This window comes from Thermothelomyces thermophilus, chromosome 4 (genome assembly GCF_000226095.1).
Source record: "Thermothelomyces thermophilus ATCC 42464 chromosome 4, complete sequence".
Lineage (NCBI taxonomy): Eukaryota > Fungi > Ascomycota > Sordariomycetes > Sordariales > Chaetomiaceae > Thermothelomyces > Thermothelomyces thermophilus.
The window spans coordinates 4521876-4657448 of record NC_016475.1 but is presented as its reverse complement, the minus strand read 5'-3'; the positions used below and the strand labels follow the sequence as shown (position 1 = coordinate 4657448).

Below are 135573 nucleotides of genomic sequence, written 5' to 3'. Positions count from 1 at the left end.
GGTACTTAGATAGTTCGAGCCTATATAGAATAACTATCTTATAGAGGAAGATAAAGACGATCGAGACATATTTATACGGGTAGTCTTCTAATCTTACGACCGTTTCGAAGAAGAGCTTTGGAAGGTTTTTAGTAATAAGGATAAGAAGATTTATACATAAGAAAGACTTGCTAATCTCTAATAGACTAAGTTAGTAGCCTCCTATACTATATAGTTTAGATAGGATATACTTAAGTCTTAGCTAAATGATAAGGCGTTAATATAATTATTCTACAATGGCCTGAAGGAAAAGGTTAAGGACGAGCTATATAAGTACGATCGGCCTAAGACTCTAGATAAATATATTACGTAGGCTATTAGGATCGATAATTAACTCTATGCACGAGAGCAGTAGAAACGAGGTCAAATAAATAGAACCACGGTTAAGGCTAACGATAAGAAAAAGCGAGTGTATGTCAGTACCTCGTATAGGATGTACCCTAGAGCTATAGATATAGATATAGCGTAGAAGTAAGACTAGAAGAAGACGGCCAAAGACAAATCTAATATTACCTACTATAACTATAGAAAGAAAGGATATTATAAGCAAGAATGCTAGAGCCCGAAGAAAGAATGGAAACCAACCCCTGGAAAGGAAATTATAACTATTGACAAAACTACTAAGGATGTTATCGAAGTAGTAGCTACGAGCTACAAAGACAAGGGCAGTGATATAGATAGTCTCGGACACGATAGCAACGGTGAAGACGAACAAGTACCGTACTCCGAACTAGTCACTATAGATCTAGAGACAGGTCTTGCCGAATGGGATATAGTAGGAGAATATACACCGCCAGTTTCGATTCTCCTAGCCTTAAGGCAGTAGGGTTTTATAGTCATGTAGAGGCGGGATAGATCGTAGACAACCGACACCCAAGGAATCGAAAGACTGGGACCTAATGTTCTATTCCTCTAGGAACGAATCGAATGGTACCGTAACGAAGTTTTCCGACCTAATACGGAACTACGTAAACGGGACGGGCGCTTGACTTGACTTGCCTAGTAGAGCGATAAGATGAAGGACGAAATAAGGGAACTCTGACATATCGTGGAAGCTATTAAAGGAGAACTACCTATAATATATAATGGGCCTGATAGCTATACTAAGTATCTTGACGGCTAGCAACTTAGTAACGACGTATAGAACCTAGAATACTAGTTTATGCGAGCAAACTGTAGAAAAGACGAGCGTATATAGGAAAGCTACTAGAAGAAACACTCCTACCTTAGCATTAGAGTACTTACGGTCTATATATAGTGGAAAGGATTTGGGAGAGAATTCTAATACCTCCTAGGCGACGCTACGCGATTGTACCCTCGACACGAGGCATATACGCAAGTGCCCTAGTTCTAATATATGGTATACAAATGCCGATACCACTTCCGCGACAAATTTGAGAACAACTACTAGCCGACCTGACAAGGAAATGAGGACAGAAGCTTATACCCTATGGAATAGGTCTACAATGCAGGAAACAGAGCGGCCGAATTACTCTAGAAGATCGAAGCCTGTGATCTAGAAAGCATTACGATAGTTCTAAGACGAGCCTAGCCTAGGTACTACGGAACCGGACGAGATATATAGGACTCGTATTGGAGTAACGATTGCCTCTATCACGCGGACAAAAAGAAATTGCGAATTCGGGAGCTTTAGACGAAGCTATAGCATGCACGATGGAAAGTAGAACGGACCTAGTGGTAGGAAGCCGTAAGCACTTAATGGCTTACGGAAATGAGCACGATCGACGAAGCCGCTATTAGCTGAACAACTGAAGAGGTTAGTACTAACCTGGGAAACGGGTCAGGGCCCTTCGAGGGGCCTGGAAACTATTAATGCCTGTGTAGTGGCGAGTGGTAGCGTAGTATAGGAGGGACTAGCGCAAGAGACTACTATATTGAGACCTCCTAGCAGAAATATAGGAAATCGCTACAATCTTTGGATAACGGCGGCAAGATAAGCGATTATAGATAATAGCATAATGGAAATAGCACGAAATGCTCATACTAGTGGATAGTAGAGTAGAGATAAACCTGATTTCGCCGACGCTTGTAAATTAGCTACAGATACCCTAGAGAATGAAGCGGAAGTATAGCATAGTTAAAGGGCCATTTCCGACGTAATAGGTACGTAGAGAGACTAAACCGATCGATATTACTATGATAGGGAAGACTATAATAGTCGTATTTAGTATTATAGATATAGGTAACAATAAAGATATAATATTAGGGTTACTATAGTATAAAGATTATAACCCGGACATTAGCTAGAAGAATAGTAGCTACCTACGACCCCGAACGGAGTCATATTTGACTAGTAAGATAGGGAGCATACAAGGATTATAAGCAGACGATGCTTAGAGAAAGGCATATCTTATAGATCTACTACAAGAGATAGATAATGGTAGGCAGACTACTACAGACTCTAGAAGAGGCAGTATAACGACATCAATATCGCGATAGGAGGAACAAGCTAAATCGCCGATAGCTGTTCTCTCCATTGACGAATGTAGAGCATTGTAATTAGAGCAGTAGGTTGAGACAGGAGAAATTGCCAGCATCGCTATAGACAGAACCAAGTTCGTATACTATCAGAAAACCGAGAGACGAGACAAGACTAGGGAAGTACCGAAGGAATACAAAGGACACCTAGCATTCGAACCGAAACATCTGGAAGGACTACCAGAACACGGCCTATAGGATTACGAGATCAAGCTTAAGGAAAGAGCACGACTAAAGTTCTTCAAGATCTACTATACGAGCTAGATATAGAACGAAGAACTTAAGCGATATTTGGAGGAGAACCTTTGAAGAGGATATATCCGCCTGTTAACATCGCTAGCAGGCTACCTAATCCTGTTTATGCCCAAGAAAGACGGAAAGCTATAGTTATACGTCGACTATCGGTAACTTAACAAACAGACCGTGAAAAATCGATACCCGTTACTGCTGATCTTATGGCTCTAAGATCAGTTAGCAAGAGCCTAATATTTTACGCGTCTTGACTTGCCATCGGCCTATAACTATATATAGATCAAAGAAGGCGACGAGTGGAAAACGGCCTTTAGGACACTCTATGGCCACTATAAGTACCTTGTCATGCTATTTGGACTTATAAACGCGCTAGCAACGTTCTAAGCCCTAATTAATCAAGCTATCTGACCCTTTCTCGACAAATTTGCAGTATATTATCTTAACGATATACTTATCTTCTCTAAGACGATAGACAAATACTAGAAGCATGTAAAAGTAGTGCTAGACGCGCTATACGCGTATAAGCTATCAGTCAATAAGGAAAAGAGCGAATTCCGTGTCAGGAAAACGGTATTTTTAGGATATAAGATATCCCCAGGACAAATCTAGATAGAACCTTCAAAGGTTAAAGCCATCAAGAATTGGCTATAATCGACGTTAGTCATAGAAGTACGAAGCTTTATTAGATTTGCGAACTTCTACCAAATGTTCATCAGGAACTTTAGAGCGATCATACGATCCTTACACGAGCTTACCAAGAAGAATGCTAAATTCCAATAGGAAGAGCAACACAAGCAAGCATTTACGCAGATTCGCGACGCCATTACCGAAGATCTAGTACTAGTACTGCCAGACCCTAAGAGGCTATTCAAGGTAGAAATAGACGCTTTAGACTACGCTATTGGAGGACAATTAGGATAACGAGACGGACAAGGAAAGCTATATCTTATAGCCTTCTTCTTAAAGAAGCTCGACAGACTATGTCTTAATTATCCGATTTATAACAAGGAACTACTTGTAATTGTTAAAGCTTTTAAGGAATAGTAACTATACCTCAGTAGCATGATTAAACTAGTACAAGTGTATATAGATTATAAGAACCTGTGATACTTTACGACGACAAAGGAACTCAACGGACGACAAATACGATAGGCAGAATTCCTCGCGGAATTCAACTTTAAGATCTGTTACAAAAAGGGCAAAGAAAATGTACAAGCAGACATTTTAAGCCGACAAACGGATTATATAAAAGGATAAACGGAAATAACACTACCATTGTTTAAGGAACGAATAGACAGGACGCTATATCACGAAACGTAGACACCTATAGAAGATAATCTACTCGACTCGTTCCTAGAATGCTATACAATCTTTCGAGAGGAAAGGATTAACAAAGCATAGTATCAAGCAGCACCTGGACTAGTGGTACCTGACGGAGTAGAAGAGAAAGATAGGAAACTCTGGTACCAAGGCAAAGCATATATCTATGACTAGGATTAATAGCTACAGATGATTCGAGAACTCTACAAGTCAAAACTCGGAGGATATAAAGGAGTTATGAAGACTGTCGCACAAGTCAAGAAACACTATGACTTTCTATAGTTAACGGCACGAGTTAAGGAAGTCGTACGGAACTGCGATATCTGTAACCGAAGCAAAACGGCACGATATAAGCCGTATAGGCTACTTTAGCCATTGCTAATAGCTGACAAACTATAGAGTTTAGTTACAATAGACTTTATTACAAAGCTGCTAGAATTTAAGGATATAGCTATAGGAGTAACCTACAATAGTATTCTTACTATAGTAGATCGCCTGACTAAGTAGGTATACTTCTTTCCCTACAAGGAGTCCTAGATAGCTAAACAGTTAGCAGACGTGATCTATTGGCAAGTTACATTAGTGCATGCTTAGCTATAAGAATGGATTACCAATAGAGACACTAAGTTCGTATCGAAGTTCTGGCAAGCGTTAATGCAACGATTGGGCGTTAATAGCAAGCTGTTAACGGCATATCACCCGCAGACCGACAGACAAACGGAGTAACTAAACTAAGTTATTAAGTAGTACCTTTGCTCTTACATTAACTACTAGCAAGACAACTAGGTCATGCTATTGCCAATAGTATAACTCGCTTATAATATAACGCTAATAGAGACAACCAAAGTCATACCGTTCTTTACAAACTACAGATATAAAGCAGACCTTAGGCAAGGACCAGAGGTCACAGTGCCAAGAGCAGCAGTCAAAGCGGAACAAATGTACGTACTATATAAAAAGCTCAAAAAAGAACTCGAGTTTGTCAAGACTAGAATGAAAAACTACTACGACAAACATAGGCTCGAGGGACCTTGCCTAGAGAGGGGAGACAAAGTCTACCTGATTATACAAAACCTGCGAACCAAACGACTAAGCACGAAGCTAGACTTTAAGAAGGTCGGACCCTTTGTTATCAAAGAACGAATTTCGACATCTAACTACCGACTATCGTTACCGTCATCTATACGACTACAGACAGATGTTTTTCATATTTCACTTCTCGAACCAGCACCAAAAAACGCTAAGGTTATTATATACATCGAAGTAAAGGACGAAGAGGAAGAATAGGATGTCGAAGAAATTCTAGATTCACGTATTATCAATAGAGAACTATAGTATCTAGTTAAATGGCTTGATTTCAGACCAGAAGATAACTTATAGGAACTTATTAAAAACCTAAATTGCCCTAAGAAACTAGAGCAGTTCTACCAATAGAATCCTAACCGGCTATAAGAACCGGCTCCGAAGCCTATTCCCTAGTAGAAAAAGAGGGGAACCTACTAGAATTAGGACTAGGATCTAACCCAATCAACTCCTAATCAAACACGTCAAAAGCACCTAATGCCTAAGCCTAGCCCGTAAGAGTCTGTATCTCCGATATCGGCAGAGGAGTATCTAGTTCTTCCTCCTCCTCTAGACAAGCTACGCCACAACGAAAAACTTCGGTACTACAATCGCGTAGGGATTACTATAAACGACGTAATCGACTTAAACGGCTTAATGTCTAAGCAAGTAACGCCTTAGTCTTAGTAATCTCTTTCAAAACCTTCTCCTACTCCGACAAATTCGAAAGGACTAAGACAGTCAGTAACCTAGGACTATAAAGGAGAATAATAAGGAACCTACGGGCATCTGTAACGTTCGGACCACTGTACTTCTTGCCTATGCGAATATAGTTTTGATACTTGTTCAAACCCTCTATCATCATATAATGCTTTCACGGCTTCGTATTCTAATAACGCTCGCAAGGCATGGCGACCTCGTAACCCTCTCGCTCAATCTTGATCGCAATAGCGTATCGTTCGCGCTTGAGATCGTGACGATTCCTAGGAACACGATCAGCCATGGCGAAAGGAAGTTAGCGGAAGAAGGACGTTACCTACTGGAAAAAGGGGGTATTAGTAGTATTTAAAACAAGTCATAAGAAGCTTTCGGGTCGAAAGCCCTAAAGAGGGGGCATCGTGTCATGAGCTAACCATATACCGCGACCCGGTAGGGTATAGAAGGCTGAATAAGCCACCAATCAAGAAGGGCACGAAGCGAGGCTGACATAGGATCGCTAGGGAGCGTAGGCTACTACAGGCGAACGATTGCCAAAAAGGGAAAGATAGCGGAGGATAGCTAGCTACCAAAGGCGATCCAAGGGCAGGATAGAAAGGGACTATGAGCGATCGGCGAAAGTATATATATATGTAAATAGTCACTCGTTATAGTAGACTCTAGGAGTTCACCAGTGGTAACAATCACAATCACAGTACTTATACCAAGCATTGCTGATTACTGTGAGAGACAACTCTAAGTGTTGTTGTGAACCCTTTGGCTTCACCGAATCCCTCAGACAACCTGTACGCTTGTCCCGCTCAACCTACCTCCGTCTGGACCCTTTCAGAAGAAGTCTGAGTTGGGTTCGTCATAATAAGCTCGTCTCCCTTTTTTTTTTTTTTTTAAGTGTAATTCCTAATATTTGTTCTAGTAGATCGCATTCTCTAGGAGTAGCATCGTATTAAGGATACTAAACATTGTACCAAACTTAAGCTAGATAAATCCTAACACTATCTAGAAGAAGCCTAGTACAAGTTATCTAAAAAGCTTATACGGCTCTAGCGTCTTCGTTAGTAGAAGGAGTTTTTAATAGAGAAAGGTGCTAATATAGTAGCGTATAGTCTGTTAACCTTAGACAAGTTAGAGGCGGTTAAATAGTAAGAGTAGCAAGAGGCGCCTATTATACCCTTGTTAGAGATTAATGATGCCGTCGATACTATCGACTAAGGCATTATCTTTAGTTCTGTCCTAGGTTTTCCTTTAGTTAATCTGGGTTCTACTAGTAGAACTATTCTAATTTCTTAGAGTAGTTTAGATTCTTAACGGGTTCCTATAAGTTATCTTCTAGTCTAAAATCAAGCTATTTAACTAGATACTATAGTTCCCTATTAATAGTACATAAATCTAGAATTTCTTTAATGTCCTATTTTTCCTCTTTATCCTTTACTTTAATATATATAGTAACCTTAGCGTTCTTTAGTACTAGTTCGAGAAGTAAAATATAAAAAACATCTATCTATAGTTATATGGATAATAGTAATGATAGTTAGTAGTTAGATGTTAAAATTCGTTCTTTGATAATAAAGGGTCTAACCTTCTTATAGTCTAGCTTTGTACTTGGTCGTTTGGTTCGTAAGTTTTATACGATCAGGTAGACTTTATCTCCCCTCTCTAGGCAAGGTCCCTCAAGCCTATATTTGTTATAGTAGTTCTTTATTCTAGTCTTGATAAACTCGAGTTCCTTTTTAAGCTTTTTATATGGTATATACATTTGTTCTACTTTAACTACTACTCTCGGCATTATAACCTCTAGTCTTTGCCTAAGGTCTGCTTTATATCCGTAATTTACGAAGAATGGTATAACTTTAGTTGTTTCTGTTAGCGTTATATTATAAGCAAGTTATACTATTAGTAATAGCATGACCTAGTCGTCTTACTAGTAATTAATATAAGAGTAGAGGTACTACTTAATAATTTGGTTTAGTCGCTCTGTTTGTCTGTTAGTCTGCAGGTGGTATACTATTAACAGCTTGCTATTGACGCCTAATTATTATATTAACGCTTACTAGAACTTTGATATAAACTTAGTATCTCTATTAGTAATCTATTCTTATAGCTAAGCATATACTAATGTAACTTGCTAATAAATTACGTCTACTAGCTGTTTAGCTATCTAGGACTCCTTATAAGGAAAGAAGTATACCTATTTAGTTAGGTAATCCATTATAGTAAGAATACTTGTCACGGATAAGCACATAGACGGCCCGGCAGGCTATAGCCAGGACGCGGGACATTCTGACAGCTAATCACTTGATAGACCAATCAGAAGATTATCACTGCCAAGACTAAGGTCTTCACTAGTGATAATAACATGTCACCGTCGACAACACAGGATCACAGAGTAAAAGGAGAAATAGTACTAGTAATAACTATTAAAGAGGGATAGATAATTATATATATATAGCTAGCTAGTCACTCGTTATAATGGACTCTAGGAGTTTACCAGTAGTAATAATCATAATCATAGTACTTATACTAAGCATTGCTAATTACTATAAGAAATAACTCTAAGTGTTGTTATAAACCCTTTAGCTTTACCGAATCCCTTAGACGACCTGCCTACCTGTCCCGCTTAATCTACCTTCGTCTGAACCCTTTTAGAAGAAGTCTAAGCTAGGTTCGTTATACGTTATTACCACTCCCTTTGTTCTATTATAGTTTAGAACAGAGGTAACCTCGACCTCGATATCGATATAGCTACTAACGTTACGGCCGAATAGCTGCTTACCTAGCTTGGTTAACTCTAGCAGCGGATCTAGGAGTTAGACTAGAGAGATAAGGTTACTTAAGCCCGAATTAAGGAACTCGAGAACGGCGAAAAGTACTTATAGAAACTGGTTAACGAGGCCTATACCAAAATCAAAGCGCTCGAGACTGCCAAAGCGAGCCGTATCAAGATCGAACTACCTGGTAAATACAGAGGAACTAAGGAGCCGTATCAAGATCGAACTACCTGGTAAATACAGAGGAACTAAGGAAGATCTTGTAAGATTCCTAATAAACCTCTAATCCTACTTCCAGCTTAATAACGACAAGTTTCTAGACGACAAAGCCAAAGTTCTCTATATAGCTACGAGATTAGAGGGTAAGGCACTTGAATAGTTCGAGCCTATATAGAATGACTATCTTACTAAGGAAGACAAAGACGACCGAGACGCGTTTACGTAGATAGTCTTCTGATTTTACGACCGTTTCGAAGAAGAGCTTTAGAAGGTTTTTAGTAACAAAGACGAGAAGATTTATATATAAGAAAGACTTACTAATCTCCGACAGACCAAGTTAGTAGCCTTCTATACTATATAGTTTAGATAGGACATGTTCAAGTCTTAGCTTAACGACAAGGCATTAATATAACTATTCTATAATAGCTTAAAGGAAAAGGTTAAAGACGAGCTATATAAGTATGATTAGCCTAAGACCCTGGACAAATATATCGTATAGGCCATTAAAATCGATGACCGACTCTATATACAAGAGTAGTAGAAACAAGGACAAATGAATAGAACCGCGGTTAAGGCTAACAACAAGAAAAAGCGAGTGTATATTAGTACCTTATACAGGACGTACCCTAGAGCTATAGATATAGACGTAGCATAGAAGTAGGATAAGAAGAAGACAGCTAAAGATAAGTCTAACGTTACTTACTATAACTATAGAAAGAAAGGATACTATAAACGAGAATGTTAAAGCCTAAGGAAAGACTAGAAACTAGTCCCTAGAAAGGAAATTATAGCTATCGACGAAAACACTAAGGATATTATCAAAGTAGTAGCCACAAGCTATAAAGACAGGGGCAGTGATATAGATAGTCTTAGACATGATGACAATAGTAAAGACGAACAAGCACCGTACTCCGAACTAGTCACTATAGACCCAGAGACAAGTCTCGCCGAATAGGACATGGTAGGAGAATATGTACCGCTAGTTTCGATTCTCCTAGCCTTGAGATAGTAGGGTTTCATGGTCACGTAGAGGTAGGATAGATTATAGACAACCGATACCTAAGGAATCGAAAGACCCGGACCTAATGTTCTATTCCTCTAGGAACAAATCGAATAGTATTATAACGAAGTTTTCTAGCTTAATACAGAACTACGCGAATGGGATGGACGCTTGATTTGACTTACCTAGTAAAGTGATAAGATAAGGGACAAGATAAGGAAACTCTAATGTATTATAGAAACTATTAAAGGGGAATAGCCTATAGTATATAATAGGTCTAATAGCTATACTGAGTATTCTGACGATTAGTAACTTAGCTATGACGTATGGAACCCTAAGTACTAGTTTATATGTATAAACTGTGGAAAAAACGAACGTATATAGGAAAACTATTAGAAGAAACACTCCTACCTTAGCATTAGAGTACCTACGGCCTACATATAGTGGGAAGGATTTGAAAAAGAGTTCTAATACCTTCTAGGCAATGCTATATAACTGTACCTACGATACGAGGCATATATACAAGTGCCCTGGTTCTAGTGTATAGCACACGAATGCCGATACCACTTTCACAACAAATTCGAAAATAATCACTAGCTGACCCGACAAGGAAATAAGGACAGAAGCCTCCGCCCTGTAGAATAGGTCTATGATATAGGAAATAGAGCAGCCGAATTGCTCTAGAAAATCGAAGCCCACGATCTAGAAGGCATTATGATAGTTCCAAGATAAGCCTAGCCTAGGTACTACGGAACCGGACGAGACATATAGGACTCGTGCTAGAGCAACAATTGCCTCTATTACGCGGACAAAAAGAAATCGCGGATCTAGGAGCTTTAGACGAAGCTATAGCATATACGACGAAAAGTAGAATAGACCTAATGGTAGGAAGCTATAAGCACTTAATAGCTTATAGAAATAAGCATAATTGACGAAGCCACTATTAGCCGAATAACCGAAGAGGTTAGTACTAACCTAGGAAACGGGTTAGGGCCCTTTGAGGGGCCCGAAAACCATTAATGCCCGTGTAGTGGTGAGTGGTAGCGCAGTATAGGAGGAACTGGTGTAAGAAACTACTATATCGAGACCTCCCGGCAGAAACATGGGAAATCGCCGCAATTTTTGGACAACGGCGGCAAGATAAGCGACTATAGACAATAGTATAATGGGAATAGTACGAAATGCTTGTACTAGTGGATAGTGGAGTAGAGATAAACCTGATTTCGCCGACACTTGTAAATTAGCTATAGATACCCTAGAGAATGAAGTAAAAGTATAGCATAGTCAAAGGGCCATTTCCGACATAATAGGTATATAGAGAGACCGAACCGATTAATATTACTATAGTAAGGAAAACTATAGTAGTCATATTTAGCATTATAAATATAGGCAATGACAAAGATATAATATTAGGGTTACTATAGTATAAAGATTACAACCCAGACATTAGCTAGAAGAATGGTAGCTACCTACGACCCCAAACGGAGTCATATTCGACTAGCGAGATAGGAAGCGTGTAAGGATCGCAAGTAGACGATGCTTAGGGGAAGGCATATCCTATAGATCTACCATAAGAGACGGACAGTGGCAGGCAGACTACTATAGACTCTAGAAGAAGCAGTATAACGACACCGATGTTGCGACAGGAGAAATAAGCTAAACCGCCGATAGCTGTTCTCTCTATTGATAAATATAGAGCATTGTAATTGGAGTAGTAGGTTGAGATAGAAGAAATTGCTAGTATTGCTATAGACGGAACTAAGTTTGTATACTATTAGAAAGTCGAGAAACGAGACAAGACTAGGGAAGTACTAAAGAAATATAAAGGACACCTAGCATTTAAACTAAAGTATCTAGAAGGATTACCAGAATATGGCCCATGGGATTACGAGATCAAGCTTAAGGAAGGAGTATAACTAAAGTTCTTTAAGATCTACTATACGAGCTAGATATAGAATAAAGAACTTAAGTAATATTTGGAGGAGAACCTTTGAAGAAGATATATTTGCCTGTCGATATCGCTAGTAGGCTACCTAATCCTATTTATACCTAAGAAAGATGGAAAGCTATAGTTATACGTCGACTATTAGCAATTTAACAAACAGACTATAAAAAACCGATACCTGTTACTGCTAATCTTACGGCTCCGAGATTAGTTAGCAAGAGCCTAATATTTTACACGTCTTAATTTGCCATCGGCCTATAACTATATACAGATCAAAGAAGGCGACAAGTGGAAAACGGCCTTTAGGATACCCTATAGCCACTACAAGTACCTTGTCATGCTATTTAGACTTATAAACACGCCGGCAACGTTCTAAGCCCTAATTGATCAAGCTATCCGATCCTTTCTCGACAAATTTGCGGTATGTTATCTCGACAATATACTTATCTTCTCTAAAATGATAGACAAACACCGGAAGCACATAAGAGTAGTACTAGATGTGTTACACGTATACAAGCTATTAGTTAACAAGGAAAAGAGCGAATTCCATATTAGGAAGACGGTGTTTTTAGGATACGAAATATCCCTAGGACAAATCCGGATAGAACCTTCAAAGATTGAAGCTATCAAGAATTAGCTACGACCGACGTTAGTCACGGAAGTATAAAGCTTTATCGGATTTGCAAATTTCTACTAGATGTTTATTAGGAACTTTAGAGCGATCGTACAACCTTTATACAAACTTACTAAGAAGAATACTAAATTCTAATAGGAAGAGTAACATAAGTAAGCATTTATATAGATCCGTAACGCTATTACTAAAGATCTAGTACTAGTGCTACTAGACCCTAAGAAGCTATTTAAGGTAGAAACGGACGCTTTAGACTACGCTATCGGAGGACAATTAGGATAACGAGACGAACAAGGGAAGTTACATCCTATAGCCTTCTTTTTAAAGAAGCTCGATAGACTATGTCTCAATTATCCGATCTACAACAAGGAACTACTTGTGATTATCGAAGCTTTTAAGGAATAGTGACTATACCTTAGTGGTATAATTAAACTAGTATAAGTATATATAGATTATAAGAATTTACGATACTTTATAACGATAAAAGAACTTAACGGATGACAAATACAATAGGCAGAATTCCTTATAGAATTTAACTTTAAGATCTGCTATAAGAAGGGCAAAGAGAATGTACAAGCGGACGCCTTAAGCCGACGAACGGATCATACGGAAGGACAAATGGAAACAATGCTACCGTTATTCAAGGAACGAATAGACGGAACGCTACATCACGAAACATAGATACCCGTAGAAGATGACCTACTCGACTCGTTCCTAGAATGTTATACAATCTTTCGAGAAGAAAGGATTAACGAGGCATAGTATCAAGCAATACCTGGACTAGCGGTACCTGACAAAGTGGAAGAAAAAGATGGGAAACTCTAGTACCGAGGCAAAGCGTATATCTATGACAAAGATCAATAGCTGTGAATGATTCGAGAACTCTACGAATCAAAACTCGGAGGATATAAAGGAGTCATGAAGACTGTCGTATAAGTCAAGAAATACTATGACTTTCTATAGTTAACGATACGAGTTAAGGAAGTCGTATAGAGCTATGACATCTGTAATCGAAGCAAAACAGTACGATATAAGCTGTATAGGCTACTTTAGCTACTACTAATAGCCGACAAACTATAGAGTTTAGTTATAATAGACTTCATTACGAAGCTGCTAGAATCTAAGGACATAGCTATAGGAGTGACCTATAATAGTATTCTTACTATAGTAGATTGCCTGACTAAGTGGGTATATTTCTTTCCCTATAAGGAGTCCTAGATAGCGGAATAGCTAGTAGACATGATCTATCGGCAAGTCGTATTAGTATATGCTTGGCTATAGGAATGGATTACCGATAGAGACATTAAGTTCGTATCGAAGTTCTGGCAAGCATTAATGTAACGATTAGGCGTCAATAGTAAGCTATTAACGGCATATTACCTATAGACTAACGGACAAACAGAGCAACTAAACCAAGTTATTAAGTAGTACCTCCGCTCTTACGTTAACTACTAGTAAGACGATTAGGTTATGCTATTACTAACGGTATAACTTGCTTATAATACGACGCCAATAGAAACGACCAAAGTTACACCGTTCTTTACAAACTACAGATATAAAGCAGACCTTAGGCAAGGACTAGAGGTCATAGTGCCAAGAGCAGTAGTTAAAGTAAAACAAATGTACATGGTATACGAGAAACTCAAAAACGAACTTAAGTTTGTTAGAACTAGAATAAAGAACTACTACGACAAATATAGGCTCAAGGGACCTTGCCTAGAGAGGGGAGACAAAGTCTACCTAGTTATATAGAACTTACAAACCAAACGACCAAGCACAAAGCTAGACTTTAAGAAGGTCAGACCCTTTATTATCAAAGAACGAATTTCGACATCTAACTATCGACTATCGTTACCGTCATCTATATAACTATAGATAGATGTTTTTCATATTTTACTTCTCGAACTAGCACCAAAAAACGCCAAGGTTACTATATATATCGAAGCAGAGGACAAAGAGGAAGAATAGGATGTCGAAGAAATTCTAGATTTACGTATTATCAACAGGGAACTATAGTACCTAGTCAAGTAGCTCGATTTCGGACTAGAAGACAACTTATAGGAACTAGTCAAGAATTTAAGCTGCCCTAAGAAACTAGAACAGTTCTACTAGCAGAACCCGGATCAACTAAAGGAAAACCTAGGACAGAACCAAAGACGGCGCCCTAGTCAATAGCATTGACAGCATTATTAATCTGTGACGAGGGCATAGCAGGCGCCTCTTGCCGCTTAACCTCTTCTAACTCGTCCAAGGTCGATAGACTACGCGCCACTATATTGGTACCTTTCTCTACCAAAAACTCCTTCTACTGACGAAGACGCCGGAGCCGTATAAGCTTTTCGGACAACTTATACTAGGCTTCTTCTAGATGGCGTTAAGATTTATCTAGCTCAAGTTCGGTACGACGTTTAGCATCCTTGATATAACACTGCTCCTAGAGAATACGATCTATTAGAACGAACATTAGGAATTATATTTAAAAAAAAAAAAGACGCGCTTACAGGAAGAAAGTAGTATGCTAGAGCTATCGTAAGAACGACCTTAACGAACGTAGGCTTCGCAACGCTTCGTATACACGATCATTTTGCAGACAAGGCCTTGTAACGCGCACTAAGAGCAAGGCATAACGACAAAACCGTTCTTAGCAATATTCTAAGCAAGGGAAGCATAGTAACATGTAGAATGCGACTTCTATTTCTCTATCGGCATTTTGTTAACATAGCAACTATAACACAGAAACAGGAAGAATATAGTACTTACAAGCAAAGGGTTATTAGCGCTATTTAAAACGGCCTAAGAGGGCTTTTAGGTCAAAAGCCTTGAAGGAGGGGCATCGTGTCACGGATAAGCATATAGACGGCCCGGCAGGCTGTAGCCAGGACATGGGACATTCCGATAGCCAATCACTTGACGGACTAATCAGAAGATTATCACTGCCAAGACCAAGGTCTTCACTAGTGATAATAACATGTTACCATCGACAACGTGGGATTATAGAGTGAAAGGAGAAATAGTACTAGTGATAACTATTGAAGAGAGATAGATAATTGTATATATATAGCTAGCTAGTCACTCATTATAGTAGACTCTAGGAGTTTACCAGTGGTAATAATTATAATTACAGTACTTATACTAAGTATTGCTAATTACTATAAGAAATAACTCTAAGTGTTGTTATGAACCCTTTGGCTTTACCGAATCCCTTAGACGACCTGCCTGCCTGTCCTGCTTAATCTACCTTCGTCTGAACCCTTTTAGAAGAAGTCTGAGCTGGGTTCGTCATAATACTATTATAGATTACTCCTATAGCCGTGTCCTTAGATTCTAATAGCTTTATAATAAAGTCTATTATAATTAAACTCTATAGTTTGTTAGCTATTAGCAGTGGCTAAAGTAGCCTATACGGCTTATATCGTGCCGTTTTGCTTCGATTGTAAATATCGTAATTTTATATAACTTCCTTAACTTATACCGTTAACTATAGAAAGTCGTAGTATTTCCTAACTTGTATAATAGTCTTTGTAACTCCTTTATATCCTCTAAGTTTCGACTTATAGAGTTCTCAAATCATTCATAGCTATTAATCCCTATCGTGGATATATGCTTTGCCTTAGTACTAGAGTTTCCTATCTCTTTCTTTTACTCCGTTAGGTATTACTAGTCCGGGTGCTACTTGATACTATGTCTTATTAATCCTTTCTTCTTAAAAGATTACGTAATATTCTAGGAACAAGTCAAGTAAATCATCTTCTACAGGTGTCTACGTTTCGTAATATAGCATTCCGTCTATTCGTTCCTTGAACAACGGTAGTATTGTTTCCGTTCATCCTTCTATATAATCCGTTCGTCGGCTTAAGATGTCCGTTTGTATGTTCTCTTTGCCCTTCTTGTAATAGATCTCAAAGTTGAATTCCGCGAGGAATTCTGCCTATTGTATTTATTGTCTGTTAAGCTCCTTTGTCGTTATAAAGTATTACAAATTCTTATAGTCTATATATACTTATACTAGTTTAATTGTATTACTAAGGTATGGTCGCTATTCCTTGAAAGCTTTAATAATTATAAGTAGTTCCTTGTTATAGATTAGATAATTAAGATATAGTCTATCGAGCTTCTTTAAAAAGAAGGCTATAGGATATAGCTTTCCTTGTTTATCTTGTTATTCTAATTGTCCTCTAATGGCATAGTCTAAAGCGTCCGTTTCTACCTTAAATGGCTTCTTAGGATTTGGTAATACTAGTACTAGATCTTTGGTAATAGTATTATAGATCTATATAAATGCTTACTTATACTATTCTTTCCATTAGAATTTAGCGTTCTTCTTTGTAAGTTTATATAAAGGTCGTATAATCACTCTAAAGTTCCTAATAAACATTTGGTAGAAGTTTATAAATCTAATAAAGCTTCGTACTTCCGTAACTAATGTTAGTTATAGCCAATTCTTAATGGCTTTAACCTTTGAAGGTTCTATCCGAATTTGTCCTAGAGATATTTCGTATCCTAAAAATACCGTTTTCCTAACGTAGAATTTACTCTTTTCTTTGTTAACTAATAGTTTATACGTGTATAGCGTGTCTAGCACTGCTTTTACATACTTCCGGTGTTTGTCTATCGTCTTAGAGAAGATAAGTATGTCGTTAAGATAATATACCATAAATTTGTTAAGAAAGGGTCGGATAGCTTGATTAATCAGAGCTTAAAACGTTACTAGTACGTTTGTAAGTCCGAATGGCATAACAAGGTACTTATAATGGCTATAAGGTATCCTAAAGGCCGTTTTTCACTCGTCGCCTTCTTTAATCTATATATAGTTATAGGCTAATAGCAAGTCAAGACACGTAAAATATTAGGCTCCTACTAACTAATCTCGGAGCTATAAGATTAACGGTAACAGGTATTAGTTTTTCATAGTCTGTTTGTTAAGTTACTAATAGTTAATATATAACCATAGCTTTCTGTCTTTCTTAGGTATAAATAGGACTAGGTAGTCTATTAACGATGTTAATAGATAGATATATCCTTTTCAAAGGTTCTCCTCTAAATATTGCTTAAGTTCTTCGTTTTAAGTCTAGCTTATATAATAGATCTTAAAGAACTTTAGTTATACTCCTTCTTTAAGCTTGATCTTGTAATCCTATAGGCCGTGTTCTAGTAGTCCTTCTAGATATTTCGGTTTAAATGCTAGGTGTCCTTTGTATTCCTTCGGTACTTCCCTAGTCTTGTCTCGTCTCTCGGTTTTCTAATAGTATACAAACTTGGTTCTATCTATAGCGATACTAGCAATTTCTCCTATCTTAACCTATTGCTCTAATTGTAGTGCTCTGTATTTGTTAACGGAGAGAATAGCTATTAGTGGTTTAGCTCGTTCTTCCTATTGTAACGTTAGTATCGTTATACCGCTTCTTCTAGAGTCCGTAGTAGTCTACCTACCACTGTCCGTCTCTTGCGGTAGATCTATAAGATATACCTTCTCTTAAGCATTATCTGCTTACGATCCTTACGTACTCCCTATCTTGCTAGTCAAATATAACTCTGTTCAGGGTTATAGGTAGCTACCATTCTTCTAGCTAATGTCTAGGTCGTAGTCTTTATACTATAGTAACCCTAATATTATATCTTTATCGTTACCTATATCCATAATACTAAATATAACTACTATAGTCTTTCCTATTATAGTAATATTAATTAGTTTAGTCTCCTTATATACCTATTATATTAGAAATGGCCCTTTAATTATACTATACTTCTGCTTCATTCTCTAGGGTATCTATAGCTAATTTACAAGCGTCGGCGAAATTAGGTTTATCTCTGCTCTACTATCTACTAGTACAAGCATTTCGTACTATTTCTATTATACTATTATCTATAGTCGCTTGTCTTGCTGCCGTCGTCTAAAGATTACGGCAATTTTCTATATTTCTGCTAGGAGGTCTCGATATAGTGGTCTCTTACGCTAGTTCCTCCTATACTATGCTATTACTCGCTGCTATATAGGTATTAATAGTTTCTAGGCCTCTTAAAGGGCCCTAACCCGTTTTCTAGGTTAGTGTTAATCTCTTTGGTTATTTAGCTAATAATAGCTTTGTCAATCGTGCTTATTTCTATAAGCCATTAAATACTTACGGCTTTCTACTATTAAGTCTATTCTACTTCTTATTATATATACTATAGCTTTATCTAAAGCTCCCAAATTCACGATTTCTTTTCGTCTGTGTAATAGAGATAATCGTTGCTCTAGCACGAGTCCTATATATCTCGCCCTATTCCGTAGTGCCTAGGCCAGGCTTATCTTAGAACTATCGTAATGCCTTCTAGATTGTAGGCTTCGATCTTCTAGAGCAATTCGGCCGCTTTATTTCCTGTATTATGGACCTATTCTATAGGGTGTAAGCTTCTATCCTCATTTCCTTGTTAGGTCGGCTAGTGATTGTTTTCGAATTTATTATAGAAGTAGTATTAGCATCTATATACTATATATTAGAACTAGGGCACTTGTATATATGCCTCGTATCGAGGATATAGTTATATAGCGTTACCTAAGAGGTATTAGAATTCTTTCCTAAATCCTTCCCATTATATATAGACTATAGGTACTCTAATACTATAGTAGGAGTATTTCTTCTAATAGCTTCCCTATATATACTTATCTTTTCTATAGTTTATACATATAAACTAGTATTCTAGATTCTATATATCATTACTAAGTTACTAGTCGTTAAGGTACTTAGCATAGCTATTAGGCCTATTATATATTATAGGCTATCTTCCTTTAATAGTTTCTATAATACATCAGAGTTCCTTTGTTTCGTCCCTTATCTTATTACTCTACTAGGTAAGTCAAATCAAGCGTCTATCCCATTTATATAGTTCTATATTAAGTTAGAAAACTTCATCATAGTACTATTCGATTTATTCCTAGAGGAATAGAATATTAGGTCTAGGTCTTTCGATTCCTTAGGTATCAGTTATCTACAATCCATCCTGCCTCTATATAACTATGAAACCCTACTACCTTAAGGCTAGGAAAATCGAAATTAGCAATATATACTCTTCTACCGTATCCTATTCGGCAAGACCTGTCTCTAGGTCTACAATGACTAGTTCGGAGTATAGTGCTTATTCGTCTTTATTATTGCCATCGTGTCCGAGACTATCTGTATCACTGCCCCTATCTTTATAGCTTATAGCCGCTACTTCGATGACATCCTTGGTAGTTTTATCGATAGCTATAATTTCCTTTCTAGGGACTGTCTTTTACTCTTTCTTTAGGCTTTGATATTCTTACTTATAGTGCCCTTTCTTTCTATAGTTATAGTAAGTAATATTAGACTTATCTTTAGTTGTCTTCTTCTAGTCCTACTTTTATATTATATTAATATCTATAGCTCTAGGGTATATCTTATACAAGGTACTAACGTATGCTTGCTTTTTCTTATTATTAGCCTTAACTATAGTTCTATTTATTTGACCTTATTTCTACTACTTCTATATATAGAGTTAATTATCGATTCTAATAGCCTATATAATATATTTATCTGGAGTCTTAGGCTAATTATACTTATATAACTTATCTTTAACCTTTTCCTTTAAGCCGTTATAGAATAATTATATTAATGCTTTATTATTAAGCTAAGACTTAAATATATTCTATCTAAACTATATAGCATAAGAGGCTACTAACTTAGTCTATCGGAGATTAGTAAGTCTTTCTTATATATAAATCTTCTTATCTTTATCACTAAAAACCTTCTAAAGCTCTTCTTTAAAATAGTTATAAGATCGAAAGACTACCTACGTAAACGTATCTTAGTCGTCTTCATCTTCCTTAGTAAGATAATCATTTTATATAGGCTTAAACTATCTAAGTACCTTGCCCTCTAGTCTTATAGCTATATAAAGGACTTTAGCTTTATTATCTAGAAACTTATTATTATTAAGCCGAAAGTAGGATTAGAGGTTTATTAGGAATCCTACAAGGTCCTCCTTAGTTCCTCTATATTTGCTAGGTAGTTCAATGTCACAGATAAGCACATAGACGGCCTGACAGGCTACAGCCAGGACGTGGGACATTCCGACAGCCAATCACTTGACGGACCAATTAGAAAATTATTACCACCAAGACCAAGGTCTTTACTAGTGATAATAACATGTCACTGTCGACGACACGGAGTCACAGAGTGAAAGGAGAAATGGTACTAGTAATAACTATTAAAGAGGGACAGACAATTATATATATATAGCTAGCTAGTCACTTATTATAGTAGACTCTAGGAGTTTACTAGTAGTAACAATTATAATCATAGTACTTATACCAAGCATTGCTAATTATTATAAAAGATAACTCTAGTGTTATTATAAACCCTTTAGCTTCACCGAATCCCTCAGACAACCTGCCTACTTGTCCTGCTCAATCTACCTCTGTCTAGACCCTTTTAGAAGCAGTCTAAGTTAGGTTCGTTATACGTTGTTACTACTCCCTTTGTTCTATCATGGTTTAGAACAGAGGTGACTTCGACCTTGACATCGACATGGCTACTAACGTCACGGCCAAATAGCTACTCGCTTAGCTTGGTCAACTCTAGCAGCAGATCTAGGAGTTAGACCAGAGAGACAAGGCTACTTAAGCTCGAATTAAGGAACTTGAGAATCGTGAAAAGTACTTATAGAAGTTAGTCAACGAGGCCTATACTAAAATCGAGGTACTTAAGGGCGCCAAAGCGAAGCGTATCAAGATCGAACTACCTAGCAAATATAGAGGAACTAAGGAAGATCTTATAGGATTCCTAATAAACCTCTAATCTTACTTCTGGCTTAATGATGACAAGTTTCTAGACGATAAAGCCAAAGTCTTCTACATAGCTACGAGACTAGAGGGTAAGGTACTTAGATAGTTTGAGTCTACGTGGAATGACTATCTCACTAAGGAAGACAAAGACGAATGAGATACGTTTATATAGGTAGTCTTCCGATCTTATGACCGTTTCGAAGAAGAGCTTTAGAAAGTTTTTAACGACAAAGATAAGAAGATTTATATGTAAGAAAGACTCGCTAATCTCTAATAGACTAAGTTAGTAGCCTCCTATACCGTATAGTTTAGATAGGACATACTTAAGTCTTAGCTTAATGATAAGGCGTTAATATAATTGTTCTATAATAGCCTAAAGGAAAAGGTTAAAGACAAGCTATATAAGTACGATTAGCCTAAAACCCTAGACAAATATATTACGTAGGCTATTAGGATCGATAATCAACTCTATATACAAGAGTAGCAGAAATGAGGTCAAATAAACAGAACTACGGTTAAGGCTAATGACAAGAAAAAACAAGTATACGTTAGTACCTCGTATAGGACATACCTTAGAGCTATAGATATAGATATAGCGTAGAAGCAAGACCGGAAAAAGACGACTAAAGACAAGTCTAATGTTACCTACTATAACTATAGAAAGAAAGGGCACTATAAGTAAGAATGCCAGAGCCCGAAGAAAGAATAGAAACTAGCCCTTAGAAAGGAAATTACAGCTATCGACGAAACTACTAAGGACATTATCGAAGTAGCGGCTACGAGCTACGAAGATAGGGATAGTAACATAGATAGTCTCGGACACAACGGTAACGGTAAAGACGAATAAGCACCGTACTCCGAACTGGTCACTACGGACCCAGAGATAGGTCTTGCCGAATAGGATACGGCAGGAGAATACGTACTACCAATTTCGATTCTCCTAGCCTTAAGTCAATAGGGTTTTATAGTTATATAGAGGTAGGATAGATCGTAGACAACTGACACCTAAGGAATCGAAAGACCTAGACCTAATGTTCTATTCCTCTAGGAACAAATCGAATAGTACTATAACGAAGTTTTTTAACTTAACACGGAACTATATAAATAGGATAGGCACTTGACTCGACTTGCCTAGTAGAGCGATAAGATAAAGGATAAGATAAGGGAACTCTAATATATCGTAGAAGCCCTTAAAGGAGAATAGCCTATAATATATAATAGGCCTGATAGCTATGCCAAGTATCTTAACGATTAGCAACTTAGCAATGACGTACAGAACTTAGAATACTAGTTTATATATATAAACCACGGAAAAGACGAGCGTATATAGGAAAGCTACTAGAAGAAATATTCCTATATTAGCACTAGAGTACCTACGGCCTATATATAGTAGGAAGGATTCGGGAAAGAATTCTAATACCTCCTAGGCGACGCTACACAACTATACCCTCAACACAAGGCACATACGCAAGTGCCCTAGTTCCAGTGTATGGTATACGAATGCCGATATCACTTCCGCGACAAATTCGAAAACAATCACTAGCCAACCTGATAAGGAAATGAGGACGGAAGCTTACGCCCTGTGGAATGGGTCTACGATGCAGGAAACAGAGCGGCCGAATTACTCTAGAAGATCGAAGCCCGCGATCTAGAAGGCATTATAATAGTTCTAAGACGAGCCTAGCCTAGGCACTGCGGAACCGGACGAGATATATAGGACTTGTGCTAGAGCAATGATTACCTCTATCACACGGACGAAAAGAAATTGCGAATTCGGGAGCTTGTAACGAACCTAACTCAGACTGCTTCTGAAAGGGTCCAGACAGAGGTAGGTGAAGCGGGGCAAGTAGGCAGGTCGTCTGAGGGATTCGGTGAAGCCAAAGGGTTCACAACAACACTTAGAGTTGTCTCTTACAGTAATCAGCGATGCTCGGTATGAGTACTGTGATTGTAATTGTTACCACTGGTAAACTTCCAGAGTCTACTATAATGAGTGACTATTTATATGTATATATACTCCTCCTGATCGCTTATAACCTTCTTCGATCCTGTCCTTAGATCGCCTTTAGTAGCTAGCTATCCTCTGCTATCTTTCCCCTTTTGGCGATTGTTCGCCCGTGATAGCCTGTGCTCCCTAGTGATCCGTGTCAGCCTCGCTTCGTGCCCTTCTTGATTAGTAGCTCATTTAGCCTGCTACACCCCACCGGGTCGCGGTATATAGTTGGCTCGTGACACGATACCCCCTCTTTAGGGCTTTCGACCCGAAAGCTTCTTATGACTTGTTTCAAATACTACTAATATCCCCTTTTCTTAATAGGTAACGTCCTTCTTCTGCTAACTTCCTTTTGTCATGGCTAATCGTATTTCTAGGAATTATCGCGATCTTAAGCGCGAACGACACGCTATTGTGATTAAGATTGAGCGAGAGGGTTACGAAGTCGCCATGCCTTGCGAGCGTTGTTAGAATGCAAAGCTATGGAAGCGTTATATGATGATGGAGGGTTTAAACAAGTATCAAAATTGTATTCGTATAGGCAAGAAGTGCAGTGGTCTAAACGTCGCGGATGCCCGTAGGTTCCTTGTGGTTTTCCTTTATAGTCTTAGGTTGCTGACTGTCTTAGTCCTTTTGAATTTGTCGGAGCAAGAGAAGGTTTCGAAAGAGATTGCTAAGACTAAGGCGCTGCTTACTCAGACGCTAAGCCGTTTAAGTCGATTACGTCATTTATAACAATCCCTGCGCGATCGTGGTACCGAAGTTTTTCGTCGTGGCGTAGCTTATCTAGAGGAAGAGGAGGAACCAGATACCCCTCCGCCGATATCGGAGACATAGACCCTTGCAGGTCAAACTTAGGCGTTAGGCGCTTTCAACGTGCTTAATTGGGAGTCGATCGGGTTAGATCCCGGTCCTAATTTTGGCAGGTTCCCCTCTTTTTCTATCAGGGAATAGGCTTTAGAGCCAGTTCTCGTAGCTGGTTAGGATTCTGCCAGTAGAACTGCTCTAGTTTCTCAAGGCAATTCAGGTTCTTGACGGGTTCCTATAAGTTGTCTTCTGGTCTAAAATCAAGCCATTTAACCAGGTACTACAGTTCTCTATTGATAATGTGTGAATTTAGAATTTCTTCGACGTCCCATTCTTCCTCTTCGTCCTCTGCTTCGATGCTTATAGCGGTCTTGGCATTCTTTGGTGCTGGTTCGAGGAGTGAAATATGAAAAACATCCGTCCGTAGTCGCATAGATAACGGTAACGATAGTCGATAGTTAGATGTCGAAATTCGTTCCTTGATAACAAAGGGTCTGACCTTCTTAAAGTCTAGCTTCGTGCTTAGTCGTTTGGTTCGTAAGTTTCGTATAATCAGGTAGACTTTGTCTCCCCTCTCTAGGCAAGGTCCCTCGAGCCTATGTTTGTTATAGTAGTTCTTCATTCTGGTTTTGACAAACTTGAGTTCCTTTTTGAGCTTCTCGTGTAGTGCGTACATCTGTTCTACTTTGACTACTGCTCTTGGCACTGTGACCTCTAGTCCTTGCCTAAGGTCTGCTTCGTATCTGTAGTTTGCGAAGAACGGTATGACTTTGGTCGTTTCCGTTGGTATTGTGTTGTAAGCGAGTTATGCTATTGGTAATAGCATGACCTAGTTATCTTGCTAGTAGTTAACGTAAGAGCAGAGGTACTGCTTAATAACTTGGTTTAGTCGCTCCGTTTGTCCGTCAGTCTATAGGTGATATGCCGTTGACAGCTTGCTATTAACGCCTAATCGTTACATTAACGCTTGCCAAAACTTCGACACGAACTTGATGTCTCTGTCGGTGATCTATTCTTGCGGCCAAGCATGTACTAATACAACTTGCCGATAGATTACGTCTACCAACTGTTCCACTGTCCAGGACTCCTTGTAGGGAAAGAAGTATACCTACTTAGTCAGGCGATCTACTATAGTAAGAATACTATCGTAGGTCACTCCTGTGGCTATATCCTTGGATTCTGGCAGCTTCGTAATAAAGTCTATTGTAACCGAGCTCTATGGTTTGTCAGCTGTTAGTAGTGGCTAAAGTAGCCCGTACGGCTTATGTCGTGCCGTTTTGCTTCGATTGTAGACGTCGTAGTTCTATACGACTTCCTTGACTCGTGCCGTTAACTGTGGAAAGTCGTAGTGTTTCTTGACTTGTGCGACAGTCTTTGTAACTCCTTTGTGTCCTCCAAGTTTCGACTCGTACAGTTCTCGAATCATCCGCAGCTGTTAATCTTGGTCGTGGATATATGCTTTACCTCGGTACCAGAGTTTCCCATCTTTTTCTTCTACTCCGTCAGGTACTAGTGGTCCGGGTGTTGCTTAATACTATGCCTCGTTGATCCTTTCTTCTCGAAAGATTACGTAGCATTCTAGGAACGAGTCAAGTAGATCATCTTCCACGGGTGTCTACGTTTCGTGATATAGCGTTCCGTCTGTTCGCTCCTTGAACAACGGTAGTGTTGTTTCCGTTCGTCCTTCTATATAATCCATTCGTCGGCTTAAAGCGTCCGCTTATATGTTCTCTTTGCCCTTCTTATAGCGGATCTTAAAGTTAAATTCCATAAGGAATTCTGCCCATCGTATTTGTCGTCTATTAAGCTCCTTTATCATTATAAAGTATCACAGGTTCTTGTGATCCATATATATTTATACCAGTTCAATCATGCCGCTAAGGTATAGTCGCCATTCCTTAAAAGCTTTGACAATCGCAAGTAGTTCCTTGTCGTGGATCGGATAATTAAGACGTAGTCTATCAAGTTTCTTTGAAAAGAAGGCTATAGGATGTAGCTTCCCTTGTCTGTCTCGTTATCCTAATTGTCCTCCGATGGCGTAGTCTGAAGCGTCCGTTTCTACCTCGAATGGCTTCTTAGGGTCTGGCAGTACTAGTACCGGATCTTTGGTAATGGCATTTCGGATCTGTATAAATGCTTGCTCGTATTACTCTTCCCATTGGAATTTAGCATTCTTCTTGGTAAGCTCGTGTAAAGGTCGTATGATCGCTCTAAAGTTCCTAATGAACATCCGGTAGAAGTTTGCAAATCCGATGAAGCTTTGTACTTCCGTAACTGACGTCGGTCGTGGCCAATTCTTGATGGCTTTAACCTTTGAAGGTTCTATCCGGATTTGTCCTGGGGATATCTTGTATCCTAAAAACACCGTTTTCCTAACATGGAATTTGCTCTTTTCCTTGTTAACTAATAGCTTGTATATGTGTAGCGCGTCTAGCACTACTTTTACGTACTTCCGGTGTTCGTCTATCGTCTTAGAGAAGATAAGTATGTTGTCGAGATAATATACTGCAAATTTGTCAAGAAAGGGTCGGATAGCTTGATCAATTAGGGCTTGGAACGTTGCCGGCACGTTTATAAGTCCAAATAGCATGACAAGGTACTCATAGTAGCCATAGGGTATCCTAAAGGCCGTTTTCCACTTGTCGCCTTCTTTAATCCGTATATAGTTATAGGCCGATGGCAAGTCAAGACACGTAAAATATTAGGCTCCTGCCAACTGATCTCAGAGCCATAAGATCAGCAATAACAGGTATCGGTTTTTCACGGTCTGTTCGTTAAGTTGCCAATAGTCGATATATAACCATAGCTTTCCGTCTTTCTTAGACACAAATAGGATTAGGTAGCCTACTAGCAATATCAACAGGCAGATATATCCTCTTCAAAGGTTCTCCTCCAAATATCGCTTAAGTTCTTCGTTCTATATCTAGCTCGTATAGTAAATCTTAAAGAACTTTAGTCTTACTCCTTCCTTGAGCTTAATCTCGTGATCCTATGGGCCGTGTTCTAGTAATCCTTCTAGATGCTTCGGTTCGAATGCTAGGTGTCCTTCGTATTCTTTCGGTACTTCCCTAGTCTTGTCTTGTCTCTCGGTTTTCTAATAGTATGCGAACTTGGTTCTATCTATAGCGATACTAGCGATTTCTCCTATCTCAACCTACTACTCCTATTACAGTGCTCCGCATTCGTCAACGGAGAGAACAGCTATCGGCGATTTAGCTCGTTCCTCCTATCGCGATATCGATGTCATTGTGCCGCCTCTTCTAGAGTCCGTAGTGGTCTGCCTGCCACTGTCCGTCTCTTACGGTAGATCTATAGGACATGCCTTTCTCTGAGCATCGTCCGTTCACGATCCTTGCGCGCTCCCCATCTCGCTAGTCGAATACGACTCCATTTAGGGTCACAGGTGGCCACCATTCTTCTAGCTAATGTCTAGGTCGTAATCTTCATACCATGGTAACCCTAATATCATGTCTTTATCGTTACCTATGTCTATAATGCTAAATACGACTGCTGTAGTCTTCCCTACCATAGTGATATCGATCGGTTCGGTCTCCTTATATACCTATTACGTCGGAAATGGCCCTTTGACTATGCTATGCTTCCGCTTTATTTTCTAGGGTATCTATAGCTAATTTACAAGTGTCGGCGAAATCAGATTCATCTCTGCTCCACTGTCTACTAGTACGAGTATTTCGTGCTGTTTCCATTGTGCTATTATCCACAGTCGCTTATCCTGCCGTCGTCGTCCAAAGATTGTAGCGATTTCCTATATTTCTGCTAGGAGGTCTTGGTATAGTGGTCTCTTACGCCAGTCCCTCCTATACTACGCTACCACTTACCACTACGCAGGCGTTAATAGTTTCCGGGCCCCTCGAAGGGCCCTGACCCGTTTCCTAGGTCAGTGCTGACTTCTCCGGTTGTTTGGCTAATAGCTACTTCGTCAATCATGCTCATTTCCGTAAGCCATTAGGTGCTTACGGCTTCCCACCATTGGGTCCGTTCCGCTTTCCGTCGTACGTGCCATAGCTTCGTCTGAAGCTCCCGAATTTGCAATTTCTTTTCTTCCGCGTAATAGAGGCAGTCGTTGCTCTAGTACGAGTCCTATATGTCTCGTCCCGTTCCGTAATGCCTAGGCCAGGCTCGTTTTAGAACTATTGTAATGCTTTCTAGATCGCGGGCTTTGATCTTCTAGAGCAATTCGGCCGCTCTGTTTCCTGCATCGTAGACCTATTCCATAGGGCACAAGCCTCCGTCCCTGTTTTCCTGTCGGGTCGGCCAGTGATTATTTTCGAATTTGTCGCGGAAGTGATATTAGCATTCGTATGCCATACACTAGAACCAGGGCACTTGCATATATGCCTTGTGTCGAGGGTATAGTCACGTAGTGTTGCCTAGAAGGTATTAGAACTCTTTCCTAAATCCTTCCTACTGTACATAGGCCATGGGTACTCTAATGCTAAGGTAGGAGTGTTTCTCCTAATAGCTTTCCCATATATACTTATCTTTTCTACGGTTCGCACGTATAAACTGGTACTTGGGGTTCTGTACGTCGTGGCTAAGTTGCTAATCGTCAAAGTGCTTGGTATAGCTGTCAGGCCTATCGTACGTTACAGGCTGTTCCCCTTTGATAGTTTCCACGATACGTCGGAGTTCCCTCATTTCGTCCCTCATTTTATCGCTCTACTAGGCGAGTCAAATCAAGTGCCCGTCCCATTCGCGTAGTTCCGTATTAAGCCGAAAAACTTCGTTATAGTACCATTCGATTCGTTCCTAGAGGAATAGGACATTAGGTCCGGGTCTTTCGATTCCTTAGGTGTCGGTTGTCTACGATCTATCCCGCCTCTACGTGACTGTAAAACCCTACTGCCTCAAGGCTAGGAGAATCGAAACTGGCGGTACATATTCTCCTGCCATGTCCTATTTGGCAAGACCTGTCTCTAGGTCCACAGTGACTAGTTCGGAGTACGGTGCTTGTTCGTCTTTACCGTTGCCGTCGTGTCCGAGACTATCCGTGTCACTGTCCTTGTCTTCGTAGCTCGTGGCCGCTACTTCGATGACGTCCTTGGTAGTTTTGTCGATAGTCGCAATTTCCTTCCCAGGGGCTGGTTTCCATTCTTTCTTTAGGCTCTAGCATTCTCGCTTATAGTGCCCTTTCTTTCTATAGTTATAGTAGGTAACATTAGACTTATCTTTGGTCGTCTTCTTCTAGTCCTGCTTCTACACTACGTCTATATCCATGGCTCCGGGGTATGTCCCGTATGAGGTACTGACGTACGCTCGCTTTTTCTTGTTATTGGCCTTAACCATGGTTCCGTTCATTCGACCTCGTTTCTGCTGCTCTCGTGCGTAGAGTCGATCATCGATCCTGATGGCCTGCGCGATATATTTATCTAGAGTCTTAGGCTGATCGTACTTATATAGCTCGTCCTTGACCTTTTCCTTTAGGCCATTGTAGAACAATTGCATTAACGCCTCATCATTAAGCTGAGACTTGAGTATATCCTGTCTGAACTATATAGTATAGGAGGCTACTGACTTGGTCTGTCGGAAATTGGCAAGTCTTTCTTACGTATAAATCTTCTCGTCTTTGTCGCTAAAAACTTTCCAAAGCTCTTCTTCGAAACGGTCGTAAGATCAGAAGACTGCCCGTATAAACGCGTCTCGATCGTCTTCGTCTTCCTGCGTGAGATAGTCATTCCATATGGGCTCGAACCATCTAAGTACCTTGCCCTTTAGTCTTATGGCTATATAGAGGACTTTGGCTTTGTCATCCGGAAACTTGTCATCATTAAGCCGGAAGTAAGATCGGAGGTTTGTCAGGAATCCTATAAGATCTTCCTTGGTTCCTCCATATTTGCCAGGTAGTTCGATCTTGATACGCTTTACTTTGGCGCCCTCGAGTGCCTCGATTTTGGCGTAGGCCTCGTTAACTAACTTCTACAAGTACTTTTCGCGGTTCTCGAGTTCCTTGATTCGAGCTTAAGCAGCCTTATCTCTCTGGTCCAACTCCTAGATCTGCTACTAGAGTTGACCAAGCTAAGCGAGCAGCTGTTCGGCCGTGACGTTGGTAGCTATGTCGATGTCGAGGTCGAAGTCACCTCCGTTCTGAACCATGATAGAACAAAGGGAGTGGTAACAACGTATGACGAACCTAACTTAGACTGCTTCTAAAAGGGTCTAGACGGAGGTAGGTGAAGCGGGGCAAGTAGGCAGGTTGTCTAAGGGATTTGGTGAAGCTAAAGGGTTTACAACAACACTTAGAGTTGTCTCTTACAGTAATCAGCGATACTCGGTATAAGTACTGTGATTGTGATTATTACCACTGGTAAACTTCCAGAGTCTACTATAACGAGTGACTATTTACATATATATATACTCCTCCTGATCGCTTATAACCTTCTTCGATCCTATCCTTGGATTGCCTTTCGTAGCTAGCTATCCTCTGCTATCTTTCCCCTTTTGGCGATTGTTCGCCCGTGATAGCCTGTACTCCCTAGCGATCCGTGTCAGCCTCGCTTTGTGCCCTTCTTGATTGGTGGCTCATTCAGCCTGCTGCACCCCACCGGGTCGCGGTATATGGTTGGCTCGTGACAGAGCTTTAGACGAAGCTATGGTACGTACGATGGAAAGCAGAACAGACCTAATGGTAGGAAGCCGTAAGCACTTAATGGCTTACGGAAATAAGCACGATTGACAAAGCTACTATTAGCCGAATAACTAAAGAGGTTAGCACTGACCTGGGAAATGGGTTAGGGCCCTTCGAGGGGCCTGGAAACTATTAACGCTTGTGTAGCAGCGAGTAGTAGCATAGTATAGGAGGAACTGGCGTAAGAGACTACTATATCGAGACCTCCCGGCAGAAATATAGGAAATCGCTGCAATCTTTAGACGATGACGGCAGGATAAGTGACTATAGATAATAGTGTAATAGAAATAGTATGAAATGCTCGTACTAGTAGATAGTGGAGTAGAGATGAACCTGATTTCGCTAACGCTTGTAAATCAGCTACAGATACCCTAGAGAATGAAGTAGAAGCATAGCATAGTCAAAGGGCTATTTCCGATATAATAGGTATATAGGGAGACCGAACCGATCGACATTACTATAGTAGGGAAGACTATAGCAGTTATATTTAGTATTATAGATATAGGTAACGATAAAGATATAATATTAGGGTTACTATAGTATAAAGATTATAACCTAGACATTAGCTAGAAGAATAGTAGCCACCTATAACCCCAAATGGAGTCGTATTTAACTAGCAAGATAGGGAGCACGCAAGGATTACAAGCAGACGATGCTTAGAGAAAGGCATATCCTATAGATCTACTACAAGAGACGGACAGTAGTAGGCAGACTACTACAGACTCTAGAAGAGGCGGTATAACGATATCGATATCGCGATAGGAGGAACGAGCTGAATCGCTAATAGCTATTCTCTCCGTTGACGAATGCAGAGTACTATAATAGGAGTAGTAGGTTAAGACAGGAGAAATCGCTAGTATTGCTATAGACAGAACCAAGTTCGTATACTATCAGAAAACCGAGAGACAAGACAAGACTAGGGAAGTACTAAGGGAATACAAAGGACACCTAGCATTCGAACCGAAGTATCTAGAAGGATTACCAGAATATAGCCTATAGGATTACGAGATCAAGCTTAAGGAAGGGGTACGACTAAAGTTCTTTAAGATTTACTATACGAGCTAGATATAGAACGAAGAACTTAAGCGATATTTAGAGGAGAACCTTCGAAGAGGATATATCTGCCTATCGACATCGCTAGCAGGCTACCTAATCCTATTTGTGCCTAAGAAAGACGGAAAGCTACGGTTATACGTTAACTATCAGTAACTTAACGAACAGACTATGAAAAATCGATACCTGTTACCACTAATCTTATAGCTCCGAGATCAGTTAGCAGGAGCCTAATATTTTATACGTCTTGACTTACTATCAGCCTATAACTATATATAGATTAAAGAAGGCAACGAGTAGAAAACGGCCTTTAGGATACCCTATAGCCACTATAAGTACCTCGTTATGCTATTCAGACTTACAAACGCGCTAGTAACGTTCTAAGCCCTAATTGATCAAGCTATCCGACCCTTTCTTAACAAATTTGCGGTATGTTATTTCGATAACATACTTATCTTCTCTAAGACGATAGACAAATACCAGAAGCACGTAGAAGTAGTGCTAGACGCACTACACGCGTATAAGCTATTAGTTAACAAGGAAAAGAGCGAATTCTATGTTAGGAAGATAGTCTTTTTGGGATATGAGATATCCCTAGGACAAATCCGGATAGAACCTTTAAAGGTTAAAGCTATTAAGAATTAGCTACAACTAACGTCAGTTATGGAAGTACGAAGCTTTATTAGATTTACGAACTTCTACCGAATGTTTATTAGGAACTTTAGAGCAATCGCACGACCTTTGCACGAACTTACCAAGAAGAATGCTAAATTCCAATGGGAAGAGCGACATAAGCAAGTATTTACGTAGATCTATAATACTATTACTAAAGATCTAGTACTAGTATTACTAGACCCTAAGAAGCTATTCGAGGTGGAAACGGACGCTTTAGACTACGCTATCGGAGGACAATTGGGACAACGAGACGAACAAGGGAAGCTATATCCTATAGCCTTCTTTTCAAAGAAGCTCGACGGACCACGTCTTAATTATCCGATTTACAACAAGGAACTACTTGCGATTATCGAAGCTTTTAAGGAATAGTAACTATATCTTAATAGTACGATTAAACTAATACAAGTATATATAGATTATAAGAACCTATAATACTTTATAACGATAAAGGAACTTAACGGACGACAAATACAATAGGTAGAATTCCTTACAGAATTTAACTTCGAGATCTACTATAAGAAGGGCAAAGAAAACGTACAAGCAGACATTTTAAGTTGACGAACGGATCACACGAAAGGACGAACAGGAACAATACTACCATTGTTCAAGGAACGAATAGACAGAACGCTATATTACGAAACGTAGATACCCGTAGAAGATGATCTACTTAACTCGTTCCTAGAATACTATATAATCTTTTAAGAAGAAAGGATCAACGAGGCATAGTATCAAGTAGCACCCGGACTAGTGGTACCTAACGGAGTGGAAGAGAAAGATGGGAAACTCTAGTACCGAGGCAAAGCGTATATCTACAACAAAGACTAATAGCTATAAATGATTTGAGAACTCTACAAGTCAAAACTCGGAGGATATAAGGGAGTTACGAAGACTGTCGTACAAGTCAAGAGATACTACGACTTTCTATAGTTAATGGCACGAGTTAAGGAAGTCATACAGAGCTACAATATCTGTAATCGAAGCAAAACGGTATAATATAAGCTGTATAGGCTACTTTAGCCACTGCTAATAGCTGATAAACTATAGAGTTTAGTTACAATGGACTTCATTACGAAGCTGCTAGAATCTAAGGATATGGCTATAGGAGTAATCTATGACAATATTCTTACTATAGTAGATCGCCTGACTAAATAGGTATACTTCTTTCCCTATAAGGAGTCCTAGATAGCTAAATAGCTGGCAGACGTAATCTATCGGCAAGTTACATTAGTATATGCTTGGCCGTAAGAATGGATCACCAATAGAGACACTAAGTTCGTATCGAAGTTCTGGCAAGCGTTAATACGACAATTAGGCATCAATAGCAAACTGTCAATAGCATATCACCTACAGACTAATAGACAAATAGAATGATTAAACCAAGTTATTAAGCAATACCTCCGCTCTTACATTAATTACTAGCAAGATGACTAGGTCATACTATTACCAATAGTATAACTTGCCTATAATACGATGCTAATAGAAACGACTAAAGTTATACCGTTCTTCGCGAACTACGAATATAAAGCAGACCTTAGGCAAGGACTAGAGGTTACAGTGCCGAGAGCAGCAGTCAAAGTAGAACAGATGTATATACTATATGAGAAGCTCAAAAAGGAACTCGAGTTTGTCAGGACCAGAATAAAAAACCACTATGACAAACATAGGCTCGAGGGACCTTGCCTAGAGAGGGGAGACAAAGTCTACCTAATTGCACGAAACCTGCGAACCAAATGACTAAGCACGAAGCTAGACTTTAAGAAGGTCAGACCTTTCGTTATCAAAGAACAAATTTCGACATCTAACTACTAACTATCGTTACCGTCATCTATATAACTATAGATAGATGTTTTTTATATTTCACTCTTCGAACTAGCACTAAAAAACGCTAAGGTTGCTACATATATCAAAGCAAAAGATAAGGAAGAAGAATAGGACATTAAAGAAATTCTAGATTTATATATTATTAATAGAGAATTATAGTATCTAGTTAAATAGCTTGATTTTGGACTAGAAGATAACTTATAGGAACTAGTTAAGAACCTAAATTGCCCTAAGAAACTAGAACAGTTCTACTGGTAGAATCCGGATCGACTAAAGGGAAACCTAGGATAGAACCAAAGACGACGCCCTAGTCGATAGCATTAGTGGCATCATTAATCTCTGACAAGGGTATAGCAGGCGCCTCTTGCCGCTCTTACCATTTAACCGCCTCTAACTTGTCTAAAGTCGACAGACCACGCGCTACTATATTGGCACCTTTCTTTACTAAAAACTCCTTCTGCTAATAAAGACGCCGGAGCCGTATAAGCTTTTTAGACAACTTATACTAGGCTTCTTTTAGATAGTATTAGGATTTATCTAGCTTAAGTTCGGCATGACGTTTAGCATCCTTAATATGATGCTGCTCCTAGAGAATACAATCTATTAGAAAGAATATTAAAAATTACACTTAAAAAAAAAAAAAAAAAGAGAGGGAGACAAGCTTATAGGAAGAAAGCAGGATGCTAGAGCTATTATAAGAACGATCTCAACGAATATAGGCCTTATAACGCTTTATACGTACGATCATTTTACAGACAAGGCCTTAAGACGCGTACCAAGAACAAGGCATAACGATAAAACCGTTCTTGGCGATGTTCTAAGCAAGGGAAGCATAGTAATATGTAGAATATGACTTCCGTTTCTCTACCAGCATTTTGTCAACATGGCAACCATAATATAGAAACAGGAAGAATGTAGTACTTATAAGCGAAGGGTATTAGCACTATTTAAAACGGCCTAAGAGGGCTTTCAGGTTAAAAGCCTTAAAGGAAGGGCATCGTGTTATAGATAAGTATATAGACGGCCTGACAGGCTGTAGCTAGGACGTAGGACATTCCGATAGCCAATCACTTAACAGACTAATCAGAAGATTATCACCGCCAAGACCAAGGTCTTCACTAGTGATAATAACATATCACCGTCGACGACGTAGAGTTATAGAGTGAAAGGAGAAATGGTACTAGTGATAACTATTAAAGAGGGACAGACAATTATATATATATAGCTAGCTAGTCACTTGTTATAGTAGACTCTAGGAGTTCACTAGTAGTAATAATCACAATCATAGTACTTATACTAAGCATTGCTAATTACTGTAAGAGACAACTCTAGTGTTGTTATGAACCCTTTGGCTTCACCGAATCCCTCAGACGACCTGCCTGCTTGTCCCGCTCAATCTACCTCCGTCTAGACCCTTTTAGAAGCAGTCTAAGTTGGGTTCGTTACATTCGATCTTAATATGGCTTGCTTTGGCGCTCTCGAGTACCTTGATTTTAGTATAGGCCTTATTAACTAATTTCTACAAGTACTTTTTGCTATTCTCGAGTTCCTTGATTCGAGCTTAAGTAGCCTTATCTCTTTAGTCTAACTCCTAGATTCGCTAATAGAGTTAACTAAGCTAAGTAAGCAGCTATTTGGCTATAACATTAGTAGCTATATCGATATTAAGGTCAAAGTTACCTTTGTTCTAAACTATAATAGAACAAAGGGAGTAGTAATAACATATAACAAACCTAACTTAGACTTCTTCTAAAAGGGTTTAGATAAAGGTAGATTAAGTAGGACAAGTAGGTAGGTTGTCTAAGGGATTTGGTAAAGTTAAAAGGTTTATAATAATACTAGAGTTATCTCTTATAGTAATTAGCAATACTTAATATAAGTACTATAATTATAATTATTACTATTAGTAAACTCTTAGAGTCTACCTAATAAGTGACTAGTTAGCTATATATATATAATTATCTATCCCTCTTTAATAGTTATTACTAGTACCATTTCTCCTTTTACTCCGTAATTCCGCGTTATTAATGGTAATATGTTATTATTACTAGTAAAGACCTTAGTCTTGGCGGTAATAATCTTCTGATTAGTCCGTCAAGTGATTAGCTGTCGGAATGTCCTGTGTCCTGGCTGCAGCCTGCCAGGCCGTCCATGTGCTTATCCGTGACACCCTACCTGTCGGGAGACAGGTGGTAGTTCTGAACTAATTAGTCAGCACTAACCACCGGGTAATAACTGGGCAGATAGAAAGAGATGGGTGTTACACCCTCGTTTTCCTTCAGACGCACGAAGGATCAGAAACCCGGCCTCCTCGCCGCCCTACCACCGTTTAGGGGATCGACGTGTCTATACTACTCCCGGGGTTACCTATTAGTAGTGTCTGTCGAATTAGCCAAGTCTCTCTCGTTATACACAGTACCAGTTCACCTATTTCGTTTCCATGGTGGCGAGAGCTACCAACAGCTGGCAGATGGGCAGATACCCATCCCCCTACTCCGTAAAGCATACTGTTTATCTTTGGTTGAGCGTTCTGTAGTGATGGTGGGGCCATTGCTATACACTAGGCCTACCGTTGCTCCTCGCTAAACCGTTAACGTGTTAGCGTGGAACCGGACGATAAAGAGACTAAAAAGAACAGTTGTGCAGCGGTCGCTCGGGATTGCGAAAAGGAAACAATCCGATTGATGGCATGGCTGCCATGATAGCATGGCTGCCAAGATGGTGCTGCCTGTGGACACCTGTTCATGGGGAATAACAGCGTCGCATGGCCTGCGAACCCAAGAACCAGGTCAGGGGCAACCAGTGTTTCAATGCTCCGGGCAGCTTTGAAAATAATAATAAACGTCCGCCGCGACTTCTGCGGCACCAACATAGTTAGCAGGTCTGTCTCGTCGAAATCCAAGCGTTTCCGTACACAAGTTGGATATGGACTCGATTAATTTTGCCACATTAGCGGGAATAGTTACGGGAATAGTTACGTACACTAGTAGGTCAACGGCCCGTAGTGTACGGATTACACGCGTACATATGTACATACCGTTATTCCTTCTTCGGAAGGCGATCTACACACGTTTTCCACGGGATCGCCATCCCGGTCAGCGGATCAGCGAACGAGACCAGTTTAACGAACGTTAGCCCCCGGGATATGTGGACCTATTAGTGGACTGTGGTAGTGTAAGGTCTCCTAGTGTACGGATTACATGTATAATGTAGCGTACACTACACTGGTATTCCGTACACTAGTGCCAACTCCTGAAGCTTGACTGCATCAGGAAAAGCGAGAGTCCTCTGACTGGACAAGAAGTCGTCTGCGTCTTTATTCGCGCTTGTATAACTAATTCCACGTAATCCCGACCCCGTCTCTGCCCTCGGAGACAGAATTGAAACAGACCAGACAGAAAAAGAAGCAAGATTGTCAGCGGCGCACGCTGCGAGAGCGCACATCGTACATAGAATGGACAAGCTATTCGGGCGCAAGCCGGCGGCATGCTGGGACCCAACCGACAAGGTGGTGCCGCTCCACTTCTTCGAGAATAGCCTGTTGGTGCAGGGGAACAACATGGCTGTGTCCCTGGTCTTCGACGATGTGCTGGATCCGGAGAAGCTACGCCAGTCTCTCGAGCGCCTGATCAAGCGAGACGGGTGGCAGAGGTTAGGAGGTCGCCTCAGGAAAAATGTAGGATCAAATCCGTCCCTGCCTGGTCGAAGAAAAGCGGGACCTAGCTAACCGCAGCATGAAATCCTGCCCGCCCCTTTCCATAGGCGTCCGGCAAGATTGAGTGGCACATCCCAACCAAGTTCACGGCCTCGAGGCCGGCACTCCGCTTCAGCCACGTCGACCATGGCATGCCGGCGGCATCACACCCGGCAGCGTCGCGCATCCCGACGCCTAGCGACCGGCCCGCCGTGGTCGGCGATCCGGACGACCTCGCCGACCTGGCGTGGGAGCCCGGCCACAGACCGGGCGGCATTAGCGACTATCTAGCCGCCGACATCCCCGTGCTGGGCCTGCGCGTCAACTCCTTCACCGACAAGACTGTCGCCGTGTTGCAGTGGCAGCACGTCGCCTTTGATGCGATCGGCATGCAGTACGTGGTGGAAAACTGGAGCCGTGTGCTCTGGGGCAGGGAGGACGAGATCCCGACGCCCTGCGGCCTGGATTCGGACCCCTTCGACGCGCTCGCCAAGGGCACGCGGCCCTCCGTGGAGCCGCATCTACTAACTGACAGCCGGGTCGGGCTGGGGGGCATGCTGAAGTGGGGGCTCAGTTACGGTGTTGATATGCTTGTGAGGGCGAAGGAGAACCGCATGGTCTGCGTGCCCGAGACATACTGGCGGCCGCAGCTGGAGAGGGCGCTGGCCGAGCTTCGCGCCGAGGCGACCGAAAAGGGTGAGGATGTCTCCAAGGTGTTCTTGACCGAGGGTGACATCCTGACCGCGTGGACACTGCGTTGCGTCGTCGCCCCGCTCCGCATGAACCCAGAACGGACGGTATGCCCCATGCCCCCTGCTAAACAGTTTCACTCAGTGGTCTCTAACGGGAAGGACTGTTTCTAATGCTGTTCTGTTCTGTTGATGTTCGCAGGTTGCCGCATCAATCGCCATGTCCCTCCGCAAGGCCTTCGAGGGCGATCTGATCCCCCCATCGGCCGAGCGGCCTTACGTCGGCAACGCCTTTGGCTGGGCCAACGTGCTCGTCCGCGCGGGCGACGTCACGTCCAAGCCGCTGAGCTGGCTCGCCCGCCAGGTCCGGCGCGCCATCAACGAGCAGGGCACGCGTGCCCAGCACGAGGCATATTATGCCATGGTACGCGAGTCCGGCATGGGGCTACCCATCGTCGTCATTGGCGACGGCGGCATGGCACAGGTCGGCTTCTCCAACTGGGACAAGGCCGGCCTGTTCCGCCTCGACTTCGCGCCCGCCCGCACCGTACCCAAGGACGGCGTGCCCTGTCTGCCGTCGTACGTGCAGGAGAACCACGGCCCGGTCAAGCCGGCGGACGGTTTCTTTGTGCTAGGCAAGGACAGCAAGGGCAACTACTGGACGTCCGCGTACAGGGTCAAGGGTCAGTGGGCCAAGTTCCAGGAGCAGCTGGATAAGGACTTTAAGGAGGGTATTTGAAATGGGGTATTGCAATGCAATCTGTGGCTTTGGCAGGTTACCTATCATTTAATAAGCACCCTAGATGGGCGAGAGATCGAATGCCACTATTAAAATATTATCGACCAGAGCGCCTTTGGCGTAGACAGATGACTCTCGTTTGATAAGGTAGAAATTATTTACTTTATTACTTTTGATAGATATTTAGTAGATAAGAATGAAATATATAATATATATAAATCCGGACCGTCCCCTGCCAGTCGGGCGCTCCTCCGCGGCGCCGGTCGCTGAGCCGATTGATCGTTGCTTGCGCGCCGAGCTGATTGATCGCGGCTCGCGCGCTCCTGTTCCTCATCGTGACCCTGCTCGTCGCCCTCATCGTGATTCCTCAGTCGCCGGCGATGTCGTACCCAACCGGGTGGACCTGGCAGGTCTGGGTGGGAGTCGTGGAACTCCCAGATGGCATCATCGCAACCCCGTAGATCAGTGGCCGGCTGCCATGTTGGCTCATCGTGGCCTTCCCATTTGACGAGGTATTGCCATCGCCCAATCCACAAACAGCCGCAAATACTGCTCGAGTTCTGCGTTAATTCGCTCGGTCTGACCGTTGGTCTGCGGGTGGAAAGCCGAGGAAGGTCGCAAAGTGATTCTAAGGCGCGCTGACGGAGGCCACCCACAATTGAACCCAGGATATTCAGCAGTTACCCTTAATAAGACACCATCCCTCGGCAAGTCAAGTTGCTGATTATCCCGAGACATCGGACGTTGCCATCCTCGGCTCCCTGGAACTCCCGCCAGCGTGCGCAAGGCTCGGCACTAGCCCGGACACGGAACCCACGAGCAGAGTAGTGGGGCCTGGCTCGGGAGACGACAGCTGGGGTTGGGCCGGTGACGGAAACAACCGATCGGAGCTTTTTGGCGGTTCGGGCTTGTCGTCTGGAGGCCGCTCGGCAACACAGTCGCCACCCGCGGATAACGGCGCCAGGGGCGTATTAATTAATTAACTGGCGGGATCAGAGAGGCCATGGCGGCGGCCTTCCCATTATCTGTCATCTTCGCCGTGCTACCTGCTGTCTTTGGATGATCTCTGATCGAGTGCATCGACCAGTCGCATAGATAATGATACTTGTTTGAACTTGGGAAACCGTGATCTTGCGGGTCAGTGGTTTGGTTTTTGGTGGTTTTGGTTGCCACAAAGGCAAAGAAATTGACGTAGAATTATATGTATGTTCAGTACAGACTCCTGCCCCGCAGGAACTGGAGACCGAGGAATCGAAACGGCATGCTTCTCCGGGCTTCGGTTTTTGTGGTCACAAAGTACTCCGTACTCCGTCAGGTGACACGCCTCTTGTATGTATTGTGTTTACCTTACTCCGTATCGGGGAGTGCGTCATCGTAGGTGAGAAATCCGGGTGACACGCTGCCCCACCTAAAACGCGAGCCCCGCCACAACACCGAGACGCGTCGTGTTGTGTGTCTAACACAGGGACAAAACATGTACCGAATACAAGTAGTGTATACCTCTCGCCGAAGTGTAGAATCTCTCTTGGCCTATCATTGCAAAGACTCCCACCTAACATCAAACATCCATCACATCTCTCGTAACCAACCACTCTCGCCTAATTAGTGTAACTCTCCGTCTAATTATAACATCCCTTGTGAGGATGAAGGCTGTTCCTTATCATCACCCCGTCTCCACCACCAGAGCCGTCTCGCACTCGCGGCTTCCCATGACCACGGTGCGCCCCTGCGCTGCCGAATCCGCCCGGGGTCAGCAGCGCCTTGTTGACACGGTGAACGAACGTCAAGCGCCCGCCACTCCTGCAACCCAGTCAAGCCGCACGGCGCAACGCCCACGGCGGAACTCGGGGCCCGGCAGGCATGGGGTGCCGGCCACCAAAATCAACAAGGCCAGCGGCTCTCGGAACCGGATCGGGCTCTGGCTTGAGAATATCGACCCGGCTCACGGACTGCCGCCTACGCTCCAGGCACTTTCGCCAGCGTCGTCCGAGACATGGACGCGACGGAGGTCGGCAAGCCTGAGCGTGCCCTCCTCTCTTGATGCGGCTCGGATGGCCAGGGACCCGCGTGCGCCCCGGATGCCGCTCGCCGACATCACCTCCCTCGTTCTCGCGGCCGAAAGTCCCTCGAGCTTCGGTAGCCGAAACCAATCCGACGCGCGGCCACAATCATCCAAGATGGAAATGGAACCGCAGTCACCGAAGCAAAGAAGGCCGTTCTCGGTCCCAGACCTCACCGGAGCCGTCGATATGCTGACCGCGAGCGAGGCAAGACACCTGCTCCTCATGTCAGCTCGGTCCGACACGTCGCTGGCCAACGCCATCAAGGAAATCGCCATCAGTCGCGCTTCGATCCGGTCGACCCAGGAGTTTGAGCAGAGCTATCTGGCAGACACCTTCATATGCGACGAGGATCGCATCCCAACCGAGCGCTGAATGCCCCAAGCGTCCTCTACTCTTCTTCTTTTCTTAGGCGCGAGAAGCTAGGTATCCTTCCGCTCCTGAAAGGAAGACGTAATTATCCAAACCGCAATCCCGATCCGAGGCTCTGATCCGTTCAATCAACCAGGAGTGCTTGAGGTCAACGATGGTAAGCAAGGACTATTATTATTGCTGGGTTTAATGAATGGGCTCTAGCCCGTGATCAACAAGAACCACACTGACACGGCAGTAGTACCCGCTGGGTCTGGCCTACATGGCAAGGCAACTAATAATAGGCTGGGAATACCCAAGAAAAAACATAGCAGCACGTCAAGTCCGCGTTAATAGTCCGGTCGGCCAGAGGCTCATGCATCATCTGAGCTATAGCCATACCACTATCCGTCTGGGAAATTGAACGGTGGTAAGAAAAAGGCGGCCCGCACAATGGGAGGATGTGGGATACGGGACACTTGGATAGTATCGGCAATCGTTGATTATCAGGTGCTATCTGAGTTGCATGTATGCAGGAGGAGGGGAGGGGGGATTAAAGCCTGAAGACATTGCATGCTCGTGAAACAGCATCCAACATAAACGCACTAGATTCTTAAAATGCTTGTTAACCACCCCTCGTGTCTCGGTACCTTAATTACTCGACGTGTTCCGGAAAGAGACATATCTCTGTTTTTCTTTGCGATCAATGAAGGCTGTCCCTGCTTCTCATGTGGAAAACAGATGTAATTAATAATTAATCAAAAAAAAAAAAAAAAAAACACTGTGTCGACCTGTAACATGGTCGAGTCATTTATCATCGACACATGAAGTGAGACACGTCCAGACGAATCCGTAATTGCATGACCACAAAACCATCCACCGGAATCGCTGGTATCAAACGAGCACGGTTCGTAAACAATACTAATTATCGATTCTACCCCGATATCGTGAATGGCCATGGGATGAGACAACTCTGCACATCGGCCGCCCCTCAATCTTCCCCCTTATCACAAAATGGTAAGCTCAGGGGTACCCTCGGCCCGAGGGAAGGAGAACTCGGTCTCGACAAAGACCTTCTGGATGTTGTCCTCCTTTGCGTCGAACTTGTAGTAGACTTTGTCAATGTCATCGAGCCGGAACCGGTGTGAGACCATCTGCGTCGGGTCGAGCTCGCCCCGTTGAATCTTGGCGAGCAATCCCTCCCAGTACTTCATGACGGGCGCTTGCCCGTTGCCGATCAGGCGGATGCCACGCTGCATCAGGGAGCCGATGTTGAAGTGATTGGTCTGTCAAAATCGAGAAAGGAAGTTTGGTCAGCGCATCGAGCCGTCTTTAATACCGCTTCGCCGCCCCCTTTTTCCCGGAGTGAGTGAAAAATGCGACTTACATATCCCACATAGACGCCAGTGACGCCGGCGCGGCCGTAATTCCTCACCGACTCGATCATCTCGTTGAGGATCTCGCTCGTGTCCGTCTCGGCGCCGAGCGACATCTCGAGCCAGTGCATCCACCCCTTTGCATACTCGCCCGCGGCGCATTCGATGGCCACATCCGGCCCACGCCCATCACACAGGTCCTTGAGCCTGCTGACGACCGTCTCCTTGTTGATCAGGCCGAAGCTGAGCTTCTTGTAGTCGAGCACCTCGAGCTTGTCTCTGTGCTCGGCCGGCCAGCGCTCCGAGATGGCCGACAGCCGCGGCTCCGTGTCGATGTAGATGACCTTGCTCGCGCCCTCGCCGAGGGCAAAGATGCCTGCCATCTGCCCGATGGGCCCGGCGCCAAAGATAGCCACCTGGTCGTTGGGGTAGACCGCCGTGTCCTTGACCGCGTTGTACGCCGTCGGAAGAACGTCGGAAAGGTAGAGGGCTGCTCCCGGGATGGTTAGCAACGAGCCAGCCGCATAATTAAAGCTAACGACCGTCGTCGACAGGAGGACGCGTGGGGAGACACCTAATTACCCTTCTCGTCGGGGACGCCATCCGGGATCTCCAGGAGGTTGGCATCCGCGATTGGCACCCTCACGTACTCGGCCTGACCGCCGGCAAATCCGCCAGTGAAGTGCGAGTAGCCAAAGAACCCGGCAGACTGGGAGCCGTACATGGCCTTCGCAGTCGTGTTCGAGTTGGTCTTCTCACACTGAGACGAGAGCTTTTGTTTGCAGTAGAAACACTGCCAGGGTGAAGTGGTTAATAATCAGCAGCAAGCGATGCAGCGGGCTGTTTTCTAAAAGATCGCTTTCAACTCTTAATTACCTCTCCGCATGTGATCTGAAAAGCGGCGACGTATCGCTTCCCGACCTTGACGTTCTTGACGCCCGGCCCTACTTGCTCGACGATGCCGCAGAACTCGTGCCCAAGGATGTCCCCCTTCTTCATCTGGATGACGGAACCGTGCAGCAAGTGCAGGTCGCTCCCGCATACCGTGGTACCGGTGACCTTGATGATCGCGTCGCCGTCCTCGATAATACGGGGTTTGGCCACTTCAACTGTTGAAGAGCAAGTCTTGTTAGACTAACAACCATAAACTCGCGTATAATTACTATTAATTATGTTGGGGAGCGACATACCAACTTCGACCTTTTGCTTGCCCTGCCAAACGAGAGCCTTCATCTTCTCATTCGGGTTTCCCAATGTCTCGTAGTTGGACACATCCTGCTTGATCTCCTCCTTCTGGTGGCCAACGGCCTGCTCGGCGGCATACGCTGCCTGCGACGCCATCGTTTCTATGATTGCGCCTTGAATTGCCGCGTCTCTGGCTTGGTGGGAATTAATCCTCGTTTTATGTTTTGCTGGCCGAGAGTGTCAAAGGGCTCGCGTAGATCGGGTCTCCGAAGTTGTATTAGTGCTCTCAAATTCTTCGAGGAGGGCAATGAACCCTCCCCTTTTGTGAGCACCTTGCCCCTAAGAAAAACATGGCTTAAACTTCAATCTCATCACGTCAGGGTGCTACTCTGAATCCTTGCCATTGGTGGGGCTACCAGAGCAGTACCAGGCATGGGAATAGCTATGACGGCCTCGACTCGTCATCACGGGATTCGGTGTTGTTGTGGCCGATGCTCAGGGATCAATGACGTCGGCGAATGGCTGTTTTCTTCCCGCCCGAACGCGTTGCGCGCTTACAGGTACGGAGTATTAAATAGTTATTATTACTGATACGCGACAAACTTTTCTCTGAACCTCCGCCGGGTGGAGCAAAGGCACGTAAATGTCATTTCGCCAGATTAAAACCGGTTCGAGTGTTAGAGGTATATATAGGCAGTATTAATTAAACCATTCAAGCGCTCGTCAGATTCCAAAGGAACTACTCAAATATGTGACTGGAAGTAACTCAACCGTCATTTCCTGGCTACGACAAGAACAAAGAATAGAACGGGAACCCACAACGGCTCCCGATGCGAACCATCGCTGTCCATTTTTACAGAGTGGTTAGCCATAATAAATCTGCCCTTTTGATATTATCTCAACACTTGGTCGTAGGGACCGGACCACATAGGATTCTGTCCCTCGCAGAACGATCATCTGAGCCCTCATATTGCATCGCCAGCCGCTTGGGATGACGCTTGTTAGTCCTCAATCCACCATATGCTGAAAGAGATGCACTCACAAGGCATCTGCTCGATGATCCTCTGCACCGTGGTCTCATATCCTGCAGGGTCATGATATTGCCAAATGGCCGGCGCCATGTGCAGGCCTTGCAAAGCCCAATATTAACCCTAAGTCTCAAAGATAGATCTTTTGTTGCTGAAACCTGAGGAAAGAGTTAGAAGTTTAAGTTTGTGGGCCACGGTAGGTACCTATGCACGACACAACGGAAGCAGTTCATGTTTTGGAAAGCGCAACGAACTGTGGAACAGGAAGTGTCGTTGTCCGTTTCCTTATCACCCAGGCTTGCTCACTGAACTTTCAGCTGCAGTGTGGATCAATGATTCTGGATCCGAGCATGGATTATGGGAGGATTTGTGTCCGGGAAGCAGCGACCGTAAGAAACTTCGGAGCCCTGCTTACTTGTTTTCTCTAACCAGCACTGCACTTCAAACACTTGGGCGTCAGAAAAAGAATATAGTTCCCGAATATTGGATCGGAAACCAACTTATGTACGGCTCATTTAACAACAATCTTGTTTGGTACTCATGAAATGCTTCCTAAATACCTTTACATGTTGAAGTTTCTGAAGGATAAGTGGCCTCTCGCCCGCCTCTGCTCACCCACGTTGTACACTGTAAGTGTATGGCTACCTTAGGTTGCACTCACTGCCTTGCCTTGCGTGTCCCGGCGCTCGCTGTCATTCTGGGGCCCGATCTCAGGCCGGCTATCTCGGCCCGTTTCTGCTTTACGTACTGCCTGTGGCGTTGTTCCCGCGCGTCGCGTCGCTGCTTCCAATTATTGTAACTGCCACCAGGCTGATATACTCTGGGAAAACTTGCGTACTCGGCATCAATCCATGGTTGCCCGTACTTGCGCCCGGGCGGGGCGTCGTCGTTCGCTTTCTGTAGCTCAACATCGACCTGTTGGCTGGGACGTTCCAGCCTTGACCGGCGGAACCAGAGCACGCCGGCGCCAACAAGAAATATAATCACGCATCCGAGCACTGTTAGGCCAACTGCCAGTTCCGAAAGCGGGATATTTCTCCTACTTAGCGCCACGGTCGTACTCGGCACTGGCAGCTCTTTCTTAGCTCCTGTTCCGCCCATGATTGGGGAGGATTAGAGCAATCGGAAATAGGATAGAGAGACACTTTGGGCAGAATTAAACCCGAGTCAAACCAGCCGGGAATTGCTGAGCGTGGTAGACCAGCAAGGGGCATTCGGTAAGAAACGACAATAGCTCGAACCCAAGGTACCCGAGATTGGTATTAATTATATAACGTGCCCTTCTCAGACAAATACAATCGAGATGAGTCATGGTCAAAGAATTGAAACTACCTTAATGCTGTAGTACAGATGGGGTGTTGAAGAAAGACAAAGGCCGTGGATAACGAGTCTTTTCTGCGTGCCAAGTCAAAGCTTCGGCACTTAATTAATGTCGTTGTTCTTGCGAGTGCGGAAGAACAGTGGCATTGTGTTGCCCTTCAAGTTCCCAAAGACCCGACAGGAACAACCTATTGATTAATGCTAACTGCTTTGCGACAAAAGGGAGTTCGGCCGGTCGCTACTGCCTCCAAGTCGGGCACCAAGAGCTGGATTGCAATTTCCCCCGCGATCCTGCGGGTCAATTAATATGCAATGGACCCTTCCTTCTGAAAAAGGATATGAGGTTACATGATAGCGATTTGTATTTATTTGCGGCACGGAAACAAAACACTGAGGCGCGCGCCGGAACTGAGCTTAATTACATTTGCGAAACACTCGACAGAGGAGTTTTTCCTCGGGGAGAACCACGTACTCCCTTCACCGAGTGTTGAAATTGACAAGCAAACAATCACAATTAATTAATTATATAAGCAAAGCACATCACGATGTCGAGGCTTGCGTTTTTACAGGGCATGCTCCTGGCGCCGGTAGCAGCCCAGTCGACGGGACTTGTGACGCTCTTCCTGCCCGATTCCGAACCTCTGTCGCTCGACGCCTCGGCGGTCGGGGTCAGCACCGTCGGCAGGGACCCGGTCACGACGTGGAAGGTGGCCTGCCCGACCGGGGCCTCGCCGGAGGACGAGGCGTGCCGGGCGGCCGGCATCTATCCGGCCCAGGTGTACCACACGCAAGGGTCGGTCTGGGGCGGCACGACGACGTACTCGGCGGACGACAGCACGACCACGTGGGTGTGCACCCTGGGCGGCTCCAACCCCACGCTCTCGGGCGAGTGCACCAAGACGATCGTGAGGGGGCGCTCGACGCGCTCCGAGACGGCCACCTACGACAACTGCTATGTGGCCGCCCACCAGCGGCCCATCATGGTGACGGCCGGGCTAGACAAGATCAGTTACTACCAGACGACCATCGAGGCCAGCGACTATGTGTCGATGCGAAGCAGCCAGCTCTCCGAGGATGGGTGTCCGTCGAGCAAGGCGATCATCTGGGAAGGGGCGGTTACGTCTTCCAGCACGATTACGGGCAGCGCGGGTCACGGCACGGCGCACGCGACGGCCTCCTCGACTTTGACCGGCGGATCTGGGACTGCGCCGACCGCCCCTGCTACTGTGCCGACGCAGACAGGCACCAGCTCGGGTTCGGCACCGGCGTCTACGACTTCTCCGAACGGAGCAGGGACGGGCGGGCAGGTTCATCCAATGGCAGCTCTTTCACTTGGAATGGGAGTGATATTGATTGCTGGTCTGGTTTTCTAGAATGTGTCGGGCTGTATGTTCATCGTACGTGTTCTGGGGATGGGATGCATCCTTGCATGTCTCCCGTTCGCAATGAAAGCAAAGTCGTTCTAGTTAGGTATTTGCTGTATCGCGCACTGCAGCACAGCCTGCCAAAGTTGGAGGCATTGGCGTGCTCTTTCAGTGGATAAGGGGTACCTAACTTCAGCGCCACGTGGCGACCCACACTCCCAAACGGAAACACATCACAGCTCTCGGTTCCCTGGGAGAACCCAGGCTCCAGGAGACCTCGCCGAGCTATCTCAATTGGCGCCAACATTCTTTTTTGTTCCCTTATCACCTCCTGCCGCGTTTGAGTTGGGGCCGATGGCGGCGACAGAGAAAACGGGCAGCAGCAGCACGCGAGCGCTGCGAGGCGCGTCCCTGCTGATCGTGCTGCAAGTGGTCTCGCGCGCCATCACTTTTGTGGCCAACCAGGTGCTGCTGCGATTTCTGACTGCCCAGCTTCTGGGGGTGTCGACGCAGCTCGAAGTCTACTACCTGTCCGTCATCTTCTTTGCCCGGGAGAGCCTGAGGGTTGCCATCCAGAGACAGGACCTGACAGGCCTCCCGGACAAGAAGGACAACAAACAGAATGGCCATGTCAACCAATCTGCCCAGGCCGTAGTCAACCTGGGCTATCTCGCCCTTGCCCTGGGCGTTCCGCTCGCATTTCTCTTTGGGTGGCTCTATCTCGACTCTCTGAGCGCAAGCACCCTGCTATCCGCGCCCAACTTGGTCGTTTCCCTCTACATCTACGCCGTCGCCGCTGTCCTGGAGCTCGCCTCGGAACCCGCCTTCGTCGTGATGCAGACTCGACTGCAGTTCGGCACTCGTGCAGCTGGCGAATCGGTTGCCACGTTTCTGCGCTGCATAGTCACGCTCGGAACAGCAGCCTGGGGAGCCGGTCGCGATCTGGGCGTCCTGCCGTTTGCCCTGGGCCAGTTGAGCTACGGGCTTGGGCTGCTCGCAGTCTACACCTGGCACGGGGCCGCGCTGGCAAGGAGGGAAGGCTTCTCCCTTCTTCCTCTCCGCATCACCGCTCCTTATAGCACGACAGCACCACCTCAACAACCATCGGGCAAATCCGTCTTCGTCCTCTCCTACTTCTACCGCCCTACCCTGCAGCTCGCCTCCAGCATGATGGCCCAGAGCGTGGTGAAGCACATACTCACCCAGGGTGACACGTTCCTCGTCAGCATCTTGTCCACGCCCACGGCCCAGGGGGTGTATGCCCTCGCCAACAACTACGGCGGCCTTGTCGCCCGCCTGGTCTTCCAGCCCATCGAGGAAAGCAGTCGCAGCTACTTCAGCCGCCTTCTCGCCCCTTCCGATGCTGCTGCTGCCGCTGCTGCCGCTGCCGCCGCCGCCGCCACAGAAGCGTCCCCAGCAAGACAGTCTTCTCCGGAAGCCAGATCGAAACCCCAATCCGAGACCGAGACCGAGCCAGCAGCGGAAGCAGCGGAAGCAGCAGCAGCAGCACGGGGGGCAGTCTCTCGGGCCAAAACAGCTCTCCAGTCCCTCCTCAAATCCTACCTCCTCCTCTCCCTCGTCGTCACGGCCCTCGGCCCGACCGCCGCCGGCCCCCTGCTCTCCCTCGTCGCCGGCCGCCGCTGGGCCGGCTCCGGCGCGGGCGCCTGCCTGGCCGCCTACGCGTGGTACGTCCCGCTGCTGGCCATCAACGGCGTGGCCGAGGCCTTTGTGGCCTCGGTCGCGACCGAGGCCGAGGTCCACCGGCAGAGCGCATGGATGGCCGCCTTCTCAGTCGCCTTCGCCGCCGCCGGCTTCGTCTTCCTGCGGCTACTGGGCTGGGGCGCCGTGGGGCTGGTCGTTGCCAACGGCATCAACATGGCCTGCCGCATCGCCTGGTGTGCCGTTTTCATAAGCCGATATTTCGCCGCGAAGGGGCACCGCTTCGACCTGCTCGACGTCATGCCCTCGCCCGCGTCCGTGCTGGCGGGCGCGGTTGCCTCTCAGGTCGTCCGGAAGCTCGTTCGCTCGGCAGCATCAGAGGAGGAGGTCCCACTTGGCGTGAAGGAGGCCGTGATGGACCTGGTCAGAGTCGCCTCGGTTGCCCTGCCGTTTGTTCTTGTCGTGTAAGTTTTTCTTTTCTTCGTGTTTTCTTTTCCGGACCCTCTTACGATGAGACGTTGAATGCTAACAACGCGAAACAGTGCCGTGTCCGAACGGCGGTTCTTGTACGGCGTGTTCCAGGCTCTTCGGGGAACCCGAGGGGCTCCATGAGAAGAAGTGTATGTATTGTACATGGAATCCCTTGAACTCGCAGGGATTTCAGAGGCATAAACTCAGTTCACGAAAATGATCACGTTCCACAAAAGCTGTACCCAACACTTACATGCATTCCTCCACACTTAATCCCTTGCGATTATCTCTCAATTCCGCAATTCCGTGAGGGCTCGACTTACCCGTCACGGTGAATCCGTTATTGAGTTCGACCTCCCCCAGGTGTGTGTATATGGCCAGAGCATATGAAGTCTGGGAATCCTCAGCGCCGCCAGTTGATTGTACCCGGCTCAATACCCGCCTAAATTGAGGCCGGCATTTGCCTGTTCGTTGTTTATGGCAAGTAACGGATGCTTGGTTCCCCCAGGTGAATCCGGGGGTGGATTATTTATAGTTAAGGTTCGAGACCAGAGCCCGGCATCTCGGCAGCGGAGCTTTGGATTATTACGCATGGATCTCGACGGCAACAGCAGTCCCTGAAGGAACACCACTAGACACCACAGACCTCCTTTCTACGCCATGTTTTCGTCAAAGATCCGATCCATCTTCATAATAACCTCTACCTTTATCATCCTCCTCTCCACCGCCACCCCGGCCCTCGCAGCCTGCACGCGCGCCGACCTGCTCGCCGCGGCCTCCGAATTCGTCACGGCCGTCTCGGCAGGAAACGTAACCTCGCTGCCCTTCTCCGCCAACTTCACCTACCAAGAGAACAACCGGCCGGCCTCCATCGGCAGCACCTGCGTCTTCTCGCAGCCGCTCAAGGTCGACCTGTCCCGCTCGACGGCCGACGCGGTCGCCTGCGCGAGCTACACGCTCGTCACCTCGGCCTCGGACCCGACGCCGCCCTACGGCGCGCAGTTGCCGCGGGGAGGGAGCCAGAGGAACAATGGGAACCGGAAGTATGTGATTGACGAGGTGGTGGGCAGCGTAGATGTGCTGTGCAGCTTCGACGCTCTGGGGAGCTTGCCGGACAGCCACGAGATTCGGATAGAAGACGGGAAGGTCAAATATGTCGATACGGTTACTGCTTGAGAAAAATGATTCGCGGGTGGCAGGCAGTGTGCATGTTGATTGAACATGCGTTGCTTGCTCGGAATTGAAATCTGTCGAGTCGTGGAAAGAGAGTGAAATCATTCGTCAAACGCCTTGCAAGCCGGTCTAATAATTAGTCTAATCAAACGTGATCTTGGTCCCCTTCTTGCTCATGTCCACATCTTTGAAGAAGGCACCGTAAGACTCATGGGCCTTCTTCTTGACCGTCGTACCAAACTTCAGCAACTCCTCCGGGACTGGCTGATTAGCGCCCCTCAGGATGTTGATAAGCCTTTTAGGTAAGAAGTTAGTACTGGAACAAGCGCGAGGTTTGACAAGTACGGTATGGTACTTACGAGCCAGAGTGCGCCTTATCGTGCTGGGTGAACAGGGTAATGGCCTTGCCGGATCTGCCGGCTCGCCCGGTTCGCCCAATGCGATGGACATAGTCTTCAATGGTGAGAGGGAACTTTGAACCCGGTCGGTTAGCTTCCCGACTTCCGACATGCCTTGAGCGGTAACATACCGTAACATTGATGACCAGCTTGACCTCGGGAATATCTAGGCCACGCGCGGCAACATCGGTCGCAACCAAGACGGTCGTCTTGCCGGACTTGAACGCCTCAAGGCTGCGCGTCCGCTGATCTTGCCGCAGGTCGCCGTGGATGCTCGCCACCCGGATGCCCTTCCTCTCCAAGAACTGCTCCACGCGGACAGCCTCCTTCTTGTAGAGGCAGAAGACCAATATCCTGTCGTTCTTGCCGCTCCCCTTCTGCGCCTCCCTGAGCAACTCGAGAAGCCGCTGCTCCTTAGCATTGGGATCGACCACCTCGACCTTCTGCTCGATGCGGGTGTTGGCCTGCAGCTCGGTCGACCCGCTGCCCCCTCCGTTCTCGTCGCCCGCGCGGGTACGGTTGCCAATGGTCACCTTGACGGGGTCGACCATGAAGCCCTCGGCAAGCCCGCGCACGCTCATCGGCCACGTGGCCGTGAACATGAGCGTCTGGCGCTTCTCACGCGGCGGGCAGCTGCCGAGAATGAGCTTGATATCCTCCTCGAAGCCCTTGTCGAGCATGCGGTCAGCTTCGTCGAGCACGGCGAACATGACGTCGGACAGCGATACGCAGCCCTCCGAGAGGAAGTCCTTCAACCGCCCAGGTGTCGCGACGATGATGTCGGCTCCGCTGTTCTTGCGCAGCAGCGCGCGCTGCTCGTCTTTGGACGCGCCGCCGTAGAGGCACACGGCGGACAGGCCGACGAGCGAGGCCAGCGACGACATGGCGGCGTGCGTCTGCATGGCGAGCTCACGGGTCGGCGACACAACCACGGCGCGGGCGCAGGCTGTCTTGCCGCCCTTGGAATGTTTCGGCCTCGGGCGGGATGCGAGGGCCTCGACGCACGGCAGGGAGAAGGCCATGGTCTTGCCTGAACCCGTCTCGGCAATCCCGATGACGTCGCGACCGGAGAGCGCAAAGGGCCACGAGGCCGCCTGGATCGGGGTCGGGGCGGTAAAGGAGGCGAACGGGTTCTTAGAGAGCAGGGTCGAGCTGGGGAGGTGCGAGAACTGAATGACGGGGCGAAGCTTGGCGTCGGATGGGTCGGAAATGGAGATTTCGTGCTTCTTCAAATACTCCTGGATCTCTGTCTCCGGAACGGCATGAAGGGCCTCGGTTTGCTGGTAAGTGTAGGTGGCCCCGTTGCGCTGGACTGGGCTCTTGTTGGGCGTGGCATCGGTGCCATTGGACCCTCCGTTCTGCTCGGTCGGGGTCGGCGCCAACTCTTCTGGGACATTAGACGTCTCTTCATCCCTCTTGTCCTTCTTATCTTTCTTATCTTTCTTCTTCTTCTTATCCTTCTTCGCGGGCCTGTCCTCGGAATCCGCCTCAACGCTATCACCACTCTGTTGCTCCCCGATATCCTCCTCGGACTGATCCTCCCTCGCTTTCTTTTCCTTTTTCTCCTTCTTATCCCTCTTTTCCTTCTTCTCTTTTTTGTCCCTCTTCTCTTTCTTCTTCTTCTTCTTCTCAATCTTCACCGCAGAAGGGTCACTGTCGGTCGTGGTTTGCGCATTCTCGTCCGTCTTTGCTTTCTTGGCCAGGCGGACGTCTTGATCTTCCCCTTCGCTGCGGGGGTGCTTCGTCCCGACCGACATGGTTACAGGGTGCAGATGCAGGGGAACGATCCGTCAAGGTGAAATACAGAACCTGCAAGTGATCGCGGACATGGGCAGAAAATATTGGCCGCGACGAGAGCGGGAGGGAAATTTTGGCGGGAATTTCGCTATCTTCTTATCGATAAGCTTTTGACCCTGTCGATCCCGCTGTGCCTGCCCCACTACGTGCGCAACTACATACAAACGTACGAATACTTCCCCATCTGAAGAGTTGCAGCCATCAGCGCAGTGTCATGGCCCATGACAAGTCAAATCTCCCTGCAATAGATATCCTGAAGATCAACTCATCTCGTCCTCCGTCGTTATTTCCTCTCAGACCGCGACGACAATCACGACTCCAGGACCCTTATGCTCCTTCTGGGAAGTCGCTCGATGCACTAATGGGGCGGCACTTCTGGGCGTCATCCAAAGTTTTCTGTGCCGTTTTCGATATTTCTGCCACGGCGTCACTGCGGAGCGGGAGAAATGAAGGAAATTCCTTGCCCTCGGCAACGCCCGTGGAGGTGACGACCTCGTAGATGATCTCGGCACCCGTGACCGGGTCGCCCAGCTGCTTGCCGTTGAATTTCCGGAAGTTGTCGTCGGCGACTCTATTGATCTCATCGTACTCGGGCAGACGGGCCGTCGGCGTGATACTGTGCTATATTATATCTTGTCCTGAATAACAATTCCATCGCACCCTAAGTATACTTTCTTTTCCAGCTCCCCGGGTTCGACAACATCTTTTCGGAGACAGTCCCGCGAGTCAAACTCTGGTCTTTTCACACTGTTCCTCCTCATCCCATGGCGGGCTTCCGTATCAAGAATCTAACTCATTAACATACAGAGGGTTAACCTTGACCTCCCTCACCCACATTTCCCAGGGCTTCTCGAGAATGTTGATCTCGGTTGCCCAGCTATCTCTAATCTGCCGTTCATTCAGGTACACAACCCAGTCATTGCCATCGTGGGGCTGGTTGGCGTGATAGGCGTGCTGGATCTTGAGCGCTTCTGCCTGGACTCTGGCGTTGACCACGGCGTAGATCCCCTCGTATGTGGCTATCCTGATGTCGGTTGCCACGGCAGTAAATCCGTGGGATTGCATCAGTACGATGTTGTGCGAAGGATAGTCCGCGCCGTCATTGGAACAGGCGGAATGGTCGTTTCCGACATCGTTGCGGTCGTTGCGGCAGACTCCGTAATCCTCGCCGTGATCGTCACTGAGATGGCGACTGGATCCTAGAGTTGTACCACGACGACTAGCGCTTCCATGGTCTGCCGCATCTTCATCACCATGGTGACTCTGTACGCTGCTCCCGATGCCGCATGGCGTGGGCGAGTCGAATAGCGCTGCCAGCGCAGAACCGAGGCGCTGATCGCGCACCAGAAAGTCCCGTGTGTCGTTCGGAAGATAATGTTCTGTGATGTTGAATACGGGCACTTCTTTGCCTAATTATCATATTAATCAACGGGTCAACGTTGGTTCAAATAATCCTTCTTGTCAGCTGAGACCCCGTACCAAGGACCGGGGCCATATGAATCACGGGTCGCAAGGGGACGTTGCTGATGCTGTACGCGATGAGCTCCTCTGGGTGCCCATGCAACGCAACATTGATGTCGGGGTATCGTTTGAGAACCTCGCTGTGAATGTAGCGCTCGGACGGCGCCGCTGGAGCACCAGGGTTAACCGGTTCGGCGTCCATAATACGATACTCGCCAATGTCTTCAGGCCCAGAAACTAAGGCTGGCGCTATCTGGCGCATCATGAAGAAGGTTTGTGGATTATAAGGGTTCCGGACCGATAGATGGCCGTAGCCGTCCAAGACTTTGTGGTAATGAAGGATGTGCAAGGCATTGATGTAGGTGGCCAGCAACCGGGTGATGTTTGCCGAAACCATCTTAAAACTGAGGACGAGTCGAATGCTGCAAACAGCATCTGGATGGTTAATAATAGTTATGTCAAGATATTTGCGGAGTGCTGCTCGGGAAGAAGTCTATTATCGTGTTTAGCTTCTAGACCAGTAAATGCGACCTGCACCTACTACCAGACATCTCACACTGGTTGATAGGAAGCAGAAACAACCAAATAACCCCCCCGAACAACAAATTAATAATAGCAGGTCTGTCGCAATTATGGTCTCATAGTTAATACCGCCTTCCTGATCATCGGATGAACATTGAAGAATCAAGATGATTCATGTGCTGCAAGAATTACTATATCGAAGGGCAAATCACCTCTTCTCCAACGTAAGGACTGCAAAAAGGCGAAGCTAGGAACAATCTGTCTCGTCTTCGCTAATAATGTCCCATTGGCCTCGAAACCCTCCCGTGCTCCCTCCCATCGCACCTGTATCGAGCCGTGCCTGACTTAGTCGATCACCTACCGCGCCCGAGCATCCTCTCCATCTTAATATCCGCGGACTTCTGGGCGGCCGAGTCTCCCGGCTTCGTCATGTTACTTGCGGATTTGGAGTTTGTCCGCCGCATCATCATGTACAGGCCGGCCAGGCCAAGGGCGCCGAGGCCGATGTATCTATACCTATTTTGTTTGTCGAAAGAGGTCAGCCATGTCCAGTCAACTCAACTCTCCTCGGACATCGCAAACTGCGTTTCAAGCAGCCAGCGTACTTGACGTAGCTGTCAGTGGAACCCATCTCCTTGCCCATCTTTCCCGCCAGGTTCTCGGCCTTGGGGCGGCGCGGCAGGGCCGAGTGGTAGTCGAGCCCTTGCGATTCCAGGGGCTGCTTTTGATGACTGGTCTGGCCTTCGGTGGGGTAGTCAAAGACCAGGTCGATGTCGTCCACCGGGGTGCCGCCGCCGCTCCCGCTCCGTTGCTCACTGGACGGGTATTGACTTGTCGGAGTTGCCCAAGGACGGGCGGCCGTGGTTGACAGGCACCGGGTCGCCCGCGAGAGGGCCCGGAGGTTGACTCCAGCCTGCTTTGGGAGGAGCATGTCGACTTGTGGTTTAATAAGCTTTGGGTGAGTGAGTACGTAATGTAAGGCTTGGTAAATTAGCTAGCTAAAATACCTGGTAAAGCAAGGTATTGAGTTTGGGGAGGTTATTGAAACGCTCAGGTCGGCACTGGTGACATATAAAGTAGCCCCTTGTGGCTCGAGCCCCGCGAATGTATCTCATGACGTATGGCTGACATTGACACTTGAGGGGCAGGTCGGGGTCTTTCCACCAGCGACTGGCTGTGACGCAGGGACCTGGCATCGGATGGAATCTCCCAGTGGACAATAGCCAATTCTCGCTTCCATTATTATTGATCATGGAAAACTAGGTAGGTACGGTCTGGACCTATCATTTGCTACCAAAACACACAGTATCCAAAACATCCATCAGGAGCTGCAAAGTCGCACCACTATGATCGAGCGATATAATATAGTGAGGCTATTTTCACACAGAGGTCGAAATATCACAGGGTAAACCTGCTCTGCATCACACCTCAACCCCCCTTTTTATGTTAATGCTTCCTCCCTCAACAGGATGCAGATCTCATCGGGTACCTCCCTTCGACAGCGGTGGGTGAGGGTAACTCACCCTCAATATATTACTAAATAGCTTCTCCTTTGCTCTTACGTTCTAGAGGATATATTATATACGGGGATGCGTCGATCATCGGGATGCCCCATCCCGCTGAGTGGCGAGAAGGCTGGGAACGAATAGGGGCCCAGTGATCTGACTAAGGTCAAGAACATTACCACAGTAATTACTCGAGTTGATTCGGCCTTATTAGAAACCGATGTGGCGCCTATTCCCAACAGCAGAGCAAAGCAAACGATGGGCATGCGCGTGTGACATTTGCTTGAATATTACTATGCACCCAGCTCCTCCATTCTCTGATTTCTTTTTCTCTCATGGCCATCATCCTTCTTACATAAGTAAGAGGAAGGGAGGGCCGTTCTTCTGTGCCGTTGTTGCCGGCCACCAAAACCGTGATAAGAAGCTGAAGGTTCGTAACGGCAGAGCACTGGCTTGTCGTCTGTGTGAAGGTTAATTAACGTCCTAATCCGGGCCCAGACAAGCTTAAACCATGTAGGATCTTCCCCATAACCTCAAGATTAGATTCATCTAACACTGCTCATCTAGGATCCTTCGTTGGAGAGGGCATGACCCATTTCTCCATCCAAAGTCTTTGGTTCCGTGGCTGCAACTTCACGGGGAAGATGATAGGCTTCGAGGCGAAAGCTCATGCAGTCGACTGCCCATCAGCTTGTTGAGGAATGCATAGGTACATACGTAAGCAAAGCTAGGAAATCTTTCGATCGGCCCTGCTTGGGTGCCAGGACGAGTCGAGTGCGAACCATAGGATAAACGCCGATCCGATAAAATGAACGCTCACTGTAAGATGCAACCCGCCGATGGCTCATAGTGTTGTTGGGTCAGAAAATGCACGCCAACTCCCAATAAAACGCCCCGCGCCCAACAGCATCGAAGGGTATCACTTCTGTGCGCCCTCAACCGCCAACCGATCCGCAGCGATATTACCCTGGTCCGTGTCGTGTCCTTTGACCCAGATGAACTGGGTGCGGCCACCATTGGCTTCCCTCTCATCGAGCTTGTCCCGGACCAGCTGGACGAGATCCTGATTCTTGACGGGTCCGGCACGGGTCATCCAGCCGTTGCGCTCCCAGTTGAGGTACCACTCGGTAACGCACTGGATAGCGTACTTGCTGTCGGTGCGGATCTCGACGTCTTGTGTGAGATCGACAGTCTCGAGGGCGCGGAGGATGGCCGTGAGCTCGGCTCGCTGGTTGGTTTGCGTCTCGCCTTTCAGGCGTTCGGAAATATTTCTTACACGAGACCATATTCGTCAGCACACGTCAAGGCCGGGCGCTGGTGCGGTGTTGATGGCAGAACATACCTGGGATCGCCAGGACCAAAGTAGACCCCCACACCAGCGGTTGCGCCTAGCCGGCCGTTCCCTAGGCTGCTCCCATCTGTGTAGATGACGACCACGTCAGTCCGTGTATTTGTCGGTTTCGAGGTTGCCCTGGCTCTCTTATGAGGCGGTTCTTCAACCGAATCGACCCCGTCCTGCTCCGTTTCGGAAGCAGCAGTAGACGTTGGCCCCCGACCCGAGGCGCTGTAGGAGCGCACAAACGCCTCGGCTTCCGCCCGTGTGTCGAACTTTTTGAACTTGGGCCCCTTCCAGCCTACAATCGCCTCCTGTGCAGCCGACCAGTCCGTGTACACACCCGGCTTGCGTCCCACCGCGACGCCGTAGAACCGCGGCGGCTTGCTCTCGCTGCTTGCGGAAGGAGGGTCGCGGCCGGCAGCGAACGCCGAAGCATCTTCGTAATTGAGGAAAGACTTGACTAAAAGCGATACCAATTAGCTAGGCATTCGTGGCAAGTACGGGCGAATGCTACGCACACTGAGCTCCCTTGAAACCGGTTATTTGCTGTTGGCAGATGGCCCAGGTAGTGTAGACGCCGGGCTTGAAGCCGGCGCGGACGGCGTAGTACTTTTGCTCTGTCGCGTCGAGCTTGCGTTTCTTTGACGGCGGTTCGGCGGTCGCGGTCGACGCAACCTTCTTGCCCGAGGAGGGCATGCTCACAATAGGCGCCGCGAGACGAGCTGCAGCGGAGACGATCAGCCCGATGGCTCTGATTGGCAGAAGCTGCTGGCGGGCCCAGATTTCGGGGCGACCGAGCCTATGGTGATGGCGAGGGAACCGGACGAGCGTGCGAGTGGCCGTGGTGTCGGATGCCCTCGCGAGGGGCGCAGCGGCTTTGTCGGCGAGGCGGCAGAGACAGGAGAGGGGTAGCTGCTGCACGGGTCAAATAGACCGCATCTTTGTCAACTTGGTGCCAAACCCGGAGGCGCAAAATCCTCGTATTTTTGCTGCGTCAAGGGAAAGCCCGTATGGGGAGAGAGAGAGCGAGAGAGAGAGAGGGAGAGAGCAAGAGCCCGTGGAAATTCGCGGTGCGAGCGATACCAGCCTGTGCTTTGCTTGCCGTGTACTGAGGGGATCCAAATGGCTTCCAGAAGTCGGCCGCGATGGAGCGCGACAATTCCGCGATAAGATACTTGAGACCCTGCGGCCACAAAGGAAGGCCAATGATTCGCCATCGCCCCACTACGCCTCCATCAGCCTCTCCACTCCAGACTTCGCAACCTTTGAGGGTCCAGACCTTTGTTCAGCGGGCAGCGCAGATCAGCACATGGAGCGAACAAACATCCTCTTCATTAAATAAGTTTCAGGAAGTTTTATTTGGCTTGTCTGGTAGTGTAGTGGAAGATCAGCACCGGTTGAAGAAAAGGCGGTAAGATGCGAACCTGAAGGTCGCACCGCGGGGATAACAACCACAAAGGTCCTGTTGGAATCTGCATGTCTCATTATCCATTCATCCGTCTTTGGTTTCGTTCACATGCCCTTCTACTATCCAAATAACGGGGAGTTGGCATGCCCTCGACTGAGCTCATTCCACTCATTTTTCATGCCCGGAGCCAGCTTGAACAAAGGCCTTTTTATACCCAGAATGCTGCGATGCCGCAGCGAGCACCATTCTCCTTTGCTGCGCCAGTCAAATTGGAATCCTGTGCTTTCTTTCCATTGCGATCTTTTAGTGTAAACGGCAAGTACCCACCCCCCTTCTCACCCCGCCCCTCTTCTTCCCCCCCTCCCCCCCAAAAAAAATCTGGTAAGGCAGGAATAATTATTGTGACTCCGTTTCGTCTATGAAATGTAGCAAATGATGTAAGATATTTTGTTGTTTGGGCTGCCGGTATCTGTGTTAACAGGGTCCGGGCAGTACTTTGTCAGAACTCGCCGTGACATGATAATTAGGCTCCCCGGACATACTTTATATGGCATCTGCGTAGTACGAAAAGTCTGTGGCTAGGAAGAGTTCCCCTCCTTCCCCCAAGGATACTCGCATACCATACACATACCGGTTTCCTGCTTGTTCTTTCAAGTACACACACGTGTCAATCCGGCGTCTCGCCGTGTCTTGGTCTCCGACCGCAAAGTCATGCCTGGGCCTCTTGGCAGTGCCCGCCCTCGCGCTGTCACTGCAAAAAAGCGACAATATTTCCGTCACCATTTTTGTTCGCGACTCGGTTCCTCGCTGCGTATGATGCGTGATAAGCTCCCGGAAGGGCCGGACATTTGTATACCAACTATTCGCGTTACGTTACTTTACTTTTCAACTCTTTACCCCCAGGTATGAAGGTGTTACATTTGCAAGCCAAGCTAGCTACAGGTACCTTGACACATTTAGTTTGTAGCAGTCTCATGAAATACCCACTGGGGTACGATACACTGCGGAGCAGTGTTGAAGCAGATCTGAAGATGCACATTTTCTGTTGGCCAACCAAACATCTCCAGCGGCAGAAGCAAAGGCAAAATGACCTCATCCCGGTAAGCGCGGTTAAGTCTAGATCGGGCTAGCGCCATGAGATTCTCCCGGAGTACGATCGGTAGCGTGCTTGGCGTTTTGTTTCCGTTCGCTCCCCTGGAATTTTCGGCGGCACAGCCACAACTCGTGTTGGCCATTCAAATGCCATGCTCAAGAACCCCTGCAACTGTTTGAGCCAACTCTCCAACACGAGACTTCCTTGTCTTGCTGCCGTTTGCTGTGGAGGTTGCCCGCATCCTCAATCCCCCCACTCGCTTTCAACCAACTTCACTCGTTCCAGCCCTTCCTCTCTTCGCAAACCAACTGCTTCAGTCGTCCATCTTGCGACTTTACCTCAGCGGCCCCGACAACATCTTGTGCGCAACTGTCGGCAGGTATCTCTCGGTCGCCGTCGCTCGTTCTTCGTCCCCACCTTTTTTTTCCGCAACTCGAAGGCCCGGTCAACCTGAACCTGGAAGCTCGAGACCCGTTTGACTATCCGGATCAAACCCAACAGCGCGCTAATCGATATCGCTCCTGAACCGCCATCGGTATCGAGAGCCTGCATTTACGTGCGAACTAGGATGACGTTCTGAATTCTAGAATCCGGTTACGCCATCAGTTTTCCCCACAGATCTAGCGCCGGCGCACTTGAACACAAACCTTTGGACTACAATCACCACCAGGCCCCTGGCGGGCCGTGCCGGCCACGATGCGCCTCATACCGACCAACCCGCTCATCCTCCTCTCCTCCCTCGCGACCGCGGTCCTCCCTGCAAGTGCCGAATATGTCCTTCGATCAACTTCGCTCGCGGCATGCCAGGAAGATTCGGGGTTCACGGCGAGCCTGTTCGATGTCGTCTTCACCCCGGATAATCTCACGGCCTCGGTCAACATGATCGCGACGTCGTCTATCGAAGGCCATGTCATCTTTGACATTTCCATCTGGGCGTATGGATATCCCATCATCCACACAATCCTCGACCCTTGTAACGCCAACCTCCCCGGCCTGTGTCCCATGACATCCGGCAAGATGGGCAACCCATTCAACCTCCCGGTTACGAGAGACGCCATCCAGCAGATTCCTTCCATCGCATACACATTTCCCGACCTCGACGCGACCGTTCAGGTGTTCATCAACAGGACCGATGGAGATCAGGCTGGGGAGAGTGTTGCCTGCCTGGAAGCGAACATCTCCAATGGAATGACGGGTGAGTCGGAGGTTCGGGCGAGGGAGGGGCCGAGGTTGTTCAGCTGACAACTGACCCTCGTACAGTGGATCTCATCGGCGTGAAATGGGCATCTGCGGGCGTGGCCATCCTGGCTATCATCTCCTCCGCCATCATCAATGGGCTGGGCTACTCGAACGCCGCCTCGCATATCGCCTCCAACGCTCTTTCGCTGTTCGGCTACTTCCAAGCGCAGGCCATGCTCGGTCTCTGTGCCGTGCCGCTTCCTCCTGTCGTCAAGTCGTGGACCCAGGATTTCCAGTGGAGCATGGGCATCATCAGGGTCGGCTTCATCCAGGACATCCTGACATGGTATCAGCGGTCCACCGGCGGCACGGCATCCACCATCCTCGACACCCTTCACACCGTGTCGGTGCAGGTCGAGAAGGTCAAGCGTTCCGTGCCAGTGGTGGATTCAGCCGTCAGCCTCGTTCGGCGGTCGGCCAACACCATCGTCAAGCGGGCGATTGAGACGTCGTATGGAAGCTACATTGTCTACGGCATCCAAAGAGTCGCATTCCGGGCCGGCATTGAGACGACCAATCTCTTCCTCACAGGCTTGACCTTCTTCTACATCTTTATGATCTTCGCGGCTTTGTGCGTGGTGTTGTTCAAGGGACTCTGCGAGTTGCTTGCAAGGATGAATCTCCTCAAGAGCGACACTTTCTCCGAGTTCCGCGCCGGGTGGATGACCGTCCTCAAGGGTATGCAAAAATAGCCCACCCATCCCCGCAAACAGTTTTTTTTTTTTTTTTTTGTGTTGTTGTTTTTTTTCCCCTCGTCCTCCTTTTCAACTAACACATCGTAGGCGTCCTTTATAGATGGCTGCTCATTGGCTTTCCCCAGATTGCCATCCTCTGTCTGTGGGAGTTTACGCAGAACGACTCGCCCGCGGCTATGGTGTTGGCCGTCTTCTTCTTCTTTGGTAGCCTTATCACTCTTGGTTATGCTGCTTACAGGGTGATCCGTATTGCCCGCCGCTCGGTCGCACTCCACCGGAACCCGGCGTACATTCTCTTCTCTGACGCTCACGCGCTCAACAAATGGGGCTTCTTATACGTCCAGTTCCGCGCTTCGGCATACTACTACATCGTGCCCCTCCTCGTTTACACCCTGGTCAAGGCCATGTTCATCGCCTTCTCCCAGCGTGCCGGCACAGTCCAGGCCGTAGCCTTCATCATCCTCGAGGCGGCGGCTCTGATCTCGGCCTCAGTCTTGCGGCCATGGATGGACAAGAGTACCAACTCGTTCAACATTGCCATATGTGCCATCAACTTCATCAACGCCATCTTCTTGTTCATCTTCACCGACGTGTTCGGGCTGCCGAGGCTGGTGATTGGCGTAGTGGGTGTCGTTCTCTGGATCGTCAACGCCGCCTTCGCGCTCATCCTCCTCTTGATGCTCATCGTCACAACCGGCATCGTGATCTTCCACAACAACCCCGACACGCGGTACCAGTTCATGAACGACGACCGCACGTCCTTCATGAAGTCGCAAACGCACCTCACCACGGCGAACGAGCTCGACGCGTTGGGTGCCACGGCCCGCGGCGACGGCAAGCTGTTGAAGAGGACCGACCTGGACGACGACGAGTCGGCCTTGTCGAGCTCGGGCAACGTGGCCCCTCCTCGTGCCGGGTCGCCGCATTCCGGGCCGTACTCGAACCGGGATTCCCTAAGGGACTCGGCGCGGAACTCGATGCGGAGCTCGTACCGCGCGCCGGTCGACCCCGTGTCGGGCACCTACGCGGCCGAGCCGCAGAACCTGCGAAACCGCGCGAGCGGCAGCATGCGGGCGCCCAGCCCGTATGGCGCGTCGGCGTCGTCGACCAACCTGTCGGGGAACCACTCCCAAGGCGGGGGAGCACAGGCGGGCCCTAGGCCAACCGGGCCGAAGTAAGTTCGGTTCCCCCTCCCCTGTTCCACTGTCTGGGCGGGCAGTCCGGGTCTCCTGGTGTCTAATCTAATATGAAGCAGTTCGTGGCAGCGAGGCGCCGGCTACGAATAAGCGAATCGTTTTATGAGTTTCTTTTATTTTTTTTTTTTGTTTCTCTCTCTCTGTTTTCCTTTTCCGTCATCATCAATATTTGTGGCCGCTGAGGCGCTCTTCCCTTGTGGTTATCATCTACTTCACCGGGCAGTCTACCCACCCCCCACAGTCTCTGTATTCCGTATATAGGTCCTTTTATTCTGGGTGCTAGGTTTTGGCATTGGGCTATTGAGGTTTTCTCATTACCTGCTGGGGGTATTTTCTGGGCGAAAGGGGCACACTTGTCATTCTGGGAAATTGGTGCCCGCGGCTGTCGGAAACAGGATGTAGATGGATACAGCGGTCTCGGTGGGAACAAATATGCAAAGTCCATTGAAAAGATTTGACCAAGGAGTAGAGGTGAAGTCACTGGCATGCATTAGTGTGATGCTCCAAGTGTGAGTGATCATGCCGATGCATGCAGACTGTGTGTGTGACATGTCACAAACCCTGCGGACTCTACGGTTGAGGAGGGCCTCGCGGCTCCTTTCTTCACCCCTACCGTGATATGCTTAGTCGTGCGGCTGATCACAAAGACTGCTTACCCATCGCCGCCGAGAGGCTGCGGGCACGTTGTTCGAGAGAGGTTTAGGGCCAAGCGGGCCTGCCAAAACCGGGCCTCCGGCTCACCTTCCCTCTCTCTGCTACATGCTTTCCTGTGATCCCATCAACTTCCAACACAAAATCATCAAAAGTTCAGAGACCGGGCCCATCAAGATGGACGAGCCGGGAAGCAAGGATGACGTTACCAACCGGGCTCCGGTCGAGTTATGGGTGATGATCATCTCGAACCTCGACCTGGGCGACTTGAACAACCTCTCCCGCGTCGCTCGCAGCTTTTACCATCGCTTTTCCGGGTACCTCGCTACCTGGCATGTCGATAAGCAAACCAAGTTGGGGGCTGACCGGGTCCAATGCCTCAGCGAGCTTTTCATCCACGCGGCAAGGGTTGACTCGACGAAACTGCTGGATACGTTGATGACCAACTACCGGACCGAGTTCGGTCTAGACGGTTATATCGGCCTCGATGGCTTGGAGGAGACCACCTTTCTCGATTTTGCAATCGCCGCTGACGCTCCAAGGGTGGCGTGTCGCCTGATCAAGGCCGGATGCGGCTTCGAGTCGTCCTCGTCCTCGTCCTCGCCCAGCCGCCAGTGTCCGGACCAAGGCGCCCTTTTCTCCGCGCTTATCGAATGCGGGAGCCCGCGATTGTCGGCATCATCGCAGAGATGCGTCAACGAGGGCCTGCGCGTTGCCTGCTATCGCGCCATGCCGCGGACGGCGCGGTTCCTTCTGGCCCGAGGCGCCGATGCCAACATCGAGGGGCGCTACTCCGAACCCGTCATCCAACTTGCGCTCGAGAAGCGAGAAGTGTCACGACGCGACGCCGAATTGCAGCCATTCCTGAGTGACGAGGTCCGCTGGCACCGAGGACGACTCCAGCTGCGGCGGGACCCAGACCCGGACGAGGCAGCAGCCGTCGAGAAGCTGATGGGCCAATACGGCCCTTCTCTGGCCATTGCACTCCCCATGATCAACCTGCTCGAGCGCGAGAGAAACGCGTGGTTCCCCATTCTCGATTTGGAAGGCTTGTCGCGCCACGAAGAGCTGTCCATCCCGGTCCAATCGGCGGCCGACGAGGCCCGGAACCGCAACATCGGCCAGACGGTCGCCGCGCTCCTCGACTTTGGCGCAGCCGTCGATGTCCGCACACGCTCCGCCGTCCGCGTCCACACCTGCACCTACAGGTGTTGGCGCTGGGTCAACTGCGATCACGGCGGCCGAACCCTCCTTCACGTCGCGGCGGCCGAGGGCATCGCCGACGCCATCCCCCATCTCCTACTAGCCCGCAGCGACCCGCAGGCCACGGACGACGGGGGCAACATCCCTCTCTACACGGCCCTCACGCACGGCAACCTCGACGCCGCCTTCGCCCTGCTGGCAGCGCTGCCCGACGAGCCCGCAAACCCGACCGTCTGCACCGACAAGAGAAGAACGGGGATCGCCGCCACCACCACCACCACCACCAACACCATGACGACCACGACGGCGCTCCACGCGGCAGCGCGCCTGGCCTTCTTCCCCGTCGTGCACGCCCTCCTGGACCGGGGCGCCGACCCGGACGCGACAGATGCGGCCGGCCGCACGCCGCTGCACGAGCTGCTGGGCAACCAGGACGTGACGCGGCCGTGGTGGATCCTCGCGACGCTCGAGGTGCTGCTGGAGCGCGGGGCGAACGTCCACCTGCGCTCCCGCTCCCGCGACCGCGACCGCGGCGGCGACGGCAATAATGACGAAGACGACGAGCAGCCCGGCACCGCGGTTATGGGTGTGTGTGTGCGGAAGGGCAAGAAGAAGAAGAAGAAGAGCAGAAACGAAGGCAGGGCAAAAAGTCGCGGCGGGGGGCCCGGCCTCGGTATGGAGGGCGCCGGTGCGGGTGTCGGGGTCGGGGTCGGTGTTGGTGTTGGTGTCACCCCTTACGAGATGGGCTTGGCGCACCCGCTGCCTGCCGTGCGCGGGCGGTTCGCCTGGCGGGGGCGACCGCCGGCTTACATGACGGTACTACCGTCGGGCCCGTCGATCGAGGAGGTGCGGCGGGAGCTGGCGGAGAGGAAGGTCGGGCGGAGCAGGAAGTTCATGGACGAGTGGGGCACGCGGTACGATGCGCTGGCCGACTCGGCGGCGTTTCCCTCCCTGGGGACCGCCGGCGGCAGCACCGTCGGCGGGGCAGCAGCCAGCGCGGGAATGGCGATGAGGTTGGGGAATCCGTGGTCGAGTGATGGTGGCGGCGGGGGCGGCGGCGGCGGCGGGCGGTCTGCAGCCATGGGCGTTTGGACGTCGAAAGGGAAGAACAAAACCAACCGCGGCGGACAGGCCGACGAACTGTTCCCTGTGCTCGGCGACAGCTCGAGCTCTCCGATCGGTGGGCGTGAGTCAACGTCGTCCCAGAGAGACAAGGTCCAACAACTGGTGAAGCCTGCTGGCGTCTCAGATGGGGGTATGAGTTGGGCCGCCGTGACTGCAGGTGGCAGGCCGGGAAGAGGGCAGAGGAGCGGAGGCCCCCGGGAGCGAAGTGGGCGTGCCTCGATCTCGGGCGAGACGCAGAGCAGAGATACTGGCGAACGTATTAGACCAGGCCACGGGGCGAGCGGTGTCCCTAGCGGTAGAGGTAGCCGTGGGGGTTCGAGGTCTAAGCCGGGGTCGAAAGCGTGTTTCACCTAATGCTCTACACTATATTATAGTGACTATATGCGACGCTGGCCTACCCGGCGCCGGCGCGCTTTGCGAAGTGCAAGCCAGGACAAGCACCTGCTCCCGACAACACTAATTATATGCGACACCGCCGTTCTAGAAATAGATTGATATAGCCCTTGCCAAAGAGAGGCGTATCAGATAAGAGGGGTAAAAGTGTCGAGCAGAATGGTAGGGGTGCAACCATAGAAAACCGAAAGTTAGATAGCTGCCAATCTACCCTAAATCTAAAAAAAAAAAAAAAAAAAGGCCTTTTTTGTGCGTATCAGTCTCCGCGATCAAACAACTTCGTTATCCTAGCCTTCAAACCCACACTAATATCCAATTCCGCTCTAAAATCAGCAGCCCCTTCTCTTAAATGCATATTATCTCTACCACCGCACGCCAAGGAATACGACGGAAGAACACCCATTCCATCCTCCGCCGCTCTGCTTCTCGTTTCGCTGTTTTTCCAACCGCTATATACCGAAATGTAGGGGCTGCGTACCTGGCTGTACCAGTCCAAATGTGCGTCACCCTTTGGTTTCGGGCGAAAACTCCTCTCCCGGGTATAGTCCGGGCTTGGGACTTCTCGTCCTCAACACGGAAAAAAAAGGTAAGGATTGCCCATCATATTACTGTTTGCGGAGAGTGAAGTAAGTAATGAAAGGTTGCAGGAGGCGTGAAGTATTGGCAGTAGGCATTCTCGAAATCCATTCGTTACTGGCCTGTCGCCTGTCTTAAAAACTGGTTGTCAATGGCCTAGCGAATGATAAAATGAACTGTCGTGTTGCTCGCTTTACAGAGTGTGTTTTCCATACAGAGTAACTTAGTTAATTGATGGTCAGTGCACCAGACAAGCTCCAGCACTCAGGCCCAGATACCCACTGGCCCTTGTTTCTCCACGTGCCGGGCCCATGTAACTGATGTGGAGAACAAAGAAATGATGCGCAAGTTCGGCATTGCAATCGCGGTCGCATCGGCTTTGACGAGTTGCTTTCTCTCATTCACTCTTTGCACAAGAATAACCGACCCGGCGCTTGCGCCCCCGTGCTTGGGTCGTTCAGACTGAGATCCGTGTTGCGCGCAAATGCATCGCAACGAGGCCTCAGCCTCAATGGGCACCTTACTTACCTACGGTTTCCGTGTTGCGAACATCGCACAAAGGCGATGCTGAAGTGCGCAGGAACGCGGATTTAGCCTCGCGTGCGACTGCCGATCACCAAGCAGGGTGTCTCTCCACTGCACCCGAAGAGCAGCAGCCCATCTTCGGTATACTGTACTGTGGTTGCGAGCCAAAGTTTTTTCCCCCTAGGCAGGTACCGACCGGGGTGACACGGAAAAACTCCCTAGCTTCCCAGGCGTTTGTTGCAAAGTACCAGAAATACATCTTCAACATATATACAACATCATCAACCAAAGAGAAAAATGACATATACAATATAATATAATAAATATATCTCTTATTATATAATGTATATGATTTTTAAAGCAAAACCCTAGCGCTGGTATTGTTTTCTGCGCTTTTGTTTCTCAATGTGGTGTTGTAGGCGGGGACCCTTGCTAGTACCTGTCTTGGGGAAGAAACTTACCCATACCACCTAGTACATCCGTACTGTATAGGATATGCAGTCACAGGTCGATCGGGTCGACCATTTCCTCATTTATCATATTGATTCATTCATTCAATCGGCATTAAACGCAATGCGTCGCACGGAACACATAGAATGGGGAAAGCCCGTTGCGACCTCAAAACAGTTGATCTCGAAACATCCGATTGTTTGAGCAATCCCCGATTGGGGTTAAGCGCCTGTCGCCCTGATGACCAACACCCAGGTGGCCATGCAGCCAAGCGGCGTGATCGGTTGCCATCCCAGCACTGGCGTTTTTACGGATGGCACCCTGTGCGGGGGCCTGGTCTCTCTAGTGCAGTCAAGTTGGCCCTCTTGACCCGGGCCTTACCCCCCCGTAGCGTGATGATGAGCCTGACATCCTTTTATTCGCGCTCAGCCCCCCCCCCCTCTTCTCAGCAGGAAGGAAGGCTTTGGGAAGGTGTTCTCTTTCTCTTGCTTCGCCCTTCCGCGTCCGCTCGTTACTTTTGCATCACTTGGTTTTACATCAGTCCTTTCGTTACTTTAAATCCCTTAAACAAACAGGAGAAGTTGATTCTCGTCAACCACACACGAAAATATAGTCTCATGGTGATGTGAGATCCCTACGCTCCGGATTCGCTTCCTGGTGGAGGAATTGGACGGGACCATGCAGATGGCAGACGGCCGGGAACGACCACCATCAGGAGGGAGTCAATGGAGAGGCGGCGGCGGCGGCGGCGGAGGACGTAACGGTGGAGGAGGACGTAATGGCGGAGGATATAACGGCGGCGGTGGACGAAACGGCGGCGGAGGACGAAACGGCGGCGGAGGACGTAATGGCGGCGGCCGCGGCGGCGGTGGACGAAACGGTAAGCCGTGGTGGTGTTACTACTCGCCCCAAGCTTGCTCATCAAACAATGGCCCAGGTCCGGGGGGCGCCTGGCCGCCAAACCAGACGAGCACAACGCCCATCAACAAGCCGCCGGCAACCAGCACGCCCAAGACAACTGCGCCGCGGCCGCCGACGACCACGCCCCCAGCCGAGACGCGACCTCCTGCTGCGCCGCCGGCTAACACACAATCTCCGAAACCTGTACCACCACCCGAATCTCATCATGCCCCGCCTACAACCTCCCCGTCGCCGACGACCCGGCCACCAGCGCCTCCCGCAGCCGGGACCGGCCGGCCGGACGACACAGATACGGCATCTCCCACTTCAGCGGCGGCGCAGCCCGGCGCCACCGGCGAGCGCGATGGCCCCGGAAACGGCTCGGAGACCGGCACGGGGAAGAATGGGCCCGGGAGCGCGGGCCCGACAGACGGCCCGGCCGGTGGCAATGACCTTGGCGCTGGAAACGGGGAATCGCCCTCTGGGACCGGGCTGCCTTCTACAGCCGACCCTTCGCGGTCGGGCGGCGGATCCGGGAATGGCGGCGGGATTGGAGCCGGCAGCTCGGGAGGGAGTGCCGGGACTGGTGGCGGTGGCCTTCCCCCGGGTGCGATCGCCGGGATAGTGGGTGAGTGTGCCAAAGACGACGGAATCCCTAGGCGCTTGTCTTGCTTGTAAAATTAGTTATGGCGGTCTTGGGATGGCTCGTGGCTGACTCCGATGTCCGATGGCAGTGGGACTACTTGCTCTCCTCGCGCTCCTCGCCTTGCTTCTCTACAGATTCAGGAGAGCGCCGTTCGTGCAGCGCTTGTTGGCGCCCTTCGGCAAATCCCCCGGCGGACCGGGCGCTTTCCACCGGATGAACACTCAGGGAGCAGATGCGTCGTATAAGAATCTACTGAGTCCAGGATTAGGGCCAGCTGCAGCAACAGCAGGTGCGGGAGCAGCAGCAGGGGGTATGGCCACCGCCGCCGCCGCCGCCACCGCCAACCGCCACTCCCCCACGACAAGCGCAGGACAGCAGTCTTCACAGCCTCCAATGCGCCAGACGAACCGCCTAGACCCGCTTCTCATTCCTGCTGCCGCGGCCGCGCGGGACAGCAACCGGGTATCCGTCTTCAGGGACGACTCGGCCCCGAGCAGTGCTTTCACCCCGTCGCCCGTGACCCCCACATCATCAGGCATGCTGTCACCGGGCGCGGTCGCCGCCTCGCGCCCGGTAGAGCAACCGCCAGACCCCCGGATCGTCCCCGCCGCCGACGCCCGGCTAAGCCGGGGCAGCATCAGCAGCATAAGCACTGGCAGCGCAATAAGCGCCGCCTTGTCCCCCGGCCAGATGGCCTGGCCTATGCCACCCGGCACGCCGCCCGCCATCCGCCACCCAGACGGGCCCCAGTACGTCACCTTCCAGAAGACGGGCGAGACGGTGGTGCGCATCAACCAGACCCCGCGCAGCAACCGCAGGTCGAGCGGGTACTAACTACTAACTGCGACGGCTGTGGGCCGCCGCGCGGTTACTATAATGCGCGCCTTGAACGGTCCCCGAATACCCGTGTACTTTATCATTTCCGCACTGCTACATGTACTGCGTGTACATTTACCTTCCTTGCATCAATGCTTACCACGCCCTTGTTTCAGGGCGTGCGTGGGTGACTTTCTGCGAAAATTCTCCTTGATTTACCTCAGGAATCGCTGTTGCAGTTTTGGGGTGTTCTGTTCGGCCAGGGGTCGAAAAAGTCAAGTTAAACATCGATGGTGACGTGACCTACGGAGTATGGATTGAATGAAACGCCGAAATCCTTGCTCTGTTTCGCTCTCTCTGTCGCAACCAAGGCTGTGATTGTGATACTCAATGCGCGTCTCCCTTACCAATCGCTACCATCAACAGAGTTGTTTGCCTAATGCCGCATTTTCCATGGCAGCCAGATCTCTAGGTTTCGCATCTCTCTCTACGGAGTCTCCTGGGCAGAAATGTCTTGCAGGACTCTTCCTCGAAATCATGGCCTCGACGACGCGTAGTCACGTGATACTTTAGTTACCTTTTGCCGCGCCCTTGACCCTCGCACACCTTCCCCACATTGCCTCACCAAAGGGCCCGCAGCCCCCGACAACACCAGCTGCAAAAGTAAACAAAGTGGGGCAGCTGCCGCACCACTGGCCTGGTTCCTTCGGTACTGCGTAATACTAGTACCTGATTCTTAAACCTCGGCCATCCAAGGCGCAACGCAGACACATCCACAGCAGTTCGAACGGACCGCATACATAACGACCGACGACAACAAGTATGGCATCCGCCGCGCCAGACAAGGAGAAGGACAAGTCCAAGGTGCACAAGCTGTCGCTCAAAGGAAGCGCAAAGCTTGTTGCCGAGTTTGTGAGTTTCCCCAGCGAATCCGACGTTGAAGGCTGCACTTTGGCGTGGCCATTGCTGACCCATCGTTTCCGCCACACTAGTTCCAATACTCGATCCATACGATCCTGTACGGCCTGCCAAAAAAAAAGACTTCGAACTCGGGTTTTTGCCCGCCCTTACTAACATCTTGCTGCTGTAGCTTCCAGCGAGGCGTTTACCCCGCCGAGGACTTCACGGCCGTCAAGAAGTATGGCCTCAACATGCTGGTCTCGTCCGACGACCAAGTGCGAGCCTACATCAAGAAGATCATGATTCAGCTCGACAAGTGGATGATAGCAGGCAAGGTTCAGAAGCTCGTCATCGTCATCACCGACAAGGACACAGGCGAGCACGTCGAGCGCTGGCAGTTCGACGTACGTCTCTTGACTCCCTGACCTCGGCTTTCCCTTTCCCCCAGCGACCACTCCCCCTGGTCTCTCTCCTTTCTTTTCATGCCGAGATCGATCCTCAATTCTGCCAAATCTTAACAAAAAACTGACTCGGAGTCGTCGACTGACCCGCGCGTTCCAGGTACAAATACTCGGCAAGCCCAGCAAATCCTCAAAGCCCAAATCCAAATCGTCATCATCTTCATCATCACAACCACAAGGGACAACCGACCAAGAAAACGCGGCCGCCTCCGGGCCCGGGAAACAACAACAACAACAACAACCAAACCAGAACCTGGAACCCTCCCGCGACAAGACAGAGGCCGAGATCCAGGCCGAGATCGCCGCCCTGTTCCGCCAGATCACCGCCTCCGTCACCTTCCTGCCCCAGCTGCAGGGCGACTGCACCTTCAACGTGCTCGTCTACGCCGACGCCTCGAGCGAGGTGCCCGTCGAGTGGGGCGACAGCGACGCCAAGGAGATTGTCAACGGCGAGCGCGTCCAGCTGCGCGGCTTCAGCACCCAGAACCACCGCGTCGACACCCTCGTCAGCTATCGGCTGGTGGATTGAAGCACATTCAAGACTGGTCACATCAAAATGACAGCGGGAAGGGAAGGGAACACAAAGAAGGGGGATTGGTCTTTTGCTTTTTCGTTTTTTTCCTCCCTCATCTGAATGGACGTCTAATGATTTTTGCTCTCTTCATTCGGGATTGGCAGGGAGTTGAGGAGTTGGAGTGGAAGGACAGGAAAGTAAACAGGCTCAACAAGCAGTGGATAATCGGAACGAATATTACGGGCTTTTTTTTGTTGTTGTTGTTTGTTTGTTTTCTTGTTTTTTCTCGCCACCCTCGGTCCATAAATGGTCATCCCTCTCCACCGGTTTGTACTGCACCGTCCAGGCAATTGTCATGTCAACACACCCCATAAACTCCGCCCCAACATACGCACGTCCCCGTCACTAGGTACACTCAAACTCGCCGGAAGAAGTAGACATAGGCAAATTTCTTCATTTCCTCCACATCCACCACCTTGACCACCTTCTCGTCATTGAAGAGCACCCACGATGTCTCGTCACCGAGCTTCTTGCGGATGAATGCCACGTAGTGTCTGAATGCCATGTCAGCGTTATTTCGAACACGGAACAGAACACGTTAAAGAGGGATGGTCCAGCGTACCCGGTGTGAATGCTCGTTCCCTTGTGGCACACAATGGACTGCAGTTGGAAGTTGACCGGCAGCGTGCTGCTACCTGCCTCGACCGCGCCCTTCTTCGCACCCTCCCCACCGTCACCGGCCGCCTCCTCAATCTCGATCTCGCCCGAGTCGTCGGGGTGGCTGAACAGCCACTCGATCGCCCGCTCAACGTCCCCGTTGGTTTCCTTGAGCGCCTTGGTCGCGCGCGGCCCGCCCAGCCCCATCGACTCGAGCATAGCGAGCTTCTCCGGGTCGGGCGTGTATCCGGCGTTGCCAACACTACCCCCGAGGTCGAGGGGGGTGTCGATGTCCGGATCATCCATGTGGCCAAACAGCCACTCCATCGCCGCATTCGCATCCGCGTTTCCTGTTGCGTGGAGCGCCTTTTCGCACCGGACCCTTGGGAATCCCATGCCTTCCAGCATGGCGAGCGCTTCCTGGTTCGGCACAAACGCCGGCACGTTGCTCGTGGCCGGCTCCTCCGGCAACAATTCCTCGTCGGGCTGCTGTCCCTTGGAGAGATACGGATCCAGAGGAAAGGGTTCTTCTCCAACCAGAACCGGCACGTCCACCTTGACGGGGACCCAGTTCACCACGGCCATCTTGCGCGCATTGACAACCAGCACCTCTGGAAAGGTCTTGAAGAGCTGCCGCTTGCTGAAACCGTCCCTGCTCCCGCACGCCGAGCATGTCAACTCGACCATCTCGGGAGCCGTCAGGGTATCGAGACACTCCTTGAAGTTGACCGGCTTGTACTTGGGCTCTTGGCCCTCCTCCGCCGGGAGCTTCTCGAGCGGGACGTCGATGAAGATGCTGTCCTGCTCCGTGCTGCTGTACCGCACCTTCTTGCACCCCAGGCACTGCAGCCGCTGCTCCATCACGAAGCGCATGGCCCGCGTGGGGTCGCCGAGGCCGGCCGGGTGCTGGGACCTGGTGATGAGTTTGACGAGGTGCTGGAGAAGCTCAAAGGCGTCTTGCTGCCGCATGGTTGAGAACTCGGCGTGCCCGCGGCCGATGAGGTGTTTTAGCATGGATGGCTGAAGACCCTTCTGATGCGGGACCTCGGGAGAGTGCTCCGAAGCAATCACATCCGGATCCGGCTTGGAGTACCGACCAGAGAGCAGGCCGTCCCCAATCTTGCGCAGCTGAGTCTCCAGGTCCTGGGCAGGATCTAGCACGTCCGGGGGGGACTCAACGCCACCACCGTACCGTTGCCGGAAGGACGGCATGTCAAAGAGGCACTGAAGGATACTGGCGAGGTAGCAGCTGTTACCAAGGTTCTTGAGACCTGTCAGGCCGGGTCCGAAGAGCGGGGTCAACTCTTTGCCGTCGTCTGTTGTCATGGAGAACTCCCACCGTAGGTTCTGCTCGATCTGCATCTCGGTCAAGCTCTTTTCCGTCTTCTGCCGCTCGGCCAGGATGATGCCCCAGTTGGCGAGATGGGCACCCAGGTTATCATCTATCCGCTCTTCATCGCAAGCATAACAGTACACGTCGGCGGTCCCCTCGGGCGTGATCGAACCCAGCTTGACGGCCACTCCGTGTGAGGACTCCTTAGAGTGAGCGAGGGCATGCGAGTTTCCGCCCACTCCGCCAAACTGCGCCCGCCCGCAACCAAGGTTACCACACTCGAGGCAAAGCCAGAGATTCTGGTTCAAGTCGCAGTTGGAGCAGTGGCCTAGGTCCTGTGACTCGATTTGCCGGGGAGGTTCTTGCTGCAGCGTAAGAATGTGTTCACAGGTGGTCAGCTCCTGCTCCCACGCCTTGACCTCCTCTTTCCGCGAAAATGTATTGGCCTTCATGATGGCGTCCACCGTCGCAGCGATCGTGGGGTCGCTCTTGTCGATGTCGTCGATCCCGCACTCGAGGCACTTGACCTTCAGCGCCGTGTCGTAGCGGTCGGCTTCAGTCTCGGCGGCAATGGCAAGCTTGGACATCTTCGGCGGGGGCTCGTCCCTGACAACCATCTTCCGCGTGCGGCGGATGTTGAGGACTAGGGGATGTTTCCGGGCGCTGCTGTGTAGCTTTGCATGGTGGCGGTCACCTGCGCAGCCGCCGTTGAAGCACTTGAGGCATACATCAAGCCCAGCGGGATCATCCTGATCTTGTCAACCTAGGCCAACTTCAAGGTACGACGGCGGAGAAACGCACGATGGAATCGAAGCACTGGGTGCAGTCCTCGCGGTACACCGAATCGGCGGCTGTCGGCTTGGCCAGGTCTGAGGAGCCGTCAGTTCCGCAGAGGCATACGGAATAAGGAAAGAGCAGAGAAACCTACTGGCCGGTCCGATGTGCGAGCAAACCATCATGAATTGTCAGGGCTGTGCTTGCTCCGGAAACTCGAAGGGTACTTTCGGATTTGAGAGTATCGAAGCTGGATCTAGTGGTCTGAACCTGCACCTTCAAGGTCGTAGCACAAGCTTACTGGTGTTGGTGGGGACGACCTGGAAAGCTGGCAGCAGCTGAGACGCGGGGCAAAGACCAGGCAACAGCCCCGCGATGATGCAGCTCCTTGTCGCGGGCAAGCGTTCGTAGCCTGGCAGTTCCCATGCCGCGGTCCACGCGCACTGTGTGACCAGTCTCGCACGGAGGAAATCAGCAGCGACTGCACCAACCGAGATCCTGACTACATTCCTGGCGCTTTACAGACTACTCACATTACGAAAGTAGCTCCCTCATAAACACCTGTGCACTAACTCCTCCAGGTTCATTTTGGAATATACTCGAGCTCTTTCCGACTACTCTGCCTATATATCTATCATAAACCAAGACCGCACCGTACATACCACTGTATGAAGGAATACATGCGCATGGTAAACGAGTTCTCTCAAAACGTGGAGAGTTCTGGTAAGATTCTTTGTGGGCTGTGTGGCGTGCCTCATTAGGTAATCCGTAACTGCAGCTATCGAGCTGTGACGACCAAATCCATTGCAGCTCGGTTTCCGTTATCAATCAATCTTATCTCCGCGGACGCTCTGCACTAGCCGACGTCGGCATGGCGCTCGCGTGCCAAGCCCGACCGAGCAATTGCCGCGATTGTCCGTGGCTAACTGAAAGTGGTGGAATTTACACTGAAAACGACCCACTTTTGCTAAGCGGTCCGGCTCAAACCCCGAGCGGGAAATCGCCCCTAGCAATCGTCATGATCAAGTCCCGCATCCTCTGGAACTTTTTGGCACTTTGCTCTCTTCCCCAATCTAGCAAACAACGCCTAACATACAAAATCTGATATTGCCATCCAAGATCGACTCGCACATCACGATTCCTACATATTCTCCCTCGCACGGCATCACAGAATACACAGCACCTGAAAATGTTCTCGAGAACGGTCTGCGCGGTGTCACGTCGAGCTCTGGCAACCTCGGTCCGGCCACTCGCCCCCCCGGCGCCCCGACAGATTGCGCCCTTGGTCGCTCAACCACAAAAACGCCAATACCACGAGAAGGTCCTCGATCGTACGTCGCCGCCTCCTCATCTGCGCTCGGTCGCTCCTGCTAGCTGAATAGCGATTGGAACTGGTTGGCTAACATTCGCGATTGGAACTGGTTGGCTAACATTCGCCACAACAGACTACTCGCGCCCGCGCAACGTCGGCACATTAGACAAGACGGATAAGTCGGTGGGCGAGGGCCTGGTGGGCGCGCCAGCCGTAAGTTACAAAACCGACCCCAGGTTTCTGGTTCGAGGCTAACTCGGCGATACCGGTAGTGTGGCGATGTGATGCGGCTCCATATTAAGGTCGACCCAGAGACAAAGGTCATCAGCGATGTGCGGTTCAAGACGTTTGGTTGCGGCTCCGCAATGTAAGGACGCATTTTCTCATCATGCAGGGTTCTGTGCGGATGCTGACCTTGAATTCAGCGCTTCCTCGAGCTACCTCACAGAGTTGGTCCGCGGCATGACCCTTGATCAGGCCTCAAAAGTGAAGAACACCGAGATTGCCAAGGAGCTGGTATGTCGCACTTCGCTCCCCAGTCTCTTCCAACGATAGGCTAACGTGTATGTTTCTCAGTGCCTGCCGCCGGTCAAGCTCCATTGCAGTATGCTTGCTGAGGATGCAATCAAGTCGGCGATCAACAACTACTACAAGAAGAACCCCGACGCCAGGCCTACCAACCTCGCCGGGAGGGAAGCCAAGCTCGAGTCAGCGGCGGCATGAGCCGTGGGTGAGGATGGGACTGGAGGTTGTTCACACAGTAACAGGTAGTTAAGGAGCGGTGGAAACGGCATTTCTAAGTGTCGTTGAAGTATCATCGAGGTTTTCTGAATCTGGTATGGAATTTGGTGAGGGCCTGTATCAACTTGTAGCGGAGTTTTGGGGAGTTCTGGCTTGGTGTGTGTGCAATGGACAGTCACCCCGCTTGCTGTCGACAGAGGCAGCCGTTCAATTGACGGGGTTGCCAGATTGTGTATGTGCCATGAAGTCCAGAGGGGTGACATACCACCATGCATACAGGTAGTGGGCACCTGCAATCTGGAAGAGTCATTGTTTAAGTTTCCTGGTACTTTGCGAAGAGGCAAGCACTGTTATGTTCGGCAAGACGGTTGCCTGCCGGCTTCGCCGCGAAGAGGGACAAATCCTATATGTGGAGTGACACTGTTGCGTTTTTCTGAAATGCAAGAACGAACATATATCAACCTGACTTCTGCAGGGGACAAGCACATACAACCATACCTACCAGAAAATACGGGATCCCGTCCGCTCTCCCATAGTCAAGCTGGTAAGGGCTATTTTATCTAGGGGGCAAGGCAAAACGCCGCAAAACGGCCGCGACCATACCGTCAAACGTTAATATGTCTGTCTTTGGCGGTGTAGTCTTGCTTTATATTTCGATATATAAAGGCTAGGCCTCCTTCCTAGCTGCCGCTGTAACCCTCTAAACTCTCTTAACCTGCTGATTCGATGGTTTATATTTGTTATTCCTGGTAGAACCGTTAACGACTTGACGATTGACCTTCTTTTGCTAAGATAAAGTGCTGTACTATTAATGTATTAATAGTAAGGCTAGGGCTTGCCTGCTGTTAGAGCTAGAATCTTGCCTAACTAGACACTAGGCTTATCCCTGGAAATAGAAATAGCAACCTCATTTAGAAGTAATATTTAGCGTCTAGAAGCGTCTCAATTATAATATATTGTTAGAAGCGACAGAGCTTCTAGGATTCTAGCTATAAGCGCTATAAGCCACTTTATAGCCTTATAGACGTATAGATCATCTTTCCTTTGTCTATTTATATCGCTCTTTCTCTCCTTTATAGATAGTTTAACAAGGCACTCTTTCTGTTCCTTCCTTGCCACTACTCTTAACGCCTCCTATACGCTTATTCGAGCTTGTAACTACGTTTAGCAGTTATAAGCCTAGCGCTTTGACTACTCCTCTGCCGAACTAGCATTAAATTAACTAGTTAAGAGCTTACTCCTCTATAAATATATATACTCTGTTCCTACTATTACTCTATAACGTGTTTAACTATGACTAAGTCCTCGAACGAGTACTTTATATACCTTACTAACGCTAGTAGCTAGCCCTCCTAGTATAATACTCTTAAGTTAAAGGCTAGATTCCTGAAAATCTAGAAGGAAGTCGACCTAGAAGATAACTACGAACCAAGCAAGTATATACTATAACGCCTAATATATAAGTAAGCTTTAGAGAATATTATTAAAGCGGTTCGAAAGTAGCGTCTTAAAGTACTTATACTAGCGTTAGGCCCTTCTAGGATTTCTACCCCTATAGTAGATACCTCTACTCTATTTACCGACTATATACCTACTATAGAAGAGATTAGTAAAGAGCTTTCGAGTCTAAATGAGTAGTAAAGAGTTGATATTACCCTTTTTACTAAGAACTCTGGGAATTATATAACGCTTTAGAGCTAGATTAAGAAGACTATAGAACCGTATCTTTACTATATAGCTAGAGCTAGAAAAGAAAGGGGTATAAATGATAATAGGGCTATAGTATAAGCGCTCTAAGATATAATTACTCCCTTAGAAACTAGTATATATATTCTAATTGTAGCTTAATATATTACTTACCTAGATGTCGCTAAGTGCTTAGGAGTTAATCCTTAGCGCTAGCTCTAGGAATTTAGTATTATATTCGAGTAAGCGCTCTAGTATAATATTCTAAAGGTATAGGATGCCTAAGGAATCTTTGCCTTCCTTAATACTATTAGTATATAAATTCTACTAGACTAGGTAGTATATAAGAAGAGAAAAGCTAAAGTAGCTAATATATTAGGTAAGAGTCTTCCTAAGCTTAGAAAGCTTATATGCCTAGTAGAGATCTTTATTAATAATGATAACTCTAGTAGGATCTCTTAGAAATATTTAGCGTTTATAACTCTATAGCTTATAATGGCTAAAAAGAGTGGTAAAGAGAAAGTAGGGAGCTCCTAGACTTACTAGAAGGACTATAAGTGCCCTTATAAGCGACCTAGATATAAGTAGGAACTAGTAGACTGTAATGTACTTAGGTAAGCCTTATATAGTAATAAGTAGTATATATACCTCTCTAAAAAGGAATATAAAAGAATCTATAAGTAACTCGAATAGCCGAGATAGGCTAAGTTAAAGAGTTAGCTTATTGCTAAGTAAGGGGAGCTATCCTATTCTAGGTAGTTAGGGGTAGGATACCTTAATTCCCTTAATGCTTTAGTAATTAGCCCTTAGCTACTTAGAAAGCTTATAAGCTACTATTATATATTTAATACTATTGGTATATAGCACTATCCTCTATTAGAAAGCACTATAGTTAATACTTATAGGTCTACCTACCTAGTTAACGATAAGAAGTTCCTTGTCCTTAGGTCCTTTATCAAGCTTAATAAGCCAGAGTTCGTAGAAGTAGGTATAATGACATTTCCTATAAGTAGGAAAGGAACTCGAATCATCAAGAACGTATTAGATGGACTACATAGTCTATATATAGAGAGTCTAACGCTTAAGGATATCGCTATTATCAAAGGGTTCTATATAAATATTATCTTAGAGACTCTATTACTTAAGGTAAGAGTATAGTACTATAGTTTAGATTACTTATTATAGTATAGAACGCTAGAGAAGAACGTTATCCTTAGAAAGTTAGAATGTAGGTATAATCTTACTTTCCTCGAATATAAGCTACTTTCCCACTACCTAAGCTTTCTAAGCTATATAATGATTAGTAATACGGGCTTAGTCAATACCTAAATATCTTTCTAGAGTATATTCGTTATATAGGGAAAGAGGTTGTATATATAAGCTTCCTCTACTATAAAGGAGGATACTAAGGAACTCTAGCACTTAAGAGCAGGACATCTCGGTCTAGAAGCGTTAAAAGCACTTATTAATAACGCTAGGAATGTCAAGATCAAAGGGACAGCGTATATTAAGTATAAGAGCTACACTTACACTTATACTAGGAAGGTTATCTTAAGAAGGCCACCTAAGTAAAAGTCAGCCTGTCCGTTCTAGCGTGTCACGTAGGATCTTTTTAACTTCCTAGAAGCGATTAATAGATTACGCTAGTTGCTTGTAATTGTTAATAAGTATAGTAGTAAGCTATTCCCTTTTCTACTAACGACGAAGACGTTAGAGGAGATTCTAGGAGTCATTTAGAACTTCGAGAGCTAGGTAAGATATTAATATAGGCTTACTATCTCTAAGATTAAGTAGGATAATAACGTTATAACGATTAGTTTTATAGGGCGAGCGCCTTTATAGTACTAAATATAGCTAATAGAGAGTGGTATTAATCTTAAACTATCGCTATTATATACCTATAAACTAAACGGACTAGCTAAGCGAGTAGGGTAGGAACTAATCTTATACTTAATTAAGATACTAAATGGAGCGAATCTACCTAAGAAGCTCTAGTTAGAAAGTATATAAGCCATAATATACCTATATTCAATTAGCCTAAGCAAAGCTTATAAGTTTAAGAGTCTTAATAAGACGCTCTATTCCTAGTTCAAATGGTATTTTTACTAGTATAAGCCTAGATTTATTATCGTAATAATTAGCAATTTATACCTAGATTAGAGTAGCATCTTTATATATAGGTATAGGGTATATATCCTCTATAGGGATAGGGAAGCAAATAGGCATATAAAGGACTTTAAGGTGCTACTATATAGGCTAATAGGGTATCTTATAGAATATCGTATATCTAATATTTATTATATCTAGATACCTAAGCTTGATAGGGTTATTATAACTCGTAACGTTCGCTTTAACAAGAAGACATTTTTCCGCCTAGAAGAAACGTAACTAAAAGAACAATCCGTTACTATCTCAAGCTATAAAGTCGATCTTTTTGACCTTAATAAGGATTCCTAGGATAGTTAGTTTCTCTAGCAAGCGTTAGAGTAGACCTGTTAACCTATATAAAACTCTATCACTATAACTTAGCCCCTATCGTAGATAAGTCCGGTGATAGAAGAACCTCTCTAGTAATAGGGTCAAGACTCGGGGGTAAGGGAGGAGCTCTTAGAAATGTAGCCTATAGCTAAACTAATAGCTTCTTAACCGCTTATAGCTTAAGAAGGAGTAATAGAAGAACTTACCAAGTAGATAGAGAGCTTTAGAGGACTCTTAACCCCTAAATATATACCTAAGCCTACGTTAGAACGCTCTATACTAGCAGAAGAAGAAGGAGCTTAACGTTAAGACAGAGGTTTAGACTTAGGGCCTCCTAAGACTCTAGCTAGCTAACTAGTAGCCTAGGAGAGTAGGGAAGATCCCTAACCAGAGGGAGAAGTACCTTCTATAGATATATCTAATACGCGCGACGAATTAGTAGAAGGGTCGGAAGCTAGGGACAATACTACCGACATATCTTCCTAGGTATAAGATTAGGAGGAATAGAGTACTAAGCAAACTCCAGATCAGCTAGCGCCTCCTCTAGAGAGTATAGACAAAGGAGAAAGAACTTAGTAACCTCCTATACAGAGAGGCAGAGGTAGGAGGAGGAAGGCTCTATAGCCCTAGGACCCTATATAGTTAAACGATAGACTACGCTATCGAGAAAGGGTTAACTATAGCTACTCCTTTCGAACCACTACTCTAGAATTCTAGTAGTTTTATATAACTTACCTGCCTAATCAATAGGAAGTTTACCTAAACGACTAGAGTATATGAATGTTATATATGGTATTTGTAACTATAGTATGATAGAAAGATATTATATGCCTAGGAGTATCTCCGAATAAGCCGTATTAATATATTAATAAACTTGTCTAACTACCTAATAACTAGAAGGACCTATATAACTACCTATTAGAAGAATAGTTTAAAGAAGTAGCTAGAGACGAGATATATAACTTAGAAAGCAGGGGAATATAGAAAGTCATCCCCTACGAGTAGGCAAAAGTACGTTCTATATTATTAAAGTAGGTATTTACGTATAAGTTTAACAAGGACAGTTTCCTTAAGAAGTGTAAGTTATAGATATATATATATGGCGATCTATAAGATATAAGCGGTCTAGAGAATATATATATTATTATACTGGTAGCGTAAACGTTCCGAATAATAATAGCGCTTATAGTGTATTTTGATCTTAAAGTTAAATAGTTCGATATAGTGTAAGCGTTCCTTAACGTAAAGAGGCCAGAAAACGACCCTATTGTCTACGAACTTCCATAAGGCTTTAAATAGCTAGGGAAGTATATAGAACTCTTGTAAGCCCTATACGGCTTAAGGGACTCGCCGCTTCTATAGTATAAGGAGTTCTATAAAATGCTTTCTAAGCTTAGCTTACAGTCTTTAAGGGAGGAGAAGTGTCTATTTCTAAGCCAAGATAAATATGTTATACTCGTTTTCTATATTGATAACTTCCTTATCTTCTTCTATTAAAAGAACGCTATAGCGGTAGAGTATATAATAGAAGAAATTAAAGCTTGTTATAATATCTATAAGCAAGGGGATATTAGTTAGTTTCTTGGGATTAGGGTAATTCGAGATAACTCTATACGTAAAGTCTAGCTTGTCTACAATTAGTATATTAAGAAGGTAGTAAAGCGGTTTAGATTAGACGTACCTAGTACATTTAAGCTAACTCCCTTAAGCTATAAAGAACTTAAGAAGTTCGAAGAGATAGCTACTAACGTATAGATCAAGGAGTATTAGAAGCTAGTTAGCTTAATCCTATATTATATAGTAATATTATAACCTAATATAGTATACGCTTATATAGTATTATCTTAATATCTAACTAACCTAAGTCTAGACTACTTATTAGAAGTAAGGCAAGTTATAAGATATCTATATAGGACTTCTTACCTATCAATTTAGTATAGTAGAAAGTAAGCGCTAGATAATCTAATACTCTTAATAGCTGGAGATATATTATATATAGATGATCTAGATATATGGTATTCATTATAAGGATATATTATCTTCTTATTTAGAGGACCTATTATATAGAAAGTATCGTATTAGAATACCGTTATGACGTATAATACTAAAGTAGAACTTCTAATCCTCTCTCTTATAGTAAGAGAGACTATAGCGCTTAAGAGGCTATTCGAAGATATCGCTCTTAATCTTGGTAAGCCCTAGAAGATATATTATAACAATTAGTAAACTATTTAACTAATAGTTATAAAGAACAAATATATCAATACTTACCTATAGTATATAGATATCTATAACTTATAACTATACTAGGAAGTTATAAAAGGAACGTTCGAAGTAATATATCTACTAACTAGTCAAATACTAGTAGATAGGCTTATAAAATGACTTAGCTAATAAGCGTTTAAGCGATAAAGAGCGCTCCTTAATCTCTAAAATATTAGTTATAGGCTTATATAAGCAGAGGAGTAAGGGAAACTAGTCAAATTAAGAAGAAGCAAAATAAATTAGGGCGCTTACTAGTACCTGAAACGCTATCCCGAGCTCCTAGAGACACTAGACTAGCATCCTACTCTATCTAAGCATTACTATTATCATTAACCGCCTTGCCCTTACCCTTGTCCTAGCTATTAGCCGGCTACTTGATAGTAGCCGATATGTCCTCGTTAGCGCTAGCGCGAGCTATACGCTCTTCCTTGATTTTATCAACCTAGTGAAAAATCTCGAAGACAGACCGTCTGATCTTTATAAAGCGTACAAGCTCCGAATTATCTCCCTTGACCTTGTCGTCCTTATCTAGGGAAACCCTAGTACGTTTAAAGTTGCTATAGAGGACTATATATAACTTCTTAAGATCCTATATATATAAGTTAGTATCTATAATATACTTATATATAGGGGGTAGGGTCTAGATACTTATAGAGGCCTTAGTACCCTCTAATAGTACCTTAGTTAAAGCTAAAGTCGCTTTAATATAAGAAGAAGGACTAATATTCTAGTTAGTAAGAGTATAGTAAGAGCGATTAGTTACTAATAAGCAAAGAATATATATCTTAAAACACTTATAACTACTATAGTAATAATAGTAGTAGTAGGAGCTAGGGCTAGAATGATTATAACATTTGCTAAGAGAATGACTAGCTAATGCTAAGTGTATATATATATTATAAGGGACCTTATAAAGCTTAAGAGCATTAATTATACTATAATCCGTTAACTTGTAAGACCTAGAAACGATCGATATAGTACTTAGGAACTATGATTAAAGTCGACTTTTCGACTAGGAAACTATAAAGCGAAACTATATAATGAAGAAATAGCGAAAAATCGCTAGAATTGCTTAAAATTAATAGATTTAATAGAAAATTATAAAACTAGCGATAGAACTAAAGAAAATCGAATAAATAGAGCAAATAGGAGCACTTATAGCGACTTACTATTAATATACTTATATTTCTAGGGTATAATAGGCATAAGCGTTAACCTGCCGGCTATAGTAGCCCTAGCCAAGCTAGAAGTAACAATAGACTTGCCTAGCTCGACTAAGGCTATAATAGATATATTAGATATAGCTAGTAAGCCATTCTCTAATTTAAGTATAAGGGGTACTATTTTACTATTATTATTACCATTATTATTATTATAGTTATTATTACTATTATTATTAGTATTATTATTATTATAATAATAGTAATATTTAAATTACTATTTTAAAAGAATTACTTAAATACCCTCGATTCTTTTAAAACTACTAAATTAGGAAGGTAGGTACCTAGAATAATCGGTCAAGGAAGGTATAATATAAGATATAACACCAGAAACAACATTACGACAAGTAGTTAAAGCAACTATCGCGCCTAACTAGGGGGTATATTAGAAGCGACAGAGCTTCTAGGATTCTAGCTACAAGCACTATAAGCCACTTTGTAGCCTTATAGATGTACAGATCATCTTTCCTTTGTCTATTTATATCGCTCTTTCTCTCCTTTGTAGATAGTTTAACAAGGCACTCTTTCTGTTCCTTCCTTGCCACTACTCTCAACGCCTCCTGTACGCTTATTCGAGCTTGTAACTGCGTTCGGCATATATGCTTTGCGACCGATTATCGGTATCTGTAAGTATTGTTAGGTTACGCCTATAGAGGAGTCTGTAGAGAAGAGAATACAACTTACGTCCGGGGAGAAGCTGTGATGGGAAGGGCAAGGGAGCAATCGGATAGCGGGCTAGCGTCTGGGTGTTGGGTTTGTTAGAAGGAACAGAGGCATCGCCGGTTCTACACCGGAAGGGGCTTAGATTGGGCCCTCTGCCACCTGCTGTTAGCTGAATATGTGCCCTTGGCGGGTGGGAGACTTATCATGGAGGGTCGGATGATGAACACACGCCTATAAACATCACACAAAGCCGGCATGCAAGCACGGCGTTCTACGTCGGTATAGCGCTCCCATTTGCGGAGGAGAGTGGGGGAAGAGCGAGCGGGCGTCATGGCTGTCATGGATCGATTCCGTTTGCTACCGCCCTAGGTCAAGGGATTCACATCTGGGGCGGAAAAGAAGGGAGTAATTAAACAAGACAACTGCTGGGGCTGGGAGGCGGAGATCTTGCAGGGAAAGTGCATAAATATCCGCAGAGGAGAGTGCAGCTCGGGGCTCGCGTAGCAGGAACCGCCATGGCTCTGTCGCGAGCAACGCGGGATGCTTTTCCTGGAACGTTCGCCACGGCCGGTGGTGTGCCGGAGAACAAGGGGCATCAGAATCCGTTGATGGTGGGGGGGGGGGGAGAATTCAGGTTGGAGTGCGACCCTTGTACACGTTTCCTTAAAGCAGGGGCAACAACGCAATAGCTGAGGGTAAGGGGTGCAATCGGGTGGAGATGAGAGTCGTTTTGGTATTCGGAGTTCCCCCCTCTCCCCCCCCTTTTACATAGGAACCGAGACCCTCCATCTCGGCAATTGCGGCTCCCCAGCCAGACGACGGGCTGACGGCTCTCCTCCATCATCGACGGCAGCTCAAAATAGGTAGCCCCTGGTGCTATGCAAATATATACCTAGGTACACATAGGATGAAGTTCTCACTGCCCTTTGCTCTTAAGCCGAGTGTCCTCATCTGGCTCTGGCCCTCGGAATAGAGTTTTCTACGGACTCGCTTCCTGATTTGGCCGATCGCGAGTCCGAGCTGACAGTGACCCGCGTCGTCCGCGTTATGCGCAGGCCGTTGTTTCCCTGCTGGTGGTGCAGCTGTTCCTGAGACTCAGTCGTCTGGATGTCGCCCAGCGGCAGACCACCATCCTCCTCATCGATCTTGAAGTAGGTGCTGTTCAGGCTTTTCCCAGCCTTGGATTTCTTGTTGGACGAGGCGGGGCCGGTGCCGCCAAACGTGACGATGTCGTGGTTCGACGGCTTGTTGGAGGAGCTCTCACTGATGCCGAGCATCTTCTTGACCCGGCCGGAGAGCCCGGACTCCTTGATGATGCTGGGCAGGCAGGGCACGCAGAGAATGAAGAAGCCGCACGTCATCTCGGCGCACGCCCAGAAGAGAAGCGGTGCGATGAAATACATGGTGTCGGCCGTGTGGGCAAAGGTAACGGTGGTGGCTAGACGGACACTGGCAGAGATGGATGCGCTGCTCAGAATGTTAGCCGTGCAGGTGTTAAGAAGGAGCTGGGGGTCGGACTGGGCAAGGACTGACAGCAAACCCACGCCGAAGATGACCGAGATACCGATCTTCTTCTGCCAGTTCATCTGTAGACCCCAGATGATCCTCTGCGGGAGCAACACCATGACCCAGTCGGTGAAGACCTGGACGCAGGCGGACGTGAGCATCACCTTGTTGAGGTCGTAGCACTTGCTGGGAAGGTAGAAGTTCCAGATTGCCTCGTGTGGTACGCACTGCGTGTTGAGGAGAACGATGCAGGCGATGCCCCAGATGACCTGAACGCCGATGATGAACATGCAGCCCCACCAGAAAAAGGTCTTGGTGTGGTCGCCGGCGACGAAGATGCGGCACCAGTCAAGCAGGATGGCGGTCTTTAGCAGCGGGAGCACGGCCGAGTAGCTGCAGCCGTAGATCAGGATAAGGTATAGTGGCCGGATGAGGTCGCCGTTGCGCATGTTCCACTGGTGAACGAAGTAGCCGGGCGTATAGATCATGCCGTACCCGGCGTAGGCCGTGCCCCAGTATGCTCCCTGGACGGAAACTCGGTCATCAGCAAAGTCTGGACGGGAGAGGTGTAAAAGGAAGTGATGACTACCAACATATGCCAACATCATCAAGATCTCTTCCGCCCGGGTCTCCCTTCGCACCCACACCTTGGCGTAGAGCCGGAGAAAGAGGCAGAGGGTCGAGATGGCCATGCAGAAGGTCGTCACGAACCAGGCGAGGCCATTTTTGTTGGGTGGATTGTCGAAGTCCGGCGTGACGCCCGGCGGCGGCTCGAGGGCAGGTGCAGCCAGCAAGGCCGCCAACTGTTCGGGTGAGAGTGACATGGCTGCTGTGAAGACTCACGTCGGGACCAGATAACTCTTGTCTCGAAGTTAAAGCTTGCGACACAGGGCTGCAGGCTTCTCTTAAAACCCGAAGCAGTCTCTTCAGGAGCGGCATCCCTGGCAGACAGCCAGGACTTGTAATTCGGGACAGGTCCCGTTTTGGCACTTGATCGTCGAGGCTGTAGTTATGTACATACAGTATAGTACCTGAGCTCCCACGTCTACCAAGGGGGTCGGTCTCATAGTTAATCCTCACATTGCATCACTCCTATTGCATCTCATCCCGAGGCCAACTTGCTTTTGATGCTTGCGACTGGTGAGTCGTGTTGTGTTTGTCAACCGGGCTACAACTCCAAGGAAACTTTCCGGTACAGTGAGGCATGCCGGGTCCGAAATGACAGTTAGTTATGGGCTGCCATGGGGGAGAGCCTCCATTCTCTGCAACCTGTAGTTAGTAGTCCAATAGGTAGACTTCTCTGGTCGAATCAACCCCATCATTCCCTTTGTGTCTAGTGTAAAGGGGCCCGGTGTGAAAAGAACTCAAGCTTGTACGTTAGAGGGTTAGATCGTCTCCCCGTTACCAGGGTATTGAGGCCCACCATGTGTTCATGCCAGGGCATAGGAATGCATCCCATTTGCTGCATGAGGTAGGGTGTCTTGGACGCCTTAGTGTATGTTAGCGGGGGACAGAAATTAGAGTGTGACGGCCGGGGAATTCCGGTGTCCTAGCTAATGCGTACTCGCTTCTTGCTCCGAAAGAAGTGAAGGAGTGGCACAATTGTACAGCCCACAAGCTATCGGCAGGCAGTCAGCTGTTGTGTGTTCTCCAGTTCAAAGGCTCCGCTAATGTGTTGAGATACCGTAGTCATGTCAACCATCAGCACACGGACCAGAGCTTCGAAGGACGCGGATGTCGTATCTGCTCCCACGAAGAGTCGCCCGGGAACCATAATCTCTACACTCTACCTAACGTAGCAAGGGCTGAGCTTGACTTGGCTGGCTAGCGGAAATACACTAATAACAACCCTGCGGCTTAGGGAAGCGCTAGGGCGAAGGATTCTTCTCACCTTACGATAAGGAGCAAGCCGTGACAAGGGTCTGCACAGCGTCCACCGACAGTTGGTTGAAGAGGCGTGGAAATGGAATGCGCAAGGGGGTGAAAGCTGCGGGGACGCTGGTTGTCCAATTTCATCGGTCGTTTCCCCGAGCACTTGGGTCTTCCACAACTTAGCAACACACTCGGCTGAAATCTGCTGTCGGGACTCGTTACATTGCATAACTTAACGTACAGTCGTGTATATTGTATAATATCGCGCACGCATCCTGTTCAAAATGGCTCCCAGTAAGTTGATCCTGTGGTGTGGTGCTGGTGACCAACAGGACGGTTTCTAATCCCCCTGACCTGCAAAAATAGGCGCGGAAGCAGTGCATAATAATGGCTCGGGGACGAGTGTCGAGTACCCCGTCAAGGGTGACCTGCGTAAGATGATGTCGCAGAATCCGATTCCGACCATTACACCGGGAACTATAGACCCGGCATCCATGGGCGACGAAGAAGCAACGAAGCAGGCCCGCGCTGTTCTGCAGACGCTCAATGTTTCCTTGGCCACCAATGACGCTCAAACGCTCGAGAGCTGTTTCTATCCCGGGCAGGCTTACTGGAAAGATTTGCTGGCCCTGACCTACCATACACGCACCTTTTCCACCCCCGGCGTGATTGCAGCGAGCCTTTTGGAGACTGCAAGTCTCAGACAGCTTACGACGGGGTTTGAGCTTGAGGGAGCCGCATTGTTCGTCCCGGCTACGCCAGTTCTTGTAAGACCTAAGACCCTTGTTGGCCTCCCTTTCCTTCGAGAGGAGTTGTCGCTAACTAGGTCCCTGTCCAAACAGCAATTCATTGACTGCAGCCTCACCTTCAAGACTGGGTCGCCTGCGGCCAAGTGTAGCGGAAGAATTTTGCTCCTACCGGTCAAGACAGGCGAGAGACTCGAATGGAAGATTTGGGTTTTGAGCACCACGCTCGAGAGCCTGGACGTACAGTCTGAGGACGAGGCTCTGCTCCAGACTCCGGGAAGAAAGCTGGACAGCGCCAGTGCCGAGCCATTGGAGACGGATGTCTTCATTGTCGGGGGTGGAAACGCGGCGGTGGCGCTGGCGGCGCGGCTGAAGGCCCTCGGTGTGGACAGCATCATGGCCGAGCGCAATGCCAACGTCGGCGACAACTGGGCTCTCCGGCACGACTCGCTGAAGTTCCACGTTCCGACATCGTTCTGTGAGTTGCCCTACATGGCTTACGACAAGGAGCTACAAACCCCCCACTGCCTCACCAGGGACGACCTTGCCGAGCAGGTGCGCCGCTACGTCGAGGCCTTCCACCTCAATGTCGTCAACTCTGCAGAGATTACACGGACCACCCAGATGCCAGACAAGCGGTGGCATGTGGAGTTTCGTACTCCGAAGGGCGCCTATACCGTCACTGCCAAGCATCTGGTCCAGGCGACGGGCATCGGGTCGCAGAAGCCGTACAACCCACCCATGGCCGATGAAGAGCTGTACAAGGGAATCCGGATCCACTCTGCACAGTTCAAGAACGGCAAACAGCTCAGAGCCCAGGGCGTCGACTCGGTGCTCATCGTCGGCTCTGCCAACACCGGGTTTGACGTGCTAGAAGATTGCTACGCCGCCGGGCTCAGGCCGACCATGGTCGTGCGGTCGCCGACGTACATTGTGCCTATCGAGTACATCTACGACAAAATGAGCCTCGGTGCCTACGACTTTGGCGTCGAAGCCGCCGATAGGATGTTCCTGACGCTGCCCGCCGTTGTGGACGCCCAGCTCGCGCGGAACCTTTTTGCCCACTTCGCTTCCCAAGAGCCTCAACGCTACGAAGCGCTAGCAAAGGCCGGCTTCCCCGTCTATGACAGTCGACATCCCGACGCGGCGCTGATGCACAATCTGATCGAGCGCGCTGGCGGCCACTATGTCGACGTCGGCGGCACGGCGCTCCTGTCCGAGGGCAAGGCCGGAGTCAAGGCCGGCGTTGAACCGGTCGGCTACACAGCCACGGGGCTGCGATTCTCTGACGGGAGTACGGTCGACGCCGATGCCGTGGTTTGGTGCACGGGATTCGCCGACGCAGACGCGCGCACCGTAGTTGCTGAGATCCTCAAGACGGACCTGCCTGTCGACGCCACGTGGGGCGTCGATGAGGAGGGCGAGATTCGCGGCATGTGGAAGCGCCACCTGCGTGTCGATAACTACTGGATCATGGGAGGCTACACCCAGCAGCATCGTTTCCACTCCCGGACCCTGGCCCTCCAGATCAAGGCCGCTCTCGAGGGAATCCTGCCGCCAGCGTACCGAGATACCCCTCAGCCGAAGACACTCAGCACATGAGACATGGGACAGTGAGGTCGGTGTGACACGACGTGGGAGACGTACGTTATATAGTTGATATAGTTATATAATCATATGAGATTCCCTGTGTAACTTAGTCAACGGACGTTGCCAAACATGTGACAGGAGTTGACGGGGCATATACCTCATCATTGGACGATCCAAACCACCAAGGACCATCGTCAACAAGGATACAGAAGTTCCCAACGTGTCCCTTGTGGTGAATGACTGGAGACTATCTCGTCTTGCCCTCTATCCATGGCATTGTGCCACTAATACCGCAGGGGTGGGTGGATAGAAGCCGCATCTTGCAACTGTCTACAACAGAGAGAGCCACACACAGTCTTTCGTTTGGTCGTCGACTGTTGTGCAGTGGTATCTATCCCTTGCACGTGTCAGTTCGCAGGCATTGGCTCAGTCGGTAAATTAGTGCGAACTGACTGATTCCAGCATCATTGATTCAAATACTCTTGTTATAATTAACTCCACGATGTGCACAGCCAACATTTTGTGAGAGAGTTAAGAGGGATGCTAGCCGCCAGGAAAAAGTCAAGAGTTGTCTTCCCGGTTTCTTTTCGCCGCGGTACCTCGAAGCTCAGCATCATTGTCAAACTTTGAAACCACGGGTCCCGAGCAGAACTTGATCCAGTGCTGCAACCGCTGACCCGGAAGCATCTCTGAGCCGCGCGGATGCATTACGCAAGGGGAAAGCACTAGAAATCAGGTGTGGGATTGTTCCGTCTCAGGAACCAGGCGCTCAAGCTTGGGTGGTACGGCTTTGGGTGTGTACACCTTAGATGGTTGCCACCACGGTAGCGTGGACGAATTATGGTGTTCAATGGGGACAGATAACGAAGAATTGCGGTGCGGCCCTGGTGTTTCCAGTACGTGATTGACGGGGGTGGGGGGAATCTGATGGACGAGGTCTAGAATTGAGATTGGCAACGTTTGATGTCGGTCTTGATTAAGGAGGCGAAGCAGGGTTGGTGTCGCTTCTTGCCAGTAACACGAGCACTGCGATAGCTTGCTGCTGTTGGTCCACGTTCGAGATGAGCCTGGGGGATATTGGGTGATGAAGTTTAGCTTCGATCGTTTCTGGTGGTCCCTGTGCGAGTTCTGAAGCAGTTTGCAAGAGGTCCATAGGCCCCTATCCGATGTAGAACAGACATTGTCGCGAGCCGAACCGTTGTCGAAAGCATTTGTAAGCTACTTATCTTACCTTTTTACTTTACTTAGGTAGTACCTAAACAGTTTCACCAATGGAGATACAAACATCTATTAAATCACTCGCTTGTGTCACTCACCTGCGTTCTGCTGTTCGGTCGGGTGCTTGGTGGAGAAATGCGGATGCAGTCCTCCGCATCTGACCGCCGCTGCAATTGACCAACGATTCCACATGGCAGCGGGATCTATTGTTTCCGAGCTTGACACGCGCGCTCTCCTGACCGAGGGAGGTGGGATTGCGTGGGGGTCAACTCCGGCGCGAGTCTTCGGCCACTTACTGGGCGGCCATCAATCGGGAAGTATAGGTACTCGACACGGGCTTGGATAATGGAACTATTCACTTGCCTACCCCTTTGTTCCTTGCCCCTCTGTTCTGCTGACCTGGTCATCTTTGTGTGTTTTGGTTCATTGACCAGGGCACCGTTGTTCTTGTGAGCCGTGATCTATCACACAAGTTAGCTTTTTGCGGTTCAGCCGGTAACAGTATGCCAAACATCCCGTCCCGTACCAGAGGTCTCCTGTTGAGAGCCAGTCCAGACCAACTGACCCTTTGACTCGGTACCATCGGCCTTAATCAGAGATAGCAGTGTTAATATTGCCTGATCATCACCAAATATGGTTGGTAGACAGAGCACAAGGTATTTCCACAGGAAATCACATCACAGATAATAATTATGCATCACCCGAGAGAGCCCAGAGCAGCCGAATCTTTGTTACCCATTGTATCTCCCATCCTGAACAAGAGCATTGAGCATCAAGGAGTGCCGCATTTCAAACGTGACCCGGGCTCTTCGACATTCCTAGCCCTTGTACTCTTTGAGGCGAACAATGCAAAAGCTGGATTGATGGCACAAAGCGCTTACACAGAAAGTCTTTCAACCTGATATCGTTATAACATCAACATGATGGTGACTCGGCTCTCGGAGTGTCTGATTTCAAGTCTATATCAATGGCACTGCCCGTTGACTAGAGCGGGTTCAATGTACCTCTTCACCTCGAAACCTTACCACGTCAAATACGTACGTTTACGTCTAACTCAGCAACCTCGACGACAACATGTCCATCAACTGGGACAAGATCAAGGCAGCCAAGAGATTGGAGCTCGAGTCAAGCGAACTGAGTGGCTTCAAAACTTTGAGACTTCGTTTTGAAGTACCATTATCACACAGTGACCCGGCAGGCAGCGTGGCCATCACGATTCACGCAGACCTGGTATACGGCGCAGGTCCGGATGCCAATGATACCAACAGCATCGGTCATTCCACAGCCGAGACCATTCTGGAGTCCATACTGTGCCCAAGCAGAGCCAGTCTCTGTCTATACCTTTGCGGTGGGCCAGGCGACGAGAACCCGGCGTCCAAGAACCCGGATCTGACCAGGGAGCTGCTCGGCCGGTTTGGCCCAGTCCTATACGTCGACTACAGGGGGACGGGCAAGAGCAGTGCCATCACGAAGGACACTCTGGCGACCAAGACGGCCGAGGAGGCGGCCTGGTACTTGAGCCAATTCCGACAGGACTCGATTGCTGCGGACCTCGAGGGCATCCGGAAGTCTCTCGGCGGCCGTGTTAGGTTTGTGCTCGTCGGGCAGTCGTTTGGCGGCTGGATCGCCATGACCTACCTGTCGTACTTGCCGGAGAGTCTGGCAGAGGTGTGGCTGTTTGGCGGGATGCCGCCGATGGGCAACACGCCCGAGCAAGTCTATCGGGCGCTGTACCGGCGCCTGGTCCGCGTTAACCAAGAGTACTACAGCCGTTACCCCGAGGACAAGGCGCGGGTGATGCGCATCGTCGAGCGCCTCTCGAGCACCGACAACGGCCGCGGTCTTTTGATCTCGGAAGAGACCGGGGAGCGGCTCAGTTGCCGCGGGTTCCTGACCATGGGGCGGCACTTGGGGGGAGAGGAGGGGTTCAAGACGGTGCACTCGCTGGTCGAGCTGTTCAGTAAGGATGCCGATACGGGAGGGTTTAGCAGCGGAACAATCCAGAGCTTCCGGGGGAGAAACGGGACGGGATTTAAGCTGCCCCAGCGGCCACTGTACGGCGCGGTGCATGAGGCAATCTACTGCTTCGGCCCGGGAGTGGCATCCAACTGGGCGGCCCAGAGGGTCGGGCGCGACCAGGCGGGCGGGAACTTTGCGTGGCTTGGAAGAAACTTTCGGTTCGAGTTCCCGTTCCCTGATCAGGTCGAGCCCTTCTCTTTCTCGGCCGAGATGATTTTCGACTTTATGCTGCACGATGCCGGGTCCGAGCTGGGCCCCTTCATCAAAGCTGCGGAGATCCTTGCCCGGAAGGAGGACTGGCCTGCGCTGTACAATTTAGACGCTCTCGGAAGAAACACGGTTCCCGTGCGAGCTCTGATGTATCCAGCCGATTTATACGTGGACTTTGAGCTGTCCAAGATTGCGGCTGCGGGGGTGAGAAACTGCAGAGCCATTCCCGCGCCGGAGCGCTGGCTGCATGCCTCGGTCAAGACAAATCCCAAGGAAGTATTCGAGTTCTTAGCAACCATGGCTTGAGACCCCAAAGGCTCAGCGAGCCACCGGAGGCCCTTACTTCAACTCTCCGAATGTTCTTTGTTTTCTTCCAATTTCACTCACCTGAGCGAGGGTCGGCAAGATTGATTAACAGAGAGGGTTATAGATTATAGAACTTCTAGGGAATATAGAACGGTTAGAAACTCGGTATTCTTCACCAAAAAGACTGACTGGCCCCCACTATTCCTCCACATGTGTTCAATGAACGAGAACATAATCGTATGTGCTAGGGGTTGCTTGAGTTGCCTTCCTTTTTTGTCACTTACATAGAATGTACATCTATCAACTGTACTGCACAAGATTTGCTATGTGCACCGTCTACGCGAATGCACGATCTTCATATACCCCTGTGCCGAAACGAGAGAAATACTAACATTTGTCCAATTTTCTATTTATATTTCTTCTTCTCCTCTTTTCTTCTGAAAGTTGATAGAGATCACTTGATCCCTCGTAGAGGAGTAGAGTGCTATACTGTGCGCAAATGTATGTACCACGGAGCGTTCCAAAAGACTATACGGATGTAATCCGTACTGTACTCCGTACTGTGTATGCTTCTCTTTCTTCCCCACTTGGTTGAGTTATCGGACCTTATCACGTGTGGGGCTACACTATGCTCCGCTCAGGCCCACTTTTTTCCCCGGGTGAATGAATCACACAGCAATCTGCAGTCACCAACTTGAGCTCCGTCCGATCTTGCACCGACAAAACGACTCACACACATCACGGCACAATCATGGCTCCCACCTCAGCACCCGCGCTCCTATGGGGCGGCCGCTTCACTGGTATGGTCAATTGCACAAGGCGGCCTGTCAGCGAGCAATTTCTTGTGGGCTAACGGCGAATCCGCACTGCTGCGCAGGCGCAATCGACGACTTGATGTTCCAGTTCAACGAGTCGCTGTCGTTCGACAAGGTGCTCTACAAGGCCGACATCCAGGGCTCCATCACCTGGGCCAAGGCCCTGCGTAAGCTCGACATCCTGTCGGACGAAGAGCTGCATCAGATCGTCACGGGCCTGCAGCAGGTCGAGAAAGAATGGGAGGAGGGCAAGTTCGTCATTAACACCAAGTCGGACGAGGACATTCACACGGCCAACGAGCGCAGGCTCGGCGAGCTGATCGGCCCCGCTGCCGGCAAGCTGCACACGGGCCGCTCGCGCAACGAGCAGGTCGGCGTGGACATGCGTCTGTGGGCGGGGGAGCAGCTGGCCGACATCGCCGAGGCGCTCAAGGGCCTGCTCTCGGTCAGCGCCGCGCGCGCCAAGGAGGCCCTCCCTATCCTCATGCCGGGCTACACCCACCTGCAGCGTGCCCAGCCGGTCCGCTTCTCCCACTGGCTGCTGTCGCACGCCACCTTCCTCAAGGGCGACCTGCAGCGCCTCGAGGGCGTCCGGGAGCGGGTCTCCTCGTGCCCTCTTGGCGTTGGCGCCCTTGCCGGCAACCCGTTCGGCATCGACCGCGAGTTCATGGCCAAGGACCTCGGCTTCCGCTCCGTGCACCCCAACAGCCTGTGCGCCGTGGCCGACCGCGACTTCGTCGTCGAGATCCTGCAGTGGGCTAGCCTGCTCATGGCCCATCTCAGCCGTCTGGCCGAGGATCTGATCCTCTTCTCGACGGCCGAGTACGGCTTCGTCCAGGTCGCCGACGCTTACAGCACGGGCAGCAGCCTGATGCCCCAGAAGAAGAACCCCGACAGCCTGGAGCTGATCCGGGGCAAGGCCGGCAGGGTGATGGGACAGGTATGGGTTTTTTTTCTTTCTTTCTTTCTTTTCTTCCTACAGTCTGAAAGAGTTCATCGAAAAACAACCCAGCAAGGAGCATGATACTAACGAAACAATGTCTCAAGGCCTCTGGCTTCCTGGCCTCGCTCAAGAGCCTGCCCACCTCGTACAACAAGGACCTGCAAGAGTCGGTCGAGCCCATGATCGACTGCATCAAGACCGTGTCCAACTGCGTGCGCATCACCCAGGGCGTGCTCGCCACGCTCACCATCAACGGCGACAAGATGAAGGCGGCCCTGACGGACGACATGCTGGCCACCGATGTGGCCGACTACCTGGTCCGCAAGGGCGTGCCCTTCCGCCAGACGCACCACATTGCCGGCGCCATCGTGCGCAAGGCCGAGCAGGCGGGTGTGTCCATCTCGGCTCTGCCGCTCAAGGACCTCAGGGAGATCTCGCCGCTGTTCGAAGAGGACGTGGCGCAGGTGTTTGACTTTGAGAGGAGCGTCGAGCAGAGGTCGACGTACGGCGGCACCAGCAGCAGCTCGGTGCTGGCGCAGATCGCGGCGATCGAGGAGTTTGTTGCCAAGAATTAGACTACTTTATCGTTCTTCAAACCAGACGGCTTCACAGGGAAATCGAAAAAAAAAAAAAAAACATTTATGGCGCGGACAGGCTTTGGATGTGAGCGCAGGCCCGTATGCTGGGACTCCCTGACGGGTAAAAGGGGGATGATTGACCGCCCAAAAAAAAAAAAAAAAGGAATGAGAAAGGACTCCGATAATAGTAGAATATGGACGGCCCAAGATTGCGGCAGTCCTGACGACATATGTGCCCTGCAGTCTGCGACGCGAAATTCTGTGGGACGCCGAATCCAATGCGCGTCGCTGCGAGGTTTACGCAGTATTGAGAACTACCGTTTACGGTACTGACTCGAGCAGCACCTGACGCCGCGATGCGGCCCGGGCGCCGACCGCCGAGACGGCTCCGGCGTTGCTCGCTGCCGATTGGTGACATCATCCGGAGCTGTGGGACAGGGAAGACAGGGGGGCGAAAGCTGTGGCTTACCGCATTGCCATGCTACTGGGCATTATTAGTGCTTTTTGTTTGACCACACTTGGAAGAGGTGTGGGATGTTTCTGAGCCCAACATCCCCCCCCCCTCCCCCCACAATTCTTTCTGATGATCGTCCACCCTTCCCGCCCACCATGTCCGACGACACTAGGGGAACATCACGAGACAGGCGTGACATCGAGGCGCGGGCCCAGGTAGTGGCCGAGCTTTTGGCCCCAGGATACACCGCCGAGTTCCAGAGCGCGCCTGCGGGCACGGAAGGCGACACGCCGGGGTCGTCGGCGGCCGGTCCGTCGGAGGGGCCCCGGGTGCCGGCGGAAGAGTCGTCATTGAAGCTGCAGGGCGGCGACATACACCGGGACCTCTTCAAGCTGGACCCTTCGAACCGGCGCATGCATCGTCGGGCCGCCACCTTCCACACGCCCAGGGAGTTTCACCAAGACGAGGAGCTCCCAACCCTGTCCGTGGGCGACCAACTCTCCCTGGGGGGGTTCCGGCGGGCCTTTCTGCACCAAAAGCATGGCAACGACTTCCTGGCCGCCCGCATGCCCATCACGCGCAACTTTGTCGAGTATCTGGAGCTGTACGGAAGCTTTGCCGGTGAAGACCTCGTCGACACCGACGAGGAGGCCGTCTCCGAGGAAGAAGGGGAGGAAGAGGAGGGAGGAGGAGCGGCGGCGGCGGCGGCGGAGGAGGAGGAGGCGAGAGTAGGGGCATATGAGGGAGCAGCAGCAGCAGCAGCAGCAGCTGGCGAGCGACAGCCCCTCCTCGTCCGGCAACGCATCATCAGCTCTGCCCAAGCGCCGCGGCCGGGCACCGCCGGCACGGTCAAGACCTTCTTCACGCTGCTCAAGGCCTTCATCGGGACGGGCATTATGTTCCTGCCCAAGGCGTTCAGCAACGGGGGCATCCTGTTCTCGACCGTCACCATGCTGATCGTCTCCGGCATCACCATGGTCGCCTTCCACCTGCTGCTTCGGTGCAAGCTGCGTTACGGCGGCGGGTACGGCGAGATCGGCAGCGCCATCGCGGGGCCGCGGATGCGAGCCCTCATCCTCTTCTCCATTGCACTCTCGCAGCTGGGCTTCGTCTGCACCGGCATCGTCTTCGTGGCCGAGAACCTGACGACCTTCTTCGATGCCGTCACGCATGGGGCCAGTCCCTTCTCCACGGCCGGCCTGATCGCCATGCAGCTCGTCGTCCTGGTGCCGCTGGCCTGGATCCGCAACATCGCCAAGCTCGGCCCGGTCGCCCTGCTGGCCGACGCCTGCATCCTGATCGGCGTCGGCTACATCTACTGGTACACGACCACCTCGCTGGCCGGCGCCGGCGGCGCGGACCCGACCGTCGTCCTCTTCAACCCCGACCACTACACGCTCACCATCGGCGCGGCCATCTTCACCTTCGAGGGCATCGGCCTGATCCTGCCGATCCAGGCGTCCATGGCGCGCCCGGACCGGTTCGAGCCGCTGCTGGGCGCCGTCATGCTGCTCATCACGGTCGTCTTCACCTCGGTCGGCGCGCTCTGCTACGCCGCCTTCGGCCGGCGCACCGAGGTCGAGATCATCAACAACCTGCCGCAGGACAGCCCCCTGGTCAACGCCGTCCAGGCGCTCTACGCCCTCGCCGTCCTCGTCGGCACCCCCGTCCAGCTCTTCCCCGCCATCCGCATCCTCGAGGGCGGCCTCCTCGGCCACGCCCGCTCCGGCAAGGGCAGCCTGCGCACAAAGTGGGTCAAGAACCTGCTCCGCCTCGCCGTCGTCGCCCTCTGCGGCCTTCTCTCGGTCGCCGGCACCGGCAACCTCGACCGCTTCGTCGCCCTCATCGGCAGCGTCGCCTGCGTGCCCCTCGTCTACGTCTACCCGGCCTACCTGCACTGGAAGGCCGTCGCGACGGGGCGCTGGGCCCGGTTCGGAGACATCCTCGTCGTCGTCGTCGGCCTGGTCGGCATGGTGTATACCACGGTCGTGACTGTCCTGAACAGCTTTCTGCGATGATGGTTCTTTTTATGTTTGGGCATTGCGAGGCGAAAAAAAGTGGGTTGATAATCACACATTTAATAGTAATGCTACCATAAGAGAAAGAGAGAGAGAGGTTAAATAGTTGCGACACCGAATTAACTTTGTCTGTCGACCCCTTTTTTCCGGTATCGGTATTAAATCATTTGGCCCACTCAACAGCTTCAGGAGCAAAAGGTAAGCAAACCAATAATACCGGCCTTGCTTTTGCGCACACACACACACACGCACAAAAAAAGCAATGGATGAGTGATCCACTTCTCCTGTCCGAGATTCTCTCAGTTTCCTGCTGAGACCGCTTGAAGCGATCCTAGAGTTCCCCGGCAAGAAGGTGCCTCTTGATGCAAACCAGCAGAGTAAGCTACGCAAGACGTTCTTCCCGCCGCTCATGCTCCTCGACTCTCTGAATGCAGTCTGCCCTTCAAGGGGCTCGGGGAAAGCTTCCGATGCTCTCCCCAATCCCAACCAGTCCCTCGAGGAGATGTTCCACACTCTGGTCAACAAGCTGGCCCGGATCTGCGACTTTGAGCCCAAGGGCAACACCATCACTGCGCTCGCCATTCTGCGGCAGAACGGGCGTATCTGCTAATTACGTCTTGGCTTCTAATTTAACCGGAGGAAAACTGGTGCTTTGAGGAACGCCCGGGCCGGCCTTCAGGCCGTTCTCGACATCCTCAAGTCGAGTCTCGAGGCAGACCAGAGAGAGTCGGATGAGACGGTGGAGAGACGGCTACTGCAGGAGATCTTGCGTCGTAACACTGTCCGTGTACGGGCTCTGGTATATTCATATACCCTTGTGCTCAGACCGGCAATACCCGCCGAGTGGATGTCCATTCCCGGGGGGGGAATGTATGTAACTAATTTACGTTATCTTGCAATAGTTACCGCTGCGGTGGGGGCGAAAGATTCCCTACCAAGTTACTCTGGACTCCGAACTCCGTACACTAACTGTAATCCCTATGTAACTATGTAGTCCGTACATACATACATACAAATTCCATACGAGTCTTACAGTACGGATTACATACATCCCTGACATGCCACCGCTCAAGTTAACTCGCACTATTATTCTGCATCTCATTCCTTAACTCTATTCTAAACAATAAGGGTCGCCTTCAGAAACTCAAAATAAACAAATTACCTCAACCCAGACTGAGAGTTTGAGACAAAAGGAAAATAAAAAAAAAGAATCCTACCAGGAATGGCCATCTGGCGCCCCATGACCGAGCGTGATCTGCCGGGCGTCATGCGTGTGGCAGACGAGATACATCGGGATCTGCCCGAGCGCGAGTCCATCTTCCGCGAGCGCCTGGGACTCTTTCCCGAGGGCTGCATGGTTCTCGTTTCGGAAGAGGGGGAGGAGGAGAAGAAGGGGCGGGAAGAGGTGGGCGGCTACGTGGTCTCCTTCCCGATCCGCCACGGCCGGCCCCCGGCGCTGAACCAGCCGTTGGGCGGCGACGCGATCCCGCCCGATGCGGACCAGTACTACCTGCACGACATCGCCATCCTGCCGGCCCTCCGCGGCCGCGGCGCCGCCGCCCGCTGCATCGCCCGCCTCCTCGACGGCGTCGCCCGCCGCTACCCGACCACCTGCCTCATCTCCGTCTACGGCACCGTCCCCTTCTGGACCCGCTTCGGCTTCGCTCCCGAGCCCGTCGACGACGACGCCGCCATGCGGGACAAGCTGCGCGGTTACGGCCCGGGAGCGACCTACCTCGTCCGTCGGAACGCGTGAGGAGCCTGGGAGACAGGTTATAGTCCCCGGGGGGGGGGGGGGGGGGTGGGTTAATGAGATTGGGTGGACCCCGGGTTGAACGACGCCACTTCAACGCCCTGGAGTTGTAATTAATTAGCAGAAGTATTAGCATCAGGAACTCGGGGAGGAGCGCCAATCTGAAGAGTACAAAACTCCATCCGGGCCCGGCTCTTTGAATCAGCGGCCGAGGCCGGAGAGACAATCAGCCGCAATCTCACAGCGGACAAAGTTGCACGCGGCCTGGGCCGTGGAGTGGCACTCGGGGTGAAGATCGACGAGGAGCGTGGTAGATGTAGTTCCGCCTATATAACCATTCCCCTAGACTTCACGATATCGAGGCTGGATCTGAACCTTCGCTTTAGCATTTGGCAAAGCTTTCTTTCGATTCACGCGAAGTTGCCGCAAACCTAGCCTCGGTGCGATTCACCTCTCTAAGAGAGTTCTGAGAGGTCACGCCCAGATAAGCACTCAAACGCGCTACTACAATCGGTAGCAAACGTTCGTTTTAGCCAAAGCAAGTGGTGAAAAATGTGGAGAGCAGGATCGTACATCATTCCTTCCCGGTGCCCCTGCTCTTATGTTCGACCAAATTACGGATTGTGAAAGTACCGCCATGTTACTAAATAATATCCCATTATCGCAGACATCTAATTAGGAGCTGCCGACGACGGAATGAAGTCGATATTACTATGAGAACTAATTAGTTCGGTGTGATTTCCAATACCTCGCTTTGAGCTTGAACAGAGGGGCGCGCTGCCGGAAGATCATTTTCGTAATATGATCTAAGCTAAGATTGACACCTGCTCCCCCCGAACGAACATGAGGGATTGGGCTCATCACTATTGATCCAGGAACGCCCGTTCCGCTTAACAATTACAAGGATTGGTGTAATTGTATGCCTTTATTGTGCGGCAACACGCCGTTGTTATTCCTCGACCTCCCGTGCCTATTAGTGTAGATCGCCCTGAACGCCCTGAACTCGTTCTTGAAGGCCGATAGCCAAGTTTGCCTGCAGCCACAACCGCGCCAATGGAAAGAGACCCGGGCGTTAATTGAGGTAGCAAAGAGGCTGGCAGTTGGTGATGATGGCGGGGATGCGCGAAGGTCCGTCACCACAAGAGAGGCAAGTGGAGAGAGGTAGCGTTGCAGGCTAAATGTAACGCCGCGCAGAGATATCCCACGAACGACGAGCGGTGATGAGCTCTGGGGTCCACGAGGAAAGGAAGAGACTGGATGGAACTTCTGCTTCGTGGTTATATCAGCAGGTGCGGGTACGGGTGCGGGGGATCATGGAAGCCATGTGACTTGATCCTCCTTCTTGCTTGTCTGTCGGCGAATGCTGCAAACCGGTGACGTTAATTACCATTGATGCTAGGAATTAGGCTTCTCATTGCCCACTGAATTGAGCTGACTTGAGGGTAGCAACCATCTGTAGTTACATTAATCATTGCTGAGAATTGGTACTGGAAATGATACACTGTATACACCTTGTGTACGTTCGTGGTACCGGCAATCGAGTGATGCAAAGTTTCGGTAATTAGCTCTCACATTGAGATGGGTTAATTAAAACCTGCTGTATTATGAGCCCGAATTGTCCCTTGCAGGATAATGTCAGGCCGCAGCAACCAGAGGGGAAAGACCACCAATTACGCAGCGGAAACCGTTGCAGAATACCCGAATCACCGAGAGCTCCGCTGTACGGATTACATGCACTATGTCACCATCGGGCAATGTCCAGGACGGACAGGCACAGTGAAACCTGCCTGTTCTTCTAATATCTTATTTATATAGCCCCCGGAAGGTACTCCGTAAATATGCCCGCATGCTCCCTCCTAGCAGCGTAACTGCCAGCCATGAGAGAGGCAACAGGAACGGCACGCCTGTTTCACAGGCTCAGTACCATACTGCTAACATTTTTGTTGGTTCCGCGTCTCGTTGGAGCGAGACCCTACCCCGTCCATTGGGCAGATGATAATAACGGCCGCCAACGCATCAGTCTCAACGAGGGCTGGAAGTTTTCACGTTTCACTTCGAATCCGGACTCGCTCTCGTACGACTCTCTAAAGTCGTGGATCCTGCCATCCGCCAATAACTTCATCAAGGGTGACAAGCACCAGCCCCCGTCCGGAACACCCCCCGGCAGCAATGTTCAGTATGTGCAACCGGATTTTGACGACCGCGACTGGGAGTCCGTTGACCTGCCGCACGACTGGGCCATCAAGGGGCCGTTCAACGCTCCCGGCGTGAGCGGAGGCATGGGGCGCCTGCCCTCGAACGGCGTGGGATGGTACCGTCGGACGTTGACCAGATCCCCCGAGGACGAAGACAAGTCCATCTTCCTCGACATTGACGGTGCCATGTCGTATGCCGCCGTCTGGCTCAACGGCCGTTTGATCGGTGGGTGGCCGTACGGGTACGCCTCATTCCGCCTCGATCTCACGCCCTACCTGGACGGCGGCGACAACCTGCTTGCTATCCGGCTGGAGAACGCGCTAGACAACTCGCGATGGTATCCCGGCGCGGGCATCTACCGCAACGTCTGGCTGGTCAAGGTCAACCCGACCCATGTCGGCCAGTACGGGACGTACATCACCACGTCGGACGTGTCGGAGGAGAAGGCCACCGTCCACCTCACGGTCGATGTGGAGAACGGCGGTGCATCCGACACGACGGTAGACGTGGTAACGGAAATCCACCTGCTTGACCCGGCTACGGGGACTCCCGGAGAAGAGGTCGTGGCGCAGTTCGAGAAAGCCACGGTAGCCGTGCCGGCCGGGGGGAAGATGTCGGTCAGCGGCTCGACAGCGGTGAGGAACCCGCTGCTCTGGGGTCCCCCGCCCGAGCAAGAGCCGAACCTGTACGTCGCGACGACCAGGTTGACGGTCAACGGCACCGTCATAGACACCTACGAGACCCCCTTCGGTATCCGCTCCGTCACCTTCGACGCGAACCAGGGCGTGTCGGTCAACGGCAAGCCGGTCAAGATCTGGGGCACGTGCAACCACGGCGACCTCGGCTCGCTCGGGACGGCCTTGAACACCCGCGCCCTGGAGCGGCAGCTGGAGGCGCTCCGAGAGATGGGGAGCAACGCGCTCCGCACCTCCCACAACCCCCCGGCCCCGGAGTTCCTCGACCTGGCCGACCGGATGGGCTTCCTGGTGCTGGACGAGATCTTCGACACGTGGGCGGACCGGAAGACGACCAACGACTTCCACGCCATCTTTCCGGACTGGCACGAGCCCGACCTGCGCGCCTTTGTCCGCCGCGACCGCAACCACCCGTCCATCATCGCGTGGTCCTACGGCAACGAGATCCCCAACCAGTCCGGCTCGGCCACGGGCGCGACCGCCCAGGCCCTCCACGGCATCCTCGTCGAGGAGGACCCGACCCGGCCGTCCACCTGCGCCATGAACTCGGCGGGGCCCGGCAGCCCGCTGGCCGACGCGCTCGACATCATCGGCCTCAACTACCAGGGCGAGGGGCTCGGCACGTCGACCGACGGCTCCTTCGACCGCTTCCACGCCGCATACCCGGGCAAGGTCGTCTGGAGCAGCGAGAGCGCGTCGGCGCTCAGCACGCGCGGCACCTACCTGTTCCCCGTGACGTCGGGGAACCACGCCGACGTGGGCGACGGCCCGGGCCAGGGCGGCGACGGGCGGGACTACCGGGTGAGCGCGTACGAGCTGTACGCGACCAGCTGGGGGTCGTCCCCGGACAAGGTGTTCGCCGCGCACGACGCGCACCCCTACGTCGCCGGCGAGTTCGTCTGGACCGGCTGGGACTACCTGGGCGAGCCGACCCCCTACGACGGCGACGACGGCGCGCGGAGCTCCTACTTCGGCATCATCGACCTCGCCGGCTTCAGGAAGGACCGCTTCTACCTCTACCAGGCCCGCTGGCGGCCCGACCTGCCCATGGCCCACCTGCTGCCGCACTGGACCTGGCCCGACCGCGTCGGCCAGGTCACGCCCGTGCACGTCTTCTCGTCCGGCGACGAGGCCGAGCTGTTCGTCAACGGCAAGTCGGCGGGGCGGCAGAAGCGCGGCCGGGGCCAGTACCGGTTCCGGTGGGACGACGTCGTGTACCAGCCGGGCAACGTCAGCGTGGTCGTGTACAAGGACGGCGAGGAGTGGGCGCGGGACGCCAGGTGGACGGTCGGGAAAGCCAAGGGGCTGACCCTGACGGCCGACCGGGCCGAGATCAGGGGGGACGGCCGCGACCTGTCGTTCGTCACCGTGGCCGTCGTCGACGAGAACGGCGACACGGTGCCCGAGGCCGGCAACGCCATCGCGTTTTCCGTCTCCGGTCCCGGCCGGATCGTCGCGACCGACAACGGAGACCCGGCCGACATGACCGAGTTCCCGTCCCTTACCCGGAAGGCCTTCAGCGGTCTCGCGCTGGCGATCGTTCGGGCGGATAAGGGCGCTTCCGGAGACATCACCGTCACGGCTTCCGCCGAGGGTCTCGAGACGGCGGAGGTGGTGATACGAGCTGCTTAATTAATGAATTGAAATGAATGGGTAATTAGGATATTAGGTAATTAGGTAGAGCGATTTGACAATGGGAGTCCTGTCCCTAGGACTCGGAGCAGCTCTAGAGGAGGAGGGAATGTTGTACGTAGGTCATCATACCAACGTAATTTCGACAACCGGAAGGACTTAACACTGCGATCGAGTAGAACTCATCCCCGTCGACCATGGGCGGCGGCAAGATGTGTTTGTCGTCATGGCTCACGGCCATGAAGCCATTACCGACTGTCAAGAGTTAATTAGCCTGCTCACTCTGGGACAACCTGCTGGGAAAGAGTGTGTTTACTCGGCATGAACGACACCCAGTATTCGTATGTGGCGTTGGCGTTGGCGGTTGTCTCGTGATCGGGGGTCGACAACGGATCGTCTTCGAACAATACCGGCACAACAGGGACTAGCAAAGGGTCAGCGTTTCAGGAAAAGGAAACGTAGTTAGAGAGAGAAAACAGAGCGCCCTTGCATTCAGGGATTAGGCCGTTGATCTCCCCCATCAAGCTCGTGCCGGGCAATGTTCGCCAGTACAAAACCCATCCAGAGACCGCAAATATAATTACCAAGTAAAACAACAAGAATCACCAGAAGCAGGATCACGGGCCGTTCCCATTTCGATGTCGATGCGCTGTCGCGCTGTGTCTAGGTTCATGAGGGTTCAGACTTTCGCAACCGAACTTGGGCGGTCCAAGTTCCGAAATCGTGGGGGGTGGGGGCGCATTGAAACGGATGGAGGAGTTGAGCCCTCGAGATACCACGGAGCAGATGGTGGGCTGTAGGCTTTTACGATGGAAACGAGTAGCCTGCGGAGTTACCTGTAATGAAGATAAAAAGGACCGAGTGGCGCGCAAACACATTGTGTGAATGATGATTTTCGGCAGTCACGCTTTGGTATTAATTAATAGTTCAATGGTCGAATCGCAGCAGCCGTATGTAATACTGTACATTCAGCCTAACCGTTTAGGCACCTGAATAAGAACAGCTCTGGCACACCTGAGTCACATTTCCCCCAGGTTTTGGATTCTCGACTCGTCTCTCAGTGGCCGTTAGTTGTCATATATGCCCCGGCGACTCTAACGCCTCAGTGCCCGAATCACGCGATCGAGGCATCCCTTGCCTCGCCGCCTGGTGCGAAGATGCCCTAGTCCCGTGATTAATTACGGCATTCAGATGGCACTGTTCGGTCTGCAACCTGCTACCTTGTTGACGACCTTGCTAACCAGTCTGCGCGCTTTGGCGCAAAAGGTTGAATGAGCACCGCCTCCTCCAAGCTTCCAGGTTGCCACAACCCACCCCCCATCGGCACCTGTGTTCTTGAAAAGTCCTTATCAACAACCACATCATGGCAGTGTCGAACTTCCAAGTGCGCGCAACCACAGTCTCCAATGCGGTTCATATTCTCTTGCTCACTGCTCTTGTCAGTGAAACGATGGAAAGCTAACTAGACCTAATAGCTAAAGTATGTTTGGAACTGAATGCTGCGGAATCACCTGGCTCTTCAGCCAACAAACCTGTACCTGTACCGGCCACAGTGAAACATACCGAGGACTCGACATCGTTGTCGACAGCCTCAAGCATGAGCCGGAATTGAGAGATGAGAAACCGGGGGTACCATCCGGTAAATATTAATCATACAAAAGCCCCAATAGCGACATGAATGGCAGTCACTGAACTGGGAGGATGGGTGTGCTAAAGCCCCAGGATGTAATTATGTACCTATCTAATATGTATGTCCAGTGCGAGCGTGAACGACGCTGGCAACAGCCTGTACTTGTTTGTAGAGAGTGTAGCTGTCGAGGCCAAGAATTAATACGAATCCGACATCTGCCAAGGACCCTAGGTGCCAATAAAGCGGCCTCACTCCAACCACTTCTGGCCTTGCCAAGGTTACAGGCAGTCACAATCCTTCGGCAACATGCCGCGGCACTTCGATCCGAAGCAGCTGTTGCACTGGAGATGAAATCGGGATCATGTAAGCCTCGGATTGCACTCATTGTTTTGACAACAGCTTTGCGGACTCTAACATGTTGATGCGGCTCGTCCCAGGAAATATGGCTGATTGTAGCGACGCCTGATGAAGGGAGGACAGAGTCTTGAAGAGGGGTTCGTCGGGTTGGGCGTGGTGGATTCTGAACGAAAGCGCTCATGTTGCATGGATGGCCAGGCTGCAAAGGCTTGGCTCCCCGACGGGACTCCGTCGGATGGCACTCCAAACGGATGGCATGGTCTCTTTTCGGGATGGGTGGCCCCATCGTTTCCAGCTAGATAAATGTCTGTAGTAGGTGATGGACATCATTAAGATTTCCTCCGTCTAACTGTATACATCCTTCGTCTAACTAAGGTACCTATCAAGCTTGCGTTTCCGATCAAGAAATACCAAGGCATGCTCTAAAGGCATTCGCGGCGGAATAGTAGAACATCATTCGGAGATAGGTTGACAAGAGAGGCTCCAATCATCGGTTTTTTTTTTTTTTTTAAGAGGCTGAAAGCGGAAGTCTAGTAGTACTTAGATGGTAAGAAGAACGTCTAAGCCCACGACTATTCGCACCTCAAGAGATATAGCTGCCACCGCTGGCCCGCTAGCCCCTTGGTATTATACTGATCTGTCTAGAGATTAACTAAGCCTATGCTGGGAAAGGGAGTCACAGGTAAAGCGAGGACGTCGTGTTGGGGAATCTGCCGCCTCCGACTGAAAAGTTAATAGAAGGGACTTGTAGAGTAAAGGGCTGAGGCAGAGTGTGGTCGGGGAAGGACGAGACGCAGAGACACGACTTTAACGTTTTTCGTTCTCAAGAACCTACCCAGCGGCGACAATGCAGAGGAGATTCCCGTTGCGCAGCGCCAAACTCCAAGCTTCCGTCTAATTACGACAATTCGCCATCCTGGGGGGAATGTACGGGCGACACCAAAAAATGATTCACCTAGGTACCTATTCCAACTTCCAGCAGGGAGAGGGAGTTACACTGTCTGTAGCTAGACATCCGTTGTTTAGAAACCGTGACGTGATCGACTATAGTTTCTAGTCTTACAGTCCACGCAGTATCTTTACCAGGTAGAGCTGAGGGCGGCCTCTTGGCCTTGTGCCGGTGGGAAGTGAAGGTATTTGCACTTTGCGGATTACTCATTGTTTATGAGATATGAGAAATATGTAGTGGGATAATGCGACTTCGCGTCGCAAAAGAAGAAAGTAGTAAACTGATCAGCTTCATGTCTCGAGGAATGACCCTGTAGTTTAGCCCCTCGACAGCCAAGCTTCGATCTTCACAGTAATTTACATTGGTGCTGCGCATTCGGGTTGTCCAACTGGCGGTCAGATCGCCCCGATAATCGGTTGATCGTATAGGTTTGTGAGGTGCGCAGTACTATACTTAGTAGCACGGTACTGTACATACACTACAGTACAGTACATATATACATAGTTATCACACACTAGTACTAAACACGATGCAAATGAATCCCTCAACCGGCAACGCCAATTCTCCTCAGCAGCAACCTTCACCTCGGTAATCCCGTGAGGTGGGGAGTACAGTAATGTGTAACAACCTAATCGTGGAGGCAGCCCAGCAACGCCGCAGTCGATATATTCAGATGGTGTATGGCAGCACAGCCCTCTGTGTGTAATCCGTACAGTAACAACCTCTGGACACGACTGCGTTAGTTGAATTTCATGCAGCGGAACACCCTCCGACGTTAATCAGTAACTACGGAGTCGCCCAGAAAGGATTGGCTGTGTCAGAGCTTGCCCATGTCGGCTAGTTAGTGTCAAAGCGCACGTGAGGCTTGGAGCCACGCGAAGAGTGCTTATCGGGGCCTTGAGAAAAACTTTAATCTGGCTGCAACAGGCAGGTCCGAGAGAATGCGATTTTCCAGGGTCTAGGGCCATTCCTCTTCGCGCAACTGTTTTTTACCTCGTCACGAATTCTTTCCCTCCGCCGTACCGAATTGTTCATCGGACTGATGGGGAAAATGCTGCCCAGCCGCGATGCAACAGAAACCGAGGATATGAATGAAATAACACTTTTGTTTGTGGTTGGTGGGATCGTCAGCGGAGGGAAGATGGTCCGGTTTAACAGACGACTCACCTCGCCTAGGCCTGCCGGTTGATGATTTCTTATAGGTTCCTCTCTCTCCCTCCCAGTCAGAAAGAGAAGAAAAGAACCGGGGGAGCGGGGCGGTGGAAATGACCCACATGAAACGCAACGCTGTCGGCCTATGAAAAGCAACCAGAGGCGTCCGGGGTCCGCTTAGGACGCTCAGATTGTTCAGAAGTCGGCATGTGCGAGACATGAGAACTCGTGGCTGCCCTGACTCGGATTGAGACTGGTGAACTGGAAAAACCGCGGCCTCCGTCCCTGATCTCGACCTGCATCTGTGGCGCCGCTCGCTCGCATGGCCCGGCCGTGCATTAACCCCAAGGGCCTTTTCGCACTCGCGTTGTTGCTCTGCCACAGATTGAGCTGCTTGCAGGGTGCTTGGAGGGTTTGGCTACACTACACCGCGGCTGAAGCCAAAAGTGCTAGCGCGTCGGGAAGAGGGCCAGTGATCGTCGATTTCTCGATTCTTGGCATACCGCGAAACGGCAAGGTGTGCGATGCAGAGACGGGGGTTGGGCGCTCCATGGGCCGAAGGGTGCCATCGCAAAGGGAAGAAAGTGCGCCTGATCTGGGAGGGGCCCTGTTCGCCATGAAGTCAAAGTGCACCCGCGACCTCGACCGTTCGTTTTCGACAATTTTCATTTTTCCCTTCCTTCCGCTCCTCTCCTTCACCGTGACGCGACCGTCGAGGCTCGTAACGGCGGCCGCAAGAACAAGTCGACCATGGCCGTCAAGAGTCTCGGATGGCTGGCCGCTGCCGCCGTCTCGCTTTCCGCCGTGAGCGGCATGGCCCGTGAGCAACTCTTTGCTCGCAGTGCCGCCCAGACGCCGGCTCCCCAGCTGAGAGAGGGCGGCATTGACGTCTCTCCCCTCGCTGTAACCGCCCTCCCCATCCTTCCCCGGGATTTGCAAAAGCGCGATACCCAGACATGCGGCTATGTCGACGGAAACCCACGTCAGTACCTACCGATGCCACTACGCCGCCCCGGTCCTGACCCGATTCTGACCCTTTTGCAGATTCCGACTACATCTGCGCCCATCCAGACGCACAATGTCTCTACGACACGAGGGTGTCCGCCGTCGGCTGCTGCCTCACCACGTCCTGCGAAGTCTACGCCGCCTGCCTGCCCTATGCATCGTCAAAGGCGACCAAGACATATGACAGGGAGAGGACGTTGTATTGGTACTCCCGAGCCTATTTCTCCGAGGTCGACTCATCCGCTGGAAGGGGGGAAGGGGATGCTGACATTAGGTGCCCAGTTCAAACTCCAACCTGCCGTCCTGTGCCGTGTTTTCCTACGGCGACCGCACTGGTTCTATTGCCGGCTACACCATCCACACTTGCGACAGCGTGTCGACAACGTACACCATATTCTTTCGGGCCACGACGAGCTCTTCGAGTTCCAGCACCACGTCGTCCTCCGAGACGTCCCAATCGTCGGCCGAGTCGACAGCTGAGTCGGCCGAGTCGACAGCTGAGTCGACCACCTCTGACTCCTCGCCCACGGCCACGGACGGCGGTGACTCTCCTGCTGAAACCAGCGACGGTGCCGATTCCGATTCCGGATCATCCACGCCCGTCGGCCCCATTGTCGGCGGTGTCATCGGCGGTGTCGGTGAGTAGTTGGCCGAGATGCGCTCCGCAGAAACTCTAGGAGAACACCACCGAAGCTAACGAACCCCAAGCGGCCCTCGCTCTCATTGGCCTCGGCGCCTTCTTGCTCATCCGGCGCAAGGACAGCAACGGCCCGGCCCCGGTGGGCATGGCAGCTGCGCCCGGCGGTCCCCCAGGCGGGCCCACCGGCTACATGGGAGGACCCCCTGGCGGTCCTCACGGCGCATCCGCCTATGGACCCCCGCCGGCCTCGCCTCACTCGGCCATGAACGCCCCCGTCTATGATCCATACGACCCGCTCCAGAACCCCTCCAGCCACCCCGGCTCCGTCCACCCGATGCAGAACATCCCGCCGATGAACACGCCCCCGACCGGCAGCCCGCCGCCGAACTACCAATACCCCCAGCAGATATACGCCATGCCCCCCCCTCAACAGCAAGGGATGGGCATGGGCATAGGCATGGGAATGGGCATGGGCATGAACGGCATGGGCACCCCTCCCCCGCAGCACAACGGAATCGGCACGCCCCCTCCGCCGGTGGGCATGGGTGCCCCGACGCCTCCGCCGCCGCAAAATGGCGGATATATGCCGTACCCTGGTCCACAGCAGCAGCAGCAGCAGCAGCAGCAGCAGCAGAAGCTGCCGATGCAGATGCAGCCCGTGGAGTTGCCCACGCAAAGGGGGGATGGCGAATTGCATGAGTTGTCTTGAGGTCGGTGTATCTGGTGTTGGTGTCGGAGTTGGGAGAAAAGAGTGCGTTATGGTGGGCGGATTTGTTTTCGCGGCTGAGCGTTTATGATTCTCGAGTATATAATTACTTAGCGCCGAGGGGGCCTTCAGACAGGACATTGGGATGTCATTGCATGCAAGCCAGCTCGCTTCCTGTTCAAAAGGAGACTCTTCAGAGCGGGGAGTACTAATGGAAATTTGAAAATATTACGATGAAACAAAAATAGTGTTACAGGATTTGACTGTCTATAGGTCAGATCTGACTAACCTACTAATAGGGATAAGAAGCTAGAGTGTTAACATATATTTAGATAGGATCTCTAAGTGCCTCTGGTACTTAGAACAATTAACACTATAATTACCTACTTCTATAGACTATAATAGTTAGTCTAGGAGTACTACCTATAGTATAAGTACTACTATAATATTATACCTATTTATAGCCTTCTAGAGCTATACTAATTATAGGTACTAAGCTATAGCAAGTAGTACCTATTACTAGTTTAAATTTATAATCTTATCACTAATTACAAGTGTTTAAACGCTAAAAGAGACTATTTACTTAGGTAAGTAACTATATCCCTTTACTTTAAATAAATATCTAAATAGTAAGATATAATAAGAATATTATTAAGAACTTCCCTAGTTCTTATAAGTAACTTTAACCTCTATTACCTAGTCTAAGACCTATTTACCTAGTAGTTAATGCTAACTAATTAGTTTAGGACTACCACCTGTCTCCTAACAAGTAGGGCCAAAACCCTTAGACATGCCAATATAGCCGGACAGGTATACGTCCAAATCTATATCTAATTTTACTAGCCAACTCCCTATACTCGAAGATACAACCACTACTATAAGCCTAGTTAAACCTACTCTCCTATATACGATGCCTCTGACTAACCAAATCCAGGAACCAGCTAGTATACAGGCCGCCAAATGGCTCCTTACTACTTAAGCTCGCCACCGAACTAGCCGTTTACCTTATAGAAAGCAACCTAATATTTGGTATACGGCTTAGCTATTTAAGACTAGAAAGACTTAGGTTAGCCGGCATTTAAAGTCTTTGAAGGATACTAGACTTCTAGCTACTAATAGTAATGTAATTAGAAGACCTTAGTCGCTTCGAAACGACAAAGATTTAGCCCTTAAAGGATATACGTACTAGCTTATCGAATCTAGTTCTCTTACTACTAAAGATCTTCTCTAAGATGCTACTAACCGTTTATAGGCATGTTATAATCCTCCCTACCTTCCTATTAATAAGTATTAGTAGTTGTATTAGAAATAGGATTATCTATAGTTTTAGTTAATATTCTTTAAACTAGTCAAAGTAAACTGACTTTTAGCTAAGTAGTAGATAGAAGAACTAGAGATATTCTTTAACAAGCTTGAGGATATTATTAAAAGCTTTAAGATTACTATATCTAATTATTAGAATATAGATAAAACTAGATATATGCTTATAATATTAAATAGGCGGTTTAAGATCTTAATAGTTAAAATAGATAAGAAGAAGAAGGTTAGTATCTTCCTCTTTTCTAAGTATTAGTTTAGAATACTAACTATAGTATTTTATTAGCTAGAGATTTTAGACCTTTATAATTAAGAGTTAATAAGTATAATTAGCGCTAGAAATGCTATTAGTAATACTATCTTAACATTTTATATCTTTAAATAGTAGCTAATAGAAGATTAGAATATTAAAGGTCTTAATAAGGAAATATAATTCTATAAGTTAGAGATAGTATTTAATAATACTAAGATTATAATAGATTAGATATAACATTTTAATAAATACTCCTTTACTATCTATACTAAGTTCTAGCGATATAGTATAAGCTTTAAGGAATGGTTTAGTTATAACTATTATAACTATAGTCCTACTCTTAGTATATACTTTATTAACCTAGATAACGTTACTCTTAAAGATTTAATCTATATATCCATACTATTAGAAGAACGTATATACTAACTACTTATCCTAGATAACTTTATAGAATATTATAACCTTAAGCTTTATAAATATTACCTCTTATTTAATATTATTATTATCTTCCTCCCTCGCTATTTAATATACTTTATCTCGAGGCTCCGGCATGCTTATTAGCATAACAGCGTAGGACTAATAATAATAATAATAATAATAATATACTTTATCTAGCTAATAGATATAAAAGTCTTTTACTATCTTAAGGAAGTATATTAACGATATCTCTAGTAGGTAGTTTAAAATGGTAATCTTATATTTACCTAGGCAGACTTTATTAGAGGATTCTAGAAAATCTAGAATACTAGTTTTAGACGCTAAAATATTATATTAAGATTTAAAAAGACTAGTCTTTTTCTACTAAACCAATATATTATAATGAACTAGATTAGAGAGAAAGTATTATCTAGTATAAGTATTGGATATCTTATAATAATTCCTAATAACAAGTAATAGATATATATAAAAAAAGGTATTAACTATATTTAAAAGTAGTATCTTAAGCTTTTTAGTTTACTAATATAAAATACTTTTAAGATATTATATTAATGGTTAATAAAGGTTAGCTAGTATACAAATATCTAAATAACTTTACTAAGGATAAGAGAGCCTATCTAGCTATACTATCTATTAAGAAAATATAAGGCTAACTTGTCAAGCTAATAGGAGAGGTTATAATAAGTATAACTATCTGGTAGATTTGACAATTTTAGGAGATCTAAGCTTGGAAGAACGCTAAGGCAATTCGAGATATTAGTCAAAAAGCTACCTATATTACCGTTAAGCGGATTAAACAAGAGTATAAGGAGGAAAATAAAGTCTAGAAAAGGTACCTAGAGAATAAGATTCCTAGTACTAATAGGCGTCGCCTTCGTATAGCAACCTTTACTAAATTCTTAGAAAAGACTAACAAGAACGACTATCTTCCTCTTAATAATAACGACCTTCTCTAGGTTCTACTAAAGGAGCGTTAGCTACTAGCTTTTTTCAACTTTAGAGATAGAAAAGAAGTCCTAATCCCCTGGTTAGCCAAGAAGCCGTTATTAGAAGTCAAACTCTTATCCCCTAAACGTCCTAGGATATAGATTAGTAGCGTAACTATAATATCAATTAATAATAGTGATAATAATAGATTTGACTTTATAGATAGTAAAGATAGGTAGGAAGAGGATATTAAGTTATTATCTCTATCTAGGGGTAAGAAGGAGTCTCTATATATAGCTATTATAAAGGACATTAGGAGGTTTAAGAAGTAATATACCTATAAGTCTATAGTAATAACGTTAGGGATAGAAGATAATAACTATTACTGGGAGGCTAAAAGAGAAGGTACTGTTGTAATTAAGAGCATTAAGAGTGATAGGGATAGGGAGTATAATATAGAGGGAGAGGGAGATAAAGGCGAGTTATATAACCTGTTATTTAACTAGTTATAACTAGGTAGAATTGAGTTTTACTATATTTTTAAGACTTTTAGAGCCTAGTTTATAATTGAACTATTTATAGCTATTTAAGGCTATTATTATAATAGTAATTGAACTTAAATTGAACTTGATAGCACCTTTTGTAAAGACGTGAATGTATAGAAAATTTGGTAGTGATGTGTCTAGCTATATTAGTATATCTAGGGGTTTTGGCCCTACCTATTAGGAGATAGGTAGTAGTCCTAAACTAATTAGTTAGCATTAACTACTAGGTAATAGGCTTAGCCTAGGGGCTAGGGACCTCCTTAGCCTTATAGATTAGTAGGGCCTAGACCTATATATGCTATATAGCTAGGTTACTAAGGCCCTTTAGGAGGACTAATGTAGCTAGCCTTCTATAATAGACTAACTCTAGGCCTTAGCCAGACTAGAAGCAACCTATAAGAATATTATAGAATAGAGGAAGTCTAACCATTACTTATAGGCCCTATATATCTCCCTCTAGGGGACTAGTAAGCCTATATTAGCTAGTAGAGGGTAGGACTAGAGGAGCTTAGATAGGAAGGTTATATAGGCTAAGGTAGCCTACCTCCCTCTCTAGCTTAGTAGGTAGGTAATAGCCCTGCCTAGGCCTATTTTCCAAGGCCTAAAGGAGCTCCTATAGGCCTTTAATAGGCTTATAGAGGCCTTTAAGGAAATAACTATAGCTTCGGCCGTAATAAAGAAGGCTAATATAAGGGATAAATAGGCCTAATAGTAGATAAGAGAGGTTTAAGAGGCCTAAAAGAGGGCTAAAGAGGTAAAAAGGGCTTATAAAGGTACTTATTATTATTATTATTATTAGTCCTATACCATTATGCTAATACGTATACTAGAGCCTCTCTAGTTATATACAAAGGAAACTATACCTAATAGGCTAGATAAAAACCTCTATCCCGCCTTTAACGCCTAATCTAAAATACTAATACACTATAAAGAAAAAAAGAAGTAGCTAGAATGGCCCTATAGAGGCCTTGCCCCCTCGTCTAGCCTCCTTGCGAGGCGGTATTCTAGGAGTCTCCCTAAATCCATTAGCCACTATAGAACCCTCCTTACTAAACGATAATTACAGGCCCTTATACCCTATAAAACGAGGTCTAGGTCCCTTTGCGACCGTATTTCCTAGGATTCCTACGTTTAGCTTCTTAGTAGGTTTGGGCACTAAATAACTAGGTGCTCTACGGTTTCCCTCCCTTAGCTATAGGTATAGTAAGGGGTGCTAACCCCCGGGACTTAAACCCTAAAAAGGAAGTCCCGGAGGCTAATAGCCCCTATATAGGCCTATACTAGTAGGGAGCTCTAGGCCTTCGTTAGGCCCTAGTGCCTTTATAGGCCTTCCTCTGTAAAAACTAGGCATAGGGGGTCTTTATTAGATACGCGTTATATCCTCTTACCGGCTTGGTCGGCCCTCTAATGGTTACCCTAGCTAGCTACTACGGCTAGTTCTATAACCTATAACCTCCTCTATAAGGCCTATAAGAGGGGTAGACCCCCTTTATAGCCCTTTTAAACCTATTGCCGGATCGTCGACCTTGCTACCTCTATATGACGAACCCAACTCAGACTTCTTCTGAAAGGGTCCAGACGGAGGTGGATTGAGCGTGACGAGCAGGCAGGTCGTCTGAGGGATTCGGTGAAGCCAAAGGGTTCACAACAACACTAGAGTTGTCTCTCACAGTAATTAGCAATGCTTAGTATAAGTACTGTGATTGTAATTATTACCACTAGTGAACTCCCAGAGTCCACTATAACAAATGACTATCTATATATATATATACTCCTTCTAACCGCTTATAGCCCTCTTCGATCCTGTCTTTGGATCGCCTTTGGTAGCTAGCTATCCTCTGCTATCTTTCCCTTTTGGCAATTGTTCGCCCGTGGTAGCCTACGCTCCCTAGCGATCCGTGTCAGCCTCGCTTCGTGCCCTTCTTGATTGGTGGCTCATTTAGCCCTCTACGCCCCACCAGGTCGCGGTATATGGTTAGCTCGTGATACGATGCCCCCTCTTTAGGGCTTTCGACCCGAAAGCTTCTTATAACTTGTTTCAAATACCACTAACACCCCCTTTTCTCAATAGGTAACGTCCTTCTTCTGCTAACTTCCTTTCGTTATAGCTAATCGTATTCCTAGGAATCGTCGCGATCTTAAACGCGAACGATACGCTATTACGATCAAGATTAAGTAAGAGGGTTACAAAGTCGCTATACCTTATAAGCGTTATTAGAATGTAAAGCCGTAGAAGTATTGTATAATGATAGAGGGTTTAAACAAGTATTAAAATTATATTCATATAGGTAAGAAGTATAGTAGTCCGAATATTACAGATGCCTATAGATTCCTTGTTATTTTTCCTTTATAGTCTTAGGTTACTAACTGTCTTAATCCTTTCGAATTTGTCAGAGTAGGAGAAAGTTTCGAAAGAGATTACTAAGACCGAAGCGTTGCTTGCTTAGACACTAAGCCGTTTAAGTCGATTACATCGTTTATAGCAATCCCTGCGTAATCGTGGTACCGAAGTTTTTTGTCGTGGTGTAGCTCATCTAGAGGAAGAGGAAGAACTAGATACCCTTCTGCCAATGTCGGAGACGTAGACCTTCGCGGGTTAGGCTTAGGCGTTAGGCACTTTCGACGTGCTTGATTGGGAGTCGATTAGGTTAGATCCTAGTCCTAATTTTAGCAGGTTCCCTTCTTTCTCTATTAGGGAATAGGCTTTAGAGCCGGTTCTTATAGCCGGTTAGGATTCTGCTGGTAGAACTGCTCTAGCTTCTTAGGGCAATTTAAGTTTTTAACTAGTTCCTATAAGTTATCTTCTAGTCTAAAATCAAGCCATTTAACTAGGTACTATAGTTCTCTATTGATAATACGTAAATCTAGAATTTCTTTAACGTCCTATTCTTCTTCCTCGTCTTCTACTTCGATATATATAGCAACCTTGGCGTTTTTCGGTGCTAGTTCGAGAAGCGAAATATAAAAAACATCCGTCTATAGTCGTATAGATGACGGTAATGATAGTCGGTAGTTAGATGTCGAAATTCGTTCTTTAATAATAAAGGGTCTAACCTTTTTAAAGTCTAGCTTCGTGCTTGGTCGCTTGGTTTGTAAGTTTTGTACGATTAGGTAGACTTTGTCTCCCCTCTCTAGGTAAGGTCCCTTGAACCTGTATTTGTTATAGTAGTTCTTCATTCTAGTTTTGACAAACTCGAGTTCCTTTTTAAGCTTTTTATATAGTATATACATTTGTTCTACTTTGACTGCTGCTCTCGGCACTATGACCTCTAGTCCTTGCCTAAGGTCTGCTTTATATCTATAGTTCGCGAAGAACGGTGTGACTTTAGTTGTTTCTATTAGTGTCGTATTATAAGCGAGTTATACTATTGGTAATAGCATGACCTAGTCGTCTTGCTAGTAGTTGACGTAAGAACGGAGATATTGCTCGATAACTTGGTTTAGTCGCTCCGTTTGTCTGTCGGTCTGCGGGTGATATGCCGTTGACAGCTTGCTATTGACGCCTAATCGTTATATTAACGCTTGCCAGAACTTCGATACGAACTTGGTGTCTCTATCGGTGATCTATTCTTGCGGCTAAGCATGTACTGATATAACTTGCCGATAGATTACGTCTACTAGCTATTTAGCTATCTAGGACTCTTTATAGGGAAAGAAGTATGCCTATTTAGTCAGGCGATCTACTATAGTAAGAATACTATTATAGATTACTCCTATAGCTATGTCCTTAGATTCTAGCAGCTTTATAATGAAGTCTATCGTAACTAAGCTCTATAGTTTGTCAGCTATTAGCAGTAGCTAAAGTAGCCTATATAGCTTATATCGTGCCGTTTTGCTTCGATTATAGATATCGTAGCTCCGTATGACTTCCTTAACTTGTACCATTAACTATAGAAAGTCGTAGTATTTCTTGACTTATACGATAGTCTTTATAACTCCTTTATATCCTCCGAGTTTCGACTTATAGAGTTCTCAAATTATCTACAGCTATTAATCCTAGTCATAGATATATACTTTGCCTCAGTACTAGAGTTTCCTATCTTTTTCTTCTACTCTGTCAGGTACTAGTGGTCCGGGTGCTACTTAATACTATATCTTGTTAATCCTTTCTTCTTAAAAGATTACATAGCATTCTAGGAACGAGTTAAGTGGATTATCTTCTATAGGTATCTACGTTTCGTAATATAGCGTTCCGTCTGTTCGTTCCTTAAACAACGGTAATATTATTCCCGTTTGTCCTTCTATATAATCCGTTCGTCGGCTTAAGATGTCCGCTCGTACGTTCTCTTTGCTCTTTTTGTAGCAGATCTCAAAGTTGAATTCCACGAGGAATTCTGCCTATCGTATTTGTCGTCTGTTAAGTTCTTTCGTTATTATAAAGTACCGTAGATTCTTATAATCTATATATACTTATAGCGGTTTAATTATGCCATTAAGGTATAGTCGCTATTCCTTAAAAGCTTCGACAATCGTAAGTAGTTCCTTATTATAGATTAGATAATTAAGATATAGTCTATCGAGCTTCTTTGAAAAGAAGGCTATAGGATATAGCTTCCCTTGTTTGTCTTGTTATCCTAATTGTCCTCCGATAGTATAGTCTAAAGCGTCCGTTTCTACCTCGAATAGCTTCTTAGGGTCTGGCAATACTAGTACTAGATCCTTAGTAATAGCGTCACAGATCTACGTAAATACTTGCTCGTATTGCTCTTCCCATTGGAATTTAGCGTTCTTCTTGGTAAGTTCGTGTAAAGGTCGTGCGATCGCTCTAAAGTTCCTAATAAACATTCAGTAGAAGTTTGCAAATCTGATAAAGCTTTGTACTTCCATGACTAACATCGGTCGTAGCTAATTCTTAATAGCTTTAACCTTTGAAGGTTCTATCCAAATTTATCCTAGGGATATTTTGTATCCTAGAAATACCATTTTCCTAATGTGGAATTTGCTCTTTTCCTTATTAACTAATAGCTTATACACGTATAGCATGTCTAATATTACTTTTACGTGCTTCTAATATTCGTTTATCGTCTTAGAGAAGATAAGTATATTGTCAAGATAATATACCGTAAATTTGTCGAGAAAGGGTTAGATAGCTTGATTAATTAGGGCTTAGAATATTACTAGCGTGTTTGTAAGTCCGAATAGCATGACGAGGTACTTATAGTAGCTATAGGGTGTCCTAAAGGCCGTTTTCTACTCGTCACCTTCTTTAATCTATATATAGTTATAAGCTAATAGCAAGTCAAGACACGTAAAATATTAGGCTCCTGCTAACTAATCTCAGAGCCGTAAGATTAGTGGTAATAGGTATCGATTTTTCACGGTCTGTTCGTTAAGTTACCGATAGTTAACGTATAACTATAGCTTTCCGTCTTTCTTAGGCATAAATAGGATTAGGTAGCCTGCTAGCGATATCGACAGGCGGATATATCCTCTTCGAAGGTTCTCCTCTAAATATCGCTTAAGTTCTTCGTTCTATGTCTGGCTCGTATAGTAAATCTTAAAGAACTTTAGTTATACTCCTTCCTTAAGCTTGATCTCGTAATCTTATAGGCCGTGTTCTAGTAATCTTTCTAGATACTTCGGTTCGAATGCTAGGTATCCTTCGTATTCTTTCGGTACTTCCCTAGTCTTGTCTTATCTCTTGGTTTTCTAATAGTATATAAACTTAGTTCTATCTATAGCGATACTAGCGATTTCTCCTATCTTAACCTACTACTCTAATTATAGTGCTCCGCATTCGTTAACGGAGAGAATAGCTATTAGCGATTTAGCTCGTTCCTCCTATTGCAATATCGATGTCGTTATACTGCCTCTTCTAGAGTCTATAGTAGTCTGCCTACCACTATCCATCTCTTATAGTAGATCTGTAGGATATGCCTTCCTTTGAGCATCGTCCGCTCGCGATCCTTGCGTGCTCCCTATCTTGCTAGTCGAATACGACTCTATTCGGGGTTATAGGTAGCTACCATTCTTCTAACTAATGTCCAGGTTATAATCTTTATATTATAGTAACCCTAATATTATGTCTTTGTCATTACCTATATCTACGATGCTAAATACGACTACTATAGTCTTCCCTACTATAGTGATATCGATCGGTTTAGTCTCCTTGTATACCTATTACGTTAGAAATGGTCCTTTGACTATACTATACTTCTGCTTTATTCTCTAAGGTATCTGTAGCTAATTTACAAGTATCGGCGAAATCAGGTTTATCTCTGCTCCATTGTCTACTAGTACAAGCATTTCATGCTATTTCCATTATGCCGTTATCTATAGTTACTTGTCTTGCCGCTATCGTCTAAAGATTATGGCGATTTCCTATGTTTCTGCTAGGAGGTCTTGATATAGTGGTCTCTTACGCTAGTTCCTCCTATACTATGCTATCACTCGCTGCTACACAGGCATTAATGGTTTCCGGGCCCCTCGAAGGGCCCTGACCCGTTTCCTAGGTCAGTACTAACCTCTTCGGTTGTTCGGCTGATAGTAGCTTTATCGATTGTGCTCATTTCCGTAAGCCATTAGGTACTTACGGCTTTCTACTATTAAGTCCATTCTGCTTTTCGTTATATATGCTATAGCTTTATCTAAAGCTCCTGAACTTGCGATTTCTTTTCGTCTACGTAATAGAGGCAATCGTTGGTCTAGCACGAGTCCTATGTGTCTCGTCCTGTTCTATAGTACCTAGGCTAGGCTCGTCTTGGAACTATTGTAATGCCTTCTAAATTACAGGCTTTAACCTTCTAGAGTAATTCGGCTGCTCTGTTTCTTACATTGTAGACCCATTCTATAGGGTACAAGCTTCCGTCCCCGTTTTCCTGTCGGGTTAGCTAGTGATTGTTTTCGAATTTGTCGTAGAAGTGATATTAGCATTTGTATACTATATACTAGAACTAGGGCACTTATATATATGCCTCGTATCGAGGGTATAGTTGCGTGGTGTCGCCTAGGAGGTATTAGAATTCTTTCCCGAATCCTTCCCACTATATATAGACTATAGGTACTCTAATACTAAGATAGGAGTATTTCTTCTAGTAGCTTTCCTATATACGCTCGTCTTTTCCATAGTTCGCGTATATAAACTAGTATTCTAGGTTCTATACGTCGTTATTAAGTTGCTAGTTGTCAAGATACTCGGTGTAGCTATTAGGTCTATTATATATCATAGGCTATTCTCCTTTAATAGTTTCTACGATACATCGGAGTTCCCTTATCTTGTCCCTTATCTCATCGCTCTACTAGGCAAGTCAAGTCAAGCATCTATCCCATTTATACAGTTCTATATTAAGTTAGAAAACTTTATTATAGTACTATTCGATTCGTTCCTAGAGGAATAGAACATTAGGTCCGGGTCTTTCGATTCCTTAGGTATCGGTTGTCTACGATCTATCCCGCCTCTATATGACTATAAAACCCTACTGCCTCAAGGCTAGGAAAATCGAAATTGGCGGTATATACTCTCCTACCGTGTCCCATTCGGCAAGACCTATCTCTAGGTTCATAGTAACCAGTTCGGAGTATAGTGCTTGTTCGTCTTTACCGTTGCCGTCGTGTCCGATACTATCCGTATTACTATCCCTGTCTTTGTAGCTTATAGCCGCTACTTTAATAACGTCCTTAGTAGTTTTGTCGATAGCCGTAATTTCCTTTCTAGGGGTTGGTTTCTATTCTTTCTTCAGGCTCTAACATTTTTACTTATAGTGCCCTTTCTTTTTGTAGTTATAGTAGGTAATATTAGACTTGTCTTTGGTCGTCTTCTTCCGGTCCTGCTTCTACGCTATGTCTATATCTATAGCTCTAGGGTACGTTCTATACAAGGTATTAATATACGCTCGCTTTTTCTTGTTATTAGCCTTAACCGTAGTTCTATTTATTTAACCTCGTTTCTATTACTCCTGTATATAGAGTTAATCATCGATTTTAATAGCCTATATAATATATTTGTCTAGGGTTTTAGGCCGATCGTACTTATATAGCTTGTCCTTAACCTTTTCCTTTAAGCTATTATAGAATAATTATATTAATGCCTCGTCATTAAGCTAAGACTTAAGCATGTCCTATCTAAACTATATAGTATAGGAGGCTACTAACTTGGTCTATTAGAGATTAGCGAGTCTTTCTTATATATAAATCTTCTCATCTTTGTCACTAAAAACTTTCCGAAGCTCTTCTTCGAAACGGTTATAAGATCAGAAGACTACCTATATAAATACGTCTTAGTTATCTTTGTCTTCCTCTATAAGATAGTTATTCTATATAGGCTCGAACTATCTAAGTGCCTTACCCTCTAGTCTTATAGCTATATAGAGGACTTTGGCTTTGTCGTCCGGAAACTTGTTATCATCAAGCTAGAAGTAGGATCGGAGGTTTATTAGGAATCCTATAAGATCCTCCTTAGTTCCTCTATATTTGCTAGATAGTTTGATCTTGATACGCTTCGCTTTAGCGCCCTCGAGTGCCTCGATTTTAGCGTAGGCCTCGTTAACCAACTTCTACAAGTACTTTTTACGGTTCTCAAGTTCCTTGATTTAAGCTTGAGCAGCCTTATCTCTCTAGTCTAACTCCTAGATCTGCTGCTAGAGTTGACTAAGCTAAGCGAGTAGCTGTTTAGCCGTAACGTTAGTAGCCATGTCGATATCAAGGTCGAAGTCACCTCCATTCTAAACTATAATAGAACAAAGGGAGTAGTAACAACGTGTGACGAACCTAACTCAGACTTCTTCTAAAAGGGTCTAGACGGAGGTAGATTGAGCGTGACGAGTAGGTAGGTTATCTAAGGGATTTAGTGAAGCTAAAGGGTTTATAATAACACTAGAGTTGTCTCTTATAGTAATTAGCAATACTTAGTATAAGTACTATAATTGTAATTGTTATTACTAGTAAACTCCTAGAGTCTACTATAACGAATGACTATTTATATACATATATACTCCTTCTGACCGCTTATAGCCCTCTTTGATCCTGTCCTTAGATTGCCTTTAGTAGCTAGCTATCCTCTGCTATCTTTCCCTTTTGGCAATTGTTCGCCCGTGGTAGCCTGTGCTCCCTAGCGATCTGTGTCAGCCTCGCTTCGTGCCCTTCTTGATTAGTAGCTCATTCAGCCCTCTGCGCCCCACCGGGTCGCGGTATATGGTTGGCTCGTGACACTCTAGGGTTATAGGCTTCGGCTCCTAGCCCCTTGCCCTAGCCCTTCTCCTCTGGAACCTCTAGCTTAGCCTATTATAGGCCTGTTAGATAAGAGCCCTTATAGGGACCTAGGAAGCCCCTAGGCCTGCCCTAGTCTATAGAAGTGGCTAGTTAAGTTTGGCTTCAAAGTCGGCTAGCCGCTTATTAAAATAGAAGTCAAGGGGCGGTACTTAGGCTTCTATTTTAAGGCACTAGATAGGGGTAGCCTTATAGGCCTTAGTAATTACTTAAAGGGCCCTATATTAGGCCTTCGATAGTTTCTTAGCAGGGCCTTCCGGCTTACCCCCTAGCTTAGTAGGCTTATAGAAGTTCGAGGCCTTATAAGCTAGAGCGCTATAGATATACTTGGTATAGACCTTGTAGGCCTATAGGAGGCTAGGGCCCTAGGTCTTTATAGTAAGCCTAATTAGGGTAAACTCTTAGGTTTCTAGCTTTTTAGCTACCTTTATATAGTAAGGGCCTTACTATAGCCTCTAGTCTAGCCAGACCCCTAGGAATCTAGCCGACTTTGACAGGGCTATAGTAGTAATACCCCCTCCGGGCCGTAAGAGCTCTAGCGGTCGCGACTACTATTTCTAGCCTCTATTAAAGTAGATAAGTTTACACTTTTCTAGGGTAAAAGCTATACCCTAGGTCTTTACCTATTATAGGTAGGCCTTCTAAGCCCTCCGTAGCCAACCGTTATAGGCCTCCTTGGCTCTCCCGAAGGCTAGAAGGTTAGTATCGTTAGCGAAGCCTATTAAACTAACTATAGGGCTGGCCTAGCAAATGGCCTAGTAGAGGGAGGCTATATAGAGGATAAATAGTATAGGGGAGAGGGGTAACCCCTCCGGAACCCCGACCCTTACTACTATATCCTTTGTTTCCTAGCTATTAAAGTAAAGGATAGCTACCTTGTCCAATAGCTACTCCTTAACCTAGACTACTAACTACTTTGGGAAGCCTTAGCTTTATAAAGTGGCTAATAGCTAGGTATAGTTAATATTGTTAAAAGCCGCTAAGATATCGAGCTACAAGAGGGAGGTAGCCGCCTTATACCTCTAAGCCTTCTAAACCTAAGCTATAATAAGCCGAATGGCTAGTTTAGTAAACCTATATTCCTAGGTACCTATCTGCTTGGCTAGGAGAAGCCTATAGGCCTCTGTAACGGCCGTTACCTTCCGGGTAAATATAGCCTTTAGCACCTTGCCTACTATTAATAAGAGTACTATAGGCCTATAGCTACCTAGGGTAAAGTAGGCCTATAGGGGTTTACTATGCTTATAGAGGACTATTATCTTAGCCTTTTTAAACTAGGCTAGGAAATAGCCGAGCTATAGGCTCTCCGAGGCTAATATAGCTAGTATCTAGTAGAGTAGCTACCTATAGGCCTTTAATAGACCTATAGAGAGGAGGTGTTCCCCTAGGGCTTTCTATAGGGCCACTCTAGCTAATACTGCCCTAACTTTATCTACTATAACCTCCTAGCTTACTTCGAACTTCGGCTCTTAGTAATTATTTAGTTCTAGGTCATTAATATCTAACAAGTCCGCTTCTAGGTTTAGAAAGAACTTATTAGCCAATGCTCTAGCCTTCTATTAGTAGGTTATAAGCCCTCCTTTAAAGGCTAAAAGCTTTAGAAGGTTAACTAGTAGGTAGCTTTACAGCCTTGCCTACTGCTCTAGTCTCTATAATAGGTCTAGCTAGTTAGTTACCTCCTATAACGTAGCTCTCTAGCTATTAATCTTTGTAGCCATAATAGTCTTAGCCTAGTCCTATAGGGCCTGCCGAAGTGCCTTATATATATAGGGGTTTAGGGTGCCCTTATAGGCCTTCTCTACCTCTTTAGCCTTCTTCTAGGCCTCTTAAACCTCCTTTATCTACTATTAAGCTCGTTTACCACCTATATTAGCCTTCTTTGCCAGAGCCAAGACCGTAACTATCTCCTTAAGGGCCTCTATAAGCCTGTTAAAGGCCTATAAAAGCTCCTTTAGACCCTAGAAGACAGGCCTGGCTAGGGCCGATACCTACCTACTAAGCTAGAGTAAGAGGTAGGCTACCTCGGCCTATATAGCCTCCTTATCCAGGCTCTTCTAGTCCTACTCTCTACTAGCTAGTATAGGTCTACTAGTGCCTTAAAGGGAGATATATAGAGCCTATAAGTAGTAGTTAGATTTTCTATATTCTACGATATCTCTATAGGTTACTTCTAACCTAGCTAAGGCTTAGAATAGGTCTATTGTAAAAGGCCCACTATATTAGTCCCTTTAGGGACCCCTAGTAACCTAGCTATATAATATATATAGGTTAAGGTCCTATTAGTCTATAAGGCTAAGGAGGTCCCTAGCCCCTAGGCTAAGCCTATTAAATAAGTCCTAGACTAGGTAATAGAGGTTAAAGTTACCTATAAGAACTAGAGGGTAAGATAGCTAGGGTAGGGCTAGTAGGTCCTATAGAAAGGCTTACTTCCCCTTATTATTATAGACTAACTAGAGTTTAAACCCCCTCTCTCCTAGGGTTAGAAAAGGTCACCTTATACTAGTTATCCTCTGCTAAATAGTTCTATTAGCTAACTAGGAAGCGTTTAGCTATTAGAATAGCTACCTTGCCCTTAGGCTTATAAACTAGGTAATAGTTCGAAGCCTTAGGGTAGTAGGTTAACCTTATAAATTAATTAATCTATAGTTCCTAGATAGCTAGTAGGTCGTATTTAGCCTCTTCTAATAGGACCTCGAAGGCCTGTTTGTTACCTTAGGTATTCCATTAGAGGATATTAATTTACATTTAAGGTAGCTAGGGCAGAGGCTAAGAGTATAATAGTAGGCTCTATAGCCGTTACCTCCTTAGCTAATTACGAAAAGGAGGGGGTTCTAGGCTATAGAAAGGAGATATAGGTCTGTCGGGCGTTAAATAAGGCGCTCCTAGCCGCCTGTTAGGCTAGGGTAGGCCTCCTATAGGGGCATTTAGCCCTAGTTTAATAGTAGTCGTCGTCTTTTAGTTAGCTACCAAACTTAAAGGCTACCTTCTAGTATAGTTGCTCTAATAGTTAGAAGGTTTAGGGTCTATACTAGTAGGCCTTCCTAGCCCTCTCCTAGGCCTCGACTTTCTTTAGGCAGCCCTTATACTAGGCTATATAGGGGCCCCTATAGGCTATATACCTATAAGGGAGTTAGTTAGAGTAGGTAGGGCATTAGGCCTCCCTAGTCTTCCCTCCCTCCTTATAAGCTTTTACACTATAATAGCTATAATAGGCTAGCTACTAGTAGTACTACTAGGTATAGCTAAAGCTCTAATACCTATAATATTACCTTAGCTCTAGAGCATCCTAGTAAGGCTTATAGTCTAATACCTAGGCATCCTAGACTACGCCCTTATTATAGGCCTTCTAGGCCTTTTCAAGGTCCTATAAGCCTAGGGGTACTATAGCCTACTTTCTTTACTAGCTCTTTAGCAGCCGGAACTTGACTATTTCGATTATATATAGGCCTATAGCCCCCTTAAAGTCCTATTTACTAACCCCCTATAGCTCTTCCTTCTAGACTCCTTTAGCTAGGACTATTAAGCTAGTGCTAACCCTCTAAGGCACCACTTAGCACCTCTAGAACCAAACCTCCGTCTAGTCAGATAGGGAGGAGCGTTAGCTTAAAATATCCAGGGCATCCGAGTATTCGCGGTTATAGTAGGCAAGTCCGACTATCTAGACGACAATGTTATAGGCCCGGGCTGCACCTAGGCTAGACAATGCCTAGGCTTTACCTAGGTACGGAACGGACCTACCCTACCCTACTTACCCACGCCCTATAGGTCCGCGGAGCGTTCGTTACTCGTTTGTAACTCGTCCGGTGGACACGCGGCTAAGGCCTAATTAGGGCCCGACCTAGAGCCTAACCGGGCCCTACCTAGGTTATAACGTATATACTTAAAAGGCACCCCTCTATATAACTCTTATATTCTTTCTCTTTTTCCTCCCTAAGGTAGTTAAATAGAATATTATATACTTATCTATAGTTACTATAAGGCTAGTACATTATATTTTGACTACCTTCTTACCGGTAATAACTCCCTAAAGGAGTTATTAATAATATAGTTATAATAGATTCGATAGTATATAGGCCCTTAGGCTTAGTAGAATTATAGGAGCTTATCTACTCCCTTTAAGTAGTAGTAGAACAGTAGAACGCGACGATCGATACTCTCCGAGCATCCTAAACCTAACCTGTCCTAACCCCTAAGTCGGCTAGGGTACCCCTTAAAGCTTAGCGGCCATAGTGGAAGCGTTTCTTAACCGGACAACCTTTCAATGGTAAAAAGGAACTCTTTATAGTATAGAAGAGTACGATAGAATATATCCTTATAGCTAATAGAGATTTTATCGGCTCTAATCACGACTAATAGGTCTTTATCTAGGGAAACCTTATATACTAGGTATAGATTTAGGTTACGGCTTATTATAAATCTATAGGCCTAAAAGTTAGGTATAACCTGACTAAGTTCCTCTAATATCTTAGGAGCATCTTCTCTAACCCTTATAAAAAGACGGTAGCCCTATTAGAATTAGAATTCCTTTGATAGAGAGACGACGAACCATTTACTACCTTTATTGTTCGGTTTAAGGCCAAGCTATTAAAGGTAGGTAGTCTCCTTTAGAGCGATAAGCTATACCTAATCAAATTATAATAATACCTCTCTCCGAAACTTAAATATATAGCGGTCGGACAAGGAATTCCCTAAGATAATTATATAATGGTAGTTAAGAAATATTATGAGATTACTATAGATCTTAAGGCTCTTTAGCTTAGTAATAAGTATTAGTGGATATAGGAGTAGTAGGTAGTACCTAAACTATAGAGAGAGAAGGATATAGAAGGAGATATACTAATAACTAGAATTAACTTATTATATATTAACCTATAGAGGAAGGGACTTAACAAGGATAGGGCAGGAAAATATGGGGGTAACGCCCTATAGGTAAAATAGGTTAGTCTAGAAGTATATATAGCCTAATAGGTAGCTAGAGTATATATCTAGTATAGGTAGAAGGGTCACTTTATTATTAAGTATTACTTTGCCTCTACTTTAAGGCTAGTATGATAGAACTAGCCAAGAACCGATATTAATACCTTAGAAGCTAAGGATTAGAAGGAAGATAACAACCTATCTAACAAAGAAGATAGCAAGTAAGGAAAAGAGTAACCCCTAAGCAAAGTCTTATAAGGGGGCTAGAAGACTATAACTACCTAGAAGACGAGTTTATAGAGATTAGTAAAAAAATAGATAGACCTCCTTTTCTTATTCTAATCTTCCTTAACTCTACCGGCTTTATAAATGCTTAAGTAGATAGTAGATGTTCTAGCTATAGTATTATTAGCAAGAGAATATACTAGAAGCTTAGAATCGAGTAAATTAGTTTACTTACTATATATACCCTTGGGATTACGACTAGGCTATAATAGGACTAGAAGATCACTTGGATAGCCTGCGTTATGATAGATATCGATAGCTAGGAGAGTTAGGCCGCATTTTATATAGTCCTAGGACTTATATATAACGTTATACTAGGTCTTCTATAGATAGAATACTAGGAGGTTAAATTAGATATATATATAAGCGTTTTTAAAATTAGGATATAACTAGGATTACTTATCTATAAGATCTCTTTATAGTTAAGATAGATAGGAATCTCCTAAATTATAGGTATAGTCTTTATAGGTATAGTTTAGAGGGTATAGAAGAAAAAGACTTCTAATACCTTCCTAGTTATTAGTATCTAGGAAATGATAATTATCTTAGAATTAAGACGCTAATTTAACAGAGAAAGTATAAGGAATAGGGGCATTTGACTAGGGCCTAATATAGAGTTAGAGGTCACCTTACTAGACGAACTTTATAACTTTGCCAACCTCTTTAATAAGGAGAAAGCTAGTAGACTTCCCCTATATTATGGTATAGCCGATCATCACAGTAAATTAAAGAAAGGCCTAGATAGAAAGATCCCTAAACTCCCTTAAAGGCCTCTCCATAATATACTATAGGATCATTTATTAGAAGTCTGAAAGCAAGTTGTCAACTTACTAGATAAGGGATAGATCCAAGCTAGCTCCTCTTTAGCCGCTGCCCCTGTCCTCTTAGTAAAGAAAGCAGATAGAGGTTAGAGGTTCTATATTGACTATTAAGCATTAAATAAGATTATAAAGCAAGATCGATACCCCCTCTTACTTATTAAGGAAACGCTTCGCTCCCTAGCTAGAGCCAAGTAGTTTATAAAGTTAGATGTCTAGGCGGCCTTCTACTATATCTAGATCACGGAGGGCTATAAATATTTAATAGTATTCCGGACCTAGTTCGGCCTCTTTAAGTGGCTTATCTATCCCTTTAGACTTATAGGTATACCTATAACCTTCTAATAATATATTAATAATGCTTTCGGCCTAATACTTAGAGACTTTGTAATAGTATACCTTAATAATATCTTAGTTTATACTTTAGGTAATAGAAAAGATTATATAAGGTAAGTAAAGGACGTACTCTAAAGGTTATAGAAAGTAGGACTTATATTAGACCTTAAGAAGTATATATTTACTATAAAAGAAATCAAGTACCTTAGCTATATTATAGAGGTAGGGGCCTAGGTCTGTCTAGACCCTGAAAAGCTAGCTACTATCCGTAAGTAAGAGGTACTATAGAAGGTTCGGGGAGTATAAAGCTTCCTAGGGTTTGCTAATTTCTACTAAGACTTTATCTCTAACTTTTCTAGGCTAATAGAACCCTTAATATGGTTAACCTATAAGAATACCCTATTCCGGTAAGGGACTAAGGAATAGAAGGCCTTTAACACCCTTAAGACAGCCTTTATATCGGAACCTATCCTTATATAATAGGACCCTAAATAGGAGACGGTACTTAAGGCAGATTACTCTAGGATAGTGCTAAGAAGGTACCTATCCTAGTAAGGAGAAGACAAGGTCCTATACCCTATAGCCTACTACTTTATAAAACTAACCCTAGCTAAATAGAACTATATAATCTATAACAAGGACTTACTTATGATTATCTCGTGCCTAAAGGCCTAGTTAGCTAAGCTTTATGATATTATAGCTCCCTTTTAGATCTTAACTAACTATAAAAACCTTAAATACTTTTCCTAGCCTTGTTTAATTAGTAAGTAGCAAGCTTAATAGGCTAAGATACTCTCCCTCTTTAACTTTAAGCTCTATTACCGACCTAGGTTGTAAGCGTCCCGCCCTAATGCCCTGTCCTATCGTAAATAAGACTTTCCTAAAGATATATAGCGTATAATATAACTTCTCCCTACCATCTAGATAGATACAATAGATTCTTTAATGTTATCTAAAGTATCCTACCTACTAAAGGGGAGTACCATTTTTATAGACGAATAGCTAATAACCTTATAAGATAAGGGAGTTATTAAGGATAAACATTATATATACTAGCTCTAGGCTATCTAGGACGGGGCCTGAAAATTTCTAAACGAAGCGAATATAGCGTAGACCTAGATTATGGACTACTCCCTTAATATATAAGGTGCTCTCTAATTCCAGGGTAGACTTTAGCTCCTTATATAGGAACTACTTACTATTACTATCCTTTAACATATCTATAACTCCCCTATATTAGGTTACCTAGGGAGGAATAGGCTATTCAAAATGCTCTAATAGGACTACTATTAGGATTTTATATCCCTAGATATAAAGAGGTTTATAAGGAACTATTATATATATCGAAGGGCTAAGGTTTTATATTAACTATAATAAAGACTCCTCTAGCCCTTACCTATTGCCGACCGCTTCTAGAAATAGATTTCCATCAATTTTATAGTCGATCTCCCTATACGAGACGAGAATTTACCCTAGTACTTTATAGTAATCACTAACCGGCTGTCAAAGTACGTCTAGCTCGAAGCTATATCCTTAATAGGAGCTAAGGCGTATATACTCTAGTTCCGGGACGTATAGTAACGGTTTTACGGATTTCTAATACAAATTATTACTAATTATAATTCGGACTAGTTTAGCCAGTTTTAGACTACTCTCTATAAGACTGTCGGGATCAAGTAACTATTATTAATAGCCTATTATCTATAGATAAATAGAGGTATAGAATATATAACTTAGGAGGTATAGACTATCTTATAGACTATAGTTTCCTTTGCCTAGTACAATTAGCCTAAATATCTACCTATATACTAGCTTATAATTAATAACTATAACTCGACGGTAACTAGGACAAGCGTAAGCTACCTCCTCTATAGTTATAATATAAGCCTAATATAATTTGCCAACCTGCTAGACGCTCCTACCTCGACCCTATAAGGAAGAGCTATCAATTTCTTATACTATCTAAGAGAAGGTATAGAATAGACCTAGGCCGCTATTATATATATATAATAACGCTAGTAAGAAAACGCTAATTGTTCTCGATATCTAGCTAAGAGATTTAAAGTAAGGGATAAAGTATAGCTATCCTTATATAATATTAAGACTAACCGCCCTAGCTATAAACTTAACTAGGTTAATACTAAGTATAAAGTGATTATAATACTAATGCTACTAACGGCAACTTTAGATATTCCTTATAGCCTCTACCCTACCTTCTATATTAACCTTATTAAACGTACTACGTCTAACCTACTACCTTCGTAATGTATATTAGATTTCTAACTAGACCTAGTATTAGAACTCTCCTAGGAAGGACTACTATAGGAGGAATATAAAGTAGAAGCGATCCTTATGGCTAGGAACATAAAGGGGAGAGGAAATCGATATAACGTACTAGTAAAATAGAAGGGATATAATACCCTAACTTAGGAACCATTAGAGAATCTAGAAAATATTAAAGCGCTTAACGCGTTTAAGTAGGAGTAGAGAGATATATATTACTATAATAGACTAGTTATAAACAAGAGGTAAGGGAGAGTATAAAAGCAAACGATATAAATTTTTCATATAGGTAGGCAAACCTAGGGTAAACAAGTAATAGGTATGTTACGGTCGTATTACAGACACGTTATGACTATATTATAGATATACCTATAGAGATAGTCTAATTATAAAAATAAAATAAATATACTAACTAGTATATAATACGCTTACTCTATAACCTCCTCCTCCTTATCTTCCCCCTCTAAAATAATGGTTATAGTGGCAAGGGTAGGGTCATCGTGGTCACGGACTAGGTATATTATATACTCGATAGGCAAGGAAGAGCGGCAGGTATAGGAACGGCCGAAGTCGATTAGCATAGGTATAGGGCGTATAGAGGTACTTAAGTAGGTATAGGAGGCAGGTAATAGGGTGCCTAAGATATAGGTAATAAGGGTAATATTAGTATTAACTAAAGTTAATATATTCTTATTTATATGCTATATCTAGTATAGTATACTGTCGTTCTATACTATAGTATAGTGTATAAGCTGCCTAGTAGCTTATAAGGTAGGGTTAGGGCCGGTAGTAGGCTAGATAATGTTACTATGACAGGTAGGGGTATTAGGGGTAGCAGTAGTAATAACTAAGGCAAAGTTATTACTAGAATGACGAGAACTTACGGCCGGGGTAGGGGCGAAGGCGGCCTATCTAGGCGAACGGTTAGATTAGGCAGCCTCGAAGAGCGTGGAGAACAAACGTACTAGTATAGAGAACTTAGG

At 47.5% G+C, this 135573-nt stretch overlaps 27 protein-coding genes across 27 annotated transcripts; 17 read left to right on the top strand and 10 right to left on the bottom strand.

The window, feature by feature from the left end:
- The first annotated feature begins 37579 nt into the window (after positions 1-37579).
- On the top strand, positions 37580-39475 carry MYCTH_2307806 (uncharacterized protein). Its single transcript, XM_003664657.1, has 3 exons — positions 37580-37905; positions 37992-38720; positions 38815-39475. Exons 1-3 carry the CDS (start codon positions 37684-37686, stop codon positions 39349-39351), a joined length of 1488 nt encoding a protein of 495 aa, XP_003664705.1. The 5' UTR covers positions 37580-37683; the 3' UTR covers positions 39352-39475.
- A 1381-nt stretch (positions 39476-40856) lies between these two features.
- MYCTH_2307804 (uncharacterized protein) lies at positions 40857-42119 on the top strand. The gene is made up of 2 exons (XM_003664656.1): positions 40857-41940; positions 42025-42119. Exon 1 carries the CDS (start codon positions 40995-40997, stop codon positions 41784-41786), a length of 792 nt encoding a protein of 263 aa, XP_003664704.1. The 5' UTR covers positions 40857-40994; the 3' UTR covers positions 41787-41940; positions 42025-42119.
- A 429-nt stretch (positions 42120-42548) lies between these two features.
- MYCTH_2307803 (uncharacterized protein) lies at positions 42549-44636 on the bottom strand. Its single transcript, XM_003664655.1, has 5 exons — positions 44329-44636; positions 44015-44247; positions 43721-43931; positions 43150-43628; positions 42549-43048 (listed from the first exon to the last, which is right to left on the bottom strand). The coding sequence occupies exons 1-5, from the start codon at positions 44477-44479 to the stop codon at positions 42770-42772; spliced, it is 1353 nt and encodes a 450-aa protein (XP_003664703.1). The 5' UTR covers positions 44480-44636; the 3' UTR covers positions 42549-42769.
- Positions 44637-45913: 1277 nt separating this feature from the next.
- On the bottom strand, positions 45914-46452 carry MYCTH_2111641 (uncharacterized protein; the record flags this gene model as incomplete). Its single annotated transcript, XM_003664654.1, has 3 exons — positions 45914-45958; positions 46013-46070; positions 46100-46452. The coding sequence occupies 3 exons, from the start codon at positions 46450-46452 to the stop codon at positions 45914-45916; spliced, it is 456 nt and encodes a 151-aa protein (XP_003664702.1).
- A 640-nt stretch (positions 46453-47092) lies between these two features.
- On the top strand, positions 47093-48143 carry MYCTH_2307800 (uncharacterized protein). The gene has a single exon (XM_003664653.1). It carries the CDS (start codon positions 47217-47219, stop codon positions 48042-48044), a length of 828 nt encoding a protein of 275 aa, XP_003664701.1. The 5' UTR covers positions 47093-47216; the 3' UTR covers positions 48045-48143.
- Positions 48144-48278: 135 nt separating this feature from the next.
- MYCTH_2307799 (uncharacterized protein) lies at positions 48279-50420 on the top strand. The gene is made up of 2 exons (XM_003664652.1): positions 48279-50158; positions 50237-50420. Exons 1-2 carry the CDS (start codon positions 48390-48392, stop codon positions 50304-50306), a joined length of 1839 nt encoding a protein of 612 aa, XP_003664700.1. The 5' UTR covers positions 48279-48389; the 3' UTR covers positions 50307-50420.
- A 222-nt stretch (positions 50421-50642) lies between these two features.
- Positions 50643-51410, top strand: MYCTH_2307798 (uncharacterized protein). Its single transcript, XM_003664651.1, has one exon. It carries the CDS (start codon positions 50826-50828, stop codon positions 51339-51341), a length of 516 nt encoding a protein of 171 aa, XP_003664699.1. The 5' UTR covers positions 50643-50825; the 3' UTR covers positions 51342-51410.
- Positions 51411-51640: 230 nt separating this feature from the next.
- Positions 51641-53576, bottom strand: MYCTH_2307795 (uncharacterized protein). The gene is made up of 2 exons (XM_003664650.1): positions 51868-53576; positions 51641-51810 (listed from the first exon to the last, which is right to left on the bottom strand). Exons 1-2 carry the CDS (start codon positions 53491-53493, stop codon positions 51694-51696), a joined length of 1743 nt encoding a protein of 580 aa, XP_003664698.1. The 5' UTR covers positions 53494-53576; the 3' UTR covers positions 51641-51693.
- A 284-nt stretch (positions 53577-53860) lies between these two features.
- Positions 53861-54139, bottom strand: MYCTH_2064312 (uncharacterized protein; the record flags this gene model as incomplete). The annotated part of the gene is made up of 1 exon (XM_003664649.1): positions 53861-54139. A coding segment is annotated over one exon (279 nt), but the record flags the coding sequence as incomplete, so codon positions are not given.
- Positions 54140-54313: 174 nt separating this feature from the next.
- MYCTH_2064998 (uncharacterized protein) lies at positions 54314-55391 on the bottom strand (the record flags this gene model as incomplete). The annotated part of the gene is made up of 3 exons (XM_003664648.1): positions 54314-54697; positions 54803-54942; positions 55013-55391. 3 exons carry the CDS (start codon positions 55389-55391, stop codon positions 54314-54316), a joined length of 903 nt encoding a protein of 300 aa, XP_003664696.1.
- A 478-nt stretch (positions 55392-55869) lies between these two features.
- MYCTH_2119667 (uncharacterized protein) lies at positions 55870-56447 on the bottom strand (the record flags this gene model as incomplete). The annotated part of the gene is made up of 2 exons (XM_003664647.1): positions 55870-56026; positions 56122-56447. 2 exons carry the CDS (start codon positions 56445-56447, stop codon positions 55870-55872), a joined length of 483 nt encoding a protein of 160 aa, XP_003664695.1.
- A 1271-nt stretch (positions 56448-57718) lies between these two features.
- Positions 57719-59177, bottom strand: MYCTH_2307792 (uncharacterized protein). The gene is made up of 3 exons (XM_003664646.1): positions 58876-59177; positions 58364-58817; positions 57719-58292 (listed from the first exon to the last, which is right to left on the bottom strand). Exons 1-3 carry the CDS (start codon positions 59051-59053, stop codon positions 57941-57943), a joined length of 984 nt encoding a protein of 327 aa, XP_003664694.1. The 5' UTR covers positions 59054-59177; the 3' UTR covers positions 57719-57940.
- A 2269-nt stretch (positions 59178-61446) lies between these two features.
- Positions 61447-64068, top strand: MYCTH_2307790 (uncharacterized protein). Its single transcript, XM_003664645.1, has 4 exons — positions 61447-62053; positions 62119-62775; positions 62880-63970; positions 64048-64068. The coding sequence occupies exons 1-3, from the start codon at positions 61555-61557 to the stop codon at positions 63968-63970; spliced, it is 2247 nt and encodes a 748-aa protein (XP_003664693.1). The 5' UTR covers positions 61447-61554; the 3' UTR covers positions 64048-64068.
- Positions 64069-64699: 631 nt separating this feature from the next.
- MYCTH_2307787 (uncharacterized protein) lies at positions 64700-67374 on the top strand. Its single transcript, XM_003664644.1, has one exon. It carries the CDS (start codon positions 64817-64819, stop codon positions 67319-67321), a length of 2505 nt encoding a protein of 834 aa, XP_003664692.1. The 5' UTR covers positions 64700-64816; the 3' UTR covers positions 67322-67374.
- Positions 67375-69313: 1939 nt separating this feature from the next.
- MYCTH_2307785 (uncharacterized protein) lies at positions 69314-71726 on the top strand. Its single transcript, XM_003664643.1, has 2 exons — positions 69314-70439; positions 70546-71726. Exons 1-2 carry the CDS (start codon positions 69590-69592, stop codon positions 71289-71291), a joined length of 1596 nt encoding a protein of 531 aa, XP_003664691.1. The 5' UTR covers positions 69314-69589; the 3' UTR covers positions 71292-71726.
- Positions 71727-72003: 277 nt separating this feature from the next.
- On the top strand, positions 72004-73382 carry MYCTH_2307782 (uncharacterized protein). Its single transcript, XM_003664642.1, has 4 exons — positions 72004-72185; positions 72266-72291; positions 72364-72577; positions 72735-73382. Exons 1-4 carry the CDS (start codon positions 72096-72098, stop codon positions 73161-73163), a joined length of 759 nt encoding a protein of 252 aa, XP_003664690.1. The 5' UTR covers positions 72004-72095; the 3' UTR covers positions 73164-73382.
- A 160-nt stretch (positions 73383-73542) lies between these two features.
- On the bottom strand, positions 73543-76373 carry MYCTH_2307780 (uncharacterized protein). The gene is made up of 4 exons (XM_003664641.1): positions 76067-76373; positions 75940-76007; positions 73771-75887; positions 73543-73702 (listed from the first exon to the last, which is right to left on the bottom strand). Exons 1-4 carry the CDS (start codon positions 76092-76094, stop codon positions 73564-73566), a joined length of 2352 nt encoding a protein of 783 aa, XP_003664689.1. The 5' UTR covers positions 76095-76373; the 3' UTR covers positions 73543-73563.
- A 521-nt stretch (positions 76374-76894) lies between these two features.
- On the top strand, positions 76895-78073 carry MYCTH_2307775 (uncharacterized protein). Its single transcript, XM_003664640.1, has 5 exons — positions 76895-77243; positions 77358-77437; positions 77497-77591; positions 77650-77740; positions 77801-78073. The coding sequence occupies exons 1-5, from the start codon at positions 77102-77104 to the stop codon at positions 77945-77947; spliced, it is 555 nt and encodes a 184-aa protein (XP_003664688.1). The 5' UTR covers positions 76895-77101; the 3' UTR covers positions 77948-78073.
- A 9208-nt stretch (positions 78074-87281) lies between these two features.
- MYCTH_13170 (uncharacterized protein) lies at positions 87282-88574 on the bottom strand (the record flags this gene model as incomplete). Its single annotated transcript, XM_003664639.1, has 3 exons — positions 87282-87744; positions 87811-88307; positions 88377-88574. Coding segments are annotated over 3 exons (1158 nt in total), but the record flags the coding sequence as incomplete, so codon positions are not given.
- A 1404-nt stretch (positions 88575-89978) lies between these two features.
- Positions 89979-92137, top strand: MYCTH_2307772 (uncharacterized protein). Its single transcript, XM_003664638.1, has 2 exons — positions 89979-90422; positions 90498-92137. The coding sequence occupies exons 1-2, from the start codon at positions 90093-90095 to the stop codon at positions 92001-92003; spliced, it is 1836 nt and encodes a 611-aa protein (XP_003664686.1). The 5' UTR covers positions 89979-90092; the 3' UTR covers positions 92004-92137.
- Positions 92138-92723: 586 nt separating this feature from the next.
- MYCTH_94555 (uncharacterized protein) lies at positions 92724-93616 on the bottom strand (the record flags this gene model as incomplete). The annotated part of the gene is made up of 3 exons (XM_003664637.1): positions 92724-93209; positions 93308-93376; positions 93506-93616. The coding sequence occupies 3 exons, from the start codon at positions 93614-93616 to the stop codon at positions 92724-92726; spliced, it is 666 nt and encodes a 221-aa protein (XP_003664685.1).
- A 667-nt stretch (positions 93617-94283) lies between these two features.
- MYCTH_2064824 (uncharacterized protein) lies at positions 94284-95744 on the top strand (the record flags this gene model as incomplete). The annotated part of the gene is made up of 1 exon (XM_003664636.1): positions 94284-95744. One exon carries the CDS (start codon positions 94284-94286, stop codon positions 95742-95744), a length of 1461 nt encoding a protein of 486 aa, XP_003664684.1.
- Positions 95745-96419: 675 nt separating this feature from the next.
- MYCTH_2307770 (uncharacterized protein) lies at positions 96420-98354 on the top strand. Its single transcript, XM_003664635.1, has 3 exons — positions 96420-96544; positions 96622-97499; positions 97607-98354. The coding sequence occupies exons 1-3, from the start codon at positions 96496-96498 to the stop codon at positions 98075-98077; spliced, it is 1398 nt and encodes a 465-aa protein (XP_003664683.1). The 5' UTR covers positions 96420-96495; the 3' UTR covers positions 98078-98354.
- A 273-nt stretch (positions 98355-98627) lies between these two features.
- Positions 98628-100687, top strand: MYCTH_2307769 (uncharacterized protein). Its single transcript, XM_003664634.1, has one exon. The coding sequence runs from the start codon at positions 98690-98692 to the stop codon at positions 100550-100552; it is 1863 nt and encodes a 620-aa protein (XP_003664682.1). The 5' UTR covers positions 98628-98689; the 3' UTR covers positions 100553-100687.
- Positions 100688-101655: 968 nt separating this feature from the next.
- MYCTH_2307768 (uncharacterized protein) lies at positions 101656-102337 on the top strand. The gene has a single exon (XM_003664633.1). It carries the CDS (start codon positions 101775-101777, stop codon positions 102306-102308), a length of 534 nt encoding a protein of 177 aa, XP_003664681.1. The 5' UTR covers positions 101656-101774; the 3' UTR covers positions 102309-102337.
- Positions 102338-104121: 1784 nt separating this feature from the next.
- On the top strand, positions 104122-107272 carry MYCTH_2307767 (glycoside hydrolase family 2 protein). The gene has a single exon (XM_003664632.1). The coding sequence runs from the start codon at positions 104183-104185 to the stop codon at positions 106826-106828; it is 2646 nt and encodes an 881-aa protein (XP_003664680.1). The 5' UTR covers positions 104122-104182; the 3' UTR covers positions 106829-107272.
- A 3929-nt stretch (positions 107273-111201) lies between these two features.
- MYCTH_2307766 (uncharacterized protein) lies at positions 111202-113623 on the top strand. Its single transcript, XM_003664631.1, has 4 exons — positions 111202-111898; positions 111961-112126; positions 112204-112559; positions 112630-113623. The coding sequence occupies exons 1-4, from the start codon at positions 111667-111669 to the stop codon at positions 113268-113270; spliced, it is 1395 nt and encodes a 464-aa protein (XP_003664679.1). The 5' UTR covers positions 111202-111666; the 3' UTR covers positions 113271-113623.
- The last annotated feature ends 21950 nt before the right edge of the window (positions 113624-135573 follow it).

Coding starts and splice junctions, on each gene's coding strand:
- MYCTH_2307806 (XM_003664657.1), top strand. CDS start 37,684: ATGGACAAGCTATTCGGGCGCAAGCCGGCGGCATGCTGGGACCCAACC. Junction 37,906..37,991: donor GAGGTCGCCTCAGGAAAAAT/GTAGGATCAAAT, acceptor CCCTTTCCATAG/GCGTCCGGCAAGATTGAGTG. Junction 38,721..38,814: donor GCATGAACCCAGAACGGACG/GTATGCCCCATG, acceptor TGATGTTCGCAG/GTTGCCGCATCAATCGCCAT.
- MYCTH_2307804 (XM_003664656.1), top strand. CDS start 40,995: ATGAAGGCTGTTCCTTATCATCACCCCGTCTCCACCACCAGAGCCGTC.
- MYCTH_2307803 (XM_003664655.1), bottom strand. CDS start 44,479: ATGGCGTCGCAGGCAGCGTATGCCGCCGAGCAGGCCGTTGGCCACCAG. Junction 44,248..44,328: donor CAAGCAAAAGGTCGAAGTTG/GTATGTCGCTCC, acceptor GCTCTTCAACAG/TTGAAGTGGCCAAACCCCGT. Junction 43,049..43,149: donor CTGGCGTCTATGTGGGATAT/GTAAGTCGCATT, acceptor CGATTTTGACAG/ACCAATCACTTCAACATCGG.
- MYCTH_2307800 (XM_003664653.1), top strand. CDS start 47,217: ATGTCGAGGCTTGCGTTTTTACAGGGCATGCTCCTGGCGCCGGTAGCA.
- MYCTH_2307799 (XM_003664652.1), top strand. CDS start 48,390: ATGGCGGCGACAGAGAAAACGGGCAGCAGCAGCACGCGAGCGCTGCGA. Junction 50,159..50,236: donor CTGCCGTTTGTTCTTGTCGT/GTAAGTTTTTCT, acceptor AACGCGAAACAG/TGCCGTGTCCGAACGGCGGT.
- MYCTH_2307798 (XM_003664651.1), top strand. CDS start 50,826: ATGTTTTCGTCAAAGATCCGATCCATCTTCATAATAACCTCTACCTTT.
- MYCTH_2307795 (XM_003664650.1), bottom strand. CDS start 53,493: ATGTCGGTCGGGACGAAGCACCCCCGCAGCGAAGGGGAAGATCAAGAC. Junction 51,811..51,867: donor AGCTGGTCATCAATGTTACG/GTATGTTACCGC, acceptor CCGGGTTCAAAG/TTCCCTCTCACCATTGAAGA.
- MYCTH_2307792 (XM_003664646.1), bottom strand. CDS start 59,053: ATGCCCTCCTCGGGCAAGAAGGTTGCGTCGACCGCGACCGCCGAACCG. Junction 58,818..58,875: donor CGGTTTCAAGGGAGCTCAGT/GTGCGTAGCATT, acceptor TATCGCTTTTAG/TCAAGTCTTTCCTCAATTAC. Junction 58,293..58,363: donor TTTGGTCCTGGCGATCCCAG/GTATGTTCTGCC, acceptor GTCTCGTGTAAG/AAATATTTCCGAACGCCTGA.
- MYCTH_2307790 (XM_003664645.1), top strand. CDS start 61,555: ATGCGCCTCATACCGACCAACCCGCTCATCCTCCTCTCCTCCCTCGCG. Junction 62,054..62,118: donor CATCTCCAATGGAATGACGG/GTGAGTCGGAGG, acceptor ACCCTCGTACAG/TGGATCTCATCGGCGTGAAA. Junction 62,776..62,879: donor GTGGATGACCGTCCTCAAGG/GTATGCAAAAAT, acceptor AACACATCGTAG/GCGTCCTTTATAGATGGCTG.
- MYCTH_2307787 (XM_003664644.1), top strand. CDS start 64,817: ATGGACGAGCCGGGAAGCAAGGATGACGTTACCAACCGGGCTCCGGTC.
- MYCTH_2307785 (XM_003664643.1), top strand. CDS start 69,590: ATGCAGATGGCAGACGGCCGGGAACGACCACCATCAGGAGGGAGTCAA. Junction 70,440..70,545: donor TGCGATCGCCGGGATAGTGG/GTGAGTGTGCCA, acceptor GTCCGATGGCAG/TGGGACTACTTGCTCTCCTC.
- MYCTH_2307782 (XM_003664642.1), top strand. CDS start 72,096: ATGGCATCCGCCGCGCCAGACAAGGAGAAGGACAAGTCCAAGGTGCAC. Junction 72,186..72,265: donor CAAAGCTTGTTGCCGAGTTT/GTGAGTTTCCCC, acceptor CCGCCACACTAG/TTCCAATACTCGATCCATAC. Junction 72,292..72,363: donor TACTCGATCCATACGATCCT/GTACGGCCTGCC, acceptor TTGCTGCTGTAG/CTTCCAGCGAGGCGTTTACC.
- MYCTH_2307780 (XM_003664641.1), bottom strand. CDS start 76,094: ATGGTTTGCTCGCACATCGGACCGGCCA. Junction 76,008..76,066: donor CTCGCACATCGGACCGGCCA/GTAGGTTTCTCT, acceptor ACGGCTCCTCAG/ACCTGGCCAAGCCGACAGCC. Junction 75,888..75,939: donor CCCAGTGCTTCGATTCCATC/GTGCGTTTCTCC, acceptor TGACAAGATCAG/GATGATCCCGCTGGGCTTGA.
- MYCTH_2307775 (XM_003664640.1), top strand. CDS start 77,102: ATGTTCTCGAGAACGGTCTGCGCGGTGTCACGTCGAGCTCTGGCAACC. Junction 77,438..77,496: donor GCCTGGTGGGCGCGCCAGCC/GTAAGTTACAAA, acceptor CGATACCGGTAG/TGTGGCGATGTGATGCGGCT. Junction 77,741..77,800: donor CCGAGATTGCCAAGGAGCTG/GTATGTCGCACT, acceptor TATGTTTCTCAG/TGCCTGCCGCCGGTCAAGCT.
- MYCTH_2307772 (XM_003664638.1), top strand. CDS start 90,093: ATGATGTCGCAGAATCCGATTCCGACCATTACACCGGGAACTATAGAC. Junction 90,423..90,497: donor TCCCGGCTACGCCAGTTCTT/GTAAGACCTAAG, acceptor CTGTCCAAACAG/CAATTCATTGACTGCAGCCT.
- MYCTH_2307770 (XM_003664635.1), top strand. CDS start 96,496: ATGGCTCCCACCTCAGCACCCGCGCTCCTATGGGGCGGCCGCTTCACT. Junction 96,545..96,621: donor ATGGGGCGGCCGCTTCACTG/GTATGGTCAATT, acceptor ACTGCTGCGCAG/GCGCAATCGACGACTTGATG. Junction 97,500..97,606: donor CCGGCAGGGTGATGGGACAG/GTATGGGTTTTT, acceptor CAATGTCTCAAG/GCCTCTGGCTTCCTGGCCTC.
- MYCTH_2307769 (XM_003664634.1), top strand. CDS start 98,690: ATGTCCGACGACACTAGGGGAACATCACGAGACAGGCGTGACATCGAG.
- MYCTH_2307768 (XM_003664633.1), top strand. CDS start 101,775: ATGGCCATCTGGCGCCCCATGACCGAGCGTGATCTGCCGGGCGTCATG.
- MYCTH_2307767 (XM_003664632.1), top strand. CDS start 104,183: ATGAGAGAGGCAACAGGAACGGCACGCCTGTTTCACAGGCTCAGTACC.
- MYCTH_2307766 (XM_003664631.1), top strand. CDS start 111,667: ATGGCCGTCAAGAGTCTCGGATGGCTGGCCGCTGCCGCCGTCTCGCTT. Junction 111,899..111,960: donor CTATGTCGACGGAAACCCAC/GTCAGTACCTAC, acceptor ACCCTTTTGCAG/ATTCCGACTACATCTGCGCC. Junction 112,560..112,629: donor CGGTGTCATCGGCGGTGTCG/GTGAGTAGTTGG, acceptor ACGAACCCCAAG/CGGCCCTCGCTCTCATTGGC.